Source organism: Conger conger, chromosome 16 (assembly GCF_963514075.1).
Source record: "Conger conger chromosome 16, fConCon1.1, whole genome shotgun sequence".
NCBI classification, from domain to species: Eukaryota; Metazoa; Chordata; class Actinopteri; order Anguilliformes; family Congridae; genus Conger; species Conger conger.
The window spans coordinates 17,749,884-17,852,095 of record NC_083775.1 but is presented as its reverse complement, the minus strand read 5'-3'; the positions used below and the strand labels follow the sequence as shown (position 1 = coordinate 17,852,095).

Here is a 102,212-nt window from a genome sequence, read left to right as displayed (position 1 = left end):
CTCTCCTGGAATTTTGGACCACTCTTCTTTTGCCAACTGCTCCAGGTCACTCAGATTTGAAGGGTGCCTTCTCCAAACTGCTTTTTTGAGATCTCTCCAAAGATGTTCTATGGGATTCAGATCTGGACTCATTGCTGGCCACTTCAGAACTCTCCAGCACTTTCCCTCAAACCATTTCTGAGTGCTTTTTGAAGTGTGCTTTGGGTCATTGCCCTGCTGGAAGACCCATGACCTGTGACGGAGACCCAGCTTTCTGACTCTGGGCCCTACACTGCGCTCCAAAATCCTTTGGTAGTCTTCAGATTTCATGATGCCATGCACACAGTCAAGGAGTCCAGTGCCAGAGGCAGCAAAGCAACCCCGAAACATCTTGGAACCTCCACCATATTTGACTGTAGGGACTGTGTTCTTTTCTTTAAAGGCCTCATTTTGTTTTCTGTAAACATTGCGTTGATATCCTTTACCAAAAAGCTCTACTTTAGTCTCATCTGTACACAAGACGTTCTCCCAAAAGGTTTTTGGCTTCCTCAGGTAAGTTTTGGCAAACTCCATTGTGGACAGATGGCCCTTTTTTAATTTAGGTGTAAAATTTTATCTGATTTGGATTTTTTGTCTGATTTTGACCCTCTAATTAAAGCTGAAAGTCTGCACTTTCGCCACATAGTGAATATATAATTTTAACTGTCTGCTTGTTAAAATATGATAAATTAGGTAGACATGTACACCAGCTTGTTAATGCACATATTTAATCAGCCAATCATGTGGTAGCAACTAGATGCATAAAAGCATGCAGACATGGTCAGGAGGTTCAGCTGTTTTTCAGACCAAATGTCAGAAATTGGGAATAAATGTGATCTAAGTGACTTTGACCATGGAATGATGGTGCCAGTGGTTTGAGTATCTCAGGAACTGCTGATCTCCTGGGATTTTCACGCACAACAGTCTCTAGAGTGAGCAGCAGTTCTGCGGAGCAGAAACATGGTGTTAATGAGCGAGGTCAGAGGAGAAGGGCCAGACTGGACAAAGCTGACAGGAAGGTGATGCAAATAACCACACATAACAACAGTGGTATGCAGTAGAGCATCCCTGAACACACAACAACTTTTTCTGGAATTAATGTCTTCTGGAATTTACTCTGGTTATGGCATAGTGTGCTTGTAGAAACCTGGTGGTGACTACTTCACTCTGATGGTGATGTCCAATATGAGTGATGTTTAGATTAAGTACTGCATCATTGAGCCTGACTGTATTATTTCAATATAAAAACAAATATGGAATACATGGACATTTTAACTTTATTATTTATTATTGGTACCAGCAGGCTATATTTTCTCTTGTATCATTATGCCTTGCTGCTAGTCCGAACATGCTACGGTCTGCAATTCAATTCTCATCTCTGCTTTTCTTTGTTTTCTTTAAATTATTGTTCAAACATCTCTGGTAATGTGTAGCTGTGTGGTGTTGTCTTTCTGCAGTACCGGCTGCAGCCACACGGGGATGCTGTAGCATACTTGGGACTTGCCACATACAGACTGTGTCCTGTATCCATCCATCCATCTATCCATCTATCCATCCATCCATCCATTATCTGAGCCAGCTTATCCTGAACAGGGTCGCAGGGGGGCTGGAGCCTATCCCAGCATACATTGGGCGAAAGGCAGGAATACACCCTGGACAGGTCGCCAGTCCATCACAGGGCGCACACACCATTCACTCACACACTCATACCTACGGGCAATTTAGACTCTCCAATTAGCCTAACATGCATGTCTTTGGACTGTGGGAGGAAACCGGAGTACCTCCACACAGAGAGGCCCCGGCCGACGGGGATTCGAACACAGGACCTCCTTGCTGTGAGGCGGCAGTGCTACCCACTGCACCATCCTTGCCGCCGTCCTGTATCCAGTCAACTTTGTGCTTTTGTGCTTTTACAAATGACTACAAACATTGCACATTTTCTTCACAAACTCAGTTTGGCAAGTTAAAGATTCTTGGTGTGAGTTTTCATTAATCCATGTTTTATCATAAAGCAACACTTATATGGTAGTGTTATTGTTGCTGTGCAAGTACTGTACATTACATTACATTATTGGCATTTTGCGGATGCTCTTATCCAGAGCGGCGTACAGTTTATTAGACTAGGCAGGAGACAGTCCCCCCTGGAGCAATACAGGGTTAAGGGCCTTGCTCAAGGGCCCAATGGCTGTGCGGATCTTATTGTGGCTACACCGGGAATCAAACCACTGACCTTGTGGGTCCCAGTCATGTACCTTAACCACTACCCTACAGGCCACCCATATTATCAAAATGCATTAAAATTACATTTAAATCAATTTTTGGATATAATTTCAGCTTTAGTATGTATTCGAATGACCCAGATAGTTTTTCTGTGCAATGATATGCTCGATATTTATAGAAGTTTCTGATGACCTGCTAACTTGGTATATACAATGGAAAGCATAGGGCATTTGGGGGTTCATGGTCAAGCAGGAATATGCATGTTAAGCTGCTTATACAGCAATGCTGTACATGTGAACAGATACAGTTTTATAGTGTTTATTCACAATTATAAACAGAAATATTTTAATATAGTTTTACATTGTGCTGGTACCAGTGACACAGTGTAAGAAACCCCCCAAATACACCAAAAGGCCGAAGTATCTGAGAGGTGAAGGAAACGCGTGTAGTCTTACCAGGCACTACTGGAACAGGGTTAATTAAATGTGTTCTTGTTGACTCCAAAGATTAGGTTAACTGCTCCTCTGTTCTAACAGTTCAACAAAAGGAACTGCAAATGTCCGCCGATAGTGTGGCTCTATATGATCGTTATCTATTTGTATAGACGCTGACATGCCTGTGGCCTGTATAGCCTACAATGATACACTTAGTATGTGTCTTGTGACGGCACTGGTGTATAGGCGATTGACTACGGGGTGCAGGTATCCTATGTTGTCTATGTCTGTTCGGACTCTGAACTGCTAAGTGTATAGTAGTGCGAGTCAAGAGGATGCAGGTTCAAATTAATACAATTTATTAAACAATGTGCATTGCAGAAAAAGAATGACAATGTGTTACAAGAATTACAAGGTGTCATATGAATGGCTATACGCAAATGGTGTGCAGGAGATGTATTAGCGAGTCTCCTCGAACCAGTCCACGTTTCCCTCTATATACCCAGGGTTTTCAGGAAAAACAACAAATCATGAAATAAAGACTGTGGTAACAACAATGGTCCTGCTGATGTTATCTCTGTACGTCCAACAAACCTGGTTAACCTTTGTATCACAGCTGGATGCTGACTCACAGGTAACTTGCATTACATATGGTTTATTCCTACAAGATCTTTATTCAGCAGCCAGTATACTACACTACCAATGACACCAAACTATTTCCCACAACACAAGCCATCTAAAGGCACTAAACACTGTATGTGGAAAACCCATGATCTATACACTACTATTTCACCTCAAGCATTCCACTGAGGAGGCAGCACAATGACGGGAGCAATATTCCTGTATTGACGAGCACTGTCTTTTCATCAAACCTTGCTGACAACATGGTCAACACAGTCTGTTTCATTTTGGGTGTCTGCAGTGAGGCACACATATGTAAAATGCCCTACAACAACCAGCCATGGGCTACCGGGTTCAAACTGTCAAATGCCCTATTTTATAACATTTTAAAGCCAACAGGTGATGTGAAACTTGAAAATATCCTCCATTGCATTCAAAGGTCATCTGGACCAAAACATATATTAAAATGTAACTGATATTAAACACCCCAGAAAGTGCACAATCCCTTTAAAACCTCTACTCGGTGTATAAAACATTAGTCACACTCAGTAACACATTCATGAACCATTCACTTTTCTCCATTTATTTCTCAGTGTTGGGAAATTCTTCTTAAAGGTGGCACTTGAAATAATAACAACTTTATTTGTATAGCACTTTTTGAGTGTTTTAGAGCAGTGAAGACAAATACCGTGAAAATAGGCGTAATGCCATAAAAGATAGCACAATACAACGATATATAAACAATAAGAATATTAAATCAATACATTTATTTTTTTAAATACAACTTTAAAAGGCAAAATGGACACTGAAAAAAACATAGTAGAAATACATTTTAAAAATTAAAAAAAACATCTATTCAATTCAATTCAATTCAATGTCATTAAGACACCAGAGGGGGGAAAGGAAATGCGAGCCCTGAGCCCCTGATAGCACATGAGGTAAACAAAGTTGTAGTAATTGCATGCTTAGTGATTTGGATTAACTTTTGCATCTCGTTGGTAAATTCTAATAATTGGCCTGTGCCTTTTTCAGCATTTCTCTCAATATATAGCATGTGACAATGTACTCACAATTATTGTTTGACTTGTCAGAAAAATTGGGTTTTTAGTTCTAAAAATATTCTGCCTACTTCTCATTCGTAAACACTGTGATATGCAAGTGTGTGCCCAACAATGTGACCACATTGTACTTAGTGTAAACAAACGCACACACACACAATAGATATAAAGGCTCTGGGCCACTGGTGCATCAGAGGAGGATATTTAAGCTTAAATGAAGGACGGTATTAAAATGAAGAGCTGGGCAAACAGGAAAGTGCCTCTCACTGTGTCGGGGGTTACATTTTAAGGAATAATCTGTTGGTAGTGTGTGCTTATACAATAGCTGTGCAAACAGTATGGGTTGATAATTAACTAGCTGCCGGGGTTCCGCCATTTTGTGTCTGCTCATGGGTGCAAAGAAGGTGCCCGTACACCTTCAGTCACACAGTAAGTTATACCCTTTATGCAGTGATCCCTAGAGGAGTCTCCACTTGATCGGATAATGAATACCACTAAAGAACACTGCTACTGTCACCATACTTACAACCAAAACCAGATCTGTACCAAAAAAAAACACATAATCTGATGAAGTCTGGAAAAACCTGGAGCCCAATTTTGTATATGTACATGTGGCCTGAGGTCCTGGGTTCTAATCCCCATCGGCCGGGGCCTCTCTGTGCGGAGTTTGCATGTTCTCCCCGTGTCTGCGTGGGTTTCCTCCGGGTACTCCGGTTTCCTCCCACAGTCCAAAGACATGCAGGTTAGGCCGATTGGAGAGTCTAAATTCCCTGTAGGCATGAGTGTGAGTGAATGGTGCGTGTGCCCTGCGATGGACTGGCAACCTGTCCAGGGTGTATTCCTGCCTTTTGCCCAATGTATGCTCGGATAGGCTCCAGCCCCCCTGCGACCCTGATCAGGATAAGCGGGTTCAGATAATGGATGGATGGATGGACATGTGGCCTGTTTTGTAAATGCACAGCATTGATTAATAATTCATTGTGAAGCATTTCAACTGCATCATTTCAAAAACAATATTTTGATTATGGCAGTTCATTCACCCTTGGCCTTATTCCCAGTGCGCTATACTTATTCAGTCCTATAGTCATATTACTGTAAACCCTTAAGATGCTTTTGATGTATACATCCTTACTTTATGGTCGTTCAGCAACTCCTGAAATCTATGTATGCTTTTAGAAAACCTATCTTGATTAACTTGGACGCAAGTCAATGAATATTTGCGAAATAGTCGATTTTATGTTGGGTAATATAATGTATGTTAAGAAGCTAGTTGGATAAAAGAGAATGGTACGCAGGGATCAGTTCAGAGGGTATGTGCCGTAGTTCATCGCTTTTTCCTTCACGACACAAGACGCACTTACGTGTGATTGGTCAATTTACTTAGCTGTGCACACAGCGCCAATCAGACGGGTTGAGTGTGTGGTTAAACGAAGAGGGAAGCCATACACGGATTCTGATGTCCGCCTTTCCGCGATGGGCGGTTCTTTCACTTTCGCAAAACAGTCGGCAGTGAAAACAAGCTGCCCGATCTGTCAAGAAGGGACCTTCACTGCGTCTGTTCTAGGCCTGTTACTTGAAGTTTGGTTAACAAGAAACAATGGAGACTGGTGCTTATGGAGCCTCGCTGGCCGGAGGTGCATTTGACATAGCGAGCTTTCTTAAACAGCCACAGACTATACTACGCATCTTGAGTTGGGTAAGTTGGTTTAGTCAGTGAGGACGATGAAGTCCTATTCAGTTCATGAGTCATAGTTTACTTCGCTTGCTAGCTGGCTAAAGTTGTCAAGCTCGTTTACAGCTGGCTGCAAAGTAGATGACTACCTAGCTAGTGACAGATCTCATAAGAATACATCTATCCATTTATGACGCTAGGTAGTTGTATGGTTAGTATATTGGAATATTTTATCTGGCTAAGTTACTTAGGCTAACATTCTAACTTGGCTAGAATGATGAGGTGTCTATTCGGGGATTAGCCGCTATTGTTAGCTAGCTAACTGGCTAGGTTTGACGTTTACCTCGCTAGTTATGGAGAGATTTTGTTTAGTTTTGTCAGCATCGCAAAATATCGTGCCAGTTCGCCTTCAGGTGTTTTAATTAAACGGATATACAGCAAATAATGGATCCAAATAAATGACCTGTATCTGGCTAGCATAATGCTGAACTTTGCTGCATTTTTTTTTCTGCGCTAACTGGGCTATAAAGGAAGTCATGTGCAAAATCAGCTAGGCCTAGCCAGTAGCCAAGTTAGCTAAATAGCATTACAAATGGTGCCACGTTTTGAACACATTATACATGTGACAACGTGAGAACGATACAGCATTAAACTATTACTTGTTTAAATAAAAGTTGTTTGACAAAAATGTGTTTGTCGCTAGCTGTGCTACACAGTGCAAAAATTTGACTACTCAACGTTAGCTATTCTAAAATTTCCCTCGGGATGAATAAAGTATCTATCTATCAATCTATCTATCTATCTATTTTAGCTAGCTACAGAAACCAACTTAGACGATACTGAAGCAATGGGCTGTACGCGCCCTCATTGTTAAATATTTGCATTAAGGACCTTATTCGTATGATACGCGTGTTGGCATTGGTAGTTGTAATGGTACTTCCGATCGTATAAAGTGAAGTAGGACAGAGTAATGTCCATGGTTTTAGCTAGCTTGCTTGTTCATCATGCATCAGTCTGACCTAGTATGAAAATAGATTTAAATTTTTATTCTCTGTATAAATAGCTTCATCGTCAGCAGTGTATTGTCACACTAGCGATATACGTAACTCGTTTCATTAATATCAACTTGGCTATGCAGGGGTGAGTTATCCTCGCTTTAGCTAATTTGTATATGGATTATTGGTTATTGTGTCTTAATCCGCTGAGTTTTACTTGCAGGCTTTGTGTTTAAATAACCCACATCTAAGAGTTTGAAAACTTCCCGGTTAGTTTGATTACATTTGGATGTTGCGTTAAGATATTGTGTTTCCAATGAATTAAAACCACAATAATAGTCGTCTCACCATGGAAACCCCCACAAGCCCCAGGTGTCACACATCCCGACTTTCTCGTGGCTTTTTCCTAATCGACTTCCTCGTTTGGTCGCTAAAACGAAAGTATTTAAGGGGATCTGTTCAGGTTTGTTGTGAATTCCCCTGGTGTTCAGTGGGGATGGTTGTATTATTTGTAATTACTGTGATGTGTTGTGGCGGATGTGGACCCCCCAATTCAGCTTCTGGTTTAACCGCGAACCCCAGTAAGACAGAATGTGTCCTTGGCCACCCCGTCTAAACGGTGACAGAGTAAACATAAGCATGTGACTGGGAATGTGATATAGCAGACTTTCATGCCAGGCACACCCAACCCCCCTCTCTCCACACACACCCACACACACACGCATTGGTGAGGAGTGGCTGACACAAAACCAAAACACACTTGGGGACAGATGGAGCTTGGCTGATGAGGATGATAATGTATTTGATTATAAAATGCATATAACCCTGCACTGGAGCAGCCATCCCATACATTTAAAATCATTCAGGATTTAAGCACAGTAAAGCCTAGAAGACTTATTTCCGTTGTGGTCCGAAGAAATACAAAAGACATCAAAACCCCACAACAAATTAGGTGAAGTACGTCTTCACAGGTGGTGCTAGCTGATCATTCAGGTTTAATACTCCTCTCCATTTATGTCTAGACTGATATTACTTGCTTTATTTTTCAATTTGGTGCGGTATCCTAATTTATTTAAACATTTCCATGGTTTCTTTGGCTCATTTCTATATTCTTCAACTTTATCACTAAAATAATCATTCTTAGCACCTTCTATTTACCTTGTTTCTCAGGCTCTTGAATTTAATGAAATTTGCATCATTTTTACTCTGTTTAAACTCTGCAAAGTAAAAGGCAAGAGGGAGAAAGCCAACAACAGTAGAACAGAGAAGTGGACAGATTGAAATGGCAGGAGATCTGGGCAGAGAGACTCCATTAAGTCTTTAGCTTATGCTGCTGAGAGGCAGGATGCCAAGGGAGGGGGGTTGGGGGTGAGGGGGCAGGTTGTCATGCGTGGGTCATGTGTTGACTAATTGATTCTTGTAGATCTCGGGATGTGGGTCTGTGTGCTTTTAGCAGCAGCTGCACCAAAATGTTTCCTTTAGCTGGTGAGTGCTGTAGGCTTCACAGCCCCAATGAAAGCAGCACTCCTAGCCATGGAAAGGAACTGGTTGTAGACGGACACAGCAGACGGACTATAGTTTCTCATTTCTCTTTTTTTTTTTTTTCTTTCTTTTTTTTTTTTTGTAACTGACCGTCCAATAGTTTTTCCTCAGTAACTTTTGTAGAATTAGACTAAGCCAGTAACTGTGTAAGTGTTTTTAATTCACGCCGGTTGAAGTGCTCTAGAATCTTCTCTTCCCTTCTCCAAGTGGATCAGGAATCACGTCATTACACCAAACAACAAGTATAGCATTACGGTCTAACACCATCCGTCTTCATTACAGCCTGTATCATCGGCCAAATTTATGAGACTGCTGCAGTCCTGCGTGATCAGGGACAAAAATCAGTTTCTACTGGGATGGGTTGTGTCATTTTAAGGATGAGCATAACCGATAATTAATCTTCGATGGCACATGAATGATTGCTAAGTGACAAAACTTAATAAAACGAAGAGCATCATCTCATTTAATGTTATTGTAGGTGGAATTCACACTTATGAACCATTTTCTTGCCTCAAAGTTTAAGGCAATGCACACATCTTTTTGAAGAATAGTGTGCTAACCGCAACTGGATAACTGTGCTGAGTAAAACACGGAACAGCTCTTTTTACTTGAGTCAGATTTGGGAGGGTTCTGGGTTTACTCAGCTTTGTGATACAGGCCCTGGTTCTTTTTGTGACTTTAGCCTGTGGGCCTGCCCTGCTGGGGTTCTCATAAGGGCTGGTTCATTTCAGGATTTAGTCCAAAATGTATTATTTCAGCCAATAAATCATTTATTTGATCTGGCTTTTTTTTTTTATCACGAGGTAGAGCTCAAGACTGTATCCTTGGTGAAAAGTTTTGACTTGTTCCACACAGGGGGCGAACCAGCGCTGTGTTTACAGGTCTTTATTTTTATCATTTGTCTGCCACTAAAGAGAAATGAATTGAGTGCAGTGATTAGTTTAAAAGGAAAGCAGTTTTCCCAATCAGTGTGCACTGGCATGGTTTATATTCAATCTGTGAACTGCTGCATGCAGAAACATCACACGAGGGCTCTATATTATTGTTAGTGTTGTTATCATTTTTATTATTATGATAATTGTTAAATTACAGTAGATCCCATCAATTGAGCTGCAGACCTGCCTGTCACATTCCCTACTGGCCCCATTTGGGGTTGGGTACCAGCCTGTGGGGCCCATCCGGCATTTTGGCAGGATGAACTACCCAACACCCTCACCCCTGCCCCTCCAAACCCACCCTCACACAGTTACATACTTTCATATTAGAGATTTGAGTGTTGTCTGTCAAGCTGACCATCACCAGCTGTTCCTGGTGAAAACTGTGAGTCCTCCGCAGGTCTTCGCCATTGTCGTGTTTGCGACCATCACGGCAGAGGGCTACGTCACCCCCTCCCCCGCGGAGGCAGAAACCAAGTGCATGTTCAACGCGAAGGACTCAGCCTGCCAGTACGGCTTGAGCATCGGGATCCTGGCCTTCATGGCCTGTGTGGCCTTCCTGGTCGTGGACGCCTACTTCCCTCAGATCAGTAACGCCAAGGACAGGAAGTACATCGTCACCGCCGACCTCATCTTCTCAGGTGAGAGGCTCTTCGCCCATTCACCCGTCCTGGGTTTCGGGCCGGGGGGGGGGCTGTTCTTGTTTGGAAGTTGTTCAACAGCTTCACCCTCCAGTGCCTCCCTTAAATATTTCATGGCAGTAACATACGCTTGTCAGTTCTGGAGAGGATAGTGTGAATATTTTCCTCCCCCAGCAGCTCTGTGTGTATGCTGTGTGTATGCTGTGTGTATGCTGTGTGTATGCTGTGTGTATGCTGTGTGTGTGGCGTGTGTGTGGCGTGTGTGTGGCGTGTGTGTGGCGTGTGTGGGGCGTGTGTGTGGGGTGTGTGTATTTTATTGCCTCTGTTAACCTCCCTCTCTCTGTCCCGGTCCCTCTCCTGGCCCACCTGCTCACCTCAGGCGTGTGGACGTTCTTGTGGTTCGTGTGCTTCTGCCACCTGGCCAATCTGTGGTCCCACACCGACATCAAAACCGCCGTGGCTGACGCCGCCCGCGCCGTGGTGGCCTTCTCCTTCTTCTCAACTGTCACCTGGGTGAGTCTCTCTCTCTCTCTCTCTTTCCCACCCTCTCTCTCCTTTCTATCTCTCGCTCACCCTCTCCCCTCCCCTCTGCTCTCTCTCTTCTTTCTAACGCTTTCTCAGTCTCTCTTTCTAACGCTCTCTCACTCTCTCCTCTTTCTAACACTCTCACTCTCTCTCTCCTCTTTCTAACACTCTCACTCTCTCTCCTCTTTCTAATGCTCTCTCACTCTCTCTCTCTCCTCTCTCTAACTCTCTTTATGTCTCCGAATCAAGCTGTCACTTGTTGAAATCCTTAAAAAGGGCGCTGTTGTGCGCTGAAGCAATATGCCACCCCCAAATTGCTTCAGTAGGTGTCAATGGCTTGTGTGAGGAAAATACGGAGGGGGTCTAATTAAGGTTAACCTTCTCCAGGGACTCCTGACCTTTTTTGCCCTGACGAGGTACCGCCAAGGAGTGACTGAATTTGGTGAGACCTACACCGACCCAGTCAGCGACCACACCACCCCCTACCCCCCTTATCCCACCAGCGGCCCAGAGAGCTACCAGCAGTCTCCCTACACGCCCCAGTCTGAGCCTTTCGGGGAGGGGGGATACCAGCCCCCAGTTTACTGAAGTGGGGGAGGGGCGTGGGTTTTGGTCACGTGACATATAGATGGGAAGGGTTCTTTTTTTTGTCGTTTGTTTTTGTTTCATTTTTTTTTTTTTTTTAAGAAGGCAACCAATGAGAGTTCACCTGTGAGGACTGGTCCTTGCACTCCACTGTTTATGTATTTCGAGTATAATTTATAGCCTGTTGTGTGAGTGTCTATAAGCTGGTGTACACACGGCATATAATTGCATCCAAAGGTTTTGAATGAGTATTTTTGTTTTGTCCTTATTTTTACAATGTGTTGAGCATATGTGAGCACGCATTAAATTAGAATATGATCCAGAATTCAATGTATTTACTAAACGACAGTAATTAGTGTGAGACTGCTAAATTTGAACACTATGTGTCAGTTGCATCTTTGATTTGCCACTAAAAAGCAACCAGTAAGAAATGGATGTACCACCATAAAAACTTTGTTTATTCTTGTTTAATTTTTCAGGAGCCTAATATACTTACAGGTGAAGTGCACAGCTTGTAGGAAAACAGTGAAAGATCTGCTAGGAAGCTAGCTTTGAATTTTCATTTGAATTGAGAAGTCATTTGACTGCAGGCTATAGTGGTCGTGTCAAAGATTGAGCATTCCCTCCCTAAATGCACATTCATCAATAATGCACAGGTACATTAGCTGCAGTTTGTTCATATTTTCTAATATTACAACCTGGTGGTCTCTCCAAAGTGAAATGTGTAAAATGTACACCAGAGCCACTTCATGTTTCATTATTGTGGACTGTCAGTCCTCTTTAAAGGGCCCACAAGCAGCCAGTCAGCAGAATGAATGGTGCCCTTGGCACACAAGGTTACATGAGGCATGTCCAACAGTGCCAAACGATAGCACCCAAAGTGAGAGGAGTAATCGTGTATTTCTCTCACAGTGGAGCACAAAGTCAGTACAGCCATATTGTGGTGCCTAGCATACAAAAATGTTGGACTTAGTCTTTGCTGTTGATACATTTGTTGGCTTGCAGGCTGTGTCTTCCTATGCCAGCATAAATGCGTCAGGTTGGCATGTTCACATATTCCACTCTGCAGCAGTGTGGGAGGAATGTTTTTGGGTTACTGGGCTGTATTCAAACCTTCCCATAATCGCCACCAATTTCTAAAATGTAACTGATATATGTGGCTAGTTCTATGATTGAGTTTTTTAAGGGGTGGGGGGATGTAATGGTATTGTTATTGATGCACTGGGTCACCGAGATTGCGGAGGAGGTGGACCCGGGTTTTCATGCGGGTTTCTTGCTCCAGACAGACACACTGGTGCAAGGATGCCATATTGCAAGAAAATCTATCTTGGAATAAAGATGTATATATCGCAATGCATGTATTTTTAAACTTTAATCATGGAACCCCCCCCCCCCCCCCCCATTCAGTAAAAAAACAAAAAACACTTTAAATGTGCCATAAATCTAATATACATATACGTAGAAAATATAAGTTTAGTGCTCTTATAACCACTGCAATCCACCCAAGATGGTTGTCACATAGACTTCTGTTCTTAAAAAAGTTTAAAAGTAGTTTGAATTTCAAAATGCTGAAATATGTAACTTTTCTGTGGGGTGGGGTTCCCGAGTGCCCTTTAAAAAAGGAGTGTTCCCAGAGAGCCTTGCACGTTTCCCACAATCCCCTTCGGGGTCTGTCTGTAAGCAGCACTTTCATTTTTCAGTGCCACTGAAATCTCCGAACCTGTTCGCACACTGGACTAAAAAGTGCCTTAGCGGCGTTTTTTTTGCTTCTTGTTTCGTTTAAATACACGCTTGTTAATATTAACTAAATGTTTTCTTATTTTTTAAAGATGTTAGCAAGTGGTTCCTTAAGCAATGACAGCTGCACTGTTATCCTTTCTGCAGTTTTTGGTTGTTGTTGATGTATATTTATATCTATGCAATGCAAGGGTCTCCACACAGAGCCTGTTTTTGTGCCTGTAGATGACTAAACTCCTACCAGCAGTGCCCTCTGAAGGTTTCAGTCTTACTTCCAGGGCTGTTCATTAAGCCTTAATAATATCTTGTTTCCCACGCTTTTTAAATTTGAAACTATGAAAAGTTGAAATGCCACATCACTGTTCATTTGTGGGGTTGGCCCATTTAAGAGCTTTGTAAAAGTGGTAGATGAGTGGGTAATTGCGGTGGTGTAGGTGGCGTGGGGAAATTAAGATGCCGCTTCCACTTCATGAAAATGCAGCTGCTAGGCCTTCGGTGGCCCTGCCTCCACTCGGACTCCCTTGTACTGCAGCAACATGAAATCACCAACTCGCCAACCAGCGCAAATCACACTTCTCCCAGATTCAGTGCCATAACTATGACATCATTCCTGCGAGAGGTTGCGGTCTGAGTGAAGGGAGGTGGTCTGAGCAATGCCGCCCCATGTTTAGCACTTCTTCAGGTCTCTGTACACTTTGCTCAGAGACTTAAGGAGGGGGGTTCTGCCAAATACTGTACCATGTGCCTTTCGTATGTACACGTCCTCCCAGAGGACCGCTGCCAAATAAAGTCCCTATGCTTGAGTTGTGAGTTGTGACTGGAGTCTTTGTAACTGGCTAAGGATGGATTAAACCGTTTCAAATACGTGAGGCAGTTAATCACGACTGATGCATGCACATGTCTGTTATGTACTGCAAGTGCATTATGTGTGGTGTGGAGTTGAATTGCTCAAATAGTCATGTTGGGGACTAAGTACTAAGGCGTAAGTGCATAATCTGTCTGCTTTTGAGACTTGGGTAATGAAAGTGGTACTATCTGAACTGTAAGCATTTCTGTTTAGGACAGTAACTCTTGCACATGACTTGGTGCTTTCATATTTTTAGTTGTGCAGTGGTGATATTTTAGTTGCAGTAGTAGTAGTAGTAGTTATAGTAATTTATTTCAGTCCTTATTAACAATTTTACAGAATGAGTGTACATAGAAATAATAAATAACAGGTGACCGAAAAGGTGTAGGCTGAAGTTTTAGCTTATTATACATACCTAACAATTATTAAAAGATTATTATATAAAATATTACATAACATATTCTAATGCTCATCCCTTTTTAGGCTACAAAAACAAAATGGAAACAAAAACAAAAGTTCAAAATGTTCATACACTACCTCAGTTTTATATTCAACACCTTATTTTGAAACATTTTTTTACATTTGTAAAGTGTACACATTTTTAATCCCTTTAAAAATGGATTAAAGTTAACCCCTTTGACAAATATGCATTTATTCTTTATATTTGTCCACTAAACATACCTATTCCCCTAAATTCATACTGGCTCTCTAAATTCAAACAACCTCTTACAGTTAGGAAGCATATTATTTTGTGCTTTGTACATTATCTGTGCACATTTTGTACATTTGAATCTTTGTAAAAAGCTTTATTTGATTATACAAATGTTTCCTTTACAAAACAATTTGGTCAGCGAACCTCAACAGATGGCCATTTAATGAGAGACCTCAGAGGAGAATGGCTAGACTGGTCGAAGGTGACAGTAATGCAAATAACCACACATTAAAAGTGGTATGCAGAAGAGCATCTCTGAACACACAATGCATCATATCTCTTAAGTGGATAGGCTACAGCAGTAGTCTAAAAAAAATAAGTAATACATACCTAATAAAGTAGTTACCTGGAATGTTCTTAAAACTATTGGAATTCAGCCATCTCTGTGTTTTGCATGAGATGGGTGTCCGCATTTATCATGCACCTTCTTGAAGTCTGACCCGATGGCTCCATCAACAGTGTTGTCCCCACAGATGACACAGGTCCGACATGGATGAAAACTTATCACGTGGAGGACCCCAACTGTAGGAACCCCCCAAATACACCAAAAAGCAAAAGTGTCTGAGAGGTGAAGGAAATGTGTGTAGTCTTACCAGGCACTACTGGAACAGGGTTCATTAAACAAACAAAAACAAACCTCTTACCTAGCCAAACACTGCTTACCTAGCCAAACGAAACATCCTGATACACAAGTAAATCACAGAAAGACAACAATGAAGTTTTACAGGGAGATAGGGAGGGACAGGGAGAGGTGCTGTTTGAAGAGGTGCGTCTTCAGTTTGTGTTTGAAGATGGAAAGAGATTCTACTGTTCTGACCTCCACGGGGAGTTCATTCCACCACCGTGGAGCCAGAACAGACAGTAGGCGTGAGCGGGAGGTGGAAGTTTGGAGAGGGGGAGGTGCCAAGCGGCCATAATATGAAATGCTATATGCGAATGGTCCAAAGGAGGTAATATTAGCAAGTCTCCTCAAATCATTCCACGTTTCCCTCAATTCCCTCATCAAATAAAGAGTCACAAGACGGCAGCAACAACAATTGTCCTGTTGATGTTTTCTCTGTCTAACAAACCAGGTTATCCTTTGTAGGACAGCTGGATGCTGACTCATTGGTAACTTGCATTACCTGTGGTTTATTTCTAAATGGTATTTCAAAATCTTTATTCAGCAACCAGTGTACTACACCAATGACACCAAACTATTTCCCACAACATTAACTATCTAAAGACACCATATGGAACACTATATGGAAAACCCAGTACTATTTCAACTTAAAACAGTTCTGGGAGCATTCCACCGAAGTGGCAGAATTGCGCAGAGGCAACACAATGATGGGAGCAATAGCCCTGCATTGACAGGCACTGTCTTTTCATCAAGCCTTGCTGACCCTGTGTCAACATGGTCAACACTGTACAGACCCCCAGAAGAAAGACTGAGGCACACTTCCCTGATCGTGGGAAAATGTGATCCAGAGACACTCCAACACTGAATGGAAGCAATGACTACAACACAAATAAGGAAATGTATGCAATAACTGGAAGCAAGTGAAGCATAGGTAGCCACATAAAATGTTTCAATTTTATAAAAAGGAAGTTCACACGCACAAATACCTTTTACATTTCTGATATTAAATAATATTAAATCCCATCAAAAAACGTTAGTTCAATACATTAAAGATCAACAAATACCTTTGTATATTTGCACTGTGGTATTGTGTATAATTGTATGTAATAGCCATAATTCTCCAAAACCACCCGTTTCCCAACAGTAAACAGTAGTATCATGTCAATAGTCAATTGACTCAAGCTATTTTTTGCAGTGCTAGGTACTCAACATTACAAAACAAACAGGAAATGAAACACTAACTGGAAGTTGGTCGATAAATGCTCACTTACGCCAGTCTCTCCTACAAGAAATAATAAGTCTGCCTCCCTGAAGCAGTGTGCGCAGACGGCACTCAACTTCACCACACTCTCCACCAGGGGGCGCCAGATCCAGGACACTGCCAAATGGTTGCATGGACCAGTAATTCAGCACGGCACTATCAGAGTCAACATATCCAACATGATTAAAACACTAAACATGCTTTAACAAATGTATTTCCAAAAGATAATTCTACATATGTTACAGGTGGAGCTTGAGCATTCTAAGTGAAATGTACACTTATCAGATGCTTATCCATTTGCGAAATGTACAGTACTGTGCAAGTCTTAGGCACCCTAGACTTTTTTTGTGTGTGTTGGTATAAAAGAACAAATTTGAGATTTCCAAATATTGATTTTCCAAAAGATTTAATTTTACAGAGACATTTTTGTATTTCATTAAAAAAAGTAACAAGCAAGGAGCCAACCAAAGTCTGCTGAAGAACTGTGGCAAGTTCTCCAACATGCTTGGAACAACCTCCCTGCTGATTGTCTCATAGAACAGCAGGACAGTGTTGGCACTCATAGAAGTGATGCAATTCTAACGCCGAAGGGTGGTCACAAAAGATTTTGATTTGATTCAGTTTTTAACTATTCTGCCAAATTACTAAAATGTAATGTAAAATGTATAGTATGTTTATTATGTTTCATTTAATTATTTTTAAAGAATCTTATCTGTACAGAATGTTATACAGGTGCCTAAGACCTTTGCACAGTACTGTACACGAATGTTAATTATTTGCGAATATAAAATCCTTTTTTTTCGGCCGGATATGTACTGAAGCCATTAGGCACCTTGTTCAAGGGTACAACACAGGGATCACACCTGGGAACTGTGTTCTCCAACCAATATACTGTACTACACTGCTGCACAGATGTATGTGTGGTAATGATGAGTGCACTACTAGTGTAACATGAGTTTATTGTACCAGGTACGCTCTGTGAAAAAGGGAAAACTTGAATACCTAATGGGGAAATTCTCACGGAGATTCTGCACTGTCTTGAATGTATTTTGGGTTTATGACCACTACAGGGCGATACCAGTGGGGAGAATGTGCTGCAACTTAAGACAGGAAGTAGCTGCGTGTTTACATTATTACAGCTACCGACCTGACCAAAGCAGCACGGTGTCCTGTGTCTTTTCTTAAAACACTACTTTTCTCCACTCCTCAGTCTGTGGGAGTGCAACATATGCTGATATTGTAGGTGTTTAACTCAGTAGTGTTTTAACTATAGTTTCAATACCAAATAATAACACAGGTGTGCACTCTCAGCTAAAAACTGTACCTTTCTCTGAAATGTTCCTTCCAATGCAGCTACAATGATATTTCTGCCCATGTTTGCAATCACCACGATGATGGTGTTGTGTTGGACCAAACGATAACAAAGGGTCCAAATAATTACCCTAAATGATGAAACCTACCGCACTATAAATCTTAAATTCTATATAATATTCAGTAAAATTAACTTGATCAAAAGAATTCAGCACTTACAAACTGGCCCTCATCTATGTCAATGACACATGCCTGCAGCACGCGTGAATGCAAGCCATTGAGACGACAGGCTGACACAGCTTCAGTCGTGTACCTTCAGAGCAGAGAAAAGGGGAACTAAACGAGTTTCTGCACGCGTGACACAAATCGGGGACCTGCCCTGGTTTGCAAAACAGCGGTCGGTTTCGGCAAATTCTATCGCCAAACAGGTGAAATCGGGAAGCGACGAACTCAGGTACTGTGCATTTAAGAGATCATTATAATGAATCAAATGCGCCAGCTTCAGTTCACAAAAGTATGATGTTGCTACAGATGTTAATATCGATGGCTAGCTAACAAACAACAAAGGTTTTTGCTGCCTTGTTTGAACTAGATGTGGGAAACTGGCAAGTCTTACCTTCTCCCCGAAAATATTGGACCGAATATAACCTACAGTAAACACGAAGAGTAAAGTTAGATAACTACATCGAAACTGTTATCATGCCATTAGCGAATCTGTATTCTGTTGTTCCTTGGAGAATTCGGCAAATCTGCGGCACGTTTAAATCGTCCATAATTTAGGGAACGTTTTCTTTCCATAAATAGGCTACAAAAAGTATTATTAAATGCATATACACGTTACTTTCGTAGCAAAAAGGTGTCTTCTGTTCATAAATGAGTCATTTTGCATATTGTGCCTTATGACAGTTAAGTCAGTGATACGATTAATCACAACCTGGCCGAAACAAGCATGCAGAAATGAGCTAAACAAAACAGCAATACAGGAAGTTCAGCAGCCTTTTCATTTAAACACATTGAAACAAAGTACATGTCACGTTTCATGCTTGTCACGTCATGTTTCATGTTTAGTTACTGTCTTAGTTATGTTATTGTCATGTCACGTATTATGTTATGCCATGTTTTTATGTTTTATTTCTTGTTACGTTTCATTGTCATGTCATGTTATGTTTCATGTTTAGTTCTTGTTGCCATTTATTTCTTAGTCTTGCCATGTCATGTTATTTAGTTTATTGTCATACTTGTTATGTCACGATTTATGTTTGTTTCATTTTATGTTCTGTTCATTTTACATTACATTACATTACATTACATTATTGGCATTTGGCAGACGCTCTTATCCAGAGCGACGTACAACAAAGTGCATACCCATAACCAGGGATAAGTTCGCTGAAAGACCCTAGAGGTAAGTACAATTTCAACTGCTACCTGTACAACAAAGATAAGGACAAGGGCCATTTTTTTTTTTTTTTTTTTTTTTTGAACAAACAAACAAACAGAGCAAAAGTCACCAAAGTTAACTATCCAAACACTGCTTACCTAGCCAACTAAAATACCGATGCACAAAGCAAGTCACAGAGACAACAATTAAGGTTCACAGGGAGGTAGGGAGGGCTGGGGAGAGGTGCTGTTTGAAGAGGTGTGTCTTCAGCTTGCGCTTGAAGGTGGGGAGAGATTCTATAGTTCTGACCTCAACGGGGAGTTCGTTCCACCACCGTGGAGCCAGAACAGACAGTAGTCGTGAGCGTGAGGTGGAGGTTCATTGATTAGCATACACTTTTTTGTGTCTTTCTGCAAACCTTGCATTCCTGCTTTCTCTCTCTCCCTTTCTGTCAGTCACACCATAATTGTTTCAATTTCCCTTGTCTTCTTACTAAACTACTAACGCTAGATCAGGATTGGGTAATACTAACATTCTAACCATGTGTTCATGTTACTTTACGTTTCTTGTGCATGTCATTTACTAATTTACTAACTCTAGGGCAGGATAGGTTTATTACTAACAATTACTAATTACCTCGTTAACTTGTCAATCCTGCACACCTGATTTCCATTCTCATGCTGCTCTCAAGCTAATTGTCTACACCTGCATATAAAGCTCAGTTTCATGTCATGTCTTTGCAAAATTGTTGCCAATATCAATATGATGAATCCAGTATTCTACATCTTACTCCAGTTTACAGAATATTGCTGCATTCAGGTCACACAGGAGAAAGCCTGAAATGAGCGGAGGATTCCCCATGGGGAGGTAAAGTGGATGCCCTGCTTGATTGCATTTACATTATCCTGCTAAATGCTATGCTAGCGCATTTCATCATAGAGGGCAGCAGTGGCAGCTTCATGTAAGCATATTAAGCATTAAATTGTTCTGCAACCATCTCTATCCTGTTTTACACACGTGGACAAAATTGTTGGTACCCCTCTGTTAATGAAAGAAAAACCCACAATGGTCACTGAAATAACTTGAAACTGACAAAAGTAATAATAAAAATTTACTGAAAATTAACCAATGAAAATCAGACATTGCTTTTGAATTGTGGTTCAACAGAATCATTTTAAAAAACAAACTAATGAAACAGGCCTGGACAAAAATGATGGTACCCCTAGAAAAGATTGAAAATAATTTGACCATAGGGACTAAACTAAGGTGTGTCTTCTAATTAGCATCACAGGTGTCTTCAAACTTGTAATCAGTCAGTCTGCCTATTTAAAGGGTGACAAGTAGTCACTGTGCTGTTTGGTGACATGGTGTGTATAGACAAGCATGTTAAAGGTAAAGGCTATAAGACCATCTCCAAGCAGCTTGATGTTCCTGTGACTACAGTTGCACATATTAATCAGAAGTTTAAGGTCCACGGGACTGTAGCCAACCTCCCTGGATGTGGCCGCAAGAGGAAAATTGATGACAAATTGAAGAGACGGATAATACGAATGGTAACCAAAGAGCCCAGAACAACCTCCAAAGAAATTAAAGGTGAACTCCAAGGTCAAGGTACATCAGTGTCAGATCGCACCATCCGTCGTTGTTTGAGCCAAAGTGGACTTCATGGGAGACGACCAAGGAGGACACCACTGTTGAAAGCAAATCATAAAAAAGCGAGACTGGAATTTGCCAAAAAGCATATTGACTAGCCACAAAGCTTCTGAGAGAATGTCCTTTGGACAGATGAAACAAAACTGGAACTTTTTGGCAAGGCACATCAACTCTATGTTCACAGACGCAAAAATGAAGCATACCAAGAAAAGAACACTGTCCCTACTGTGAAACATGGAGGAGGCTCGGTTATGTTCTGGGGCTGCTTTGCTGCATCTGGCACAGGGTGTCTTGAATCTGTGCAGGGTACAATGAAATCTCAAGACTATCAAGGCATTCTGGAGAGAAATGTGCTGCCTAGTGTCAGAAAGCTTGGTCTCAGTCGCAGGTCATGGGTCTTCCAACAGGATAATGACCCAAAACACACAGCTAAAAACACCCAAGAATGGCTAGGAGCAAAACATTGGACTATTCTGAAGTGGCCTTCTATGAGCCCTGATCTAAATCCTATTGAACATCTGTGGAAGGAGCTGAAACATGCCGTCTGGAGAAGGCACTCTTCAAACCTGAGACAACTGGAGTAGTTTGCTCATGAGGAGTGGGCCAAAATACCTGTTGACAGTCTCATTGACTGTCTCATTGACAGTTACAGAAATCATTTGATTGCAGTGATTGCCTCCAAAATTTTAAGTTAAGGGTACCATTATTTTTGTCCAGGCCTGTTTCATTAGTTTTTTTTAAATGATTCTGTTGAACCACAATTCAAAAGCAATGTCTGATTTTCATTGGTAAATTTTCTATACATTTTTATTTATTACTTTTGTCAGTTTCAAGTTATTTCAGTGACCATTGTGGGTTTTTCTTTCATTAACAGAGGGGTACCAACAATTTTGTCCACGTGTGTACATGTCCATTCTCATGAGCTTGACGAAGAGTGACTGTGTCATTAAGGCTCATTGATATCAATGAACCTCTGGTCTGATTGGCTGGCTAGCTCCAACAAACTGAACACTGGGTCCGCTCCTCTTCATACAGCCGGGACCCCTCTCGATGAGAAGCGATGGAGGAGCATCTATAAATGGAGGGAAAAATATTTGCCAGCAGCTGGAGACATGGCGAAACCATGCATATCATATTATGTCATTATTATATAACCATTATTAGGGTGAAGTCAGGTAAATTGGGCCACTTTTTGGCTAATCAGCTTTCACACCATAAAATGCTCAACTTTCAAATATGTTTCTTATTTTGTAAGTCAGGCGGCACGGATGGTGCAGTGGGTAGCACTGCCGCCTCACAGCAAGGAGCTCCTGGGTTCGAATCCCCGTTGGCCGGGGCCTCTCTGTGTGGAGTTTGCATGTTCTCCCCGTGTCTGCGTGGGTTTCCTCCGGGTACTCCGGTTTCCTCCCACAGTCCAAAGACATGCACGTTAGGCTGATTGGAGAGTCTAAATTGCCCATAGGTATGAGTGTGTGAGTGAATGGTGTGTGTACCCTGCGATGGACTGGCGACCTGTCCAGGGTGTATTCCTGCCTTTCGCCCAATGTATGCTGGGATAGGCTCCAGCCCCCCTGCGACCCTGTTCAGGATAAGCGGGTTAAGATAATGGATGGATGGATGGATTTTGTAAGTCAGATCTCCTCTATCATTCTGTGTTGGAATTATGGCATAAAAAACAAATGCTTTTGTCCTAGAGCTTTTTAAGTCTCAGATGTTCCCCTCTAAGACAAGCGTACAGTGATCAAGTAAAATGTGCCACCTGCTCAGCTAAAATGCTTGTCTGTCTTGGTTTTTGAACTCTGCCTGTTTTCTCAATACATTATTACATTACATTACATTACATTATTGGCATTTGGCAGACGCTCTTATCCAGAGCGACGTACAACAAAGTGCATACCCATAACCAGGGATAAGTTCGCTGAAAGACCCTAGAGGTAAGTACAATTTCAACTGCTACCTGTACAACAAAGATAAGGACAAGGGGCATTTTTTTTTTTTTTTTTTTAACAAACAAACAAACAGAGCAAAAGTCACCAAAGTTAACGATCCAAACACTGCTTACCTAGCCAACTAAAAATACCGATACACAAAGCAAGTCACAGAGACAACAATTAAGGTTCACAGGGAGGTAGGGAGGGATGGGGAGAGGTGCTGCTTGAAGAGGTGCGTCTTCAGCTTGCGCTTGAAGGTGGGGAGAGATTCTATAGTTCTGACCTCAACGGGGAGTTCGTTCCACCACCGTGGAGCCAGAACAGACAGTAGTCGTGAGCGTGAGGTGGAGGTTCTGAGAGGGGGGGGTGCCAAGCGGCCTGTGGAGGCTGAACGAAGAGGTCTGGCAGGGGTGTAGGGTCTGATGATTTTTTGCAGATAAGCTGGGGAAGACCCTTTAACTGCTTGGAAGGCTAGCACCAATGTTTTGAATTTGATGCGAGCCATGACAGGCAGCCAGTGGAGGGAAGTAAGCAGGGGGGTGACGTGTGAGTATTTGGGAAGGTTGAAGACCAGACGAGCTGCTGCATTCTGGATGAGTTGGAGGGGTCTGATGGCGGACGCTGGGAGGCCAGCCAAGAGGGAATTGCAGTAGTCCAGGCGGGACAGAACCATCGCTTGGACCAGGAGCTGGGTCGAGTAGGGGGTGAGAAAGGGGCGGATTCTCCGTATGTTGTATAGGAAGAACCTGCAAGACCGGGTCACCGCCGCAATGTTCTCGGAAAGGGACAGTCTGCTGTCCATCACCACGCCGAGGTTCCTTGCACTGGGTGACGGCGTGAGTGTGGTATCCCCGAGAGAAATGGAGAGATATTAGCAGGGATGAATATCATTTCAGTTTTACCTGGGTTGAGCTTTAGATGGTGGTTGTCCATCCAGCTCTGGATGTCCCTCAGGTAAGCAGAGATACGGGCTGAAACCTGCGTATCAGACGGCGGGAACGAGACGAAGAGTTGGGTATCGTCCGCATAGCAGTGGTAGGATAGCCCATGTGCAGTGATCACAGGGCCAAGGGAGCGAGTGTAGAGAGAAAAAAGAAGTGGGCCAAGGACTGAGCCCTGGGGAACTCCTGTGGCGAGGGGCCGAGGTGTCGATACCGAACCAGCCCAGGCAACCTGGAAGGAGCGACCAGAGAAGTAGGACTCAATCCAGTCCAGGGCTGTGCCACAGATGCCCGTTGCTGACAGGGCAGACAGGAGGATGGAGTGATCCACAGTGTCGAAGGCAGCAGAGAGATCTAGAAGAATGAGGATAGAGGAGAGGGAGGCTGCTCGTGCGGCATGAAGTGACTCACTGACGGAGAGGAGCGCAGTCTCTGTCGAGTGGCCCGATCTGAAGCCAGACTGATGGGGGTCTAGCAGGTTGTTGTTAGAAAAGAAGGAAGAAAGTTGAGTAGAAGCAGCTCGTTCTATAGTTTTAGAAAGGAAAGGAAGAAGAGATACCGGGCGGTAGTTCTGGATGATGGAGGGATCCAGGGTAGGCTTTTTTAGCAGCGGAGTGATGTGGGCCCTCTTGGAGGATGCCGGAAAACAGCCGGAAGATAGGGAGGAGTTGACAAGGGAGGTGACAAATGGGAGAATGTCAGGTGTGATAGTTTGGAGAAGAGAAGAGGGGATAGGGTCAAGGGCACAGGTTGTAGGGCGGTGGCAGAGCAGGAGTTGAGAAACATCAGAGTCCGTAAGGGGGGAGAAAGTGGAAAAGGAAGGGATGGGCCTAGAGGGGGGGAAGGGCACAGTGAGGGGGGCGGTTATTATTATCCCTGAGTCTGCGATTGGTTCCTCTGTCCCGAACCGTGGCAACTTTTAAATGGAGTGAAAGTCACACTTGGTCGGTGGGGTTTTGGAGTTGACCCAGTGATGCAAGAATGGAAATGGCCTGAGCTGATTGGCCGCAACATTGCATAACCTGAATGTGGTGCCTGCTTTTTGTGTTCCTAACCAAAGGTCAATTGGAGCTCCTGCTTGAGGTTCATTTTTCTGCTGCTCTGAGCATATATGGCACAGTGGAAGGAAATGAAGAAAGATGTAAGGTTTAGAGTTTTTTGCTGTTCTGTTTATGCTGTATCTATCATCTCGACATGGGGCGACATGGCTCAGGCAGTAAGAGCAGTCGTCTGGCAGTCGGAGGGTTGCCAGTTCGATCCCTCGCCTGGGCTGTGTCGAAGTGTCCCTGAGCAAGACACCTAACCCCCAAATGCTCCTGATGAGCTGGTCGGTGCCTTGCATGGCAGCCAATCGCCTTTAGTGTGTGAGTGTGTGAGTGTGTGTGTGAATGGGTGAATGAGAAGCATCAATTGTACAGCGCTTTGGATAAAGGTGCTATATAAATGCCAACCATCTCTCTATTTTCACTATCTTTCTTAAATTCTGAAAAATAACCCTGTATGTTTTTTTTCCTGATAATTTTAGTTGTTTACCATTACTTTTACTAAAATGTTTGTTAATGTCGTAATCCCAGAATTTTAACAAGCTGTTAATTTATCTTAACCCTTGTGTTGTCTTAACATTCAGTATACTCCCCTTGTCCTAATGGTAAAAAATGACCTGCCTTCACTAACCCCCTAAAATAAAGCAGCTTGATTGAATTTTAATGAATTTAATTATATTTTGCATGAAGAAACAACCTGTCACTCATCACAAACTTTGTCATCAAATTTCAAGTTGAAAAAAGATAATTTAGGGGGTTTTCTCGGCTATTAATTAGTGGCAGGTCATTTTTTACCCTTAAGACAACACAAGGGTTAATTAGATCCTTCTCAATTATTAAGTGGGATTATTTGCCCTCCTAAACCGCATTCTGTTAGGAATAGCTGCATAACATGTTCACATTGTGCTTATTGTGCTATTTTGCAAACAACTGCATAAAAAGAGGTTACAAAGTTCTTTAGCTGGCTATGTTAAAGGCTGAGGTGAATCAATAGGTAAAAGTGTGGACACATGGCCACTAAAACCAACTATTTGGCAGATAATTAAGAATTCTGAGCAAGACTGAGCAAACGTCATCAAGCCAAAAGTTTTCAACAAACTAATGAGAAGCCTATTGATTCCCCTCAGTCCTGCATCAGCGCATTCACAGAGAAGGGGCGGGATAAACAGTGTTGTGGCTTGAGGGTGCATGTTGCTGCGATTCCTCTCTTGACCGTTGGAAGTCCAAAATTACCTATTGTACCTTTATGTGTACTGCTACACTGGGTTCCTATTAGAGGTGGAAAGCCGAGGTTCAGAAAATAAAATAACTCCCAAGTATTTTGTTCCAATCACCTGGACTTGTTAATTAGCACAATTATTCAGTGAAGAGGAAGAGCTAATTGGGACTTTTTACTTTCTGACCCCTGGACTTTCCACCTCTGGTTTCTATGCACATGTACTGGGTGGAGTAACATGAAAACATCATCACAGGAGCTGGAGAGGCAGTATTCTCCTAGTCGGTGGTCACATAGGATGACAGCTGACGATGTGATAAAGGCCCATGTGGCATCTATGAAAGAAGGTCAGTCATTTTTACAAGCACTGCATTGTAGTGCCACTGGCATTATTATGTTCTAGGCTTACTGATAAACTTGTACCGTTTGAAATCATGGGCTAGAGACATGAATTAGGTGTCTTTTCCCAGTAATGTTAGGTCAGCAAATACAAGTGCAGCTGGTTTATCTCAGGTCATCTATACCATGAAACCCAAGTAGTGGCTGTTGCTGATAGGGAAAATCAGATCTAATGTGTCTTTTGAACCTTGTAGAGGAAAATGAAAAAAGAATGGCTTTTCATTCCCCACTAATGTCAGATCCGCAAATAGGATGGATGACTTCCCATCACCTGAAGCTCAACCTTGCCAAAACTGAGCTTCTCTACATCCCTGCTAAGTCCTCTCCGTCAATCGACTTCTCACTGACTGTGGAGGACTTTGTAGTTTCCTCCTCCCGTACGGCAAAGAATCTTGGGGTGACTCTTGATAACTGCCTCTCCCTGGCTCCACAAGTATCCTCCACTGCCAGAACCTGCAGGTTCTTTCTGTTTAATATACGCCGCATCCGTCATCTCCTGACGGAGAAAGCCACCCAGCTCCTAGTCCAGGCGCTCGTCATTTCCCGCCTGGATTACTGCAACTCCCTCCTAGCCGGCCTCCCAGCGTGCGCCATCAAGCCCCTCCAGCTGGTCCAGAATGCTGCAGCCCGCTTGATCACCAGTCAGCCCAGGTCGGCTCATGTCACCCCGCTTCTCATTGGCCTCCACTGGCTTCCTATTGCCGCACGCATCCGATTCAAGGCCCTAGTGTTGGCATTTCAGGCTGCTAAGGGGACTGCCCCACATTACATACAATCCCTGATCACTCCCTACTCCCCAGCTAGACCACTCCGGTCTGCCAGCTCTGGTCGCCTTACGATTCCCTCTCTACGGGCACCTGGCGGTCGAGCTGCACGTTCACGCCTGTTTTCCGTTCTGGTTCCTCAGTGGTGGAATGACTTGCCTACCACTGTCAGGACAGCAGAATCCCTCCCCCTATTTCGACGCAGACTCAAAACACACCTGTTCAAACTCTACCTTAGTCCCCCCTCCTGATTTACCCCGCCCCCCCCTTCTGATACCCCTATCCCTGTCTAACCCCCCCCCAAAAAAAAAAAAAAAAAAAAAAAAAAAAATTGCACTTATGATGACGACTATATGTTTAGAACAGCAGTCCAGGTGTATTTTTCTAGTTCTGGATGTGATGCTTTGACTTGTGGTAGAACCTATGCACTTGTAAGTCGCTTTGGATTAAAAGCGTCTGCCAAATGACTAAAATGTAAATGTAAATGTAAATGTAAATACAATGATGTGGTTGTTTTTGCATTTGAAGGTCATTTTTACCTTGAAATCCAAGATGACAGTTGTCGCTCATAGGGAAATCTAGTGGGAGTTGCCAGAAGCTTCCAGAGGGGTATAGGAGCCATTTTTTTTCTAAAAGTCTCCAAGTAAAATAATCAACAACACAAATGTATGAATAAATGGCCATATATTGTACTGAAATGACTCTAACTCGTCCCACTGTCGGCATTGGTTGTCAATTGTGCCGTGTGAGACACCTGTGTCCATTCTTTTGTGTGTGTGTGTATGTGTGTGTAGGTACACAGAGGGCTCACAGCGTGGCTAAAACCCTGCTGGACATTCCATACGGAGAGGCAGTGGGGGAAAAGATGGATGTCTACATGCCCACCACTTGCCCCTCCCAAGGTTGAGACCCTGGGAAACGACCACACATGCTTTTTTGATGTTTCAGTGCACAGTAGGGCACATATACCCAATGTCTCTTCACAACATTTCTGCTATGATGCTTTTAGTGGTGGTGATTTCAGTCTGAGTTGTCATCAGTTGACAGTTCTCACAGTGTATCCCCAGCCTGAGTAGAAGATCCATTTCACAACAGTCTAATCTTTTCTTTCAGGTATTCCCCTAGTTGTTTTTATCCATGGAGGTTACTGGCAGTTTTTAAGGTATGCTATCTATCTTTGGTCCTTCTAAAGATGGCATTAGGCACTAAAGGGTTAGGGCCACCGTCGGGAAGGAGGAGGGACAACTGGGTATGTCTCAGGCCCTGGAGGAGGAGTGGTGGGGTAATCGTCTGTGAATCGTCTATTGCCCTGGGCCTGGGGATAATGTAATAACATAATTTTGTCCCAAACCTGAGAATTGAACCCATCTGCCATGTAAAGGGCAGCTCTTTTACACTTGACTCTCCTTGTTCAAAGCCAGGCATGCTGTGCAACTGTGCTTCTGTAATGTTCATGAACAAAGATTTATACATGCAATGCAGTCAGATCAGATCTGCCAATTCAGAGACAGTCCAAGTTCATGTCCAGATTGATGGTTTAACCAGCATGATAGTCAAGTGTGCCTGAGTTAAAGACAACAATGATTTAATGATTTAATGTGGATACTGATGTTTTAATGTGGGTACTGATATGATTTAATGTGGATTCTGATATTATTTAATGTGGATTAATCATATGATTTCATGTGGATACTCGTGATTTTTGCAGCAAAGAGGAGTCTGGTTTCATCGCTGTGCCTCTGGTACAGAGGGGTGTGGCCATGGCTGCTATGGATTATGACATTGCCCCGAAAGGTAGGCATGTTGATATAACAGGTGTTCCAACCATTGAAAATTTGTGATTTAAGGACATCTCTCTGTCACCCCCAATTACTCCTCCTCTCCCATGATTTTTTATTCCATTTTTTTCTTCCCTCCCTTTCTCTACCCTGCACCCTGACCTCTCTCTCCCCCACCTCGTCCTCCTCCTCTTGTCTTTCTTTGCCCTTTGCTTTCCATCAATGCTTCTTTAATTTTTATGTCTCCATCTCTCACCAGGAAATATGGACTTGATGGTATCTCAGGTGCGGCGTAGCATAGTGTCCCTTGTTCAGCAGTTTTCCAATATCAGGTGAGGGAGCTTCAGCCAAGCGACCAGAACCGGGCTTCTTTTTTGAAGCTCATTTCCACTTTGGTTGGCCCCAGTATAGGTCATTCAGACCTATACTGTTTTCAATGTAGTTTTCAATGTAAAGCCAATTGTACAGTTGCGGTCAAAATACACTAAAATAAGTATTTCCAACTAGTGTGGACAATGAAATTTATAATAAATAAATACAGCAATACTTTGTGGACGAATCAGGGAGAGATCACGTTAACTCTCTCGCACGTTTAGTGGAGGAGTTGCATGGGCTCCAAACTGTACAACATAGCGGCGCTGGTAAACTTGACTTCCCAGGCTTCAAAATGCTTTTCAAAGCCTGTGGATAGTCAGTGTGTGACGTAACAGGCAACTGGTCAGTACTTTTCTACAATATGGTTTCAGTCAGAACCGAATCCCAGTTGAAGTCCCAGTGATCAGTTTCAGGTATTTGTGACTCCTTTTGCTTTAAGTACTTTCTTATCTGTTCACAGTGGAGTATACCTGTGTGGACACTCTGCAGGGGCTCACCTGGCTGCTATGGTCCTCTGTACTGATTGGTCCCAATATGGAATCACGCCTCAAATCAAAGGTGCCAAATAATTTTTCACCTTCACATTCCTGTGCAAGCAAACAAGTCTTACAAATGTGCACTGTGTACTGTTAAGGGAAGTGTGTGTGTCTGTTTGTTCATCAGTATTTAAAGTTGTTTTGCCAAGCCATAAGATAAAGATGTTTTGATTCAAAGATGATTCAACTTGAAGAATATGTATATGGCTTGATCAATGGAATGTGATAAGTATCTGTTTTTGATTTAGTAAGCAGAATATATACAGTGTAGTCCTTATGTATTTGGACAGTTGGTACAATTTCTGTTCTTTTGACTCTATGGTCCAGCACATTGGATTTGAAGTGAAACAATGCAGACACTCGCATTTAATTTGAGGGTATTGACATCCATATTGGGTGATGTGTGTAGGGATCACATTCCTTTTCATACATAGTCAAATAAGACAGCTGTCCAAATACATACGGACTCCACTGAATATCAGAGAGCTTGCTGCTTTGCTTCAGAGAAAGCACTGTACTAATGTATTGTGAATTCTCTCCACGCTCCATGTGATCAGAATAGTCCTTTGAAACTCAGAGTGGATGATAATCTTTCCCTGCGGTAGTACACATTTAAGCGTTATGGAACGAGAACCCATGGTATATCGTGGATATTGGCACAGCTAGTGGGGTGGTTCAAAACTAATTTTGTTTTACTTTGGTAGGCTACTAGCGGTAAAATGATAACAATGTTAGGTTAAATGCGGAGTAATATTAAAAGATGTGTGAAGATTCCGTTTAGCCGTGCATATATCGTGGATATTGGCACGACTGGAACTGACCAATAGAGATAATGGACCAGACCTATCTGTTGTATAAACATGCACATATACAGTCGGGTCCATAAATATTGGGACATTGACACAATTCTCGTCTTTTTGGCTCTATACACCACCACAATGGATTTGAAATGAAACGAACAAGATGTGCTTTAACTGCAGACTTTCAGCTTTAATTTGAGGGTATTCACATCCAAATCAGGTGAACGGTTTAGGAATTGCAACAGTTTGTTAGTTTGTCCCATTACTTTTGGTCCCTTAAAGTGGGAGGCACATATACAATCTGTTGTAATTCCTACACCGTTCACCTGATTTGGATGTAAATACCCTCAAATTAAAGTCTGCAGTTAAAGCATATCTTGTTCGTATCATTTCAAATACATTGTGGTGGTGTATAGAGCCAAAAAGAGGAGAATGTCCCAATATTTATGGACCTGACTGTAGATGCTTTATATGCTTTATATGTAAATATTCTGAGACACACTGAAAGGTTCACACCATCCCCTTTCCACAGGTGCTTTCCTTGTCAGTGGCATTTATGATCTTCTTCCCATCCTCTCCACCTATGTCAATGGACCCCTAAAGATGACCGAGTGCGTACCTCTGATGTGGTATAAGGAAACAGGAGAAGTGCAGCTCATTCACTTGTATTTCTGCCATTACTAGTATGTGCATTTAGTATGTTGAACCTTGAATAATTACATTCACTAGCACAGTTAGGCTTGTGTACACTAAGATTGGGAGTAAATGGCTGCACTCTTCATGTAGGCTTACAGTTATTTATGATGAAGTCAGAGTAGCTTTTTTCATACTGGCTCACATGCATAAGTGTCTGTCCTAATTAAGAAACCCTGTAAGAAGTGGCACAAAATGGCTGAAATCCAAGTTCAATCCCACACAGCCTCTCTTTCCCCTTCCATGACATACACTGTAGAGGGATGCCAGTCCATCATTGGACCATTACTCAGTCTTGTCACTTATAATGCAGTCGGTGATATTGGAAATATTGGAATTATCACCAACAATGCACTTGTTTTTGCAGTAATGATACATTTTCATTGCAGACCACACTTCTGTCAGCTGTGAGCAGCAGTGGTGGGTGAACTGAAAATTGGTGGGGTGGAAGATTTTCCCTTAAACTGATCATCGGTCTCATCCTGATTTACAAACATGCCAACAATCTAAGTAATGCACAGCTTCTTCACATTGTGCTGGGGAGAGAAATTCAATTTAGAAAAATCTGTTTTAGAAAATATAGTTAACTTTAAAAGATACAACAGTATCACATTATGTTTCAGCATAAGCAGCAATAACAACACCTGTGCTTCAAGATTGTTTTAAATCTGCACATCTTATTATCTTAATATCCTTTCAGTGTGAGTGAGGAGAAGGAATATGTCTACAAATATGTATCCAAAAATAACGTTGAGAAAATCTGCTCAGTTTACTTGCTCAGCACTGGCCTAACTGAGGAGAGCTGGCTATATCAGATTGTATTACTGTAGTACTGATATTTTGTGAATGAATTGCTGTATTGATAATCAAGGAAAATAACTGAAAACAGATTGAGACCAATAATCCGTTTGAGGGGAAATCTTCTGCTCACTATCTGCCACTGGTTGTCAGAATTTGGTGGTGATGCTACTTTGCCATGTCTGTGTCCACAGGGAAGTGGCTCTGAGGAATAGCCCCATCTGCCTTATTCCTGAGCTGAAGCATTCATCCTCTGCTTGCCACATTGTGATTGTCGTGGGTCAGCACGACTCTCCAGAGTTCTGGAAGCAGTCAGATGACTTTTTCAAGGTCAGAACTGTGCAGTATGTGGGAGGGTGCTGTGAAATATTAAGAAGTGTGCAACATCTGTAATGAAATTACAAAACATCACTTGTGCTCCAATGCTATTTTCTCTCACTGTGAAGACATGTATCCAGCAGTATTTAAGCACCAGACACACTTGCAGTTGTTGGAAGCATTCACTTGGTGTTGGCACCCAGGTTTCTTTCCACCTGAGTAAGGGTCCCATGCATTACATTTACATTTTTTTTTACATTTTAGTCATTTGGCAGACGCTTTTAATCCAAAGCGGCTTACAAGTGCATTAGCAAGTGCATAAAAAGGTTTTGTGAATAAAAAGTTTGCCTCAACTGTAGCAGTCAGTCGGGATGTTTAGATTACATTCTCTTGTATGTCAGCCACCGTTGCACTGCAGTATTTTAAAGTTATCCTTCCCTGCCCGCAGGCTTTGAAGTCCTCTGATCTAAAGGTGACTTTTGAGGATGTTCCCAATACAGATCACTTCAGTGTCATTGAGCAGTGTGTGGACAGTGACTCTCACCTTACACAGGTTTGTGTGATGTTTTTTTTTCCCCCAGACACATATGGTTGCAAGAAGGATACAGAATTTCCACGACAACCCTCACAAGTTTAGTTTTGAGGCCACCAATTTAAATATCATTCTCACTCCTTCCTCTGTTAAGAGCAAGTCCTACACACCTTCTTAATTTTGGCCCCTGCAGCAATTCTATTTCTCATTCTCATCAAATACAGAAGAATGAGCACTCTCAGAAAAGGTGTAGAAAAAGGCACAAAAGCTTGTCACTGGGGTCGTACCATATAGGTACAGAAAATTGTATCATTAAAAACCTAATTAAAATTAAAAAGTACTTATTTCAATCCAAAGTAACAATGTACAGTTCAGGGTACATTTGGGAACAAAAATAGACCTCTAATGTACACTTATTTCCATTAAGTGAGTGAGGTCAAGTTGATAGCTACTGAGAATATACCCAAAAGATTTTTTATGTAAAACTTTGCCTTATTGTAGGTGGTCCTTTGTTCCAACATTTCTTATGTGTTTGTTTCTTAGCTCCTGCTCAATATGATGGGGGAATGCTGAAGATATGACAGATGGAACCTGTGCATTTTCCCTTCATGATAAAAATGTGCAGTCCTCATGTGATTGCACATTTTCTGTCTTGATGCCAGGCAGATGCTGATTATCAAGATGCAGGCCATTCTGTGCACTGTATTGCTTTATTAACATGAATGATTGATTTTAGAACCTGATTTCTCTCTTTCTTTTTTCCCTTTTGGACCTCTGATGTGTGTAAATAATGGACTGTGGAAAATACATGAGTTGATCGATAATGCTTTCTCTGCGTTGAAAAAGGGACTTGTTTGTACACTGCTCAAAAAAATTAAGGGAAAACTAAATCATCACGTTGATTTCAGTTAAACTTAAGAGATATCAATCTGTCCATTTAGGAAGCACAAGTGACTGTGAATCAATTTCACATGCTTTGGTCCAAATGAAAGGGACAACAGGTGCAGTGGAGATGCAAAAGCAAGACAACCCCCAAAAAGGAAATGGTTTTACATGTGGTGTCCACAGACAATTACTCTCTCCTTATCCTTCCTGACTGATTCTTGTCTAGTTTTGTGTTCTGCTAGTGTCCTTGTCACTACTGGTAGCATGAGGTGGTACCTGCAGCCCAATCAGGTTGCACAGGTAGTCCAGATCCTCCAAGATGGCACATCCATACGTGCGTTCGCAAGAAGGTTTGCTGTGTCTCCCAGTACAGTCTCAAGAACCAGGAGACCGGCCGTTACACAAGGAGAGCTGGACAGGGCCGTAGAAGGGTATCAACCCAGCAGCAGGCCCTTGAGCAAGGCCCTTTACCCTGCATTGCTCCAGGGGAGGATTGTCTCCTGCTTAGTCTAATCAACTGTACGTCGCTCTGGATAAGAACATCTGCCAAGTGCCATTCATGTAATGTAATGTAATGTAATGTAATGTGGGAGGCATATCCTTGGAGGGTCACACAGACCTCCATGTCAAAGCCAATGGTACCCTTACTGCTGTTAGGTACTGGGATGAAATCTTCAGACCGATTGTCAGACCTTACGCTGGTGCAGTGGGCCCTCGGTTCCCCCTGGTGCAGGACAATGCCCGGCCTCATGTGGCCAGAGTGTGTAGGCAGTCCCTGTATGAGGAAGGCATTGATGCCATTGACTGGCCCTCACGTTCCCCTTACCTAAATCCAATTGAGCACCTAATTGAGGGACGTTATGTATCGGTGCATCCAACTCTGCCAAGTACCGCCACCTGGATCAGCTCACTGATGCCCTGATCCAGGTCTGGGAGGAGATCCCCCAGGACACCATCCGCCGACTCATCAGGAGGATGCCCAGACGTTGTCGGGAGTGCGTACAGGCATGCAAGGGCCATACACACTACTGAGTCACATTATGAGTTGCAGTGACACTACAGTCTGATCAGCCTGTGATTTAAATTTTTTTCTTTGATTTTCGGTGTGATTTTGAATCCAGCCCTCAATGGGTTGATGATTTTGGTTGCTTTGATTTACGTTATTTTGTTCTCAACAAATTATACAATGTACATCAGTAAAAATTTTCGACTTAAATAAATCGTTCATCAAGATCTGATGTGTCCCTTAAGTGTCCCCTTAATTTCTTTGAGCATTGTATATTGATATCAGGCTTAGTTTAGGATCCGACCTGTGTGAAAACCTTTGCAGAACTCGCACTACGATCGTAACCTATGGCAAGCACACAGCTGCAGGAGTGGGCGGATCCTGTACCCGAAGCGCGACGCGTTGACATCGCGGCGTACTAGCTAGTGCCAGAAGGACAGGGAAAGTACAGTAACGATAGCTGCTTCTCTGTCGCGATGCAGACTGCAGACCCGGGGTAGAGAACAAATGTTAGTTTGGCCTCAAAAATCATACCGTGGACCGGCGAGGGCTCGCACGCCTCTGTAAGTATTGCTGCAAGAAGACCTTGAAGGGCATTGCTCGGTTCACTGCATGTGATGAGGCTGAGCAAACCGCTAGCATAGCCTAGCCAATGTTACAACTGAATGTAAGCCTATTACTTGCTATGCTAGCTAATTACCTAATGTTAATTGGTCAGCGTGCAGCTTGCTTTCCATCAGATTGTGATGTCAACTGCCATTCCCACCAGAAGAAAAATAATTTAACGCTATTCAACAATTAGCAAAGTTATCTGTTTGTGTCTTGTCAGATCGATCGTGCTAGGTTCGCTATGTTAGCTAGCTAGCTACCATTTAGCTAGCCATCTATGCCTGGGAGCTAGCCAGAGTCTCTCTACATGGCTCTGGAGCTAGCTATATTATAGCTAGGAGGCTTATGAAGTTAGCTTGTGTGAGCTGAGGTGGGCTGGTCCTACAGAACTAGCAAGGTTGCGCAGCGACTTGCGCTAGCTAAGTTGGCTAAATTGTGCAATATTTAGAGTGGTGTGTTTGCGCTGCATTGGATATCATAATCAGTCAGTATTCTGCTTTCTGGACATTAATTTATAACCAAAGAACCAATTTGAGAGATACCAGCAGCGTGTGATTAGCTAGCAAGCAGGAAATGCTATCTATTCTCGGCACAGACATTACAGTAATTCAGTGAATTCTGAAGTTTGCTTGCTGACTAGCTTGTTAACTCATCCACTTTGGATTCTTGCTGGCTTAAGACAGCACAGTTCAGCTGTTAGCTACAGCTGCTTAACTAATTAATTAACGTTATGCTGATGCTGGGGCAAACAAGGAAATTAACTGCACAGTAACGTTAGCTAGCTAGCTAACTGGGTAGTTAACGCGAGCACTAGTGCCGACAAGCCGACCATTGACCCTTTGCTGTAGGCTACTAAAGATCTAGCAATATAGCTATCCTATCTAGCTCATAACGCTATCTGCACATGGGTTCAATAGTTACTACTTTTAAAAAGGTTACTAATAATCACTAATACTCCCTTATGAAAAATATTTTAGGAGCATTTCTCCCTTACTAACATTCAACGGGTTGTTTATATTAAGCTACATTGCGAACAATCAGCTACTTTGTTAAATCTTTAGAACTGGCTGGAGGCCATGGCCAGGACCAGTGATTTAAAATCAGTCTCCGCGAGCTCTAAACGTTACAAGAAGTTCTGAAATTAATGTGCTCAAAAAGTATTTAACGAATGTGGAAAGGTCATGGGTGATTTAACAACTCGGTGAGCAATAGACACAGCGCATAGAACATATGTGTATGGCAGTACAATGGTTCTTTCTCACTTTTCTCACTAGCCCTCCTCCGATCAACTCACTTGGGGCCATTGCTTAGTACAGACTGAAAGTGGAAAGCCTGACTAACCCCCCATATTGCCCCACATTGCGCCTCAATTTTTCTTCAAACCCAGTTGTTTAACACTTTTTTCCTGTTGTCGACTCAAAAACACTGAATTTTCAAGCAAAGTAAGGGTATTGTGTCTGCATTACATAATTTCAGTGAAATATAGGAGCTGTGTATGCATGTGTTTGGCCTACATGAATGTGTGCTTGGGGGTTAACCGTATTACTGCAGTAATTCTCAGTGTGTCTCAGAATATTTACATATAGTGTCTACATGTGCATATATGTGTGCTATTGCATTATTGACTTAGTGTGAATGCCCGTGTGAAGGCCTCTATGTGTCATGGGAGAAAAAATAAAAGTGTATATATATATATACACACACACACAGTACTGTGAAAAAATGCTGTACCATAAGAATGCTTTCAAAAATAGAAATGTTAATAGTTTATTTTATCAATTGAACAAAATACATGAACAGAAGAAGTGAATGAACAGAAGAAAAATAAAAATCAAATCAATATTTGGTGTTACCACCCTTTGCCTTCAAAACAGCATCAATTCTTCTAGGTATACTTGCACATAGTTTTTGAAGGAACTCGGCCGGTAGGTTGTTCCCAACATCTTGGAGAACTAGCCACAGTTCTTCTGTGAGGCAGCCTCGAGATCAGGGCTCTGTGGGGGCCATACCATGACTTCCAGGGCTCCTAGTTCTTCTTTACACTGAAGATAGTTCTTATTGACATTGGCTGTATGTTTGGGGTCATGGTCCTGCTGCAGAATAAATTTGGGGCCAATCAGATGCCTCCCTGATGGTATTGCATGATGGATAAGTATCTGCCTGTACTTCTCAGCATTGAGGAGACCATTAATTCTGACCAAATCCCCAACTCCATTTGCAGAAATGCAGCCCCAAACTTGCAAGGAGCCTCCGCCATGCTTCACTGTTGCCTGCAGACACTCATTCTTGTACCGCTCTCCAGCCCTTCGGCAAACAAACTGCCTTCTGCTACAGCCAAATATTTCACTCATCAGTCCAGAGAACCTGCTGATGCTGATGGCACTGCTGGACATCTTCTAGGTGCAAGGGGAAGCAAGCATGATGTGTCTTTCATCTGCTGCAAGTTTCCTTGGCTGACCACTGCGTCTACAGTCTTCAACGTTGCCCGTTTCTTTGTGCGTCTTCAACAGAGCTTGGACAGCACATCTGGAAACCCCTGTCTGCCTTGAAATTTCTGCCTGGGAGAGACCTTGCTGATGCAGTATAACTACCTTGTGTCTTGTTGCTGTGCTCAGTCTTACCATGGTGTATGACTTCTGACATTAAACTGTCTTACATTATTGGCATTTGGCAGACGCTCTTATCCAGAGCAACGTACAGTTGATTAGATTAAGCAGGAGACAATCCTCCCCTGGAGCAATGCAGGGTTAAGGGCCTTGCTCAAGGCTGTGCAGATCTTATTGTGACGACACCGGGATTAGAACCACCGACCTTGTGTGTCCCTGTCATTTACCTTAACCACTACGCTACAGGCCCCCCCAGTTTTAACCCTCCTACACAGCTGTTTCTGTTTCAGTTAATGATTTTGTTTCAACCTACATATTAAATTGATGATCATTAACTCCTGTTTGGTATAATTAGTTAATCACACACCTGACTATATGCCTACAAAATAGGCATATTTTGTGCAAGTGTACCTAGAAGAATTGATGCTGGTTTGAAGGCAAAGTGTGGTCACACCAAATATTGATTTGATTTAGATTTTTCTTCTGTTCACTCACTTTGCATTTTGTTAATTGATAAAAATAAGCTATTAACAATTCTTACATTCTTACTTACGCACCTGCCTAAAACTGTGTGTGTGTGTAATCCTCACTGAGTTTAGAAAGACCATTATGATAAGACTCTTTATTACACAGATCGTGAAGTGAATTCACAATGAATCAGTACAGTGCATTGTTATTCTGACTGCAGTAGTGTTCTTCAGTGATTGCATTGAATGCCATAGGCTAACTTGTGCATGGTGTTATTTGCTGGTTTGACATGCCCCTTTGGACTCCCGGTTAATCAGTGGTAATCCTCCATGCGCTGAGACTTTACTGCAGGGTGTTATTCGACCTTAGTCATCCCTAGAATTCCTTTTTTCCTGCTGTCTGAAAGGAAGAGTTTCTATCGGTCTTCATTGGTCTTCATTGCATTGAGCGGTAGTCGCGTGCCATCGGGAGGGGGGGGAAGATGCTGGTTGTGCACCCGACAGGGAGGAAGAGAAGAAAGGGTAGGTTACAGTAAGTAACTGCCTGCGGCTGGTTTTAGTGGTGGAACCCCTGGGCACCACCTGTTCTAGCGCTGATAGAGGAAGAGAGGCTAGAGGGAGCGCTCTTTTCACCTGGGCAATCCTGCTTCAGCTCAGGTATGCTGACCTGTACAAAACCTGTAATTGGTTCTGGGTCTGGGTCTGGCTCATTTCTGGCCCTGAGTCTGTATGTACAAATAATTGTTTCATCGTACTTTGTCTATACATACTGTGTATACTTGCCTTGTTTTATTAAAATCATAAGTTAGCATGGCTACATGTTTCCACTCCAGCTAAAGAGTAAACCATATGGTAATCAGTCAGTTTTGTTAAGGTGTGTGGCTCACTGAAAAGTGACAGAATAATGAAGCAGTTGGACTGAAATGAAGAGCTGTAGAGAGTTACCATAAATTGTTGCCTGTTTGGTGTACAGTAAAATAGACAACAGCAGGATTACTGTAATCTGAAGTATCCAGAGGCTATTGGGCCTCTGGTGTCCTGTGACTGTCGTGGTAATGTTGCTATGCCAATATCAGTATACTAATAAGGATCCTAACTCTTCCGAGTCAGTTTTATTTATGCTTGTGTTACTCAATCGTTTCAATTGTTTCACCAAATATGTTGGACCTTAAATAGTGTTCTCCGCTCCAACTGCACAACAAATCAACACTATTTGGTATGTTTGTTTATGTTTGAAAAATAAGCCGATGCAAGTCACCTGAGGATATTGACAGGTATTTCGTCACTAAAACTGCGTCCTCTCCCAGGTCTGCCTTTTATGACCTCATAAAAGGGTTTCTGTTAGGCGGAGTGACTTGTTGAAAAGGGCCATTGAGTGACGGGGGGAAAGGTGGGGGCAGGGGCCTCAGGACGTCTCACCAGTAACACAGGCCAGCAGGATGTGTCCTGACTGCAGTGCACCTCAGCAGTACATTGAAGTTTTATTTCACTGCGTGTGCATGCGTGCGTAGTCAGAGGAAAGGCCCTCTGCCATCACAGCGGACCTCAGTTTGTGTGCAAATATTTGCCAGGCCTACGACCCTAGTCAAGATAGGCTGTACACCAGTGACATAACAGCGCTGATTTAATGAGAATCATTTTGCTTTCTAGAAAAATACATGGAGCTTGCTTTAGTACAACTACTATTTGAAATGTTATTTTGGACAATTCAATTTTCTCTTGTTTGGTACAACATATACAAATGTATGAGGTTAGGGTTTTCGAAGCTGCCATAGAAACCAAACCAATCAGGACACCATGACAAATTCTTTCATGAAAGATGATCTTGAGTGAATCATATGCTTATGCAACGTTGAGGATGACCATTTCTGATGCCCCTTTTCAGGGGAATCAAAATATGCGTAAATTAAATTAATTCAATTTTTTATTCGATATATTGTCGTTGTTAACCACCAGGTGTATTCAAATGTTTTCTAGGAGATATATTGGGAACATAATAACAAAGACAGACAATCTGTGTGGATTCAACTGGGCAGTAAAAGTGCTTGTGTATCTGGGGACACTCTCAGCACTTAATAACCATACGGGCAATTCCACAATAATGTCGCCCTGAGCATGGAAAAATATAGTAACTTACGTCACAATTAAACTTATGTCCCAAACAGTCGATTGTGACCATTTTGAAATTGATAAAATGTCGACTAACAGCAGGAAATTGTTACATCCATAACGCAATGCCATCCCATGAAGGGCGGCCTGTAGCGTAGTGGTTAAGGTAAATGACTGGGACATGCAAGGTCGTGGTTCAATCCCTGGTGTTGCCACAATAAGATCCGCACAAGGCCCTTAACCCTGCATTTCTCCTGCTTAGGCTAATCAACCTTACGTTGCTCTGAATAAGAGCGTCTGCCAAATACTAATAATGTAGTGTAATGTAATCCATAATGCTGGTATCTCCTCATAATAATCAAGATGAAGAAATAAATACTTTCAAAATTGCTATTTTTATGTTCAGCCGAGCCACTTCCATAATGCTGGAATTGCCCCTATGACAAGTTAAAGTGGGCGTTTGCTTCATCCTTTCTCCAACGCAAATTGAACTGTCAATGACTTAAACCGAACTGATCACATGGTTCTACACAAAACAAGACCTCATTTGTCATCAGTCGGTGACTTTCTGAAAACTTTCTCAAAGCGGGGCTTTGGGGGAAAATTACGTACTCGACACATGCCTCTGAGCATCAATATAATTTGTAACATCACTAGAGATAGAACTTCTACAGACAAGGAAATGGACAACAAAAATGTGTTTAATTTTGGAGATATAACTAAATATGGCTTCTTGTGAAAAAAATACCACGTTTAACGTTCACTATCTTAAAGGTAGAGATTAATGTTTTTTGATATGAATTCTAAACGTCAAGTACTCCCAAGATTCCAAATATCAAATAATTTCGGAGTTTGCGTGTAGAATTATAACCATTTAAAGATCGGATTTTAACTCTTTAAACTGACTGTAAAGGTGAATGGCTGCAAACTTCATTGAATGGCATTATGGTTCCAGCTATTATGGTACAGCGTCCGAAAGCACAAAGCAGCGTGTCACATTTTCAGGATTTCTATTCCACGTCATTGCCTGCCACCACACAAAAGATTTAAGAAATTAAATATGCAGCAATTTCAGTTGTCATGGAATGGCCCTGCTGAAAAGTAGACAGCTGTAGAGGATTAGAGCCTGCAGTCCCTTGATTGACACCCCACCTCTGCCGGCAGTGGACTGGTCTGGCACTCCCACCTCACTCTTGTGTGGTTGCTCCGGCAACCTGTAGAACAAGGCGTGTGGTGGAATTTGTCAGGTGTGGTTGTCACACTGCCAGTTCCGGCTCTACCTGTTCATGAGTGTGACTAAACCGGTCCCAGGCTCCACGTCAGCACTGCACACTCTGACCGACATCTACATCACTAACACACCAAGGCTTAAATCTGTAACACAGATTCTTGGCTTACTAGTAGCTCTCTGACCTGCACCTGTCAGTTTTGTATACTACTGTGTTTTTTGGATTTTTCATACTGTTCCAAAACTGGACCTTTTCCCAAGGATCGCTGTGTTCTGGTAGGTCCCAAATGGTAGACCCTACGGGGTCCAGGGTCAGTTGCCAGGGGGTTCGGATTGCATGAGAGGGTTTCGGGAAGTCTAGAGTTTAGTATACAGCTTGTTTGTTGTTGTTAGCATAGTTTTCATGTTAGCTTGCAGATAGCCTATGTGAAACACTGTCCTATGACTGCTAATTTGTAAATATGTTGTTTAATTAGTTTTATTTCTTAAAATCACATTGTTTGATTATGGGAGATTGTAATGTTTTGGCAGTGGAATGAGAATTGATTCACAAAAACATGCAGATCGGGGAAAAAGATTTTGCCTCTTCATCATGTGGCTTGGCTCACTATACTGAGTTGAGTATATACTGAACTGTCTCATGCAGCAGACACTTTAGCGTCTGGTTTTCAGATAATCAAAGCTATTTTTTAATGCAATAAACTTTTGAAAAAGACTTTAACTGCGTTTACAGTCAAATAAGCACCACCATCAAGGTTCATTTGTCAAGACCTGCAAAATAACATCATGATGGACCATGTTCTCTAAATTGTAAACATAACCCAAAGGTGTGAGGGTGTTCCAATATTGACTATTAACGCAGTACTGGACTGTACGTATCTAATATCTACAACCAGTCTTTCCCTCCCTCCCCTTCTTGCTGTTCTGTTACAGTATTCACTCTAATTTTAATTTTAATTTATCTTTGTAGGTGGCATTTGTTGTAGAAAAATTAGGAGTATAACAGCCTGGGAGTTGGGTGAACTCATTTTGCTTCAGAAATTGAAGCTATGACTTATTTTCCCTTCCATAGTTGATTTCCCCTCTTTCCCTTCCTGCCCCTCTTTCAGTTCCATTTCTCCTTTCTCGTTCTTCTCCCCCTTCTATACTTGCTCTCCCCCCTTCCCTCCCCCAGTTGTGGCAGGCTGTAATACCCTGCGCAGACGGTAGAGGTCAGCAGGCGGCGTCTCAGTGCCCTGTTTGCGTTTTCTCTGCAGACGTTCCTGCGTCCAACCCTTCTATGTTGGTAGCGCGAGGCTCTGGGCAGACAGGCCAGAATGAGTGGATGACATCCCTGCGCATCTCGGTCGGGGGCCTTCCGGTGCTTTCCTCCATGACCAGCGGCATGGACTCGCGCTTCCGCCTCCGCTGGCGCGCCATCGTAGCCGCCATCGCCGTCTTCTCCATCTTGCTCCTGTTCTACTGGATGGCAACTAACTCCTGGTCCCGACCCCCCATCCCTATGGGCCTGGGCTGGCGGCCAGGCAAGGTTGGGGCGGGGGCGGTGCCAGAGGGGGTGACGCGCTACAACGACACCTACCCGCTGTCCCCTCCCGAGCACACGGTCCAGGGGCTCCGCTACCGCATCGGCGTGATCGCCGACCTCGACAAGGCCTCGCACGACCCCAAAGGCCGCACCTGGTTCAGCTACCTGCGGCGGGGACACCTGCTGGTGTCGGAGAGCGGAGACCAGGTCGCTGTGGAGTGGGACCTGGAGAGGACAATGTTGGAGAGCCACCTGGCCGAAAAAGACCGGGGCATGGAGCTGTCTGAGCTGGTGGCCTTCAACGGGCACCTGTACAGCGTGGACGATCGCACGGGCGTGGTCTACCGCATCGAGGGCAACAAGGCCGTGCCCTGGGTCATCCTGCCCGACGGAGACGGCTCAGTCTCCAAAGGTCAGCGGGGTCACCTGTGTGTAGCTTTCTCGTGTCCTCTATGAAATTCTCCCTCTCATTGTCCCCCGCCTCCTCTCTGAATGCACCGTCCTTGTCTGTAATTGATGAATTTGTCTGTTCCTCATGGAGCTTTGGAGTTTAAAGGAAAAACATTGCAAAATGGCTGCCTGCATTTCCCACAATGCCCCAGTGATGAGGAGCATGACCTTTCTCCCTCCCTCCCTCCCAGGGTTCAAAGCGGAGTGGCTGGCGGTGAAGGACGAGCACCTGTACGTGGGCGGGCTGGGGAAGGAGTGGACCACCACCACGGGGGAGTTTGTCAACGACAACCCCGAGTGGGTGAAGGTGGTGGGTTTCCGTGGTGATGTGAGGCACGAAAACTGGGTGCCCCAGTACACCTCCCTGCGGGAAGCGGCCGGGATCAAGCCCCCAGGTAAGTACCATGACGCGCGACTGGCTCCTCCCTCATCCTTTTTCAGCTGTAACACTGTCCCTCTCTCCCTCCTCTTCTCTTCAACCCTCGCTCTTTCTCTTCTATGTCTATACCCATTTTTCTCTTCCCCTTCTTTTTCCTCATGTCGTTTGTCGTTTCTCAACTTCTGCTTTTCCCCCGTCATGCTTTTCCTTACGCAGCTCAACTCTCCCCTACTCTGCCACTTACTTCTTCTTTCACATTGCCAGTTTTTACTTGCCGTCTCCAGGGAGTTCCCCAATTTCAGAATTTTGTCAGCCATAGCTGATAAGTAGCCAGCATGTGGAGAAGGGCTCCATACAAAAACAGCTTCATAATAGATGTCTGTTGTCCATTTTGTCATTATGCATTATACATGGCAATTGCATTACGCATTACACGTATCATTGTATGTCAACACAATTGACAATATAAGGAGCTTTGTTTTAGTTTAGCAAGTTTCGTAAAATGGAGCTCTTCAGCTGGGGTAATCTCTCTAGTCGTCAGGAAATTCCAAGCAATAGATGCTCTGAGACCTAATAAACAAATGCACCCAACATCTTTGAGCATGCTGCCTTTTGTAATCGTTTTCATTGACCGAGAGCGATGGAGTAAAAATATGTGACCGACAGGATTGGATCTAAAATAGGTGGCAGAGACGATCGAAAAATCTACCTCCCGTTGTATTTGGCAGCTAGTTACCGCACATTTCCCATCAAAAGAAGTAGCCAGCCTTTACCATTGCAGTAGTCGGCTGTGGAACTTACTGCATCTCCAGGGGCAGCCTATAGCCTAGTGGCTAAGGTGCTTGACTGGGATCTGGAAGGTTGTTCATTCAAGTTCCAATGTAGCCACAATATGATCTGTGCAGCTGTTGGGCCCTTGAGCAAGTCCCTTAACCCCCACATTGCTCTAGGGTGGATTGGCCCCTGCTGAGTCTAGTCAACTGTGGATAAAAGCATCAGCGAAATCACTGTAATGTATTGTAATATCATTGACTTATTGGCTCTCGCTCTGTCTGTAGGTTATCTGATCCACGAGTCGGCTGCATGGAGTGACACTCTGCAGCGCTGGTTCTTCCTCCCGCGCCGGGCCAGCTCCCAGCGCTACGACGAGACGGCTGACGAGCGCCGGGGCACCAACCTGGTGCTCAGCTGCTCGCCCAACTTCCGCGACATCGTGGTCAGCCAGGTGGGGCCGCTGGACCCCACCCACGGCTTCTCCTCCTTCAAGTTCGTCCCCAACACCGACGACCAGATCGTCCTGGCCCTCAAGTCTGAGGAGGACGCGGGCAAGATTGCCAGCTACATCCTGGCCTTCACCCTGGACGGCCGCGTCCTACTCCCCGAGACCAAGATTGGGGACGTGAAGTACGAGGGGCTGGAGTTCATCTAGAGGGACGGAGGAGGGGTGTTTTGGGGGCACAATCTTCGGTCCAGTTTTGCTTCCAAATCATCTTGTGACCCACTCTTCTCTTTTTAAGGGCAGATGAAGGGCAGACTCCACCGCTCTCAGCCTCCAGTCTAGAGTTGTCCTCCTGCACACCCGGCTTCTGCGGTCTCTCATTGCACTGTAAAAAAACTCTCCGCTGACGAATGTAAAAAGAACAAAAACGTGATTAAAAAACTGACCCACCCGGTCTGCCTCCAAAATAACACACTGAACATTGACCCATAAAAATATCATGTACTGTACTGTACTTCCAGAAACAACGAGACTATCAATTACAAGCTGTTGTCATTTATTGGTGATTTTATTTGATTCTCTCCATTTCTGATACATCGCATCATGATTTAAATGCAAAGTGTTTTTTTTTGTTTGTTTGGTTTATTTTCCAGTAAAAAATATTCTTAATGACATTTTTGTCATTCTTGCGGTTTAAACTTACTGTACTTGTATCCTTTGTTATGGAGTTGTACTAGTGTCTCCTGATGCTTGACAAGATAAGAACGTCCGTCTTAGGTTTTGTAATGCCAAAAAAATCTCATTCTATGATGGGGTTTGACCAATTCGATTTCACACAGAATTAATTACGCTAGAATATCATTAAGAAACTTCTAACAGTAAATCAATGACCTGGCATCAATCAACAGGCCTAAATAATACAGAGAGGGAAAGTTCCATATCTTATTTGATCCCTGTATCCATTTTCAGAGGCAATGAAAATGAAAGAATCAATTGTGAATGAAGGAACGTACTGGAGTGATGTATTTGTGCATTACTGTGTGGTGGGGATCAAGCTCAGACATGATACGGTACAAAGGAGTTTATGTTGAATATCACGTTTCAGGTCAGCACAACACAGAAAGAAAACAAGCAAATTACGAAATTTTCACAAAAACGAAACTTAAACCCAGTTTTCAGCCAGAAACACCCTCCCTCACTCCCTCCCCTTCAACCCTCGCTCTTTCTCTTCCCTTTTATTCAATTTCAATTTTATTTTCAATTCAATTTTATTTGTATAGCGCTTTTTACAAAGGGCCTTTGTCACAAAGCGGCTTTACAGAGAAACCGGGCCCCAAGAGTACACTTAGGGCAACAGTGGCAAGGAAAAACTCCCTGGAAACGGGAAGAAACCTTGAGCAGAACCTGACTCAGTAGGAGAACACGTGCCGCTGGTCGACACCGGTCCGATGTCTATGCCCATTTTTCTCTTCCCCTTCTTTTTCCTCAGGTTTGTCGTTTCTCAACTTCTGCTTTTCCCCCATCATGCTTTTCCTTACGCAGCTCAACTCTCCACTACTCTTTCACTTCTTCTTTCACATTCCCAGTTTTTACTTGCCGCCTCCAGGGAGTTCCCCATTTTCAGAATTGTGTCAGCTATAGCTGATAAGTAGCCAGCATGGGGAGGAGGGCTCCATACAAAAACAGCTTCATAATGGATGTCTGTTGTCCATTTTGTCATTATGCATTATACTTGGCAATTGTATTATGCATTACACGTATCATTGTATGTCAACTCAATTGACAATATAAGGAGCTTCGTTTCAGTTTAGTTTAGTTTAGCAAGTTTTGTAAAATGAAGCTCTTCAGCTGGAGTATTCTCTCTGGTCGTCAGGAAATTCCGAGCACTGGATGCTCTGAGACCTAATAAACAAACGCACCCAACATCTTTGAGCATGCTGCCGTTTGTATTCGTTTTCATTGACCGAGAGCCGAAAACAAGGGCGGTAGTGTAGTGGTTAAGGTAAATGACTGGGACACGCAAGGTTGGTCGTTTTAATCCCGGTGTAGCCACAATAAGATCCGCACAGCTGTTGGGCCCTTGAGCAAGGCCCTTAACCCTGCATTGCTCCAGGGGACGATTGTCTCCTGCTTAGTCCAATCAACTGTACATCGCTCTGGATAAGAGCGTCTGCCAAATGCCATTAATGTAATGTAATGTAATGAAAGCGCTGGAGTAAAAATATGTGACCGACAGGATTGGATCTAAAATAGGTGGCAGGGACGATCAAAAAATCTACCTCCCGTTGTATTTGGCAGCTAGTGACCGCACATTTCCCATCAAAAGAAGTAGCCAGCCTTTACCACTGCAGTCGTCGGCTTGTAACCCACTCTTCTCTTTTTAAGGGCAGACTCCACCGCTCTCAGCCTACTTCCTGCACAGCCGGCTTCTGTGGTCTCTCATTGCACTGTAAAAAACACTCCGCGGACGAATGTAAAAAGACAAAAACGTGATAAAAAAACGGACTCACCCGGTCTGCCTCAGAAATAACACACTGAACATTGACCCATAAAAATATCAACGAGGCTATCAATTACAAGCTGTTTGTTGTTATTTATTGGTGATTTTATTTGATTCTCTCCACTTCCGATACATCGCCTCATGATTTAAATGCAAAGTGGTTTGTTTTTTTTTTCAGTAAAAAATATTCTTAATGACATTTTTGTCATTCTTGCTGTTTGAACTTACTGTACTTGTATACTTTGTTATGGAGTTGTACTAGTGTCTCCTGATGCTTGACAAGATAAGAACGTCCGTCTTAGGTTTTGTAATGCCAAAAAAATCTCAAATTCTATGATGGGGTTTGACCAATTCGATTTCACACAGAATTAATTACGCTAGAATATCATTAAGAAACTTCTAACAGTAAGTCAATGACCTGGCATCAATCTACAGGCCTAAATAATACAGAGAGGGAACGTTCCATATCTTATTTGATCCCTGTATCCATTCTCAGAAGCAGTGACAATGAAAGAATCAATTGTGAATGAAGGAACGTACTGGAGTGATGTATTGTATTGGTGCATTACTGTGTGGTGGGGATCAAGCTCGGACATGATACGGTACAAAGGAGTTTATATTGAATATCACGTTTCAGGTCGGCACAATACAGAAAAAAACGAGCAAATTACGAAATTTTCACAAAAACGAAACTTGTTTCAGCCAGAAACAGGATACTGAAAGAAACGAAATCGGTTCAGATGGTCCTGTATAAAACGTTTCCAAAGAGGAAACAAGTTCTGCATCTCGAGGATTGCACCCGTCTCCGTTGACCACACTGGTGAGTTATTTACTTCGTTTTTCAGTAGCAGCTTGTTTAAATAATTGTTTGAATAAAAATGGAAACATTTAAATTTTGTATGGGTTTTTAAAAATTACATTTGTAGCAAGTAGGCCAGTATTTGTCTTCGCAAATGATATGGTTTGGTGCACATTTTGGTTGCAAATGAAACAACTGCATCCTCTGAATAGTAACAAGCTTAAAAGTTAATTGTTCTTAATTACACAATGTCTGCTGACGGATGGTGTAGACTTTTAATAATATTAGCTGCATTTGCAATAATGTAGCAGCTCGCATATATTAAAATGCAGCTCAAAATGCTTTTCAAAGATAACATAAAACATGATAAATACATAGTATGCATAGAAGGACAAAACAAATCACAAAAACAAGCTAAAAACATACATCATTAAAATGTGTAAAGTATTTATTTTAAGAAATAAAATAAGTAGTTGAATGCAAGATAGTCAAATTGTTCAGTAATTGTCTACCTTCCAATCTCTCAATAGGTCAGAAATAGCTCTGTATGCCATAGAAAATGTATATTCCACATCACAGGACATTCATTCAGTCAGATCACCGATGCTTACATTTTCTGTCATATACTGTGTAACAAAGGATTTGTTTAGAAAGAGGTTGTATTTTTTAATTGACTCAATTATAAATTATGTGAAATGCTTATGGTTCTAGTTACTGGAAGTGTGGTCACCTGGTCATTATAACTAAACTTTATTTGAAAAATAAGAAATGGAAGAGTTCAGTGAAAGGGACAAGGGCAATAAGCTAAACCTGCATTATGCTGGAATAAGTGAAAGTATGAAATTGTGGTAGAACTTGACCGCATGTTTTCAACAACCTAAATTGTGCAAGGTATTGGCTGTGTCTAAAAACAGTATGCACAGTGGGTCCTCAGGCCTGCATTGGAAAACCACTGGTCTGATAGCTGCTCTGGAGTTGAGTTGCAGTGGTGAATTATCATCACAGATGTCTCCTTTAGTTAATTGTGATGGGTGATGCTGGGTGGTAAAAGTTGCATTTTCACCAATTTGAAGATTTGTGCTCCACAGTCAGGTCTGACATCATGACTGCCACTTCTGTGAGGATTACTATGTACAGTACTTGTGTTTGGGTCATTTAAAATAATACAAAAATATTACACTGTAAACTGGAAATAATTAACATGTGGTGTCATTGCTGTTGAGATAGTCAATAGACCCGGTAAAACCTTGAAAACATTGCCCATGTGATCCTTGTATTATTGCATTATGTCTTATGTAGTAGTAACAGGAATTGTAAAATGGATAATCAAGAGGGAAGTTTCATGATAACTGCAACATAATAAGACATAAGGATAATCTGTTTGGTATGGATGTGATCCGGTGAAATTAAGTAATGGGATGAGATACATTTAATACCAAATGGAGTTTAATAAACCATAGTTTCAGGAACTCAAGGGAAAACCTACATGTCCTTTCTGGTAATCATCTCATTTTCCCTACTTAAGAACCCCCAAGGGAGGGGGTCTAAATTTCAGATTTGACCACTCCTTCAGGTTAATTTATGGCACTGCCGCCTGGTTCAAACGTGAGATTTGGGATACAAACCAATCGACTTCCCACACGGTGCACATTCTCTATCGGTACACTGTGCATGTTCTGTGTCTGTGTTAGATTATTTACTTTGTGTTTCTTTCCTTAAAATCTGTATTTTGTATTTGACATATTAATTCTATGCTAATGACCTACCTGCCTGTAAATAAATTCTTCTTGGTTTTGACTTGCATGATCTCCATGTTAGCTCTAATGAGCCCTCTAAATGCACGCCGACTTGGGCTCGCAACCATCTATGCAAACTATAATGCATGTACTGTGTTGGGAAGGGGGGCGACATGGCTCAGGCAGTAAGAGCAGTCGTCTGGCAGTCGGAGGGTTGCCGGCTCGATCCCCCGCCCAGGCTGTGTCGAAGTGTCCCTGAGCAAGACACCCAACCCACAAATGCTCCTGACGAGCCGGTCGGGGCCTTGCATGGCAGCCAGTCGCCGTTGGTGTGTGAGTGTGTGTATGAATGGGTGAATGGAGAAGCATCAATTGTACAGTGCTTTGGATAAAGGCGCTATATAAATGCCTGCCATTTACCATTTTGGCTAGACCCCCAGCCTCTGTGTTCTCTACTGAACTGAGCAATAATGCTAATCCCGGGAGCATATATTGAGTAATGGTGGCGCCGGTAAGAGTCGAGTGTAACCACTCCCGAGGTTCGCGCATGATTAAACCAATTTCTAAATTCTATCTTAAAATGGAGTCAGATAACGAAGGTGAATGTATTGGCCCTATTGTGGAGATTCTTAGTCAGCCCGGACCAGTAGAGAGCGGAAGGCAGAGTGTCTGTCTTTGTAACGTGGTTTATTTGTTGGCTGATCTAGACTCTCATAGCGGTGATTATTTTTTAACCCTACTAATATACTTTCAGCAACACCAGAAGGACAAGCATGACGATACCTTCGGCCCACGCTAAATTCCGTCGTTGGGTTAGCGTGGTGTTTTACAACACAGTATTGCCTTACAACAAAAAGTGGGTTTTCTTTCCCCTTTAGTCCGCGGCAGTTTCCCCCTGAAAGCTCTGCAAAATGCTGATCCTTGGAATCACTTTTCTTCTGTGGCGAATGATGCTGTCTGTCCATCTGTCTGCAGGTGAGTTTGGAAGGATACTCCACACTTATCCTTGTGTCTGCAGAAGGAGGATTTCAAGTTAGTTATAATTTACGAGTGTTGCATATAATCTTCTGCGTCAGCAAATTTCGTTATGCTAATTCTGCAACTGTTGAAACGGTTAAATCATGTGACCCAGTTTGTTCACAGTTAGTTTACTTAATAAGAGTCTTTGAAACAATAAAAATATTATTTTGCAACAATGTAGGTTTTGTAAGGTTGTACTGAATAAAAACATTGTAACAACATTTTAATAATGTTTCCTTTTTAACCACCCTCAAACCATTAATTTCTGTGCTAAACCTGTACACTATACATTGTTTTCTGTATAGTGGTCTGGTCATGTTTTGTGCCTGCTGACTATTTGGTCAGTATGGGTTTCACTTTGCTCAAACTGCAGAACTACATATAAAATCAGCCATGACTTCCTGATAACTGTTTACATGCGTGTACGCGCATGCATTAAAAATGACTCGTTTGCTTCTTAAGAAGGCAACATACATGTGTGTAGATGTGTATGTACCACTTTTTACATAAGTATTCAGATTTAGCAGGTTGCTGAATATTGAAAGTACTACTGGACTTGGAAAATGCTTACTTAAAAAAAAAAAAATGAAACCGATGCATTTCAGTAATCTAGAAGCATTACTTACTAACAAATTCCAAGGAATAATATTCACATCTTAATCAGAGCATTTCCTTTGAAATCAATTTTGAAATGGGCGTTCTCTTAAAATGAAAATATGTTGGCTAGTCTTACTCCAGCAGCTCTCCTTTCCTCCTCCTCCTTTCCTGCAGCGTCCCGGGAGGGCGACCTGAGGCTGGTGGGGGGCGAGCTGTCCTCCGAGGGCCGGGTGGAGGTGTACCACGGGGGAGAGTGGGGCACGGTGTGTGATGATGGGTGGGACATGAACGAGGCGCAGGTGGTGTGTCGCCAGCTGCGTTTCCCCGGTGCGCAGTCTGTCGTCAAGGGAGGGGCCTATGGGTCAGGTGAGCGACCTAAATGACCAATGCCCACTCCCCCTGGCATTGACCGTCAGTGCTACGTCTATCTTCTGTGCGTATCAACCCCCATTTCTCCTGGCCCTGACTGTCAGTGCTGTGCCTGTGCCTGGTCTTCTCAGGGTCTGGCACTATTTGGCTGGATGACCTGGACTGTAAGGGAACAGAGTCGTCTCTGTCCAGCTGCACGTTTAAAGGCTGGGGCGTGACTGACTGCACACACAGCGAGGACGCGGGAGTCATCTGTGAGAAAAGTAAGTTTTTTAGACCTGTACCTTTACAGCTCACACAAACCACAAGGGTAAAGAGAAAGAGAGGCTGTGAATGAGGTTGGTTTCAGACTGCGGAACTTGAGTTTGAAACCCGTTACATGTCACCTGGGAATTGTAAGGTTCTATCTATGTTCTGAGTAGTTTTGTGATATTGAGTTTTAAAGCATTTTGTCATATATCAAAATGACAGACATCCTAAACATACAATATATGAATGTACAATATAAAGATTCTATCAAATTGCCCTGTGAACCTTTACATTACATTTTTGTCATTTGACAGACACTTTTAATCCAAAGCGACTTACAAGTACATAGGTTCTTCCACAGGTTAAAAGAATGAAATCCATAACTAGTAAAAACACGCATGAAGAGCTGTTCTAAACAAAAAGACAACAGTCATCGTAAGTGCAATTAAAAAAAAAAAATCTTATATTAAGGGTTAGGGTTTGACAAGAGGGATATCGAAAGGGGGGGGATCAGGAGGGAGGACTACGGTAGACAGGAGTCGTCTTGCTGAGGTATATGGAGCAATTAACGATTGTATTTAAAGTGGGGCAGTCCCCTTCGGAGCCTGGAATGCCAACACTAGCGCCTTGAAGCAGATGCGTGTGGCAATAGGAAGCCAGTGGAGGCCAATGAGGAGTGGGGTGACATGAGCTGACCTAGGCTTACTGGGGGTCAGGCGGGCTGCAGAATTCTGGACCAGCTGGACGGGCTTGATGGCACACACTGGGAGACCGGCCAGGAGGGAGTTGCAGTAATCTAGACGGGAAATGACAAGCGCCTGGACTAGGAGCTGGGTGGCTTTCTGCGTCAGGAGATGACAGATATGCCATATATTATAGAGGAAGAACCTGCTGGTTCTAGCAGTGGAGGATATATGTGGAGTGAGGGTGAGGTCGTTATCAAGAGTCATCCCAAGATTCTTGGCCATATAGGAGGAGGATACTACAAAGTTCTCGACAATCGGTGAGAGGTTGATTGCCGCAGAGGATTTAGCTGGGATCTAGAGAAGCTCAGTCTTGCCAAGGTTAAGCTTCAGGTGGTGGGAAGTCATCCATGTAGAAATATCAGCCAAGCAGGCAGAGATCTGTGTGGTGACCTGGGTATTGAGAGGGAAGGAAAGAAAGAGTTGAGTGTCATCGGCATAAGAATGGTAAGAAAAGCCATGGGAAGAGATAACAGAACCAAGAGACATGGTGTCTAAGGGGAAGAGGAGAGGACCAAGAACTGAGCCCTGCGTGACTCAAGTTTGTAGGGGGTGTGGGTCAGAGACTGAGCCCCTCCAAGTCACCTGGTAGGAACGACCAGAGAGGTAGGGAGAAAACCATGTGAGTGCAGATCCTGTGACACCCATCCCAGTCAGCGATGAGAGCAGAATCTCATGGTTGACTGTATCAAAGGCAGCTCCCAGGTCAAGGAAGATGAGAACCGGCCAACAGGTCAAGGAAGTTCAGAACCACATACGGTATTTATGACACTAACTGATTTTTGTCAGAAATGTCAGTTAGAACCATAGAATTCTAGTGTCTGGACTAATCTCCCACAGAGCTGACCGTGAAGGATGACCGTACGTTCCCCCTGGACCACAGCCTGGGCCTCTCAGGGGAACTGGGGGCGCTGTTCGACAGCAAGCGGGATTGTGACCTCACCATCGTGGTTCAGAGCCCAGAGGAGGGTCTTGGAGAGGATACTACCTGCATCCACAGGCTGGTTCTGTCCCTCACCGTTGAGTCATCCATCTTCCACGAGGCCCTCCAGTCCGGAAACCTCACTATCAATGTCAGCCAGGACTGCCGCAGCTACGTCTCAGAGTTTCTCAGGTCAGGTGATGTCTTTGGCCGTTCCTCATATAACATCAGTGGAATAGTTCTTCTTTTGCATATTTGTCATGTTACATAGTGTACATTTGTCTGTTCCGTATGCAATTGCGCAGCTACACACAAAACTTAATGCCTAAAACCTAATGCACAGACTCCAGTGCTGATTGACATGGTGTGCCCCTGGGCCTGCAGGTACCTGTACACCCGTGAGATCGATGTCTCGGCCTCATCTGCCCAGTGCTTGCACAAGCTGGCCTCGGATTTCGGGATTAAGCAGCTACAGGCGGACACAGGCCGGCTTTTCAGGCTCCTTCTCCCGTGGGACAGCACCTTCCACACCCAGGCCTCTCTGTACCAGTACTCTGTGCTGACAGGGGACATGGTTCTGCAGGAGTCCTGCCTCCAGTACCTGGCCTGGAACTGCGAGGCGCTGGTGACCTCCCCGGCCTGGCCCACCCTTTCGCGGGACACACTGGAGGCCCTCCTGTCCCGCTCAGATTTGGTGATGCCAGACGAAGCCTTCCTCCTGCGGGCGGTGGAGAGCTGGGCACGGGATGGGCGTGGCTCCTCAGGCTCAGGGGATGAAGCCGCCCTCCTGCGTCTCGTCCGCTTTCCCATGATCCCGCCGGCAGAGCTCTATGACCTCCCGTTCACCTCCAACCTCTACAGCAGCCACCTGGAGCTGTACCGCTCAGGGATGCTGCGCGGATTCCAGTTACACGCCCTCTCGCTGGCCCAGCTTCAGAAGCACCTGAACGACAGTCATGACGGGTACCTCCCCCGAATCTACACCGCCGACCCCTGGAGCTTCGACGTCAACTCTACTGCCGACTCCCAAAACAGCCGCCAGCAGATCAGGCACAGTTACAATTACAATTACAACAGCTACGAGACAGTGTACTATAACATTGACCACACCTTCACCACACCGGTACACAACAGCGTGGTCCTTCAGGCCAGCACAGTGAGCTGGGTTGCCAACGTGTTTAAGACCCAGCAGGAGTGCTCCAGAAGCGGGGTGCAGTGCGAGTCGCTGCCAGCGGTGAGGCTGAGGTGCCAGAGCAGCCTGAGCAGTTATGAAAGCTCCATTCGCTTCCCCAACCGCCTGCTGGTAACCTGTGGCAACGGCAGTGGTGCCGGAGGGGGCTACATCTTCCATGTGCAGGACTTCAAGGACAACCTGGCCCTCGTTCCCACCAACAACCGCACGGGCCAGGCCTTCCCCTGCTACGAGGATTCCTACATCTACCGCTTCGTGGTGCGGCCCGAGTATATCTGACCCACCCCCATTCCGTGCCCATGATTGGCTCACCCCTTCACTCCTGTTCTGCCATCACCTGATCAGTACTAAATGGCAAGTAATTGTATTATGAACCTGTTCATGTAATTGCATTTCATTAGTAACTTTTGAGTTCTGGATCAGTAGTGAGAAGGTAGGAGTGTTTTTTCTAAAACATGGTAAAATGACCACCCTGTCTCCGAAATAACAAACTGAATATTGACCCCTGAAAATATGTACTCTACTGTACTTCCAGAAGCGAGACTTTCAATTACAAGCTGTTTGTTGTCATTTATTTTTGTTTTATTTTACAATAAAAAATATTCTTAAAGTATACCGTTTTTGTCATTCTTACTGTTTAAACTTAGTATACTTGTAATCCTTTGTTATGGAGTTTTGTATTGGTGTCTCCTGATGCTTGACAAGTCCGGCTTAGGTTTTGTAATACTAAAAATAAAATAATAATTATACGATGGGCTGTGACCAATTCGGTTTCACACAGAATTAATTACGCTAGAATATCATTAAGAAACTTCTGACAGTAAATCAATTACCTGGCTTGAATCAATAGGCATAAATAATATAGAGAGGGAAAGTTCCATATCTTATTTGATTCCTGTATCCATTTTCCGAGGCAACGAAAATTAAAGAATCAACCGGGAATGAAGGAACGTAGGTGCATTGATGTATTGTGGTGGTGATAAAGCTCAGACATGATACAGGACAAAAGGGGTTTAGATCGAATATCACGTTTATCAGGTTAGAACAACATTACGAAATTTCCGCAAAAACGAAACTTAAGCTTCTTTTTCAAACGGAAGCAGGATATTGAAAGAAAGGAAAACATTTAAGACGGTCCTGAATAAAAAGGGAAACGAGTACAGCTTCTCGAGGTTTGCGCCCGTCTACGTTGACCACACTGGTGAGTTATTCACTTCGTTTTTCAGTAACAGCTTGTACAGTAGAATTTATATTGTTAGAATAAAAATGAAAACCTTTTCATTTTGTTTCGGTTTTTAGAAATTAAATTTGTATGTATGAGCTCCTTGCAAGCAAGTAGGCATAGTCAGTATTTTTCTTCTGGTTTGGTTTACATTTTTTGGGCAAATGCTTAGGGGACTGCCCCACTTTACCTACAATCTTTAATCGCTCCGTACTCCGCAGCAAGACCACTCCGGTCTGCCAGCTCTGGTCGCCTTGTGGTTCCCTCACAACGAGCACCTGGCGGTCGAGTTTTGGATTAAAGCCGTCTGCCAAATGCCAAACAAATCACAAAAACAAACTTAAAACTTAAAAACATCATTCAAATTATTTATTTCAATAAATAATATAAGTAGCTAGCTGATTGCAATATTTAAAAAATAGTCAAACTCTTCAGTAATTGCCTGCCTTCCAATCTCTCTGTATTACATAACATTACATTACATGGCATTTGGCTCTTATCATACCTTATACATACCCATAACCAATGATAAGTCCGCTGAAAGACCCAAGAGGGAAGTACAACTGCTCACAGTACAACGAAGATAATGACTAGGGCCTACTTTTTATCATACCGCACCTCGCAAATCAGCGCACATCAGCATGCACTTTGTTGTACGTCGCTCTGGATAATAGCGTCGGCCAAATGCCATTAATGTAATGTAATGTAAATATATGAATAAACAGCTTACCTCGCCAAACAAAACTAGAAAAGGTTACGTCACACAAGTAAATAATACAAGTAAAGACAACAGTTAATGGTACAATAGGTAATTTCGGACTCCTAACGGTCAAGAGAGGAATTGCAGCAACAAACACCCTCAAACCACAACATGCACTGTTGCCGTTTTTTCGCTGTTTTCAATCCCATCACAGATGTCTCCTTTAGTTAATTGTGATGGGCGATGCTGGGTGGCATTTGCGCAAATGTGAAGATTTGTGCTCCATAGTCAGGTCTGACATCATGACTGCCTCTTCTGTGTGGATTTCTATGTACAGTACTTGTGTTTGGGTCATTTAACAGAATGCAAAAATATTATACAGTATTGCCTTACAACAAACAGTGGGTTTTGTTTCCCCTTTCCTCCTCGGCAGTTTCCCCCTGAAAGCTGTGCAAAATGCTGATCCTTGGAATCACTTTTCTTCTGTGGCGAATGATGCTGTCTGTCCATCTGTCTGCAGGTGATTTTGAAGGACACTCCACACTTATCCTTGTGTCTGCACAGGGAGGATTTCAAGAGTTATAATGTGTGTTGCATATAATAACAGCTTCTGCGTTTATTTAGCTACTTCCTTTAACAGTTAAAACAGTTAAATCATGTGACCCTGTTCGTTCGCAGAGTCTTTGAAACAACACAAATATTGTTTAGCAACAATGTAATAAAGTTGTACTGAATAAAAACCATTGTAACAACATTTTAATAATGTTTCCTTTTTAACCCCCCACCCTCAAACCATTCTTTTCTGTGCTAAACCTGTACTCTATACATTGTTTTCTGTATAGTGGTCTGGTTTTTTGCCTTCTGACTATATGGTCAGTATGGGTTTCACACTTTGCTTAAACTGCAGAAATACAACTAAAATCAGCCATGAATTCCTGATAACTGTTTACATGTTTGTACGCGCATGCATTAAAAATGACTTGTTTGCTTCATAAGAAGGCAACATACATGTGTGTAGATGTGAAAGTACCACTTTTTACATAAGTGTTCAGATTTAACAGGTTGTTGAATATTGAAAGTACTTCTGGACTTAGAAAATGCTAAATAAAAAATATTTTAAAAAATAAAATAAATGAAACCGATGCGTATAAGCAATCTAGAAGCATTACTTACTAACAAATTCAGAAGGAAGAATGTTCACATCTTAATCAGAGCATTTCAAGATATTTCCTTTGAAATCAATTTTGAAATGGGCGTTCTCTTAAAATGAATATATGTTGGCTAGTCTTACTCCAGCAGCTGATGATCTAAGCTTTACCAGGTCTTTCCTGGTTCAGGGGGGTAAGAACAATGTCATGACCCCCCTTCCTCCTTTCCTGCAGCGTCCCGGGAGGGCGACCTGAGGCTGGTGGGGGGCAATCGGTCCTCCGAGGGCCGGGTGGAGGTGTACCACAGGGGAGAGTGGGGCACGGTGTGTGATGACGGGTGGGACATGAACGAGGCGCAGGTGGTGTGTCACCAGCTGCGTTTCTCCGGCGCGCAGTCTGTCATCAAGGGAGGGGCCTATGGGTCAGGTGAGCGACCTGAGTGACCAATGCCCATTCCTCCTGGCCCTGACCATCATTGATACATCTATGCACAGTGTGTATCAACCCCCATTCCTCCTGGCTCTCTCAGTGCTACATCGATCTGCTGTATAAATCCCCATTCCTCCTGGCTCTGTCAGTGCTACATCGATCTGCTGTATAAATCCCCATTCCTCCTGGCTCTATCAGTGCTACATCGATCTGCTGTATAAATCCCCATTCCTCCTGGCTCTATCAGTTCATCATCTATCTGCTGTGTGTATCAATCCCCATTCCACCTGGCTCTACATTACATTACATTATTGGCATTTGGCAGACGCTCTTATCCAGAGCGACGTACAACAAAGTGCATACCCATAACCAGGGATAAGTGCGCTGAAAGACCCTAGAGGGAAGTACAATTTCAACTGCTACCTGTACAACAAAGATGAGGATGAGGGCCAATATATATATATATATATATTTTTTTTTTTTTTTTTTTTTTTTGAGAACAAACAAACAAACAAACAGAGCAAATGTGACCAAAGTTAATTATCCAAACACTGCTTACCTAGCCAACTAAAAATACCAATACACAAAGCAAGTCACAGAGACAACAATTAAGGTTCACAGGGAGGTAGGGAGGGATGGGGAGAGGTGCTGCTTGAAGAGGTGTGTCTTCAGCTTGCGCTTGAAGGTGGGGAGAGATTCTACAGTTCTGACCTCAACGGGGAGGTCGTTCCACCACCATGGAGCCAGAACAGACAGTAGTCGTGAGCGTGAGGTGGACGTTCGGAGAGGGGGAGGTGCCAAGCGGCCTGTGGAGGCTGAACGAAGAGGTCTGGCAGGGGTGTAGGGTCTGATGATTTTTTGTAGATAAGCTGGGGAAGACCCTTTAACTGCTTGGAAGGCTAGCACCAATGTTTGCAGCCAGTGGAGGGAAGTAAGCAGGGGGGTGACGTGTGAGTATTTGGGGGGTGACGTGTGAGTATTTGGGAAGGTTGAAGACCAGACGAGCTGCTGCATTCTGGATGAGTTGGAGGGGTCTGATGGCGGACGCTGGGAGGCCAGCCAAGAGGGAATTGCAGTAGTCCAGGCGGGACAGAACCATCGCTTGGACCAGGAGCTGGGTCGAGTAGGGGGTGAGAAAGGGGTGGATTCTCCATATGTTGTATAGGAAGAACCTGCAAGACCGGGTCACCGCCGCAATGTTCTCGGAGAGGGACAGTCTGGTGTCCATCACCATGCCGAGGTTCCTTGCACTGGGTGACGGCGTGAGTGTGGTATCCCCGAGGGAAATGGAGAGATCCAGATGGGGAGAGGTTTTAGCAGGGATGAATATCATTTCAGTCTTGCCTAGGTTGAGCTTTAGATGGTGGTTGTCCATCCAGCTCTGGATGTTCCTCAGGCAAGCAGAGATACGGGCTGAAACCTGCGTATCAGATGGCGGGAACGAGACGAAGAGTTGGGTATCGTCCGCGTAGCAGTGGTAGGATAGCCCATGTGCAGTGATCACAGGGCCAAGGGAGCGAGTGTAAAGAGAAAAAAGAAGCGGGCCTAGGACTGAGCCCTGGGGAACTCCTGTGGCGAGGGGCCAAGGTGTCGATACCGAACCAGCCCAGGCAACCTGGAAGGAGCGACCAGAGAGGTAGGACTCAATCCAGTCCAGGGCTGTGCCACAGATGCCCGTTGCTGACAGGGCAGACAGGAGGATGGAGTGATCCACAGTGTCGAAGGCAGCAGAGAGATCTAGAAGAATGGGAAGAATCTATCAGTTCATCATCTATCTGCTGTGTGTATCAATCCCCATTCCACCTGGCTCTATCAGTTCATCATCTATCTGCTGTGTGTATCAATCCCCATTCCACCCGGCTCTATCAGTTCATCATCTATCTGCTGTGTGTATCAATCCCCATTCCACCTGGCTCTATCAGTTCATCATCTATCTGCTGTGTGTATCAATCCCCATTCCACCTGGCTCTATCAGTTCATCATTTATCTGCTGTGTGTATTAACCCCCATTCCTCCTGGCCCTATATCTATCAGGAATGTAGAACACCAGGACCAAGTATCGAAGACCAGGAGTAGTTTTTGTTTAGAGTCTTTATTGAAATAAAGATAAGTGAGACAGGTGGGGTTCGGTAGCCAGCAAACAGAAATATCAGTGAATAAGCAGTTTGTAAGTAATAGTCCAGCAATGGGTCAAATCTCCAGCAAACAGGTACAATCCAGATAATCCAAAACATAGTCGTGGTCACAGGCAAAGGTTTGAAAACAAACAGGGAAATCAGACAGAATCGGAATCCAAAGAACGGATTTGAAAAACAAACCGGTCGATACGCAATGTGGAAGTCGAAAACAAAACGGGGCATACCGGGTCTCAATAACTTATAAACGCTGGAAAGTATGGATTTGACACATAACAATCTGCGATGTACTGAACAAACTGAAAGGGATTTTTATAAGACAGATAACAAGAGGGAATGGAAATCGGGTGGGAGCAATCAGGAAGTGAAAAAGCAGGTGAAACGAATAACATTGAATGAACAAACTGACAGGGTGACTACGGTGTGCACAGAGGGTGCCAAAACCCGGAAACGTGACGCACATAGACAAAAGACTAGACTGTGAAAACGTGGAACCTGACAACATCTATCTGCTGTGTGTATCAACCCCCATTCCTCCTGGCCCTATTAGTACTACATCTCTCTGCTGTGTGTATCAACCCCCATTCCACCTGACCCTGACTGTCATTGATACAGCTATGCACATTGTGTATCAACCCCCATTCCTCCTGGCTCTATCAGTGCTACATCGATCTGCTGTGTGTATCAACCCCCATTCCTCCTGGCTCTATCAGTGCCACATCGATCTGCTGTATCAATCCCCATCCATTTTGGCTATATCAGTGCTCCATCTATTTGCTGTGTGTATCAATCCCCATTCCTCCAGGCCCTAACTGTCAGTGCTGCATCTATCCACTGTGTGTATTAATCCCCATTCCTCCAGGCCCTGACTGTCATTGATTTTATTTATTTATTTAGAGGTTTATTTCAGGGACAACGTACAAAAAAACATTAGTCTCCAAAGAGAAAAGATGCATTGCACTAGATTATAGCTTTTGCTACTTTACATCTCCAGTCCCTTGTACATACAATATAAAACAATACAATAAAAACATACAATATAAAACAATACAATATAAACATACAATAACTTATTAAAAGAAAACCCTACGGTCAATGAGCCTACTTACATAGAACCTCCCCCCTAAGGGTACCCTACTGAAAGTGGGAACAGAATTGACTAGCTAGCAATTGTCCTTTCAAGTGAACTTTGAAGGTGTCAATTGAGCTGCACCTCCTCATCTCTTTTGGCAGACTGTTCCAGTAAGTTATTGCTTTTACAGAAAAAGATGACTTTCCAAACACAGTGTAGCGGAACGGTTTAACGCAATCAAGTGCTGACACTGTTCTTGTAGCTCTGATGGAATTTGTAGGACGAATGTGTACAAAGTCGCACAGTGGAGGAGGTGCCAACCCATTAATGATTTTGTAGACCATACATGAGTCTGCTAGTTGTCTAAGGTGTTCAAAGCTCAGTAGCCTGTGTTTCTCGAGTATCTTACAATGGTGGAAGTGCACAGGCTTTTTGTCTAAAGTTTTCAGGGTTTGCTTGTACAAAGAAGCGAGAGGTCTTGTACCTGATTCACTAGCTTGTCCCCAGCATGTGATACAGTATACCATGTGGGAGAGAATCATAGCGTGCATAAATGTCTTAGCTGCATCTATGGAAAGACAGTTTCTGATGTGTCTAAAATTAACTATGTTGTACTTTAATGTTTTAACCATTTTTTAACCATTTTTTACATGGCTCTTAAAGTTTAAATTGGAGTCTAGTACCACACCAAGATATTTAAAGTCAGAGACTACGTCAACCTTGACACCTTTGATCAAGATGTCCGCTGTTGGAGTCATCTTCCTGGGTTTCTTGTGGAAGAACATAGCTTTTGTCTTAGATACATTGAGACTTAGGCCTGACTCTTCTAGCCATTTTGTGATACTCTCCAACGCAGCTGTTAACTTAACAGCTGCTAGCACGGCTGTTGCTGCATAAGTCCACACAACAGTGTCATCAGCATACATCTGAAGATGGATGTCTTGAGGACAGTGTTGTGGGAGATTGTTTATATACATGCTAATTAATAGTGGCCCCAACACGGACCCTTGTGGGACACCCATTTTACAGTTCATGACACTAGACAAAGTATCACCCACTTTAACACATTGCCTCCTATTAGATAAGTATGAAGACATCCATGTCAGTGCTGTGTTTGAAAAATAAAAATGAGACAACTTTGACAGCATGACAGCATGGTTCACTGTGTTGAAAGCTTTGCTCAGATCTAAAAACACGGTACCAGCTACAGCTTCCTTATCAAGCCTGGATTTGACATGCTCTATAAAATGCAAAGTTGCAGTTTCAGTAGAATGGTTCACTCTGAAACCGAACTGCATCCGATGCAGCCCAAACTCATACATCTATGCACAGTGTGTATCAACCCCCATTCCTCCTTACCCTGACTGTCAGTGCTGTGTCTGTGCCTGGTCTTCTCAGGGTCTGGCACTATTTGGCTGGATGACCTGGACTGTAAGGGAACAGAGTCGTCTCTCTCCAGCTGCACGTTTAAAGGCTGGGGCGTGACTGACTGCACACACAGCGAGGACGCGGGAGTCATCTGTGAGAAAAGTAAGCTTTTTATACCTCTACCTGTACAGCTCACACAAACCACAAGGGTAAAGAGAAAGAGAGAATAGAATTAGAATAGAAGAGTAGAATTCTGAAGTCTGGACTCTCACAGAGCTGACCGTGAAGGATGACCGTACATTCCCCCTGGACCACAGCCTGGGCCTCTCGGGGGAACTGGGGGCGCTGTTTGACAGCAAGCGGGATTGCGACCTCACCATCGTGGTTCAGAGCCCAGAGGAGGGTCTTGGAGAAGATACTACCTGCATCCACAGGCTGGTTCTGTCCCTCAGTGCTGAGTCACCCATCTTCCGCGAGGCCCTCCAGTCTGGAAACCTCACGATCAATGTCAGCCAGGACTGCCGCAGCTACGTCTCAGAGTTTCTCAGGTCAGGTGATGTCTTCGGCTGTCGTCCAATCAGTCACCGTTCATCACATAACATCAATGGAATAGTGTTTCTTATGCATATTTATGACATATTACATCGTGTTCCATACGTATTTGCACACCTACACACAAAACCTAAAAACCTAATGCACAGACTCCAGTGCTGATTGACATGGTGTGCTCCTGGGCCTGCAGGTACCTGTACACCCGTGAGATCGATGTCTCGGCCTCATCTGCCCAGTGCTTGCACAAGCTGGCCTCGGATTTCAGGATGAAGCAGCTACAGGAGGACACGGGCCGGCTTTTCAGGCTCCTTCTCCCGTGGGACAGCACCTTCCACACCCAGGCCTCTCTGTACCAGTACTCTGTGCTGACGGGGGACCTGGTTCTGCAGGAGACCTGCCTCCAGTACCTGGCCTGGAACTGCGAGGCGCTGGTGACCTCCCCGGCCTGGCCCACCCTTTCGCGGGACACACTGGAGGCCCTCCTGTCCCGCTCAGATTTGGTGGTGTCAGACGAAGCCTTCCTCCTGCGGGCGGTGGAGAGCTGGGCACGGGATGGGCGTGGCTCCTCAGGCTCAGGGGATGAGGCCGCCCTCCTGCGTCTCGTCCGCTTTCCCATGATCCCGCCGGCAGAGCTCTATGACCTCCCGTTCACCTCCAACCTCTACAGTGGCCACCCGGAGCTATACCGCTCAGGGATTCTGCGTGGGTTCCAGTTCCACGCCCTCTCGCTGGCCCAGCTCCGGAAGCACCTGAACGACAGTGATGACGGCTACCTCCCCCGAATCTACACTGCCGACCCCTGGAGCTTCGACGTCAACTCCACCACCACCTCCAGGCAGAGTCAGTACGGTTACAACTACAACAATTTCAACTATTACAATAACATAGACTACACCTTCACAACACCGGTACACAACAGTGTGGTCCTCCAGGCCAGCATGGTGAGCTGGGTTGCCAACGTGTTTAAGACCCTGCAGGAGTGCTCCAGAAGCGGGGTGCGGTGTGAGTCGCTGCCAGCGGTGAGGCTGAGGTGCCAGAGCAGCCTGAGCAGGTACGAGAGCTCCATCCGCTTCCCCAACCGCCTGCTGGTAACCTGCGTCAATGGCAGTGGTGCCGGAGGGGGCTACATCTTCCATGTGCGGGACTTCAAGGACAACCTGGCCCTCATTCCCACCTACAACAACACGGGCCAGGCCTTCCCCTGCTACGAGGATTCCTACATCTACCGCTTCGTGGTGCGGCCCGAATACATCTGACACACCCCCATTCTGTGCCCATGATTGGCTCACCCCTTCACTCCTGTTCTGCCATTACCTGATCAGTACCAAATGGCAAGTAATTTAGGGTAATTTAGTTTTTTTTCTATGATCCCCCACCCCTCCAGTATCTGCCAATTATATGTTGATGCCAAGTGAACCAAAAAGGTGAAATAAACATATTTGGAATTTGAATGTTGTATTTCTGTGTGCAACATTATCAAGCATGTTTGTCATTGTCATGACCTCATGTCTGCATATATTGTTTTACAGCAGCATGAAACCTGGGAATCAACGTCCAGTCTTTATACGATGGTTTTATAGCAGCATGAGACCTGAGAATCAACGTCCAGTCTTTATACTCTGGTTTTATAGCAGCATGAGACCTGGGAGTCAACCTCCAATCTTTATACTATGGTTTTACAGCAGCATGAGACCTGAGAATCAACGTCCAGTCTGTATACTATGCTGCCACCAAATTACAAACATTCACTCACTGATCTGGGAATGCTGTTTGGCAGGTATGTCACTGTTGCTCCCATAACTCAAGTGGATGCACGCATATTCCAATTCATCTCTGAAATGACAGTAATGTAATGTGATGTAATCTTTTTGGGCATGCAGATGTGGTCAAGAGGTTCACTTGAACAGAATGGGGAATAGATTCAGAACTATTTATTATTCAACCAAATAACATTTTGGGGGCAAATGAAACAATCACATCCTCTGAATAGTAACAAGCTTAAAAGTTAATTGTTCTTAATTAGACAATATCTGCTGACGGATGGTGTAGACTTTCAATAATAATAGCTGCATTTGCAATAATGTAGCAGCTCGCATAAATTAAAATGCAGCTCAAAATGCTTTTCAAAGATAAATTAAAACATGATAAATACATAGTATGCATAGAATGACAAAACAAATCACAAAAACAAGTTAATAACATACATCATTAAAATGTGTAAAAGTATTTATTTTCAGAAATAAAAGAATTAGTTGAATGCAAGATAGTCAAATTGTTCAGTAATTGTCTAGCTTCCAATCTCTCAGTAGGTCAGAAATAGCTCTGCATGCCATAGAAAATGTATATTCCACAACACAGGACATTTATTCAGTCAGATCACCGATGATTACATTTTCTGTCATATACTGTGTAACAAAGGATTTGTTTAGAAAGAGGTAGTATTTTTTAATTGATTCAACTATAAATTATGTGAAATGCTTAGGGTTCTAGTTACTGGAAGTGTGGTCATCTGGTTATTGAAACTAAACTTTATTTGAAAAATAAGAAATGGAAGAGTTCAGTGACAGGGACAAGGGCAATAAGCCAAACCTGCATTATGCTGGAATAAGTGAAAGTATGAAATTGTGGTAGAACTTGACTGCATGTTTTCAACAACCTAAATTGTTCAAGGTATTGGCTGTGTCTAAAAACAGTATGCACAGTGGGTCCTCAGGCCTGCATTGGAAAACCATTGGTCTGATAGCTGCTCTGGAGTTGAGTTGCAGTGGTGAATTATCATCACAGATGTCTCCTTTAGTTAATTGATGGGTGTTGCTGGGTGGTAAAAGTTGCATTTTCACCAATTTGAAGATTTGTGCTCCACAGTCAGGTCTGACATCATGACTGCCTCTTCTGTGAGGATTACTATGTACAGTACTTGTGTTTGGGTCATTTAACATAATACAAAAATATCACACTGTAAACTGGAAATAATTAACATGTGGTGTCTTTGCTGACTCCCTACCCCGGAGCATACATCATTAGCCCCCACCTTTTGGCACCCATGCCAGTGGGGAAAACTACAGTGGATTCCCGGAGGAGTCTTCCTGGGCCCCCGACCTTCTCTCACATTCCTTGCATGTTTTGAGCACAGAAATACTGGAGATGACATAAAGATGTTTCATGATAATCCCAGGTCAGAATATAGTGATGTTTGGTGTTATTCTGATTGGTTCAGTGCGACTGGTGCAATGGTCTAGTTTACGTAACAGTCTACCAAGGATATAATAACCGTCCAGGAGCCGAGGGGAAACTGCCAAAGCTGTCTCTGTAGAAGCTTTTTGCTTTAGCCCCCTGACCTGAAGGACTCACTGCCTGGTGGGGGTTTGGCTTCATATTCCAAATGGTTGACCAATTTTTATGGTCAAGAACAAAGGCCTGGATTTTGGCAATAAGGAGAAGAAACCAAGCAATCTGGGGTTTTGTCTCCTTTCCTTTAATTCATCCAAATCAGGTTTATCCAAAATCACAAGGTATATTGCCATGAGAGGTACAAAAACATATTTGCAGCATAATGCAGTTATCATGAAAACTCCCAACTACATCATTCATAGATATAATATCTTGCAACCTTTTCCCCACAATCACACCAAGCTTGTTGGGGTTCAGCCTCCTCACTGCCCCGCAGATGAAGAACGCAGCCCGTGACTGATCTAATGGGCTTGGTGCAACAGATGTGGCATGACCATCTTCACACCATTCAACGTCTGATCCACTCCTTACAGAACACACCTCAACCTGCACAACACCTGATCTGAGCGGCCTGTAGCGTAGTGGTTAAGGTCAATGACTGGGAGGTCGGTGGTTCTAATCCCAGAGTAGCCACAATATGATCCGCACAGCCGTTGGTCCCTTGAGCAAGGCTTAACCCTGCATTGCTCCAGGGGAGGATTGTCTCCTGCTTAATCTAATCAACTGTACGTCGCTCTGGATAAGAGCATCTGCCAAATGCCAATAATGTAAGAATGTAATCTCAGCCCTCTCCAGGTATCCCCTTTGGGGGGTTTCAGGCTATCTGGCTCTGAAGGAGATAAGGGGAAGATGGATGGTGTTGGTACATGTGGTTTAAGAGCATTTAGGTCACAGGGGTCATTAAGCCCCTCACCCACAAAGGGGAAAAGAATGTCCTCCAGAACATTTGTGCCCTCTCCCATGACCCCACAACTGGTCACTTCCTAGGGGAAAGACTCTGGATAATGCCACAGTGCCCTCATTTGGGCACTGCTGTCATTACACCAGTTACTGCTCTCCTGGATTAAAGCTTCAAAACTGCTGTTGAGATAGTCAATATACCCTGTAAAACCTTGAAAACATTGCCCATGTGATCCTTGTATTATTGCATTATGTCTTATGTAGTAGTAACAGGAATTGCATGCAAAATGGATAATCAGGAGGGAAGTTTCATGATAACTGCAACATATTAAGACGTAAGGATAATCTGTTTGGTATGGATGTGATCCGGTAAAATTAAGTAATGGGATGAGATACATTTAATACCAAATGGTGGTATTAAACCATAGTCTCAGGAACTCAAGGGAAAACCTACATGTCCTCTCTGGTAATCAACTCATTTTCCCTACTTAACAACCCCCAAGGGAGGGGGTCTAAATTTCAGATTTGACCACTCCTCCAGGTTAATTTATGGCACTGCCGCCTGGTTCAAACGTGCACATTCTCTATCGGTACACTGTCCAAGTTCTGTGTCTGTGTGTAGTTGAAGCAGGCTGGGTGAGATTATTTACTTTGTGTTTCTTTCCTTAAAATCTGTATTTTGTAATTGACATATTAATTCTATGCTAATAACCTACCTGCCTGTAAATAAATTCTTCTTGGTTTTGACTTGCGTGATCTCGTTAGCTCTTATGAGCCCTCTAAATTCCGTCGTTGGGTTAGCGTGGTGTTTTACAACACAGTATTGCCTTACAGCAAACAGTGGGTTTTCTTTCCCCTTTAGTCCGCGGCAGTTTCCCCCTGAAAGCTGTGCAAAATGCTGATCCTTGGAATCACTTTTCTACTGTGGCGAATGATGCTGTCTGCCCATCTGTCTGCAGGTGAGTTTGGAAGGATACTCCACACTTATCCTTGTGTCTGCACAGGGAGGATTTCAAGTTAGTTATAATTTATGAGTGTTGCATATAATATCTTCTGCGTCAGCAAATTTCATTAAGCTAATGACTGCAACTGTTGAAACGGTTCAGTCATGTTACCTAGTTTGTTCACAGTTAGTTTACTTAATAAGAGTCTTTGAAACAATAAAAATATTATTTTGCAACAATGTAGGTTTTGTATGGTTGTACTGAATAAAAACACTGTGACAACATTGTTTCCTTTTTAACAACCCTCAAACCATTAATTTCTGTGCTAAACCTGTACACTATACATTGTTTTCTGTATAGTGGTCTGCTCAGGTTTTTTGCCTGCTGACTTTATTTGGTCAGTATGGGTTTCACACTTTGCTTAAACTGCAGAAATACAAGTAAAATCAGCCATGACTTCCTGATAACTTTTTACATGTGTGTACATGCATGCATTAAAAATGACTAGTTTGCTTCATTAAGAAGGCAACATACATGTGTGTAGATGTGAATGTCCCACTTTTTACATAAGTATTCAGATTTAACAGGTTGCTGAATATTGAAAGTACTACTGGACTTAGAAAATGCTTATTTAAAAAATAATAATAATAATAATAAATGAAACCGATGCATTCAAGTAATCTAGAAGCATTATTTACGAACAAGTTCAAGGGAATAATGTTCATTTCACGCATTTCAAGATATTTCCTTTGAAATCAATTTTGAAATGGGAGTTCTCTTAAAATGAATATTTATTGGCTAGTCTTACTCCAGCGGCTCTCCTTTCTTCCTCCTTTTCTGCAGCGTCCCGGGAGGGCGACCTGAGGCTGGTGAGGGGCAAGCGGTCCTCCGAGGGCCGGGTGGAGGTGTACCACAGGGGAGAGTGGGGCACGGTGTGTGATGATGGGTGGGACATGAACGAGGCGCAGGTGGTGTGTCGCCAGCTGGGTTTCCCCGGCGCGCAGTCTGTTGTCGAGGGAGGGATCTATGGGTCAGGTGAGTGACCTGAGTGACCAATACCCATTCCTCCTGGCCCTGACCATCAGTGCTACGTCTATCTGCTGTGTGTATCAACCCCCATTCCTCCTGGCCCTGACCGTCAGTGGCATGTCTATCTGCTGTGTGTATCAACCCTCATTCCTCCTGGCCCTGACTGTCAGTGCTGTGTCTGTGCCTGGTCTTCTCAGGGTCTGGCACTATTTGGCTGGATGACCTGGACTGTAAGGGAACAGAGTCGTCTCTGTCCAGCTGCATGTTTAAAGGCTGGGGCGTGACTGACTGCACACACAGCGAGGACGCGGGAGTCATCTGTGAGAAAAGTAAGTTTTTTAGACCTGTACCTTTACAGCTCACACAAACCACAAGGGTAAAGAGAAAGAGAGACTGAATGAGGTTGGTTTCAGACTGCGGATCTTGAGTTTGAAACCAGTTACATGTGACCTGGGAATTGTAAGGTTCTATCTACGTTCTGAGTAGTTTTGTCATATTGAGTTTCAAAGCTTTCACATCTTAACACAGCAAAACTGAAATGTAGGGCAGTTTGTCATAGATAAAAATGACAGACATCCTAAACATACAATATATGAATATACAATATGAATGTACAATTGATTCTATCAAATAGCCCTATGAACTTTTACATTACATTTTTACATTTTTGTTATTTGACAGACGCTTTTAATCCAAAGCAATTTACAAGTGCATAGATTCTTCCACGGGTTAAAAGAATGAAATCCATAACGAGTAAAAACACGCAAAAAGACAACAGTCATCGTAAGTGCAATTTTTATTTTATATTAAGGGTTAGGGTTTGACAAGAGGGATATCGGAAGGGGGGGATCAGGAGGGAGGACTACGGTAGACAGGAGTGGTCTTGCTGAGGTGTAGGGAGCAATTAAATATTGTATGGTCTGTATCTGTATCGTCTGTATCGTAGTGGTTAAGGTAAATGACTGGGACACACAATGTCGGTGGTTCTAATCCCGGTGTAGCTACAATAAGATCCGCACAGCCGTTGGGCCCTTGAGCAAGGCCCTTAACCCTGCATTGCTCCAGGGGAGGATTGTCTCCTGCTTAGTCTAATCAACTGTATGTCGCTCTGGATAAGAGCGTGTGCCAAATGCCAATAATGTAATGTAATGTAAAAATGGGGCAGTCCCCTTCGAAGCCTGGAATGCCAACACTAGCGCCTTGAAGCAGATGCGTGCGGCAATAGGAAGCCAGTGGAGGCCAATGAGGAGTGGGGTGATGTGAGCCGACCTAGGCTGACTGGTGGTCAGGCGGACTGCAGCATTCTGGACCAGCTAGAAGGGCTTGATGACACAAGCTGGGAGACCGGCCAGGAGGGAGTTGCAGTAATTTAGACGGGAAATGACAAGCGCCTGGACTCGGAGCTGGGTGGCTTTCTCCGTCAGGAGATGATGGATATAGTGTATATTATAGAGGGTGAGGTCGTTATCAAGAGTCACCCCAAGATTCTTGGCCATATAGGAGGAGGACACTACAAAGTTCCGACAATCAGTGAGAGGTCGATTGCCGCAGAGGATTTAGCTGGGATCTAGAGAAGCTCAGTCTTGCCAAGGTTAAGCTTCAGGTGGTGGGAAGTCATCCACGTAGAGATATCAGCCAAGCAGGCAGAGATCTGTGTGGTGACCTGGGTATTGAGAGGGAAGGAAAGAAAGAGTTGAGTGTCATCGGCATAAGAATGGTTAGAACAGCCATGGGAAGAGATAACAGAACCAAGAGACATGGTGTCTAAGGGGAAGAGGAGAGGCCCAAGAACTGAGCCCTGCGTGACTCAAGTTTGTAGGGGTGTGGGTCAGAGACTGAGCCCCTCCAAGTCACCTGGTAGGAACGACCAAAGAGGTAGGGAGAAAACCATGCGAGTACAGATCCTGTGACACCCATCCCAGTCAGCGATGAGAGCAGAATCTCATGGTTGACTGTATCAAAGGCAGCTCCCAGGTCAAGGAAGATGAGAACCGGCCAACAGGTCAAGGAAGTTCAGAACCACATACGGTATTTATGACACTAACTGATTTTTGTCAGAAATGTCAGTTAGAACCATAGAATTCTAGTGTCTGGACTAATCTCCCACAGAGCTGACCGTGAAGGATGACCGTACGTTCCCCCTGGACCACAGCCTGGGCCTCTCAGGGGAACTGGGGGCGCTGTTCGACAGCAAGCGGGATTGTGACCTCACCATCGTGGTTCAGAGCCCAGAGGAGGGTCTTGGAGAGGATACTACCTGCATCCACAGGCTGGTTCTGTCCCTCACCGCTGAGTCATCCATCTTCCACGAGGCCCTCCAGTCCGGAAACCTCACTATCAATGCCAGCCAGGACTGCCGCAGCTACGTCTCAGAGTTTCTCAGGTCAGGTGATGTCTTCGGCCATTCCTCACATAACATCAGTGGAATAGTGCTTCTTATGCATATTTATGTCATATTACATTGTGTACATTTGCCTGTTCCATATGTATTTGCTCACCTACACACAAAACCTAATGCCTAAAAACCTAATGCACAGACTCCACTGCTGATTGACATCTTGTGCCCCTGGGCCTGCAGGTACCTGTACACCCGTGAGATCGATGTCTCGGCCTCATCTGCCCAGTGCTTGCACAAGCTGGCCTCGGATTTCGGGATTAAGCAGCTACAGGCGGACACGGGTCGGCTTTTCAGGCTCCTTCTCCCGTGGGACAGCACCTTCCACACCCAGGCCTCTCTGTACCAGTACTCTGTGCTGACGGGGGACCTGGCTCTGCAGGAGACCTGCCTCCAGTACCTGGCCTGGAACTGCGAGGCGCTGGTGACCTCCCCGGCCTGGCCCACCCTTTCGCGGGACACACTGTTGGCCCTCCTGTCCCGCTCAGATTTGGTGGTGCCAGACGAAGCCTTCCTCCTGCGGGCGGTGGAGAGCTGGGCACGGGATGGGCGTGGCTCCTCAGGCTCAGGGGATGAGGCCGCCCTCCTGCGTCTCGTCCGCTTTCCCATGATCCCGCCGGCAGAGCTCTACGACCTCCCGTTCACCTCCAACCTCTACAGCGGCAATGCGGAGCTGTACTGCTCAGGGATGCTGCGCGGGTTCCAGTTCCACGCCCTCTCGCTGGCCCAGCTCCGGAAGCACCTGAACGACAGTGATGATGGGTACCTCCCCCGAATCTACACCGCCGACCCCTGGAGCTTCGATGTCAACTCTACTGCCGACTCCAAAAACAGCCGCCAGGAGATCAGGCGCTATTCCAGTTACAATTACAATTACAACAGGTACGAGACAGTGTACTATAACATTGACCACAACTTCACAACACCGGTACACAACAGCGTGGTCCTCCAGGACAGCACGGTGAGCTGGGTTGCCAATGTGTTTAAGACCCAGCAGGAGTGCTCCAGAAGCGGGGTGCGGTGCGAGTCACTGCCAGCGGTGAGGCTGAGGTGCCAGAGCAGCCTTAGCTCCATCCGCTTCCCCAACCGCCTGCTGGTAACCTGCGTCAATGGCAGTGGTGCCGGAGGGGGCTACATCTTCCATGTGCAGGACTTTAAGGACAACCTGGCCCTCATTCCCACCAACAACCGCACGGGCCAGGCCTTCCCCTGCTACGAGGATTCCTACATCTACCGCTTCGTTGTGCGGCCCGAGTACATCTGACACACCCTCATTCCGTGCCCATAATTGGCTCACCCCTTCACTCCTGTTCTGCCATTACCTGATCAGTACCAAATGCATGTAATTGTATTATGAACCTGTTCATGTAATTGCATTTCATTAGTAACTTTTGAGTTCTGGATCAGTAGTGAGAAAGTAGGAGTGTTTTTTCTAAAACATGGTAAAATGACCGCCTTGTCTCTGAAATAACATACTGAATATTGACCCATGAAAATATATTGTACTGTACTGTACATCCAGAAGCGAGACATTCAATTACAAGCTGTTTGTTGTGATTTATTTTTGTTTTATTTTACAGTAAAAAATATTCTTAAAGTAGTTTTTGTCATTCTTGCTGTTCAAACGTAGTATACTTGTAATCCTTTGTTATGGAGTTTTGTATTGGTGTCTCCTGATGCTTGACAAGTCCGGCTTAGGTTTTGTAATTCTAAAAATAAAATAATAATTATACGATGGGCTGTGACCAATTCGGTTTCGCACAGAATTCATTACGCTAGAATATCATTAAGAAACTTCTGACAGTAAATCAATTACCTGGCTTGAATCAATATCCCTAAATAATATAGAGAATAATATAGAGAGGGAAAGTTCCATATCTTATTTGATTCATGTATCCATTTTCAAAGGCAACGAAAATGAAAGAATCAACCGGGAATGAAGGAACGTAGGTGCATGAATGTGGTGGTGATAAAGCTCAGACATGATACAGGACAAAGGGGTTTAGATCGAATATCACGTTTATCAGGTTAGCACAACATTACGAAATTTCCGAAAAAAACGAAACTTCAGCTTCGTTTTCAAAATGAGACAGGATATTGGGAAGAAAAGGAAAACATTTAAGACGGTCCTGAATAAAAAGGGAAACGAGTACAGCTTCTCGAGGATTGCGCCCGTCTCCGTTGACCACACTAGTGAATTGTCCAATTAAGAACAATTAACTTTTAAGCTTGTAACTATTCAGAGGTTGCAACTGTTTCATTTTGACATTTTGTGTTCTCTACATTTTTGTCATTTGGCAGACGGTTTTAATCCAAAGCTCGACCGCCAGGTGCTCGTTGTGAGGGAACCACCAGGCGACCAGAGCTGGCAGACCGGAGTGGTCTTGCTGCGGAGTAGAGAGCGATTAAAGATTTTATGTAAAGTGGGGCAGTCCCCTTAGCATTTGCCCCAAAAATTTGCACTAAACCAGAATACAAATACTGACTAGGCCTACTTGCTGCAAGGAGCTCATATATACAATTTTTTTTTTTTTTTAAATAGAAACAAAATTAAAATGTTTTCATTTTTATTCTAACAATAGAAATACCACTGTACAAGCTGTTACTGAAGAACAAAATTAATAATGTCAGCTGACGGATGGTGTACCCGTTTAATAATAATAGCTGCATTATGCAATAATGTAGCAGCTCGCAAAAATTTAAATGCAGATCAAAATGGTTTCCAAAGATAAAATAAAACATGACAAAGACATAGTATGCTTAGAATGACGAAACAATTCACAAAAACAAACTTAAAAACATCATTAAAATGCATGAGTATTTCTTTAAATAAATAATATAAGTAGCTAGTTGAATGCAAGATTTAAAAAATAGTAGAACTGTTCAGTAATTGCCTGCCTTCCAATCTCTCTGTATTACATTACATGACATTACCTTACATTAATGGCATTTGGCTTTTATCATACCTTATGCATACCCATAACCAATTATAAGTGCGCTGAAAGACCCAAGAGGGAAGTACAATTTAAACTGCTAACAGTACAACAATGATAATAACTAGGACCTAGTTGATCATCAGATTTTAACTTTTTTTTTATAATACCGCACCTCGCAAATATATGAAATTATGTGAAATGCTTAGGGTTCTAGTTACTGGAAGTGTGGTCACCTGGTCATTGAACTAAACTTTATTTGAAAAATAATAAATGGAAGAGTTCAAGGGACAGGGACAAGGGCAATAAGCCAAACCTGCATTATGCTGGAATAAGTGAAAGTATGAAATTGTGGTAGAACTTGACCGCATGTTTTCTGCTCTGGAGTTGACTTGCAGTGGTGAATTATCATCACAGATGTCTCCTTTAGTTAATTGTGATGGGTGATGCTGGGTGGTAAAAGTTGCATTTTCACCAATTTGAAGATTCGTGCTCCACAGTCAGGTCTGACATCATGACTGCCTCTTCTGTGAGGATTACTATGTACAGTACTTGTGTTTGGGTCATTTAAAATAATACAAAAATATTACATTGTAAGCTGGAAATAATTAACATGTGGTGTCATTTAACATAATACAGAAATATTACATTGTAACCTGGAAATAATTAACATGTGGTGTCATTGCTGACTCCCTGACTCCCTCCCTGATTGCTGACAAAGTTTTAAAGCATTTTGTCATATTTCAGAATGACAGACATCCTAAACATACAATATATGAATGTACAATATGAAGATTCTGTCAAATTGCCCTATGAACCTTTACATTGCATTTTTACATTTTTGTCATTTGACAGACACTTTTAATCCAAAGCGATTTTCAAGTGCATAGGTTCTTCCACAGGTTAAAAGAATGAAATCCATAACTAGTAAAACATGCATTAAGAGCTGTTCTAAAGAAAAAGACAACAGTCACCGTAAGTGCAATTTTTAAATTTTTTATTTTATATTAAGGGTAAGTAAGTTAGGGTTTGACAAGAGGGATATCGGAAGGGGGGGGGATCAGGAGGGAGGACTAAGGTAGACAGGAGTGGTCTTGCTGAGGTGTATGGAGCAATTAAAGATTGTATTTAAAGTGGGGCAGTCCCCTTAGAAGCCTGGAATGCCAACTCTAGCGCCTTGAAGCAGATGCGTGCGGCAATAGGAAGCCAGTCCAGCTCCGGAAGCACCTGAACGACAGTGATGATGGGTACCTCCCCCGAATCTACACCGCCGACCCCTGGAGCTTCGATGTCAACTCTACTGCCGACTCCCAAAACAGCCGCCAGGAGATCAGGCGCTATTCCAGTTACAATTACAATTACAACAGGTACGAGACAGTGTACTATAACATTAACCACACCTTCACCACACCGGTACACAACAGTGAGGTCCTCCAGGCCAGCACGGTGAGCTGGGTTGCCAACGTGTTTAAGACCCAGCAGGAGTGCTCCAGAAGCGGGGTGCAGTGCGAGTCGCTGCCAGCGGTGAGGCTGAGGGACCTATACAGCCTGAGCAGGTACGAGAGCTCCATCCGCTTCCCCAACCGCCTGCTGGTAACCTGCGGCAACGGCAGTGGTGCCGGAGGGGGCTACATCTTCCATGTGCGGGACTTCAAGGACAACCTGGCCCTCATTCCCACCTACAACAACACGGGCCAGGCCTTCCCCTGCTACGAGGATTCCTACGTCTACCGTTTCGTTGTGCGGCCCGAGTACATCTGACACACCCTCATTCCGTGCCCATAATTGGCTCACCCCTTCACTCCTGTTCTGCCATTACCTGATCAGTACCAAATGCAAGTAATTGTATTATGAACCTGTTCATGTAATTGCATTTCATTAGTAACTTTTGAGTTCTGGATCAGTAGTGAGAAAGTAGGAGTGTTTTTTCTAAAACATGGTAAAATGACCGCCTTGTCTCTGAAATAACATACTGAATATTGACCCATGAAAATATATTGTACTGTACTGTACATCCAGAAGCGAGACATTCAATTACAAGCTGTTTGTTGTGATTTATTTTTGTTTTATTTTACAGTAAAAAATATTCTTAAAGTAGTTTTTGTCATTCTTGCTGTTCAAACGTAGTATACTTGTAATCCTTTGTTATGGAGTTTTGTATTGGTGTCTCCTGATGCTTGACAAGTCCGGCTTAGGTTTTGTAATTCTAAAAATAAAATAATAATTATACGATGGGCTGTGACCAATTCGGTTTCGCACAGAATTCATTACGCTAGAATATCATTAAGAAACTTCTGACAGTAAATCAATTACCTGGCTTGAATCAATATCCCTAAATAATATAGAGAATAATATAGAGAGGGAAAGTTCCATATCTTATTTGATTCATGTATCCATTTTCAAAGGCAACGAAAATGAAAGAATCAACCGGGAATGAAGGAACGTAGGTGCATGAATGTGGTGGTGATAAAGCTCAGACATGATACAGGACAAAGGGGTTTAGATCGAATATCACGTTTATCAGGTTAGCACAACATTACGAAATTTCCGAAAAAAACGAAACTTCAGCTTCGTTTTCAAAATGAGACAGGATATTGGGAAGAAAAGGAAAACATTTAAGACGGTCCTGAATAAAAAGGGAAACGAGTACAGCTTCTCGAGGATTGCGCCCGTCTCCGTTGACCACACTAGTGAATTGTCCAATTAAGAACAATTAACTTTTAAGCTTGTAACTATTCAGAGGTTGCAACTGTTTCATTTTGACATTTTGTGTTCTCTACATTTTTGTCATTTGGCAGACGGTTTTAATCCAAAGCTCGACCGCCAGGTGCTCGTTGTGAGGGAACCACCAGGCGACCAGAGCTGGCAGACCGGAGTAGTCTTGCTGCGGAGTAGAGAGCGATTAAAGATTTTATGTAAAGTGGGGCAGTCCCCTTAGCATTTGCCCCAAAAATTTGCACTAAACCAGAATACAAATACTGACTAGGCCTACTTGCTGCAAGGAGCTCATATATACAATTTTTTTTTTTTTTTAAATAGAAACAAAATTAAAATGTTTTCATTTTTATTCTAACAATAGAAATACCACTGTACAAGCTGTTACTGAAGAACAAAATTAATAATGTCAGCTGACGGATGGTGTACCCGTTTAATAATAATAGCTGCATTATGCAATAATGTAGCAGCTCGCAAAAATTTAAATGCAGATCAAAATGGTTTCCAAAGATAAAATAAAACATGACAAAGACATAGTATGCTTAGAATGACGAAACAATTCACAAAAACAAACTTAAAAACATCATTAAAATGCATGAGTATTTCTTTAAATAAATAATATAAGTAGCTAGTTGAATGCAAGATTTAAAAAATAGTAGAACTGTTCAGTAATTGCCTGCCTTCCAATCTCTCTGTATTACATTACATGACATTGCCTTACATTAATGGCATTTGGCTTTTATCATACCTTATGCATACCCATAACCAATTATAAGTGCGCTGAAAGACCCAAGAGGGAAGTACAATTTAAACTGCTAACAGTACAACAATGATAATAACTAGGACCTAGTTGATCATCAGATTTTAACTTTTTTTTTATAATACCGCACCTCGCAAATATATGAAATTATGTGAAATGCTTAGGGTTCTAGTTACTGGAAGTGTGGTCACCTGGTCATTGAACTAAACTTTATTTGAAAAATAATAAATGGAAGAGTTCAAGGGACAGGGACAAGGGCAATAAGCCAAACCTGCATTATGCTGGAATAAGTGAAAGTATGAAATTGTGGTAGAACTTGACCGCATGTTTTCTGCTCTGGAGTTGACTTGCAGTGGTGAATTATCATCACAGATGTCTCCTTTAGTTAATTGTGATGGGTGATGCTGGGTGGTAAAAGTTGCATTTTCACCAATTTGAAGATTCGTGCTCCACAGTCAGGTCTGACATCATGACTGCCTCTTCTGTGAGGATTACTATGTACAGTACTTGTGTTTGGGTCATTTAACATAATACAAAAATATTACATTGTAAGCTGGAAATAATTAACATGTGGTGTCATTTAACATAATACAGAAATATTACATTGTAACCTGGAAATAATTAACATGTGGTGTCATTGCTGACTCCCTGACTCCCTCCCTGATTGCTGACAAAGTTTTAAAGCATTTTGTCATATTTCATAATGACAGACATCCTAAACATACAATATATGAATGTACAATATGAAGATTCTGTCAAATTGCCCTATGAACCTTTACATTGCATTTTTACATTTTTGTCATTTGACAGACACTTTTAATCCAAAGCGATTTTCAAGTGCATAGGTTCTTCCACAGGTTAAAAGAATGAAATCCATAACTAGTAAAACATGCATTAAGAGCTGTTCTAAAGAAAAAGACAACAGTCACCGTAAGTGCAATTTTTAAATTTTTTATTTTATATTAAGGGTAAGTAAGTTAGGGTTTGACAAGAGGGATATCGGAAGGGGGGGGGATCAGGAGGGAGGACTAAGGTAGACAGGAGTGGTCTTGCTGAGGTGTATGGAGCAATTAAAGATTGTATTTAAAGTGGGGCAGTCCCCTTAGAAGCCTGGAATGCCAACTCTAGCGCCTTGAAGCAGATGCGTGCGGCAATAGGAAGCCAGTCCAGCTCCGGAAGCACCTGAACGACAGTGATGATGGGTACCTCCCCCGAATCTACACCGCCGACCCCTGGAGCTTCGATGTCAACTCTACTGCCGACTCCCAAAACAGCCGCCAGGAGATCAGGCGCTATTCCAGTTACAATTACAATTACAACAGGTACGAGACAGTGTACTATAACATTAACCACACCTTCACCACACCGGTACACAACAGTGAGGTCCTCCAGGCCAGCACGGTGAGCTGGGTTGCCAACGTGTTTAAGACCCAGCAGGAGTGCTCCAGAAGCGGGGTGCAGTGCGAGTCGCTGCCAGCGGTGAGGCTGAGGGACCTATACAGCCTGAGCAGGTACGAGAGCTCCATCCGCTTCCCCAACTGCCTGCTGGTAACCTGCGGCAACGGCAGTGGTGCTGGAGGGGGCTACATCTTCCATGTGCGGGACTTCAAGGACAACCTGGCCCTCATTCCCACCTACAACAACACGGGCCAGGCCTTCCCCTGCTACGAGGATTCCTACGTCTACCGTTTCGTGGTGCGGCCCGAATACATCTGACACACCCCTATTCCGTGCTCATGATTGGCTCACCCCTTCACTCCTGTTCTGCCATTATCTGATATGTACCAAATGGCAAGTAATTTAGGGTAATTTAGTTTTTTTTCTATGATCCCCCACCCCTCCAGTATCTGCCAATTATATGTTGATGCCAAGTGAACCAAAAATGTGAAATAAACATATTTGGAATTTGAATTTTTATGTTGTATTTCTGTGCGCAACATTATCATGCATGTTTGTCATTGTCATGACCTAATGTCTGCATATATTGTTTAACAGCAGCATGAGACCTGGGAATCAACGTCCAGTCTTTATACTATGGTTTTACAGCAGCATGAGGCCTTGGAGTCAACCTCCAATCTTTATACTATGGTTTTACAGCAGCATGAGACCTGAGAATCAACATCCAGTCTTTATACTATGGTTTTATAGCAGCATGGGACCTGGGAGTCAACCTACAATCTTTATACTATGGTTTTACAGCAGCATGAGATCTGAGAATCAACGTCCAGTCTGTATACTATGCTGCGACCAAGTTACAAACATTCACTCACTGATCTGGGAATGCTGTTAGGCAGGTATGTCACTGTTGCTCCCATAACTCAAGTGGATGCACGCATATTCCATTTCATCTCTGAAATGACAGTAATGTAATGTGATGTTCTCTTATGTTTTTGGGCATGCAGATGTGGTCAAGAGGTTCACTTGTTTTTCAGACCAAATGTCAGAATGGGGAATAGATTCAGAACTATTTACTATTCAACCAAATAACATTTTGGGGGCAAATGAAACAATCGCATCCTCTGAATAGTAACAAGCTTCAAAGTAAATTGTTCTTAATTAGACAATGTCTGCTGACGGATGGTGTAGACTTTTAATAATAATAGCTGCATTTGCAATAATGTAGCAGCTCGCATAAATTAAAATGCAGCTCAAAATGCTTTTCAAAGATAAATTAAAACATGATAAATACATAGTATGCATAGAATGACAAAACAAATCACAAAAACAAGTTAATAACATACATCATTAAAATGTGTAAAAGTATTTATTTTCAGAAATAAAAGAATTAGTTGAATGCAAGATAGTCAAATTGTTCAGTAATTGTCTAGCTTCCAATCTCTCAGTAGGTCAGAAATAGCTCTGCATGCCATAGAAAATGTATATTCCACATCACAGGACATTTATTCAGTCAGATCACCGATGATTACATTTTCTGTCATATACTGTGTAACAAAGGATTTGTTTAGAAAGAGGTGGTATTTTTTAATTGATTCAACTATAAATTATGTGAAATGCTTAGGGTTCTAGTTACTGGAAGTGTGGTCACCTGGTTATTGAAACTAAACTTTATTTGAAAAATAAGAAATGGAAGAGTTCAGTGACAGGGACAAGGGCAATAAGCCAAACCTGCATTATGCTGGAATAAGTGAAAGTATGAAATTGTGGTAGAACTTGACTGCATGTTTTCAACAACCTAAATTGTTCAAGGTATTGGCTGTGTCTGAAAACAGTATGCACAGTAGGTCCTCAGGCCTACATTGGAAAACCACTGGTCTGATAGCTGCTCTGGAGTTGAGTTGCAGTGGTGAATTATCATCACAGATGTCTTCTTTAGTTAATTGATGGGTGTTGCTGGGTGGTAAAAGTTGCATTTTCACCAATTTGAAGATTTGTGCTCCACAGTCAGGTCTGACATCATGACTGCCTCTTCTGTGAGGATTACTATGTACGGTACTTGTGTTTGGATCATTTAACATAAATACAAAAATATTACACTGTAAGCTGGAAATAATGAACATGTGGTGTCATTGCTGAACCCCCCCCCCCCCCCCCCCCGGAGCATACATCATTAGCCCCCACCTTTTGGCACCCATGCCAATGGGGGAAAACTAGAGTGTGGTTCCTGGAGGAGTCTACCAAGGATATCATAACCATCCAGGAGCCGAGGGGAAACTCCAAAAGCTGTCTCTGTAGAAGCCTTTTGCTTTAGCCCCCTGACCTGAAGGATTAACTGCCTGGTGGGGGTTTGGCTTCAAATTCCAAATGGTTGACCAATTTTTATGGTCAAGAACAAAGGCCTGGATTTTGGCAATAAGGAGAAGAAACCAAGATATCTGGGGTTTTGTCTCCTTTCCTTTAATTCACCCAAATCAGGTTTATCCAAAAGGTATATTGCCATGAGAGGTACAAAAACATATTTACAGCATAATGCAGTTATCATGAAAACTCCCAACTACATCATTCATAGATATAATATCTTGCAATCTTTTCCCCACGATCACACCAAGCTTGTTAGGGTTCAGCCTCCTCACCACCCCGCGGATGAAGAACACAGCCCGTGACTGATCTAATGGGCTTGGTGCAACAGATGTGGCATGACCATCTTCACACCATTCCACGTCTGACCCACTCCTTACAGAACACCCCTCAACCCGCACAACACCTGATCTGAGCGGCCTGTAGCGTAGTGGTTAAGGTAAATGACTGGGACACGCAAGGTCGGTGGTTCTAATCCCAGTAGTAGCCACAATATGATCCGCACAGCCGTTGGTCCCTTGAGCAAGGCCCCCAGGGGACGATTGTCTCCTGCTTAGTCTAATCAACTGTACGTTGCTCTGGATGAGAGGATCTGCCAAATACCAATAATGTAAGAATGTAATCTCAGCCCTCTCCAGGTATCCCCTTTGGGGGGTTTCAGGCCATCGGCTCTGAAGGAGATAAGTGGAAGATGGATGGTGTTGGTACATGTGGTTTAAGAGCATTTAGGTCACAGGGGTCATTAAGCCCCTCACCAAAACAGGGGAAAAGAATGTCCTCCAGAACATTTGTGCCCTCTCCCATGACCCCACAACTGGTCACTTCCTAGGGGAAAGACTCTGGATAATGCCACAGTGCCCTCATTTGGGCACTGCTGTCATTACACCAGTTACTGCTCTCCTGGATTAAAGCTTCAAAACTGCTGTTGAGATAGTCAATATACGCTGTAAAACCTTGAAAACATTGCCCATGTGATCCTTGTATTATTGCATTATGTCTTATGTAGTAGTAACAGGAATTGCATGTAAAATGGATAATCAGGAGGGAAGTTTCATGATAACTGCAACATATTAAGACGTAAGGATAATCTGTTTGGTATGGATGTGATCCGGTAAAATTAAGTAATGCGATGAGATACATTTAATACCAAATGGTGGTATTAAACCATAGTCTCAGGAACTCAAGGGAAAACCTACATGTCCTCTCTGGTAATCAACTCATTTTCCCTACTTAACAACCCCCAAGGGAGGGGGTCTAAATTTCAGATTTGACCACTCCTCCAGGTTAATTTATGGCACTGCCGCCTGGTTCAAACATGATATTTGGGATACAAACCAATCGACTTCCCACACAGTGCACATTCTCTATCGGTACACTGTGCATGTTCTGTGTCTGTGTGTAGTTGAAGCAGGCTGGGTGAGATTATTTAATTTGTGTTTCTTTCCTTAAAATCTGTATTTTGTAATTGACATATTAATTCTATGTTAATGACCTACCTGCCTGTAAATAAATTCTTCTTGGTTTTGACTTGCGTGATCTCAATGTTAGCTCTAATGAGCCCTCTAAATGCACGCCGACCTGGGCTCGCAACTATCTATGCCAACTATAATGCATGTACTGTGTTGGCTAGACCCCCAGCCTCTGTGTTCTCTACCCGAACTGAGATTCAGCAATAATGCTAATCCCGGGAGCATATATTGAGTAATGGTGGCGCCGGTAAGAGTCGAGTGTAACCACTCCCGATGTTCGCGCATGATTAAACCAATTTCTAAATTCTATCTTAAAATTGAGTCAGATAACGAAGGTGAATGTATTGGCCCTATTGTGGAGATTTTTAGTCAGCCCGGACCAGTAGAGAGCGGAAGGCAGAGTGTCTGTTTTTTTACGTGGTTTATTTTTTGGCTGATCTAGACTCTCATAGCGGTCATTATTTTTTAACCCAACTACTATTCTTTCAGCAACACCAGAAGGACAAGCACGGCGATACCTTCGGCCCGCGCTAAATTCCGTCGTTGGGTTAGCGTGGTGTTTTACAACACAGTATTGCCTTACAACAAACAGTGGGTTTTCTTTCCCCTTTAGTCCGCGGCAGTTTCCCCATGAAAGCTGTGCAAAATGCTGATCCTTGGAATCACTTTTCTTCTGTGGCGAATGATGCTGTCTGTCCATCTGTCTGCAGGTGAGTTTGGAAGGATACACTTATCCTTGTGTCTGCACAGGGAGGATTTCAAGTTAGTTATAATTTACGAGTGTTGCATATAATAACAACTTCTGCGTCAGCAAATTTCATTAAGCTAATTCTGCAACTGTTGAAACTGTTTGTTCACAGTTAGTTTACTTAATAAGAGTCTTTGAAACAAAAATATTATTTTGCAACAATGTAGATTGTAAGGTTGTACTGAATAAAAACATTGTAACAAAATTTTAATAATGTTTCCTTTTTAACCACCCTCAAACCATTCATTTCTGTGCTAAACCTGTACACTATACATTGTTTTCTGTAAAGTGATCTGGTCAGGTTTTTTGCCTGCTGACTTTATTTGGTCAGTATGGGTTTCACACTTTGCTTAAACTGCAGAAATACAAGTAAAATCAGCCATGACTTCCTGATAACTGTTTACATGTGTGTACGTGCATGCATTAAAAATGTCTTGTTTGCTTCATAAGAAGGCAACATACATGTGTGTAGATGTGTATGTACCACTTTTTACATAAGTATTCGGATTTAACAGGTTGCTGAATATTGAAAGTACTACTGGACTTGCATACTTTAAAAAATTATAATAATAAATGAAACCGATGCATTCAAGTAATCTAGAAGCATTATTTACGAACAAATTCAAGGGAATAATGTTCATTTCACGCATTTCAAGATATTTCCTTTGAAATCAATTTTGAAATGGGCATTCTCTTAAAATTAAAATATGTTGGCTAGTCTTACTCCAGCGGCTCTCCTTTCCTCCTCCTCCTTTCCTGCAGTGTCCCGGGAGGGCGACCTGAGGCTGGTGGGGAGCAATCGGTCCTCCGAGGGCCGGGTGGAGGTGTACCACGGGGGAGAGTGGGGCACGGTGTGTGATGACGGGTGGGACATGAACGAGGCGCAGGTGGTGTGTCGCCTGCTGGGTTTCTCCGGCGCGCAGTCTGTTGTCGAGGGAGGGATCTATGGGTCAGGTGAGTGACCTGAGTGACCAATACCCATTCCTCCTGGCCCTGACCATCAGTGCTACGTCTATCTGCTGTGTGTATCAACCCCCATTCCTCCTGGCCCTGACCGTCAGTGCCACGTCTATCTGCTGTGCGTATCAACCCCCATTCCTCCTGGCCCTGACCGTCAGTGCCACGTCTATCTGCTGTGCGTATCAACCCCCATTGTTCCTTGCCCTGACAGTCAGTGCTGTGTCTGTGCCTGGTCTTCTCAGGGTCTGGCACTATTTGGCTGGATGACCTGGACTGTAAGGGAACAGAGTCGTCTCTGTCCAGCTGCACGTTTAAAGGCTGGGGCGTGACTGACTGCACACACAGCGAGGACGCGGGAGTCATCTGTGAGAAACGTAAGCTTTTTATACCCGTACCTGTTCAGCTCACACAAACCACAAGGGTAAAGACAAAGAGAGACTGTGAATGAGGTTGGTTTCAGACTGCGGATCTTGAGTTTGAAACCAGTTATATGTGACCTGGGAATTGTAAGGTTCTATCTACGTTTTGAGTAGTTTTGTGATATTGAGTTTTAAAGCATATTTCAAAATGACAGACATCCTAAACATACAATATATGAATGTACAATATGAAGATTCTGTCAAATTGCCCTATGAACCTTTACATTGCATTTTTACATTTTTGTCATTTGACAGACGCTTTTAATCCAAAGTGATTTTCAAGTGCATAGGTTCTTCCACAGGTTAAAAGAATGAAATCCATAACTAGTAAAACATGCATTAAGAGCTGTTCTAAACAAAAAGACAACAGTCATCGTAAGTGCCATTTTAAAATTTTTTATTTTATATTAAGGGTTAGGGTTTGACGAGGGATATCGGAAGGGGGGGGGGGGGGGATCAGGAGGGAGGACTAAGGTAGACAGGAGTGGTCTTGCTGAGGTGTAGGGAGCAATTAAAGGTTGTATTTAAAGTGGGACAGTCCCCTTAGAAGCCTGGAATGCCAACACTAGCGCCTTGAAGCAGATGCGTGCGGCAATAGGAAGTCAATGAGGAGTGGGGTGACATGAGCTGACCTAGGCTGACTGGTGGTCAGGCGGGCTGCAGCATTCTGGAGCAGCTGGGAGGGCTTGATGGCACAAGCTGGGAGACCGGCCAGGAGCGAGTTGCAGTAATCTAGACGGGAAATGACAAGCGCCTGGACTAGGAGTTGGGTGGCTTTCTGCGTCAGGAGATGACGGATATAGCGTATATTATAGAGGAAGAACCTGCAGGTTCTAGCAGTGGAGGATATATGTGGAGTGAGGGTGAGGTTGTTATCAAGAGTCACCCCAAGATTCTTGGCCATATGGGAGGAGGATACTACAAAGTTCTCGACAATCAGTGAGAGTTAAATTGCCACAGAGGATTTAGCAGGGATCTAGAGAAGCTCAGACTTGCCAAGGTTAAGCTTCAGGTGGTGGGAAGTCATCCACGTAGAAATATCAGCCAAGCAGGCAGAGATCTGTGTAGTGACCTGGGTATTGAGAGGGAAGGAAAGAAAGAGTTGAGTGTCATCGGCATAAGGATGGTTAGAACAGCCATGGGAAGAGATAACAGAACCAAGAGACATGGTGTCTAGAGGGAAGAGGAGAAGACCAAGAACGAAGCCCTGCGTGACTCAAGTATGTAGGGGGTGTGGGTCAGAGACTGAGCCCCTCCAAGTCACCTGGTAGGAACGACCAGAGAGATAGGGAGAAAACCATGTGAGTGCAGATCCTGTGACACCCATCCCAGTCAGCGATGAGAGCAGAATCTCATGGTTGACTGTATCGAAGGTAGCCCACAGGTCAAGGAAGATGAGAACCGGCCAACAGGTCAAGGAAGTTCAGAACCACATACGGTATTTATGACACTAACTGATTTTTGTCAGAAATGTCAGTTAGAACCATATAATTCTAATGTCTAGACTAATCTCTCACAGAGCTGACCATGAAGGATGGCCGTACGTTCCCCCTGGACCACAGCCTGGGCCTGTCGGGGGAACTGGGGGCGCTGTTCGACAGCAAGCGGGATTGTGACCTCACCATCGTGGTTCAGAGCCCAGAGGAGGGTCTTGGAGAGGATACTACCTGCATCCACAGGCTGGTTCTGTCCCTCAGTGCTGAGTCACCCATCTTCCGCGAGGCCCTCCAGTCTGGAAACCTCACTATCAATGTCAGCCAGGACTGCCGCAGCTACGTCTCAGAGTTTCTCAGGTCAGGTGATGTCTTCGGCCGTTCCTCACATAACATCAGTGGAATAGTGCTTCTTATGCATATTCATGACATATTACATTGTGTACATTTGTCTGTTCCGTATGTATTTGCACACCTACACACAAAACCCAATGCTTAAAAACCTAATGCACAGACTCCAGTGCTGATTGACATGGTGTGCCCCTGGGCCTGCAGATACCTGTACACCCGTGAGATCAGTATCTCGGCCTCATCTGCCCAGTGCTTGCACAAGCTGGCCTCGGATTTCGGGATTAAGCAGCTGCAGGCGGACACGGGCCGGCTTTTCAGGCTCCTTCTCCCGTGGGACAGCACCTTCCACACCCAGGCCTCTCTGTACCAGTACTCTGTGCTGACAGGGGACCTGGCTCTGCAGGAGACCTGCCTCCAGTACCTGGCCTGGAACTTCGAGGCGCTGGTGACCTCCTCGGCCTGGCCCACCCTTTCACGGGACACACTGGAGGCCCTCCTGTCCCGCTCAGATTTGGTGGTGCCAGACGAAGCCTTCCTCCTGCGGGCGCTGGAGAGCTGGGCATGGGATGGGCGTGGCTCCTCAGGCTCAGGGGATGAGGCCGTCCTCCTGCGTCTCGTCCGCTTTCCCATGATCCCGCCGGCAGAGCTCTACGACCTCCCGTTCACCTCCAACCTCTACAGTGGCCACCCGGAGCTGTACCGCTCAGGGATGCTGCGCGGATTCCAGTTACACGCCCTCTCGCTGGCCCAGCTCCGGAAGCACCTGAACGACAGTGATGATGGGTACCTCCCCCGAATCTACACCGCCGACCCCTGGAGCTTCGATGTCAACTCTACTGCCGACTCCCACAACAGCCGCCAGGAGATCAGGCGCTATTCCAGTTCCAATTTCAACAGGTACGAGACAGTGTACTATAACATTGACCACAACTTCACAACACCGGTACACAACAGCGTGGTCCTCCAGGACAGCATGGTGAGCTGGGTTGCCAATGTGTTTAAGACCCAGCAGGAGTGCTCCAGAAGCGGGGTGTGGTGCGAGTCACTGCCAGCGGTGAGGCTGAGGTGCCAGAGCAGCCTTAGCTCCATCCGCTTCCCCAACCGCCTGCTGGTAACCTGCGTCAATGGCAGTGGTGCCGGAGGGGGCTACATCTTCCATGTGCAGGACTTCAAGGACAACCTGGCCCTCATTCCCACCAACAACCGCACGGGCCAGGCCTTCCCCTGCTACGAGGATTCCTACATCTACCGCTTCGTTGTGCGGCCCGAGTATATCTGACACACCCCCATTCCGTGCCCATAATTGGCTCACCCCTTCACTCCTGTTCTGCCATTACCTGATCAGTACCAAATGCATGTAATTGTATTATGAACCTGTTCATGTAATTGCATTTCATTAGTAACTTTTGAGTTCTGGATCAGTAGTGAGAAAGTGTTTTTTCTAAAACATGGTAAAATGCCCGCCTTGTCTCTGAAATAACATACTGAATATTGACCCATGAAAATATATTGTACTGTACTGTACTTCCAGAAGCGAGACATTCAATTACAAGCTGTTTGTTGTGATTTATTTTTGTTTTATTTTACAGTAAAAAATATTCTTAAAGTTGTTTTTGTCATTCTTGCTGTTCAAACGTAGTATACTTGTAATCCTTTGTTATGGAGTTTTGTATTGGTGTCTCCTGATGCTTGACAAGTCCGGCTTAGGTTTTGTAATACTAAAAATAAAATAATAATTATACGATGGGCTGTGACCAATTCGGTTTCACACAGAATTAATTACGCTAGAATATCATTAAGAAACTTCTGACAGTAAATCAATTACCTGGCTTGAATCAATATCCCTAAATAATATAGAGAATAATATAGAGAGGGAAAGTTCCATATCTTATTTGATTCATGTATCCATTTTCAAAGGCAACGAAAATGAAAGAATCAACCGGGAATGAAGGAACGTAGGTGCATGAATGTGGTGGTGATAAAGCTCAGACATGATACAGGACAAAGGGGTTTAGATCGAATATCACGTTTATCAGGTTAGCACAACATTACGAAATTTCCGCAAAAACGAAACTTCAGCTTTCAAAATGAAACAGGATATTGGGAAGAAAAGGAAAACATTTAAGACGGTCCTGAATAAAAAGGGAAACGAGTACAGCTTCTCGAGGATTGCGCCCCTCTCCGTTGACCACACTAGTGAATTGTCCAATTAAGAACAATTAACTTTTAAGCTTGTAACTATTCAGAGGTTGCAACTGTTTCATTTTGACATTTTGTGTTCTCTACATTTTTGTCATTTGGCAGACGGTTTTAATCCAAAGCTCGACCGCCAGGTGCTCGTTGTGAGGGAACCACAAGGCGACCAGAGCTGGCAGACCGGAGTGGTCTTGCTGCGGAGTAGAGAGCGATTAAAGATTTTATGTAAAGTGGGGCAGTCCCCTTAGCATTTGCCCCAAAAATTTGCACCAAACCAGAATACAAATACTGACTAGGCCTACTTGCTGCAAGGGGCTCATAGATACAAATTAATTTTTTTTTTTTAATAGAAACAAAATAAAAATGTTTTCATTTTTATTCTAACAATAGAAATACCACTGTACAAGCTGTTACTGAAGAACAAAATTAATAATGTCAGCTGACGGATGGTGTACCCGTTTAATAATAATAGCTGCATTATGCAATAATGTAGCAGCTCGCAAAAATTTAAATGCAGATCAAAATGGTTTCCAAAGATAAAATAAAACATGACAAAGACATAGTATGCTTAGAATGACGAAACAATTCACAAAACAAACTTAAAAACATCATTAAAATGCATGAGTATTTCTTTAAATAAATAATATAAAAAATAGTAAAACTGTTCAGTAATTGCCTGCCTTCCAATCTCTGTATTACATTACATGGCATTACCTTACATTAATGGCATTTGGCTTTTATCATACCTTATGCATACCCATAACCAATTATAAGTGCCCTGAAAGACCCAAGAGGGAAGTACAATTTAAACTGCTAACAGTACAACAATGATAATAACTAGGGCCTAGTTGATGATCAGATTTTAACTTTTTTTTTATAATACCGCACCTCGCAAATATATGAGTAAACAGCTTGCCTCGCCAAACAAAACTAGCAAAGGTTACATAACACAAGTAAAGACAACAGTTAAAGGTCAAAGAGAGGAATTGCAGCAACAAACAAGCCACAACATGCACTGTTTTAGAAAGTTAACAGTGACAAAGGCAATAGAGCCTGCCGTCTTTTCGTAGTGTACTAGTCAGAAAATGTTTGCCGAACTGGTGAATTTATGAAATGTTCACTTTAGTGTGCTGCATAGCACTATTCATCCTATTTTATTTCACTTCAGCTAACCAGTGTACCACAAATGATGAAACTTACAGTTTGAGACAAATAAAGGTTTAGCTAAACACGCATGATTGAACAGGCAAAGAGATCAAAGTAACACTTAGCTGCCAAAATTGCACTCCAGACAAGCGATCACTGAAACTCTGGAGTGCAATTTGCTACACAAACAATAGGAAGCCCCCACCAATTGGCTGTGGCAATTAGAACCAATTTTCAACCAATGAGCTTGAATTGTTGTACAGCTGTACAATGTTTTGATAGAGTGACGGTCCGACGAATTAAACCCGAATTCGTGGACTATAACCACAGGCAGAAAGTGAGTCAACAGGTCAGTGAGCCTTTTTCAATGATAGGAAGGGATTTACAATGGTCTTGTAACAATGTTTTAAGACAAAAGTCTTACCTAGTGTACCTTTAAGGTTTACAGGGATGTAGGGAGGGGTGGGGAGAGTTGCAGCTTGAAGGTGGTCAGAGATTCTGCTGTTCTGACCTCCACGGGGAGTTTGTTCAACCGGGAGGTGGAAGTGCGGAGAGGGGGGGAGTATGTCAGAAATATCTCTGTATGCCAAGAAGAAAAAATATTCCACATCCCAGGACATTTAATCAATCAATTTTCTGTAATAAACTGTGTAACACATGATTTGTTTAGAAAGAGGTTGTTTTTTTTTATTGCTTCCATTATAAATTATGTGAAATGCTTAGGGTTCTAGTTACTGGAAGTGTGGTCACCTGGTCATTGAAACTAAACTTTATTTGAAAAATAATAAATGGAAGAGTTCAGTGACAGGGACAAGGGCAATAAGCCAAACCTGCATTATGCTGGAATAAGTGAAAGTATGAAATTGTGGTAGAACTTGACCGCATGTTTTCTGCTCTGGAGTTGAGTTGCAGTGGTGAATTATCATCACAGATGTCTCCTTTAGTTAATTGTGATGGGTGATGCTGGGTGGTAAAAGTTGAATTTTCACCAATTTGAAGATTTGTGCTCCACAGTCAGGTCTGACATCATGACTGCCTCTTCTGTGAGGATGACTATGTACAGTACTTGTGTTTGGATCATTTAACATGAATACAAAAATATTACACTGTAAACTGGAGCATACAACATTAGCCCCCACCTTTTGGCACCCATGCCAGTGGGGGAAAACTAGAGTGTGGTTCCTGGAGGAGTCTTCCTGGGCCCTGTGTGGGGCCCCCTTCTCTCACATTCCTTGCAGGTTTTGAGCACAGAAATACTGGAGATGGCATAAAGATGTTTCATGATAATCCCAGGTCAGAATATAGTGATGTTTGGTGTTATTCTGATTGGTTCAGTGCGACTGGTGCAATGGTCTAGTTTACGTAACAGTCTACCAAGGATATTATAACCGTCCAACTGCAAAAGCTGTCTCTGTAGAAGCCTTTTGCTTTAGCCCCCTGACCTGAAGGACTCACTGCCTGGTGGGGGTTTGGCTTCAAATTCCAAATGGTTGACCAATTTTTATGGTCAAGAACAAAGGCCTGGATTTTGGCAATAAGGAGAAGAAACCAAGCAATCTGGGGTTTTGTCTCCTTTCCTTTAATTCACCCAAATCAGGTTTATCCAAAATCACAAGGTATATTGCCATGAGAGGTACAAAAACATATTTGCAGCATAATGCAGTTATCATGAAAACTCCCAACTACATCATTCATAGATATAATATCTTGCAATCTTTTCCCCACAATCACACCAAGCTTGTTGGGGTTCAGCCTCGTCACCGTCCCGTGGATGAAGAACGCAGCCCGTGACTGATCTAATGGGCTTGGTGCAACAGATGTGGCATGACCATCTTCACACCATTCCACATCTGATCCACTCCTTACAGAACACACCTCAACCCGCACAACACCTGATCTGAGCGGCCTGTAGCGTAGTGGTGAAGGTAAATGACTGGGACATGCAAGGTCGGTGGTTCTAATCCCAGAGTAGCCACAATATGATCCGCACAGCCATTGGTCCCTTGAGCAAGGCCCTTAACCCTGCATTGCTCCAGGGGAGGATTGTCTCCTGCTTAGTCTAATCAACTGTACGTCGCTCTGGATGAGAGCATCTGCCAAATGCCAATAATGTAAGAATGTAATCTCAGCCTTCTCCAGGTATCCCCTTTGGGGGATTTCAGGCCATCGGCTCTGAAGGAGATAAGGGGAAGATGGATGGTGTTGGTACATGTGGTTTAAGAGCATTTAGGTCACAGGGGTCATTAAGCCCCTCACCAAAACAGGGGAAAAGAATGTCCTCCAGAACATTTGTGCCCTCTCCCATGACCCCACAACTGGTCACTTCCTAGGGGAAAGACTCTGGATAATGCCACAGTGCCCTCATTTGGGCACTGCTGTCATTACACCAGTTACTGCTCTCCTGGATTAAAGCTTCAAAACTGCTGTTGAGGTAGTCAATATACCCTGTAAAACCTTGAAAACATTGCCCATGTGATCCTTGTATTATTGCATTATGTCTTATGTAGTAGTAACAGGAATTGCATGTAAAATGGATAATCAGGAGGGAAGTTTCATGATAACTGCAACACATTAAGACGTAAGGATAATCTGTTTGGTATGGATGTGATCCGGTAAAATTAAGTAATGCGATGAGATACATTTAATACCAAATGGTGGTATTAAACCATAGTCTCAGGAACTCAAGGGAAAACCTACATGTCCTCTCTGGTAATCAACTCATTTTCCCTACTTAACAACCCCCAAGGGAGAGGGGGTCTAAATTTCAGGTTAATTTATGGCACTGCCGCCTGGTTCAAACATGATATTTGGGATACAAACCAATCGACTTCCCTCACAGTGCACATTCTCTATCGGTACACTGTGCATGTTCTGTGTCTGTGTGTAGTTGAAGCAGGCTAGGTGAGATTATTTACTTTGTGTTTCTTTCCTTAAAATCTGTATTTTGTAATTGACATATTAATTCTATGTTAATGACCTACCTGCCTGTAAATAAATTCTTCTTGGTTTTGACTTGCGTGATCTCCATGTTAGCTCTAATGAGCCCTCTAAATGCACGCCGACCTGGGCTCGCAACTATCTATGCAAACTATAATGCATGTACTGTGTTGGCTAGACCCCCAGCCTCTGTGTTCTCTACCCGAACTGAGATTCAGCAATAATGCTAATCCCGGGAGCATATATTGAGTAATGGTGGCGCCGGTAAGAGTCGAGTGTAACCACTCCCGATGTTCGCGCATGATTAAACCAATTTCTAAATTCTATCTTAAAATTGAGTCAGATAACGAAGGTGAATGTATTGGCCCTATTGTGGAGATTTTTAGTCAGCCCGGACCAGTAGAGAGCGGAAGGCAGAGTGTCTGTTTTTTTACGTGGTTTATTTTTTGGCTGATCTAGACTCTCATAGCGGTCATTATTTTTTAACCCAACTACTATTATTTCAGCAACACCAGAAGGACAAGCACGGCGATACCTTCGGCCCGCGCTAAATTCCGTCGCTGGGTTAGCGTGGTGTTTTACAACACAGTATTGCCTTACAACAAACAGTGGGTTTTCTTTCCCCTTTAGTCCGCGGCAGTTTCCCCATGAAAGCTGTGCAAAATGCTGATCCTTGGAATCACTTTTCTTCTGTGGCGAATGATGCTGTCTGTCCATCTGTCTGCAGGTGAGTTTGGAAGGATACACTTATCCTTGTGTCTGCACAGGGAGGATTTCAAGTTAGTTATAATTTACGAGTGTTGCATATAATAACTTCTGCGTCAGCAAATTTCATTAAGCTAATTCTGCAACTGTTGAAACTGTTTGTTCACAGTTAGTTTACTTAATAAGAGTCTTTGAAACAATAAAAATATTATTTTGCAACAATGTAGGTTTTGCAAGGTTGTACTGAATAAAAACATTGTAACAACATTTTAATAATGTTTCCTTTTTAACCACCCTCAAACCATTCATTTCTGTGCTAAACCTGTACACTATACATTGTTTTCTGTATCGTGGTCTGGTCAGGTTTTTGGCCTGCTGACTTTATTTGGTCAGTATGGGTTTCACACTTTGCTTAAACTGCAGAAATACAAGTAAAATCAGCCATGACTTCCTGATAACTGTTTACATGTGTGTACGTGCATGCATAAAAAATGTCTTGTTTGCTGCATAAGAAGGCAACATACATGTGTGTAGATGTGTATGTACCACTTTTTACATAAGTATTCAAATTGAACAGGTTGCTGAATATTGAAAGTACTACTGGACTTAGAAAATGCATACTTAAAAAAATAATGTATAATAATGTATAATATACGCCGTATCCGTCATCTCCTGACTGAGAAAGCCACCCAGCTCCTAGTCCAGGCGCTCGTCATTTCCCGCCTGGATTACTGCAACTCCCTCCTAGCTGGTCTCCCAGCGTGTGCCATCAAGCCCCTCCAGCTGGTCCAGAATGCTGCAGCCCGCCTGATCACCGATCAGCCCAGGTCGGCTCATGTCACCCCGCTTCTCATTGGCCTCCACCGGCTTCCCATTGCCGCACGCATCCGTTTCAAGGCCCTGTGTTGGCATTTCAGGCTGCTAAGGGGACTGCCCCACCTTACATACAATCCCTGATCACTCCCTACTCCCCAGCTAGACCACTCCGGTCTGCCAGCTCTGGTTGACTTACGGTTCCCTCTCTACGTGCACCTGGCGGTCGAGCTGCACGTTCACGCCTGTTTTCCGTTCTGGTTCCTCAGTGGTGGAATGACCTGCCTACCACTGTCAGAACAGCAGAATCCCTCCCCCTATTTCGACGCAGACTCAAAACCCACCTTTTCAAACTCTACCTTAGTCCTCCCTCCTGATTTCCCCTGCCCCTCCTTTTTGATATCCCTATCCTTGTCTAACCCCCCCCCCCCCCCAAAAAAATAAATAAAAAATAAATAAAAAAATAAATTCTGATGACGGGGCGGCACGGATGGCGCAGTGGGTAGCACTGCCGCCTCACAGCAAGGAGGTCCTGGGTTCGAATCCCCGTCGGCCGGGGCCTCTCTGTGCGGAGTTTGCATGTTCTCCCCGTGTCTGCGTGGGTTTCCTCCGGGTACTCCGGTTTCCTCCCACAGTCCAAAGACATGCACGTTAGGCTGATTGGAGAGTCTAAATTGCCCGTAGGTATGAGTGTGTGAGTGAGTGGTGTGTGTGCCCTGCGATGGACTGGCGACCTGTCCAGGGTGTATTCCTGCCTTTCGCCCAATGTATGCTGGGATAGGCTCCAGCCCCCTGTGACCCTGATCAGGATAAGCGGGTTCAGATAATGGATGGATGGATGGAATTCTGATGACAACTATGTTTAGAACAGCATTTCCTGTGTATTTTGCTAGTTTCTGGATGTGATGCTCTGACTTATGGTAGAACCTATGCACTTGTAAGTCGCTTTGGATTAAAAGCGTCTGCCAAATGACTAAAATGTAAAATGTAAATAATAATAATAATAAATGAAACCGATGCATTTAAGTAATCTAGAAGCATTATTTACGAACAAATTCAAGGGAATAATGTTCATTTCACGCATTTCAAGATATTTCCTTTGAAATCAATTTTGAAATGGGCGTTCTCTTAAAATGAAAATATGTTGGCTAGTCTTACTCCAGCGGCTCTCCTTTCCTCCTCCTCCTTTCCTGCAGTGTCCCGGGAGGGCGACCTGAGGCTGGTGGGGAGCAATCGGTCCTCCGAGGGCCGGGTGGAGGTGTACCACGGGGGAGAGTGGGGCACGGTGTGTGATGACGGGTGGGACATGAACGAGGCGCAGGTGGTGTGTCGCCAGCTGGGTTTCCCCGGCGTGCAGTCTGTTGTCGAGGGAGGGGCCTATGGGTCAGGTGAGTGACCTGAGTGACCAATACCCATTCCTCCTGGCCCTGACCATCATTGCTACGTCTATCTGCTGTGTGTATCAACCCCCATTCCTCCAGGCCCTGACCGTCAGTGCCACGTCTATCGGCTGTGCGTATCAACCCCTATTGTTCCTGGCCCTAACAGTCAGTGCTGTGTCTGTGCCTGGTCTTCTCAGGGTCTGGCACTATTTGGCTGGATGACCTGGACTGTAAGGGAACAGAGTCGTCTCTGTCCAGCTGCGCGTTTAAAGGCTGGGGCGTGACTGACTGCACACACAGCGAGGACACGGGAGTCATCTGTGAGAAAAGTAAGCTTTTTATACCTGTACCTGTACAGCTCACACAAACCACAAGAGTAAAGACAGAGAGACTGTAAATGAGGTTGGTTTCAGACTGCGGATCTTGAGTGTGAAACCAGTTACATGTGACCTGGGAATTGTAAGGTTCTATCTACGTTCTGAGTAGTTTTGTCATATTTAGTTTGTAGGGGGTATGGGTCAGAGACTGAGCCCCTCCAAGTCACCTGGTAGGAACCACCAGAGAGGTAGGGAGAAAACCTTGCGAGTGCAGATCCTGTGACACCCATCCCAGTCAGCGATGTGAGCAGAATCTCATGGTTGACTGTATCGAAGGCAGCCCACAGGTCAAGGAAGATGAGAACCGGCCAACAGGTCAAGGAAGTTCAGAACCACATACGGTATTTATGACACTGATTTTTGTCAGAAATGTCAGTTAGAACCATAGAATTCTAGTGTCTGGACTAATCTCTCACAGAGCTGACCGTGAAGGATGACCGTACGTTCCCCCTGGACCACAGCCTGGGCCTCTCGGGGGAACTGGGGATGCTGTTCGACAGCAAGCAGGATTGCGACCTCATCATCGTGGTTCAGAGCCCAGAGGAGGGTCTTGGAGAGGATACTACCTGCATCCACAGGCTGGTTCTGTCCCTCAGCGCTGAGTCATCCATCTTCCAGTCCGGAAACCTCACTATCAATGTCAGCCAGGACTGCCGCAGCTACGTCTCAGAGTTTCTCAGGTCAGGTGATGTCTTTGGCCGTTCCTCACATAACATCAGTGGAATACATAGTGTACATTTCTCTGTTCCGTATGTATTTGCTCACCTACACACAAAACCTAATGCCTAAAAACCTAATGCACAGACTCCAGTGCTGATTGACATGGTGTGCCCCTGGGCCTGCAGGTACCTGTACACCCGTGAGATCGATGTCTCGGCCTCATCTGCCCAGTGCTTGCACAAGCTGGCCTCGGATTTCGGGATTAAGCAGCTACAGGCGGACACGGGCCGGCTTTTCAGGCTCCTTCTCCCGTGGGACAGCACCTTCCACACCCAGGCCTCTCTGTACCAGTACTCTGTGCTGACGGGGGACCTGGTTCTGCAGGAGACCTGCCTCCAGTACCTGGCCTGGAACTGCGAGGCGCTGGTGACCTCCCCGGCCTGGCCCACCCTTTCGCGGGACACACTGGAGGCCCTCCTGTCCCGCTCAGATTTGGTGGTGCCAGACGAAGCCTTCCTCCTGCGGGCGGTGGAGAGCTGGGCACAGGATGGGCGTGGCTCCTCAGGCTCAGGGGATGAGGCTGCCCTCCTGCGTCTCGTCCGCTTTCCCATGATCCCGCCGGCAGAGCTCTACGACCTCCCGTTCACCTCCAACCTCTACAGCGGCAACGCGGAGCTGTACGTCTCAGGGATGCTGCGCGGGTTCCAGTTCCATGCCCTCTCGCTGACCCAGCTTCAGAAGCACCTGAACGACAGTGATGATGGCTACCTCCCCCGAATCTACACCGCCGACCCCTGGAGCTTCGACATCAACTCCACCACCACCACCAACCACAGTCAGTACAGTTTCAACTATTACAATTACATGAACATCTTCATAACACCCGTACACAACAGCATGGTCCTGCAGGCCGGCAGGGTGATCTGGGGTGCCAACGTGTTTAAGACCCAGCAGGAGTGCTCCAGAAGCGGGGTGCAGTGCGAGTCGCTGCCAGCGGTGAGGCTGAGGGACCTATACAGCCTGAGCAGGTACGAGAGCTCCATCCGCTTCCCCAACCGCCTGCTGGTAACCTGCGGCAACGGCAGTGGTGCCGGAGGGGGCTACATCTTCCAAGTGCAGGACTTCAAAGAAAACCTAGCCCTCATTCGCACCAACAACCGCACAGGCCAGGCCTTCCCCTGCTACGAGGATTCCTACATCTACCGCTTTGTGGTGCGGCCCGAGTACATCTGACCCACCCTCATCCCATGCCCATGATTGGCTCACCCTTTCACTCCTGTTCTGCCATCACCTGATCAGTACCAAATGGCAAGTAATTGTATTATGAACCTGTTCATGTAATTGCATTTCATTAGTAACTTTTGAGTTCTGGATCAGTAGTGCGAAAGTAGGAGTGTTTTTTTTCTATGATCCCCCACCCCCCCAGTATCTGCCAATTATATGTCTATGCCAAGTGAACCAAAAATGTGAAATATGTGTGAATAAAAATTTGCATTTTTATGTTGTATTTCTGTGCGCTACATTATCATGCATGTTTGTCATTGACATGAACTCATGTCTGCATATATTGTTTTACAGCAGCATGACACCTGTGAATCAACGTCTTGTCTTTATACGATGGTTTTACTGCAGCATGAGACCTGAGAATCAACGTCCGGTCTTTATACTATGCTGCCACCTAGTTACAAACATTCACTCACTGATCTGGGAATGCTGTTAGGCAGGTATGTCACTGTTGCTCCCAAGTGGATGCACGCATATTCCACTTCATCTCTAAAATGACAGTAATGTAATATGATGTTATCTAATGTTTTTTGGCATGCAGATGTGGTCAAGAGGCATATCTGGGCATATCTTTTGCTCACCTAAAGATTGGGTGGTCTGATACAAAACTAAACAAACTAAATATGTTGTTAAACAAATGTAGATTAAAAATACCTTGAAATAAAAACTTAAATTCAGATCTGTCATCTCATGTACATATTTTGAACTCAAACTAAATTTTCTTCATTTTATAGCAAAACAATGGAATTGACCTTGCTCTTCCAATACTTTTGGAGGGGACTGTATATAACATATTTTGAAATGAAGTAATTAAATCATTGTTATTTACTATTTTGAGAATTATTCAGTGTTTTCTCATTTTGTTAGGGACTTTCATTCTAATTCATCTTTTGGCAAACAAAAAACAATTTCAGTGTAGTAATTCCATAATCGTCCAACAGATGTCGCTATGATACAATTAATTGACATAGGAACATGCCAACAGCTGGCATGGCAAGGGCAAAACAGTAAGAGCACGAAAAGGACATTAATTTTCCACATGGGACAAATAGGGTAAGCCTCACCCCCAAATTACAAAGCCCTCTTGTTTCACCATACAGTAATCTGTCACTGTTTGCCAAGACCCGGCCCATGGGAACCAAAGTAAAGATAAATCTGTAAGTAATTACAAGTTTTTATAGCTGAACATGACTTGCTGTTGTCTATTGTTATTTGTTTCTGTTGTGCCGTGTCATTATCATCCCACAATATGTTTAAAGGGGAATTCCCAGCTCTGCTGGAGCTGGAGAAGAACACTGGAATGGGTCTTTTCAAAACTACAGATAGTTAATATAAAATAAAATCGCGCTTAGATGTATCATTGCTTGGTTCTGCATGTACAAGTAAAAGCTTTACCTTTTTAAAAACACAGCTAAACATGTCCGTCCATCCATCCATAATCCAACCTTCTTATTCTTGGTCAGGGTTGTGGAGGGTGCTGGAGCCTTTCACAGAATGCATTAACACGAGGCAGGAATACACCCTGGACAGGGCACACACCTTTTACTCACACACTCATGCCTATGGACAATTTACACTCTCCAATTGACCTAGCCTGCATGTTTTTGTACAGTGAGAGGAAACCAGAGTACACAGAGAAAACCCAAAGAGACAAGGGGTGAACAGAAAAGCCCCAGCTGGGACTCTTTCAAGTCAAAGCCTTCATGACGAATCTCTGGTGATCTCACTGAATGATCCCTGATAAGTTTGGCGAGTTGCTGGTGTTGGACTTCCCTGGCTAAGGCAATCAGTTTACTAAATTGCAGAACTGAGTTCTTACCTCAGCCTATTCTTTCCCCAGCTGACGTTTAGCCAGAGGCCTGGGTCATCAAGGTCAGAATGAGTGGGACACTTTGGGGGCTTGACCCCTGTGACCTTAGAATATATCACCAAATGATATGCTTTTGTCCATAGCCTTGCTATTTTTCACATGGTCTTTAGTGTAAATTGTAAACTGCAAAAGAATGAAATAATAAACTGATTGGTCAATATATGTGAAATACAAATCAAGAACAAATCAACCTTGGTGATACAATCTCCCAACTGCCTGCAAGCTTTTTCTGAGCCAGTCGATGGCAGCAACAGAACAGCCAGAACAGGTATCAGTCTGAATATGACAGGCGGATAAGAGAATGCTGTTATATTTATTGTGGGACCTGGGTCACTTCCATTCCTCTTTTTCCAAGCCTCATCCTGGGAGGGGAGAACTGTGATGACACTGAACATCTCTCCCAAGCTCAAGGTGACCGGGGTCCTGCTCACAACTTCCCTCTCCTGCGGAAACCGCAGTCACACCCTCCAAGGCATGGTGGATTCTGCCACTGCAGGTAATTTCCTGGATGAAGAGTTAGCTGTCAGCCTGAAAATTGCTCTGGCTCCTCTGAATCGCCCCTTCACTGTCACAGCACTGGACGAAAGAACACTGGGTTTCAAGCAGCATTAGTCTCCTCACCGCCCCCCTTTCACTGTTTATTGAAGGATGACATTCTGAGGTCATCCAGCT

At 43.7% G+C, this 102,212-nt stretch overlaps 4 protein-coding genes across 8 annotated transcripts; all 4 read left to right on the top strand.

Moving 5' to 3' along the window:
* The first annotated feature begins 5,821 nt into the window (after positions 1–5,821).
* syngr2a (synaptogyrin 2a) lies at positions 5,822–13,786 on the top strand. The gene is made up of 4 exons (XM_061223916.1): positions 5,822–6,047; positions 9,896–10,136; positions 10,516–10,649; positions 11,049–13,786. Exons 1-4 carry the CDS (start codon positions 5,949–5,951, stop codon positions 11,247–11,249), a joined length of 675 nt encoding a protein of 224 aa, XP_061079900.1. The 5' UTR covers positions 5,822–5,948; the 3' UTR covers positions 11,250–13,786.
* Positions 13,787–18,030: 4,244 nt separating this feature from the next.
* LOC133115133 (kynurenine formamidase-like) lies at positions 18,031–35,009 on the top strand. 4 transcript variants are annotated; one of them, XM_061224881.1, is made up of 14 exons: positions 18,031–18,190; positions 19,064–19,138; positions 19,910–19,981; positions 24,700–24,780; positions 26,155–26,245; positions 27,856–27,963; positions 28,175–28,223; positions 28,770–28,855; positions 29,099–29,171; positions 29,675–29,772; positions 31,083–31,161; positions 32,236–32,371; positions 32,808–32,912; positions 33,435–35,009. In XM_061224881.1, exons 4-14 carry the CDS (start codon positions 24,751–24,753, stop codon positions 33,462–33,464), a joined length of 885 nt encoding a protein of 294 aa, XP_061080865.1. In that variant the 5' UTR covers positions 18,031–18,190; positions 19,064–19,138; positions 19,910–19,981; positions 24,700–24,750; the 3' UTR covers positions 33,465–35,009. The 4 variants fall into 4 exon arrangements, with proteins under 4 accessions (XP_061080865.1, XP_061080864.1, XP_061080866.1 ...); XM_061224880.1 differs by lacking the exons at positions 18,031–18,190; positions 19,064–19,138; positions 19,910–19,981 and adding an exon at positions 23,261–23,402; XM_061224883.1 differs by lacking the exons at positions 18,031–18,190; positions 19,064–19,138; positions 19,910–19,981 and having other exon boundaries at positions 24,751–24,780; positions 26,133–26,245.
* A 130-nt stretch (positions 35,010–35,139) lies between these two features.
* Positions 35,140–46,046, top strand: cant1a (calcium activated nucleotidase 1a). 2 transcript variants are annotated; one of them, XM_061224954.1, is made up of 4 exons: positions 35,140–35,345; positions 43,058–43,738; positions 43,968–44,171; positions 45,214–46,046. In XM_061224954.1, the coding sequence occupies exons 2-4, from the start codon at positions 43,081–43,083 to the stop codon at positions 45,582–45,584; spliced, it is 1,233 nt and encodes a 410-aa protein (XP_061080938.1). In that variant the 5' UTR covers positions 35,140–35,345; positions 43,058–43,080; the 3' UTR covers positions 45,585–46,046. The 2 variants fall into 2 exon arrangements, with proteins under 2 accessions (XP_061080938.1, XP_061080939.1); XM_061224955.1 differs by lacking the exon at positions 35,140–35,345 and adding an exon at positions 40,826–42,077.
* A 148-nt stretch (positions 46,047–46,194) lies between these two features.
* On the top strand, positions 46,195–99,619 carry LOC133114081 (uncharacterized). The gene is made up of 25 exons (XM_061223277.1): positions 46,195–48,694; positions 51,288–51,384; positions 52,201–52,392; positions 52,527–52,658; positions 54,228–54,501; positions 54,694–55,778; positions 58,806–58,997; positions 63,606–63,737; positions 63,850–64,123; positions 64,318–65,381; positions 70,046–70,237; positions 70,429–70,560; positions 72,341–72,614; positions 72,810–73,889; positions 76,762–77,310; positions 80,192–80,729; positions 83,452–83,494; positions 85,770–85,961; positions 86,210–86,341; positions 87,906–88,179; positions 88,375–89,444; positions 97,131–97,355; positions 97,547–97,678; positions 98,145–98,406; positions 98,572–99,619. Exons 2-25 carry the CDS (start codon positions 51,321–51,323, stop codon positions 99,617–99,619), a joined length of 9,552 nt encoding a protein of 3,183 aa, XP_061079261.1. The 5' UTR covers positions 46,195–48,694; positions 51,288–51,320.
* The last annotated feature ends 2,593 nt before the right edge of the window (positions 99,620–102,212 follow it).

Bases quoted from the DNA above. Each gene is read 5' to 3' on its own strand.
- syngr2a (XM_061223916.1), top strand. From the start codon at position 5,949: ATGGAGACTGGTGCTTATGGAGCCTCGCTGGCCGGAGGTGCATTTGAC. The intron at 6,048-9,895 runs GTAAGTTGGTTT...AGTCCTCCGCAG, and splicing joins TACTACGCATCTTGAGTTGG to GTCTTCGCCATTGTCGTGTT. The intron at 10,137-10,515 runs GTGAGAGGCTCT...TGCTCACCTCAG, and splicing joins CGCCGACCTCATCTTCTCAG to GCGTGTGGACGTTCTTGTGG.
- LOC133115133 (XM_061224881.1), top strand. From the start codon at position 24,751: ATGGCACAGTGGAAGGAAATGAAGAAAGAT. The intron at 26,246-27,855 runs GTCAGTCATTTT...ATGTGTGTGTAG, and splicing joins TGTGGCATCTATGAAAGAAG to GTACACAGAGGGCTCACAGC. The intron at 32,913-33,434 runs GTTTGTGTGATG...TTTGTTTCTTAG, and splicing joins GTGACTCTCACCTTACACAG to CTCCTGCTCAATATGATGGG.
- LOC133114081 (XM_061223277.1), top strand. From the start codon at position 51,321: ATGCTGATCCTTGGAATCACTTTTCTTCTGTGGCGAATGATGCTGTCT. The intron at 55,779-58,805 runs GACCCACCCCCA...CCTTTCCTGCAG, and splicing joins GGTGCGGCCCGAGTATATCT to CGTCCCGGGAGGGCGACCTG. The intron at 97,679-98,144 runs GTAAGCTTTTTA...AATCTCTCACAG, and splicing joins GGGAGTCATCTGTGAGAAAA to AGCTGACCGTGAAGGATGAC.
- cant1a (XM_061224954.1), top strand. From the start codon at position 43,081: ATGTTGGTAGCGCGAGGCTCTGGGCAGACAGGCCAGAATGAGTGGATG. The intron at 43,739-43,967 runs GTCAGCGGGGTC...CCTCCCTCCCAG, and splicing joins AGACGGCTCAGTCTCCAAAG to GGTTCAAAGCGGAGTGGCTG. The intron at 44,172-45,213 runs GTAAGTACCATG...CTCTGTCTGTAG, and splicing joins GGCCGGGATCAAGCCCCCAG to GTTATCTGATCCACGAGTCG.